Below are 144,179 nucleotides of genomic sequence, written 5' to 3' on the forward strand. Positions count from 1 at the left end.
TGAGTTTCCATCTTCAGGTGATGTGGTGAAGTCGTTAGGTGCTGCTCTATTTAACTCCACCTAGTGCTTTGATCCTGGCCTCCAGTCAATGTTCTAGTATTGGACCTGTTTCCTCCTGGATCGTTCCTGTGGCCTGCTGCTCTGCATAGCTAAGTTCTGCTTTTGCTTTTTGTTTGCTGTTTTTTTCTGTCCAGCTTGCTTATTTGTTTTTTCTTGCTTGCTGGAAGCTCTGGGACGCAGAGGGTGTACCTCCGTGCCGTTAGTTCGGTACGGAGGGTCTTTTTGCCCCCTTTGCGTGGTTGTTTGTAGGGTTTTGTGTTGACCACAAAGTTACCTTTCCTATCCTCGCTCTGTTCAGAAAGTCGGGCCTCACTTTGCTAAATCTATTTCATCTCTGCGTTTGTCTTTTCATCTTAACTCACAGTCATTATATGTGGGGGCTGCCTTTTCCTTTGGGGTATTTCTCTGAGGCAAGGTAGGCTTATTTTCTATCTTCAGGCTAGCTAGTTTCTCAGGCTGTGCCGAGTTGCATAGGGAGCGTTAGGCGCAATCCACGGCTGCCTCTAGTGTGGTTGGAGAGGATTAGGGATTGCGGTCAGCAGAGTTCCCATGTCTCAGAGCTCGTTTTATGTTTTTGGGTTATTGTCAGGTCACTGTATGTGCTCTGACTTCTATGTCCATTGTGGTACTGAATTACCAGATCATAACAGGCATTGTCCGGTATTAGAAGGAACCCAGGGCCAACTGCAACAGCATATGGTCTAACAAGGGGTCTGAGGATCTCATCTCGGTACCTAATGGCAGTCAGGCTACCTCTAGTGCATACCTGGAGGACTGTGCAGCCCTCCAAAGAAATGCCACCCCACACCATTACTGACCCACTGCCAAACCGGTCATGCTGAAGGATGTTGCAGGCAGCAGATCACTCTCCATGGCATCTCCAGACTCTGCCAAATTTTTCACATGTGCTCAGTGTGAAACTGCTTTCATCTGTGAAGAACACAGGGCAACAGGGGTGAATTTGCCAATCCTGGTGTTCTGTGGCAAATGCCAAGTGTCCTGCACGGTGTTGGGCTGTGAGCACAACCCCCATCTGTGGATGTTGGGCACTCAAACCATCCTCATGGAGTCGGTTTCTAACTGTTTGTGCAGACACATGCAAATTTGTGGCCAGCTGGAGATCATTTTGCAGGGCTCTGGCAGTGCTCCTCCTGTTCCTCCTTGCCCAAAAGCTGAGGTAGCGTTCCTGCTATGGGTTGTTTCTCTCCTACGTTCCCCTCCACATCTCCTGGTGCACTGGCCTGTCTCCTGGTAGTGCCTCCAGCCTCTGAACACTACGCTGACAGACACAGCAAACTTCCTTGCCAAAGCTCGCATTGATGTGCCAATCTGGATGAGCTGCACTACCTGAGCAACTTTTGTGGGTTGTAGAGTGCATCTCATGCTACCACGAGTGTGAAAGCACCAACATTCAAAAGTGACCAAAACATCAGCCAGAAAGTATTGGCACTGAGATATGGTCTTTGGTCCCCACCTGCAGAACCACTCCTTTATTGACTGTGTCTTGATAATTGCCAATAATTTCTATCTGTTGTCTATTCCATTTGCACAACAGCATGTGAAATTGATTGTCAAACAGTGTTGCTTCTTAAGCGGACAGTTTGATTTCACAGAAGTTTGATTTCTGGAAATTCACTTGTATATTGGCCACAATGAACAGAAATATAGCCTATCTTTTGTACTAAAGCACCTAATGACCATGTGTATACCTTATTGAGAAAGGAGGTGGGGCCAAATCAAGTGTGACATCACTTATTGTGATTGACAGATCCTGTATTATCAGCTGTGTACAGGGGTATTACTTGTAACTATGATCCTGCCTATGATAATAGGGAGCTGTGCTGAAAACTGTTTCTGAAAGGGCAGAGAAGCCACGTTCACACGTTCAGTATATGGCCAGTATTTTACATAAGTGTTTTTAAGTCAAAATCAGGTGAAGAACAAAGGAAAAGTATAATAGAAACACTTGCATCACTTCTACATTTTTGACTTACTAATGTATTTGTTTTACAAATACTGATATAAAATACTGGCCAATTACTGGACATGTGAACATGACCTAAATGTAAGTCTAAAAAACGCCAATGATCACTGAAAATAGCAAGCTTACTAATTTTTCTTTTAATGAAGTTCTTGATATGAAAAAAAATCTAAACATTTTTTCTTAAAATACATGTAACACCAAAACGTTATTTAAATAATAATTAGTTTTCTGATCAAAGATACCATTTAATAAATTTCATTTCATTCTGCAATTCAATATGCCGTTACCATGAAATTGATCTCATTGTAATATTTTTATTTTTCACAGTTTTATTGAGACTTCATATTAAAGCATTTCATTAAGATTTAAGATTCTTCTTTTTGAAAATTTTACTCACAGTTTTAACTTTTCTAATTTTTTTTAAAATACAGTCAGTAGACACAATAGGGGACTATTACTGTCATGATTCCTCTGCTCAGAGAGTGATTGTTTTGCTGTCCTTTGGAACTGGGTCGTGCTGAGTTTTTGGCATTTTGGTTGACAGCTCAGCTGTCCAATCATGTATATTTGGTGAGCTGAGCTGTTGCTGTTTTGATTGATAGCTCAGCTGTCCAATTTGAGACTGGGAGGTGTGGGACTTTCTCCAGGTGTTATCTGTTCTGGGGATTGCCCAAGCTATTTAACTGAGCTGTTTGTCTCTGATCCCTATCAGACATAGTTTGTACTTCCTGGTGAGTGTTTGCCTGATTCTGTAGTTCTGAATTCTGATCTTCCGCTGCCTGACACTTTACCCATGTTCTGACTATCTCTTTGTCTTATCATTTTGCTTTGATCTGCCATCTCCTGATATTTTTACCTTGGACCGTGATGTGACTTAAGGTACCGTTACACTAAGCGATGCTGCAGCGATATAGACAACGAGCCGATCACTGCAGCGTCGCTGTTTAGGTCGCTAGGAGACGTCAAACACGGCAACAGCAGAACGATGCAGGAGCGATCCAGTGATGTACTTATCATTCTTGCTGGTTGTTAGCTCCATGAAAAAACATTGCAGCTGTTGCTGTTTTGATTGATAGCTCAGCTGCCCAATTTGGGACTGGGAGGTGTGGGACTTTCTCCAGGTGTTATCTGTTCTGGGGATTGCCCAAGCTATTTAACTGAGCTGTTTGTCTCTGATCCCTATCAGACGTAGTTTGTACTTCCTGGTGAGTGTTTGCCTGATTCTGTAGTTCTGAATTCTGATCTTCCGCTGCCTGACACTTTACCCATGTTCTGACTATCTCTTTGTCTTCTCATTTTGCTTTGATCTGCCATCTCCTGATATTTTTACCTTGGACCATGATCTGACTTAAGGTACCATTACACTAAGCGATGCTGCAGTGATATAGACGTACTTATCGTTCTCGCTGGTTGTTAGCTCCATGAAAAAACATTGCAGGTATCGTTGCTTTTGCTGTCAAACATGACGAATCACGTCGACCTGACGACCAAATAAAGTTCCAGACTTCTAGCTACGACCAGCAAAGTCACAGCGGGATCCTGATCGCTGCTGCATGTCAAACACAACGAGATCGCTATTCAGGACGCTGCAACGTCACGGATTGCTGTTGTTCTCATTCTAAAGTTGCTCAGTGTGAAGGTACCTTTACGCCTCTGTCTTTTCCCTTGGTCTTCTATGTGCTCACTCGGTACTAATCCTGGAATATCTGACTTCTCGGCCTCAGAGTTTGTCCCTGAATAGTGACTAGTGTCAAAGTACGTCTGGTCATATATATATATTTTTATTCACCAATGGATCCAGTTTGTGCACCCTGTGAGCAGGTGAAAAATCTGACTCAGATGGTTTAGGATCTGACCAAGGATGACTAGAGACTAGAATCATTACAGTCCCAGCTTCATGTTCACTTTATTACTCTGGGTGCTTCAAAAAGTTCTTTGCTATTGATACTAGTTATGCCTTCTGGATCCACTGACGTGCAGTTGACCCCTGAACCAATTTTAGCACTTCCTGAGAGATTTTCAGGGGAGATTAGTTTCCGGTATTCAGGGATAGAAATGAACGAATACTTCAATGTTCCATTCGGATTGCGATAGCCAAATTTGCAATATTCACCTATTTATTCATCAAATGTTTGCCAAACATAATCAAACACTATTACAGTCAATGAGGGGCAAAAACAAATGCATGCACAACACCTTCAAATGGCCCCAAAAGCTACCAAAACACCAGACTGTGGAGACCTGGATGTCGTAACCAGTGCGTTCCCCCCTCCCATCAATCCCGTAATGAAACACACACAGTCCTAGGTGGGTTGAACAGGTCGGTCACAGTTTATTAATTAAATAATCAGAGAAAGGGCAATTACATATCGTAACGAGCGGCTCGCGCCGAGCTCCTGTCCGTGCTCGACAGGGGAATTGGCCCAACGAGCGGTTACGACCTTTGCCCTCCTCCACTTTTTCCGCTGTGACTTAATAAAGGTTACCAGGGTTAGTTATATCAACATGCATGATAATTTTTTTTTTTTTTTAATTCTTACAACATAATTCACACATTTACATTCTCCTGCGGGTTAGTTTAACCATTAGCCTTTAAAAGGGAGGGTGGGTGGGACAAAAGCTTCCAGGTGTCCTGCGGAGAGTGAAAGAGAAAGTTCCTGGCCGGACACCTGGATTTAACCTCTGTAGGAGTGGCCGTAGGACCCCTCCCCTCTAGTGCCCACTGGCCGGCTGGGGGTCTTCCAATTAGTGCATCACTAAGGGGGAGTGATGCTAGGGGGGAACTGGCACGGACATCCTTTGCATGCAGCTCTCTATAAGTGCTCCCCAGTCAGAGACGCGTACCTTAAACAGTACCGCATCTGCCAGACTGTGGAGACCTGGGTGTCGTAACCAGTGCCTTCCCCCCTCCCATCAATCCCGTAATGAAACACACACAGTCCTAGGTGGGTTGAACAGGTCGGTCACAGTTTATTAATTAAATAATCAGAGAAAGGGCAATTACATATTGTAACAAGCGGCTCGCGCCGAGCTCCTGTCCGTGATCGACAGGGGAATTGGCCCAACGAGCGGTTACGACCTTTGCCCTCCTCCACTTTTTCCGCCACGGAGGATCCCGTGTATTAACTACGCGGGACTCCGACCCCACCCCTCGATGTTAGGGCCTGTTCAACCCCATCCTGTAAACCAGACAGAAAAATATCGAGGCCAATGTCCGTTAGGTGAACTCCGTCCGGTCTTAATTGTGGCGTGTTATCCCCTTGTAGCTGGTGGTGACGGATCACGATACCGCCTCTTCCTCTCACATATTTTCCAATCCGCGCGTTGAATTTCCTTCTTGTCCGCTCTATGGCTTTTTTATCTCTTACTCCTTGCCAAACGGCCCGTGGTGTTATATCTGACCACACCAGTATTATGTTCCTGAATAGACAGTTGAACCTTTCCATATCCGTTGTCACCCATTTGTACAATTCAGCCACCTTTTGTTTGCCCAGGTCATTATCACTCGCGTGTACCACCATTATCACCGGGTGTTCCGCCATCCTTGCTATGCCAACCATCTCTTTGAACACCTGTCTCCACTGGAGGCCTCTGACACCCCTCCAGTTAACTTTTATGCCCGGGAGGTAAAGATTTGTTCCTCCTGGCCGCAGTGTGGCCCTCTTTTCGGCTCAGTAAACGTAGGAATCTCCTACCACCCAAACTTCAACCCCTGTAAGAGACAACACATGTTAATTAAGCAAGTCGGGTCTTATGTATCTGGCGAAGCATGCGGACTTCCAACGACCCATTCTCTGCATCTCGGCCTCTGACACTCCTGCCCTAGCTGCTTCGGTGGCCGCCCCTATGCGAAACGAATGTGTTCCGTACTCCTTTGGATTTGCCCCGGCTTTTTCCAAGTATAGCTTGAACATCGCCTGAAATTGGTACTTGTTCAGAGGGGACCCGTCTGTATGAGTGAAGAAAAATCTACCAGCGTGTCTTATCCCGGCGTATCTTCTAACCATTTTTAGCGGGCAAGCTGGGCCATCTGTGGAGTTAACCAGGACCCATGTGCCCCTACCGGTGGGATCGCATTTGGATTTTCTAACCCTGATGCGCAGGGCGTCGCTGCATATAACTATGTCCTCATTAATTAGGCCTCCTTCCGACGCGATTTTTGACCGCGGTAGCAATTCGCTGATACGCAGTGCTTCAAAAAAGACGGTCGCAAAAGCTGCTGATATGAGGGCCGCCTCATATTGCGATAAACAGACCGACGGGGATATCGCAATCAGGTCCTGCAATAGTCTCAGAGAAATGGGGCGGCGACATTCTTGGCTTGGCTGAAGCCTTTTCCAACCTTTTATGGCTTGTCTTATGCAGAAGGACTTAGTTACGTCTACCCAACCAAATAATTGAAAGAAAAATGCTAGCCCAGATAATTTCCGTTGTGCCGAGGTGCCCGACGCCCCACCTTCCCTCATCCGTAATAGGAAATCGGTTGTCACCGCGCTTCACGCTCGGTCGCATTTATCGACTGGCCTACCCTGAATTAGTGAGCACCACTCCTCCCAAGCCTTACCATACACCTGCCAGGTAGCTGGCGAAACGGAGGCCCGGATTAAGGTCATCAATGATTGGCCACTGTGTCCCACAGGGACTGTGGACACAGAATACCCCGGGGTTGCGCGTTGGGCTGCTGGATTCTGAAAGTCTGCCAATTAGAAAATAACAATGGGTTAATGATATTCTCGTTGACCTCCGCCACCATGGTGGCTCTACACCAAATATTGTTTTCTAGGCATATCAGTGCGAGCCGTCGCAATAGAGCGAGTATGGGCAAGGATGAAGAAGACATGTGATTTAGACTCTTCGCTGTTTTCACATTTTTAGTTTGGAAACGAATGTTCATGTTCCTCAACTGATCGGCCCATATCTCCATCGCTGCTACTACCGCAAACAATTCCCATAGGGCTGGGTCTTGCCCCCACTTTGTTGTCGTCCATTGCTCCGGCCAACCAGATTTGCACCATTGGTTTTTATAGATTGCTGCGAAACCCTCTTTTTTGTTCCACCCTAATGTCAGCCCTAATTCCTTGCTTGTGATCTCTTTAGCCATGACGCACGTGTGACCGTTGTACGATTGTAGGAACGTCTGCCATACCAGCAGATCTGCTTTTAGCGAACCAGTGAGCCTAATTCTATGGCCGGGCTGAGAAGCGCTTTTTGTCGCCAGAGATAGTCTGCGCGAGAATGCTCTGCCGACCGGCATTACACGGCAGGCGAACGTCAGTAGACCCAATACCGCCTGCATTTGCTGTAGGGTTACCTTGTTAACTTCGCGGAAGCCTTTCAACATTTGCAGGGTTTTTTTGTATTTTATCCTCTGGTAAGCGGAACACCATCATGTTGGTATCTATTTCAATGCCCAGAAAGGGCAATACATTACATGGTCCCTCCGTTTTCTCCGGTGACAAGGGCACGCCGAATTTGAGTGAGATAGATTTGAATTTTTCTAGTAGATCGGAGCAGAGTTTAGAATTTCTGGGGCCGACGAACAGGAAATCGTCGAGGTAGTGAATTAGGGATTTACTGCCCGTTTCGTACCAAACTACCCAATCTAGGAAGGTGCTGAATAGCTCGAAGTAGTGACATGAGATGGAACATCCCATCGGGAGGCACATGTCGAAGTAATAGTATTGGTCCACTTTGCAGCCCAGAAGGTGGAAACATTCGGGGTGCACGGGTAGTAAACGGAATGCCGATTCTATGTCGGATTTGGCTAGCAGGGCGCCGGTTCCGGCTGCCCGTACTAATTCTACCGCTTTATCGAACGACGCGTATGAGACGGAAGCTTCTTCTGGGGAAATTGCGTCGTTAACCGAATCGCCCTTTGGGTGAGATAAATGGTGGATTAGGCGGTATTTACCGGATTCCTTTTTTGGTATGATGCCTAATGGAGATATTTTAATGTTTTTGAAGGGGAGCGACTTAAAGGGGCCTGCTACCCTACCCAATTTTACCTCCTTTCCAATTTTTTGTCTAAGAATTTTGGGGAATTCGCGAGCCGATTTTAGGTTATCTGATAGGGTTGGGGTTCTTGTTAGCCTAAAGGGAATAAAGAACCCGTCGGAGAATCCTGCTTGCAGCTGCTGAGCCGCTTCCTTATTGGGGTAGAGCTTTAGCTAGGGGGCCATCGCGGTTACGCTCACTGGGGTTCTGCCTTGTAGGCCCTTTGTATGCCTGACGAGTGCACCTTGAAGCTGGGTGTCCCCCCCCCGCAAGCGGAGCAGTCATGTCTGAATTTGCATAATGTGTGGAAACGGCAGTTTCCCTCGTTATATAGCCAGCAGGCCCCGGGTTTTCGCACGACCACTGAGTTCTGACCTGCGGCTGCGGAATAATTAGTGGTCGTGGCTGAAAAGGGGGGCTGCTTTTGGGACAGCATCAGCCGCAACCAAACGTCTGTCGCTTTCACCCCCCAGCCTAGATCGGGCTGTAGGGCCAGACGCCTGCGGAACTCCTCGTCGTACCGTCGCCAGGCTGAACCGCCATGCGACTTGTATGAACTATATATCATGTCCTGATATATAAACAATTCAGAGCAGCGTTCCGGATGCTTCTGGCCCATAATAAAGCCCAATACTGCGAAGGCCTGGAGCCAATTATTCATGGTTAATCCGATTTTTGATCTCCCCCTATCGAAACCCCTCTCGTTAGCTCTATCAACCGTTTGCTGGTCGGCTGATAACAGCGACCATATATAAATATAATCGTTGCTCCAGATTTCCTGTCTCGTTTCCTGATCTATATGAGCGCCTAGCGGGCTGATCCCGCAGAAGAAGGCGTCTTTGTGTAGATTAGCGGACTGTGGTGTTGAATTGTTCACCACATTTCCCCTTGCATGAGATAATTGTAGGATTATCTCCTTTAACGCTGAAGTTAGCTCCATTTCCTTTACATTAACCCCGTTGCGTAACGTTTCCTCGCTATCCTTGGAACACTCACCGCTGTGTGACTCTGGACGAGTGTACACCGATCCTGGAGGAACCCCCGCAGATTTTGACGGGGTGATGTCGCAGGACGGGGAAACTCTGGCTCCCGCTACAGCGAGGGACTGGCCGCTGTCCTGAGTATCGCGCGTTGGAGCCCGATTACTACCACGTAGTGGCGGATTGATGGCTCTGTCTTCCGCGACTGCGTGGTGGTTGTTGTGCCTGGAAGCCGCTGGGGATTGTTCTCCCCGGCTGAAAGCCCTAGAGGGTGCCCGTGATTTAGAGGACTTGCCACGTGCATGATGACTCCTATCCGGACTTAGCGATACCTTGGACCCCTCGGATGTTGCTGATGACAGCCATCCTGTGGCCCGGGATCTGCGGCGGCTCCTATGGGAGCTGCGTATGCGACGGTGACGGGAGGGGCGTTTAGAGGAGTAGTGGGAACGGCGACGGGAGTTATCGGAGGAAGATTGGGAGGACGTGCGGCGTCTACGCCTTCGTCCGCAGTTATTATGCGGTGTAATGGGGGGGATACTATCAGTAGACAGAGGGGGATAATTGGCCGTAGATGGTCCTGTAGTGCTAATCAGAAGGGGGGCATCAGGAGGTAACCGTATTCCTCCCTATTGCTGGGATTTGACGGAGCGGTGGTTAACGGAAAATTTTTATTAAGATTTTGGGCTGTGGGGGGAGGTGATAATGTATCTGTGCTTGGTGCGTTTACTGAGATGTCGCCGTAATTCCCGCTGTGCGGCTGTTGAGCACCTTGCTCGGTCCCATGGGACCGAACAACGTGCTCTTCAGCTGCCCTGTGACCTCTCCGGCCTGACCCCTGATACCCCCATACAGGCATCAGTGCTGCATCTGCCGGGGGTAAGCTGGAGGTCACGCCAGGAGACAAATCAGTACGCTGATCGGTCGAGTTCGACCGAACAGCGCACTCTGTGGAAAGTGAGGGGTTAAAACCAGCCTCCATATTACCCCTGCGGGCGGCGTATATGTGCCCGCAGGGAAGGCAACCGAGGACTGGCCAGCGCTGTGTTCAGCGCTGATATGCGGTGACCGGAAGTGGCTGGGCGGGGACCGGAAGTGGCTGGGCGGAGCCTCCGAGCGCTCCGAGCGGTGTCCGAGGCCTCTGGAAGACGCCTGCAGCTGCGAGACGGTGAGGCCCTCCCCTCCCCGACCTGGAGCCGCTCCGGGGCGCGGGGTAAGCGGGCGGATCGCCTGCCACCCGGCGCCACCACCGGCCTCTCCGGAGCGGCCGGGGAAGGGGGCGACACCGTCTGCCGCCGGGCGCGGCCGGATATAGCCCCGCAGAACAGGGACGGAGCAGCCGGCGCCGCCCTCCGCTCCCACCGGAGTCCGGACAAGAGCCGGCGAGGAGACGCCGGCCACCCTCCAACGGGTGCGACGCCCGGCTCTACCCCGCCGCCCTCGAGAGGCCCCCAGACCATCTACAGCCGAGGGCCCCGATACCGGCAGCGGCACAGAGAGGGGCCTCTGTCCAACGATCGGGGCCAGGCCAAACGACGGACCACAGGGTGCTGGTGCTCCCGAAGGACGCGGAGGTGAGCTAGGCCCGAGGGGGCCTGAGGGTGGAGGGGTAAGGGAGAACAGACCTAGGTGACACAGGGGAGAAGGTATACTGGGGGACGGACCTAGGGGACCAGGGGGCGAAGGGGTGAGGGTGGACAGACCTAGGGGACCAGAGGGCGACGAGGTAATGGAGGACGGATCTATGGGACCAGGGGACGAAGGGGTGAGGAAAGACAAAGCGGGGTCGGGAGAAGGCCCAGGGAGGTGAGCCCTGACGCCGGTAAGGATGGCCTGAAGCCAGTGCTCACCTCTCTGTTCCGATCCTTTCCGCAGGGCCTCGACCAGGGGGTCCGACATTGCTACGGGGATGCAGGGACAAAAGCTTCCAGGTGTCCTGCCAAGAGTGAAAGAGAAAGTTCCTGGCCGGACACCTGGATTTAACCCCTGTAGGAGTGGCCGTAGGACCCCTCCCCTCTAGTGCCCACTGGCCGGCTGGGGGTCTTCCAATTAGTGCATCACTAAGGGGGGAGTGATGCTAGGGGGGAACTGGCACGGACATCCTTTGCATGCAGCTCTCTATAAGTGCTCCCCAGTCAGAGATGCGTACCTTAAACAGTACCGCGTCTGCCACGAAACTGGCCTCAATTCACTCACAGTGCAAAATGTAGCATGGCATGGCATCAATAAGTCATGCATGGGGTATGGGGGTCAGGGCCAGCATTTACAGCTTTCAATTGAATGTAAAAATAAGGCGCGCTGGGTGACAGATTAGTATAGGCCTGCTGTGCTGGGAGTCCTGATACCACATGCAGCAACTCAACCTGCTTTCATGCTCAGCCACACTCAGGTAGCACAAATATCAGTTTTGTAGAGTACTATTGTCAGAAAAATCTAAAGATAGTAGTAACACGGGTAGTTGGCTTAAAAGAAGTGGAGGCGTGGCTACCTTGGAGGCCTACTGCTACAGGCAACATGCATGAAGGGGACCCAGCCATGAGTCTACACATTTACCAAAATTATTAGCAGACACCACTGAAGTAACATAGTAACATAGTAACATAGTTAGTAAGGCCGAAAAAAGACATTTGTCCATCCAGTTCAGCCTATATTCCATCATAATAAATCCCCAGATCTACGTCCTTCTACAGAACCTAATAATTGTATGATACAATATTGTTCTGCTCCAGGAAGACATCCAGGCCTCTCTTGAACCCCTCGACTGAGTTCGCCATCACCACCTCCTCAGGCAAGCAATTCCAGATTCTCACTGCCCTAACAGTAAAGAATCCTCTTCTATGTTGGTGGAAAAACCATCTATTTCACCAGAGTACAAATAGTATCATGGAAAATGATATCTCTTTCACTACACCCAAGCCAGCAGATGGACACCCAACCAGGAGTGTTCAGATTTCCAAAAATTACTTACAGACACCACCAAAGTGGCATAAATTTCACTAAAGTAGAAATAGTATAATAGGGACTGACAGGTCTTCCACTATGCCCAATGCAGCAGATGGACACAATATCCATGGCCCCATACCAACCTGAGAATACCAGCCTGCAGCTGTCTGCTTTAGCAAGGCTGGTTGTCAAAAATGGGGGAACACCACACTATTTTTTAAAAATTATTTATTTAAATAACTAAGAATCAGCATAGGGACTCCTCTATTCTTGATAACCAGCCTTTCAATGCTGACAGCTGAGAGATCAGCCCACAGCTAACAGTTTTACCTGGCTGGTTATCAAAAATGCAGGGTAATCAACAGCATTTCTGAAATTATTATTTATTTAGAGCTCAGGCACCAACTGATGTATACTCCCATCAGTGGCGTCTGCTCTCGCTATTATTAGTGGCAGCAGGTGTAGGCTGATGGCAGCATAAGCCGATGACAGTGAATGAAGGTAAACTTTTAACTCCGATCATAGCTTGCGGTCTCACTCTGTCATTCCTTCCGAGCTCACACTAAGATCTCATCTAGTTCTTGGTGACAAGATCTCCATCTGCGCATGCACCGCCCCTGGTAGCCATTTTCCCGGAGTCCATCGCATAGGAAACCATGTAAGTATGGGGGCTCTGGGCTTTCACAAAATGTTGGTAGAGCCCCCGCAGCACCGAACACCCGCAGCGGCGCCCACACATCTGAACACCCCCTCATCCCAGCCTGCAGCCTGCAGCAATGCTCCACTCTTGCCTCCTCCAGCAACGACCCTGGGAACCTGCTCCACTGCGACCGGTAAGGTATATCCACATTATGAGACGCCTCCCCGTTTTACCCCCAAATTTTTGGGAAACAAATGCATCTTATAATCTGAAAAATATGATATATAAAGAAAAACCTATTGCACTGTCTTTTTCCTCCTAGTTTTTTTTAATCTCTACTTGTGGCATTAGGCCAGGGTCACGCTTAACATATGAAAAATCGGTCCGAGCCTCCCTGCTGAGAGTCACACAAGTGTTCTCCATATATTCATCTGTGTATAATGCGTTTTCAATCCGATGGTGTGATTTTCTCGCGCCCATGTATCCGTATGACATGCGTATGGCTTTACATTTCTCACTGATTTTCCCCATTGAATTTAATGGCTCAATGGGCTGAAATTAGGAAAATGTGTGCGTATTTGTCGCAAACTACACAGATGGTCGTATGGTGTCCGAGTTTTTCTCGCACCCATAGGCTTGCATTGGTGAGTCTCGGACGATATACGTGTACAAACGCAGCATGCTTCGATTTTACACGCAATTCGAATATGCATGAGAAAAAATACAGTGATGTGAGCTGCCCCATAGATTAACACTGGTCTTAGTGCTATTCAATGTTTTCTCGCATAGCACTCATTCGTATTCTATGGTAGTGTAACCCCGACCTTACTGTGATTAGCAGGCAGCATAGCGTCTTCAGGTTTATTTGAGACCTGTGAAGTCATGCTTGGCACTCTGAAACCCAGACACAGGCAAAGTAGGGAGAGTTGCTTGTGAGAGAAGGACAAAATTATAGCTGCATATTAGATAGGGATTCAATAACATTTAAATTTTTGTGAAAAACAACAACAGTCCTTCTTATGGCTATTTATAATACATATTAATACTGCTGCAGCACTTAGGGGGAGATTATACTAAAGGAGTGGTGTAGGACAAGATAGGCTGAATTGGAAGTCCTTTATGCTGTAGCCTGCACCTGATACCAAAACCTCTTTTCAGGGCTAATAATATTGTTTTTGTTCTTAATGATGCAAATTGTTCTGAGCAGGGAAATATTATACACCATTTTTACTGCTGCAGTTGTGCATCAAAAGCATACAGCCAGACTTGGTTGGATCTCAATAGCATTGGTTCATTGATACTGCAGTCTCATACATCCATCTCAACGGGGCAAATTTGCCTGGCATTGTAATACTACAAACAATTTTGAGCAGTGAAATTTTATATGGCATTTGTAGTTCTATAGTTGTGCCTTACAGCCCCCGAAAAAAAACCTTTGTTAAAAAAAATTGCATTGCTATATTGATACAGCAGTCTTACAGTTGGTACTGAAAGTATTCAAACCCCTTTAAAATTTTCAATCTTTGTTTCATTGCAGCCATTTGGTAAATTCAAAAAAGTTTGTTTTTTTCAAATTAAATCTGCACTCCATCTTGACTGGAAAAAAACAGAAATGTAGAAATCTGTGCAAATTTAATAAAAATGAAATACTGAAATATTACATGGTCATAAGTAGGGTTGAGCGAAACGGATCGGACAAATTCAAAAATCACTGACTTTCAGCAAAGTCGGGTTTCATGAAACCCGAACCCGATCCTAGTGTGGGATCGGCCATGAGGTCAGCGATCTGCGCGCAAAGTCACGATTCGTATGATGCTTTCAGCGCCATTTTTCAGCCAATGAAGAAGGACGCAGAGTGTGGGCATTGTGATGACATAGGTCACGGTCCCCACCATCTTAGAGAAAGGCATGACAGTGATTGGCTTGCTTTCTGCGGCGTCACAGAGGCTATGAAGGGGCGTGCACGCCGGCCGCCATCTTACTTCTGCCGATCTTAGCATAGGGAGAGGTTGCTGCAGCTTCATCAGAAGAAGGGATATAGTTAAGGAAAGAAGATTAACCCCCAAACTGCTTGTGCTGTAGCGATTTCCACTGTCCAACACCACCATTTTTTTGCAGGGACAGTGGAGGCAATGTTTTTGTGCATCAGCTCTGTAGCTTACTAGACTGCCTTATAAGGCTCCCTGATAGCTGCATTGCTGTTTGCATGCTGCTGTGCAAACCAACTGCTTTTTTAAAAGCAAAAATCCTGTTTCTCCTTTCTGCACAGTTCTCTTGTTTATTTGTCCACACTTTTGTGTGCATCAGTCCGTTTTATTGCTGCCATACTTTTCCTGAGATCATTGTAGGGAGATTGAAATTGTACTACAGTCCGTGTATTTTTTCATATATCTTCCAGCCACTTTCTGCCACTTACATTGTGTTGTTTTATACACTGGGCCCAAGTTTTGGTTCAGTCTCCCCCTAAAAAAGTGAGATTCAAATTCTCACAAAATGGATATACTTCAGTCCTGTTAGTTTGTCGCATGTCAGCCATCCACTTTCTGCCATTTAGATTGCGTTGTTATGTACACTGGGCCTGAGTTTTGGTTCAGTCTCCCAAAAAAAAGGGAGATTCAAATTCTCACAAAGTGGATATACTTCAGTCCTGTTAGTTTGTCGTATTTCAGCCAGCCACTTTCTGCCACTTACATTGTTTTGCATTACAGGAGCTCGCTTGCCTGGCTGCTAGTGTGCTATCAGAAAGAGTCTTCAGTGCTGCTGGTTCAATACTGACCGAAAAAAGGACACGTCTGGCTACCCAGAATGTTGATGATCTAACCTTCATTAAAACGAAGCAATCATGGATTTCAAATTATTTTGCCCCACCTTCCCCTGCTGACACGTAGCTTGCCGGAAAAATGTCTTGCTTTTGGCCTCCTCTTACTGACTTCTCCAATTCCTCCATTTGCAGCTGCTGAATGTCCACCATAGGCCATTTTTATACCTCCCTAAATGGGCTGACTCCCCCCACAGGGCCGTGGTCACCACCTGGCGCAAGCACCCGTGCGAGTGCCGTTTGCCTGGACATGGTGGGTGTGCCCACTCTTGGGTGACGGCACTGGAACAGGGTTCCTCATAGTACAATGAAGTGTCTCTGATGGTGGTGGTGCACAACCTACGTCAGACACACCGTCGTAATATGAGGGGCCCTGTGCCACGAAAGAGTGTTCCCTGCCAGCTCGAACAGTGCTCTACCACTTGCAATACTTACCTCTCCCTGCTCCACCACTGTGTAGTCTGTGCTGTTAAATCCTTCAATGGCACTGCCAATACAAATTTGTTGAAATGATAGATGATAGTTAAAATATACAGGGGCCCTGGCCTCCAATTAGACCAGTTAATACTTTGCGCCTACTACCACTGTCTGCTACTCAGCAGAGGAGCCCACCCCTGTACCAAGCTATGCCACCTGTTTAGTCCTTTTACCAATTTTGAACTGCATTTAGCCTACTTTATTATTTGGGCCTACTAACTGTGTCCACCACTCATTACAGTTGTCCTCCACTGAACAAATCAATGCCGCCCGTTTCGTCCTGTTACCAATTTTGAACTGCATTTAGCTTACTTTAGTATTTGGGCCTACTAACTGTGTCTCTCACTCATTACAGTTGTCCTCCACTGAACAAAGCAATGCCGCCCGTTTAGTCCTGTTAACAATTTTGAACTGCATTTAGCCTACTTTAGTATTTGGGCCTACTAACTGTGTCTGCCACTCATTACAGTTGTCTTCCACTGAACAAAGCAATGCCGCCAGTTTAGTTGTTACCAATTTTGAACTGCATTTAGCCTACTTTATTATTTGGGCCCATATCTGTTTCCTCCTCATCCTGCCCATTGCCCAGCCACTGCTATATGAGTCTGCTGATACATTGACCCAGGCAACTACATTCCCCTTGCACTCTACACAGCCAGAATCTGACCCTGCTGAAAGTCAGGTTCCCCTTCCCGCATACTATACCACCTTACACCGGGGCAAAGAGGAAGGTGCAGATGAAATTGCAGGTTCCTTCATCAGGTGGGGGGGGCAAACTCGTTGGCGGCATCACTGGCACAGGGCCCCTCATAGTACGCAAAAGTGTCTCTGCCAGTGGGGGCACCCCCCGCCGTCAAACACACCGCCATACTATGAGGGGCCCTGTGCCAGTGCCAACGAGTGGGCCCCCCTTGCTCTGGATCACAGCACTTGCAAAGTTGAAATACTTACCTCTCCCTGCTCCACTGCCATGACGTATTCCGCGTTTCCTGGGCCCACGAAAATCTTGAGCCAGCCCTACCCCCCCTCAACTTTAGCCAAATGACCCCCAGTTTTCAATGCCTAACTATTATTATAAAGTAAATTAAGATTGACACGCTTAAGTAATAAGAATTGATGTTTTTGGCGTTAAAATGGGCACTGTAGGTGTTTTCCTGCCCTCCACTCACTGACAACTTTGATTCCCCTTTTATATAAACCTATAGAAACACACTGGGTTGTGGGATATAATGAGGTAGAGAAAATACAAAACCTATCAGAATCATAAATATGTCCAAAACTCCACAACCAAGCGGTAGAGGTATCAAAAACAATTTTATTAGAAATGTCAAATACACAGAGCAACAATAAATACACATGGACAAAGAAAAGTGATTGGAAAAAAACGGAAGAACCACACCAGCATAGAAGATGCTAACTAACTGCTGGGGAAAGACACAGAGAATTCAGGCCTCCTGACTACACCAACACACCGGGATATACTCATTAGTGGAAAATATATGAGGAGAGTCACAAATGGGCAAACCTACGTGAAAGAATCATGATACAAAGTAATATATAATATGCCCGTAAAGGTAGCCCATAAGAGTAAGAATAACTCAAAAAGGAGTAAATAACTATATTCCAGCAAGAGATCCCGAGCATAGCGATGTGAAAGTCACCAGCAAGCCCAAGTCCTAGGAAATATATGTGCATGCTGCTAATGATGTTATGGCATTACCTTGAGACATGCTGGATATAAGAACGCCGGCGTGGTGGGAGCAGGAGGGGGCCTTATTATCTTGTTTTATTTTTAATGTTTTTAGATGGTCTTTGCTGTGGTGTTTAATAAACTATTTGGTATTTTTCTATTCCTTGTGGTTGTGCTGGCCTGTTTGTAGTCCAATCTTTTTTTCTTTTCTTTGCCATATACATTATTGGACTAGGCACTGCACCCCTCTCTTTTTATCCAATACAGCTTGAGTGCACCCTTTCTTATATTTTGGACTCCATGACTATGAGAGATAATATTCTCTGGTCTGATGAGACGTAGATAAACCTTTTTGGTGATAATTCTAAGTGGTATGTGTGGAGAAAACCAGGCACTGCTCATCACCTGCCCAATACAATCCCAACAGTGAAACATCGTGGTGGCAGCATCATGTTATGGGGTGTTTTTCAGCTGCAGGGACAGCCATGAATGCGGCCAAGTACAGAGGTATTCTGGATGAAAACCTCTTCCAGAGTGCTATGGACCTCACACTTGGCCAAAGGTTCACCTTCCATCAAGACAATGACCCTAAGCACACAGCTAAAATAACAAAGTGGCTTCAGAACAACTCTGTAACCATTCTTGACTGGCTCAGCTAGAGCCCTGACCTAAACCCAATTGAGCATCTCTGGAGAGACATGAAAATGGCTGTCCATCAATGTTCAGCCTCCAACCTGACGGAACTGGAGAGGATCTGCAAGGAAGATTGGCAGAGGATTCCCCAATCCAAGTGTGAAAAACTTGTTGCATCATTCCCAAGAAGACTCATGGCTGAACTAGCTCAAAAGGGTGCTTCTACTCAATACTGAGCAAAGGGTCTGAATACTTATGACCATGTGATATTTCAGTTTTTCTTTTTTAATAAATTTGCAAAAATTACTACATTTCTGTTTTTTTTTCAGTCAAGATGGGTGCAGAGTGTACATTAATGAGAGGAAAAATTGACTTTTTTGAATTCACCAAATGGCTGGAATGAAACAAAGAGTACTAAATTATAAGGGGTCTAAATACTTTCCATACCCACTGTATACGCCCATCTGAAGCTGGCACATTTTGCTGGCATTTTAATACTGCTATGTTTTTCAATAGTGACATGTTATATGGAATTTAATGTAAAAGAGTTGAGCCTCAAAACACACTCACACAATGTGGTTTCAAATCGCAGTGCTATATCGATACAACTGTCTTATATGTCCATCTGTAGTGGGCAAATTTTGCTGGCATTGCAATACTGTCTGCAATGTTTTCTGAACAGGGATATGTCATACATAATTTAAAATGGGCAAATTGCCTGGTAAGGGATGGGGAAGTGGACGTGATGCTGATGGAGAATGCAGAGCACAACAAACGCACACACATCGTTTTCATCTAACAAACGCACCACTCTTGATGCCAGACCAGTTTAAAAAGGTTGCTGGATGGATAGCAGATAATGCATCCAGTCACTTTGCCAGCACCACCTTGTCTACCACACAGTCCAGTCTCAGTAGTCGTGATTCTGGACCGTATAGTCCTCATACTGATCCTTCTTCCTCCCAGCATACTGGATGCCCAGAGACAAGTGATATCATACTTGGACACTCTGAAGAGCTGTTCATGTTTCCATTTATATATTCTGGCCTTTTGTCTTGCCTGTTCCAACCAGGACATAAGGAGTTCGCATGTAGCGATGCTCAAATAATTGAGCAGCCTATGTCACAAGAAGGCGGCGATGGGAAAATGCAATTACTGTCACCAGATCTGGATGAGGATGAGACACAATTTCCAGCAAGTGGTATTGTTATGCCAGCAAGTCAGGAGGAGGACCAGGGTGCAGAAGTGGAAGACGAAGTGGTGGACGATGGCATCACTGACCAAACCTGAGAAGGTGACTTGCAGAGCGAGGACAGCAGCACACAAATGGAGGGATCTGCAGCACCACAGCAGGCAGGAAGAGGCAGTGGTGTGGACAGAGACATGATGTAGGCAACTGATCCCCAGTGCACCAACACGAGTGAAGTTGCCAAGCTAAGGTTGAGGTGTTCATGAGCATAGTGCTTTTTTATACAGTCCAGTTAACACAAAGAAGGCCATTTGCAACATCTGCCATGCCTGCATCAGCAGGGGCAGCACCACTATTAGCCTGACCACCACCAGTATACTCAAACACATGCAGGCAAAGCACCTGACTACTTGGGCCAAACGCCAGAGCCCAGAAACAGTGTCTGTAGGTGATACCACTGCCTTTTCCCTTGTTCTATGAGCATGCCAATCCCATGTTCATGATGTAGCTGAAGATGCCTCCCACCCTGCACCTGTCGTTGCACACTTGCAACAACCATCAGGAACCATGTCTAGATTATTTTCCCAGCACAGTGTTCAGTTGTCCCTCCTCGAGTCCTTGGAATGCAAGCATAAATACGCTGTTAGGACTGGCGGAGCGCACCAAGACAGATGGTATAGATGCGTTCGCAGTCCGGGGTCCACTGTGCAGGTGAAAACCTGCTGCTAGCAATTTGCAGACTATATGGCGGTACACAAAAGTATACACGCGTGGGTTAAACCTCACCCAGCGTGAAAGAAGCAATCCTGTTAAGTCACAGGACCGCGGTACCGCACCTAAAGCGCGAGCAAGTAGTCAGCGAACTCAACCCCAACTAGGATTGAAGTCCGATTAGACCCTTGCTGGCACAACACCGCAACTGGGTGTGTAAGGAAACTGAATAACAATAATAAGGCACAAGAGTGCATGCAGTGCCGCACTGACGAACGCCACTAACCACCCAGGCTTGGGTAGGGTAAGCACAGAGGAAGTGCACGGCGCCGTACTGGCGGTCACAGCAACTGGACGCTGTAATGTGTGATTCGTGCTGTAGGCTAAGTCGGGCGCTAGATAGCAACCATACACCTTCTGCGAACAGACATTCAATAGGGTAGGGGTATCCAAGGACGACTTGCACTCACAACATACACACATTAGCAATTGTTAGGCAATACTAGTGCATGGCCGTGCGGTCATGCGCAGTTTATATAGTTGCAGCACAGGAAGTGGTCACAGCACTTTTGCCCTTCCAAGACCTGCCAAGAGGACCAATGGAATGTGCTGCAGAGCCTGAGCACATGACCCTCGATCTCCAACGGGAGATCTTACCCTGGGCATGCTCAGTACATGCAGACAAGGACTTAGTCCCAGAGAAGTCCGCTCGCTGCTGACCAGCACTGACTTTAATGGCAGAGACTGGAGAAGCAGCAGTAACTCTCAGAAAAGAGTGAGAATGAGCAAGACGCTGGGACCGACGTCTTTGCTGAGCAGACTCCACTGCGGCTGGACAAGAATGGGAGACCGCAGCGGAGGTGGCTCGAGATTCCCCCTGTACAGAAGCGGGAACTCGACCCCTAACATTACCCCCCCCTCCTAGGGCCCCCCCTCCTTGGGCCTCGCTACGTTCGAAGGCAGCAATGAGCTGTGGAGCCCGAATGTGCTCAGCAGACTCCCAGGATCTATCCTCAGGACTGTAACCCCTCCAGTCCACCAAATAAAATTTTTTGCCACGAACCACCTTGTACCCCAAGATAGCGTTCACCTCGTAATCGTCCGTAGACGAACCCGACATCCCAGTAGATGATTCAGAAAACCGGGACATGTAGACGGGCATAAGGAGGGACACATGAAAGGTGTCGGTGATACCTAGGCGTGGAGGAAGGGCCAGACGGTAAACCACAGGATTAACCTGTTCGAGGACCTTAAAAGGACCTAAGTAGCAAGGTGCAAACTTGGTAGACTCTACTCGCAGCCTGATGTTACGGGCGGAGAGCCACACTAAGTCGCCAGGAGCAAAGGTTGGAGCGGGGCGCCGATGTGCGTCGGCGGAGGACCTCATTCTCTCCTTGGAAGCCTGAATGGCATCCTGAGTGCGATCCCAAATGTCCCGTGCCTCCACAGCCCAATCTGTCACCCTGGAATCGGCGGAAGACACGGGCATGGGCACAGGTACCCGGGGATGCTGACCATAGTTAAGGAGGAATGGAGTCCAGTGGAATCAGCGACAGCATTGTTAAGAGCAAACTCCGCCCATGGTAGCAAAGATGCCCAGTCATCCTGCTTAGCAGAAACAAAATGTCGCAGATATGTGACCAAGGTCTGGTTGGCTCTCTCTACCAACCCATTCGTCTCGGGATGATAAGCCGAAGAGAGATTCAACTCAATACTGAGAAGATGATGAAGCTCTCTCCAGAACCGAGACGCAAACTGGGGACCTCGGTCACTGACAATTTTGTCTGGCATACCGTGAAGACGAAAGATGTGTTTGACAAACAACGCTGCCAAGGCCCATGCAGAAGGTAACCGGGGAAGCGGCACCAAATGCACCATTTTAGAAAAATGGTCGGTGATTACCCAAATAATGGTACAGCCACGAGACTTGGGCAGACCCACAACAAAATCCATCCCGACCATCTCCCAGGGCCTGTCTGCCACCGGCAGAGGGTATAACAAACCAGCTGGCCGTTGTCGGGAAGACTTATTCTTGGCACAAGAGACACATGCCCAAACGTAGTCTCTGACGTCACGAACCATATGTGGCCACCAGTACATTCTCGCCAGTAACTCAGATGTCCTTTTTGCCCCAAAGTGTCCACCCACTCTGGACGAATGAGCCCAAGAGAGAACCTCCGGACGCAAATTGATGGGAACAAAAGTCCTGCCCGGAGGCACAGACTCTAGCGAAACCGGAGCTACAGTTCTCAGACTCTCCGAAGGGACAATGAGCCGAGGCTCGTCCTCCTCCTCCTCAGCTGACACGAAGGAGCGAGAGAGAGCGTCAGCACGAATGTTCTTCTCCCCGGCGAGATAATGTAGGGTAAAGTGGAACCGGGAGAAAAACAAGGACCATCTGGCCTGACGAGAATTCAGCCGCTGGGCTGTTTGTAAATAGACCAAATTCTTGTGATCCGTGAAAACTTGGAATGGGAACCGAGCACCCTCCAAGAGATGTCTCCACTCTGAAAAGGCCAACTTCATTGCCAGCAACTCCCTATCCCCGATGGAGTAATTTCTCTCCGCTGGTGTGAAGGTCTTTGAGAAAAAGAAGCATGGGTGCTTCCGACCCTGAGCATCCTTTTGATAGAGGACTGCTCCTGCACCAACGGATGAGGCATCCACTTCCAAAAGGAATGGCTTACCCACATCAGGACGATGTAAGATGGGAGCGCTAGCAAAATGGGACTTTATAGAAGTGAAGGCCTTGGAGACCTCTTCGGACCACGATTTGGGATTCGCTCCCTTCTTGGTGAGGGATACCAAGGGAGCTACCAAAGTTGAGAAGTGGGGAATGAACTGGCGATAGTAATTTATGAACCCCATAGAGCGCTGCACCGCTTTAAGAGAATGGGGTTCCTACCAGTCCATCACTGCTTGTAGTTTGGCAGGATCCATAGCCAATCCCTGGGCCGAGATGATATAGCCCAGGAAAAGCAAGGACTCCTGCTCAAACACACACTTCTCCAACTTTGCATATAAGGAATTCGCCCGTAAGAGTTCGAAAACTCTGCCAACATCTCTCCGGTGGGAGTCAATATCTGGAGAGAAAATGAGAATATCATCCAGATAGACTACGACCAAGGTAGAAAGCATATCCCGGAAGATATCGTTGACAAAGTCCTGAAAAACAGCTGGGGCATTACAGAGCCCGAAAGGCATCACCAGGTACTCATAGTGCCCATCCCTGGTATTGAAAGCCGTTTTCCACTCGTCCCCCTCACGGATGCGAATCAGATTGTAGGCACCCCGCAGATCTAATTTGGTGAATATTTTAGCTCCCCTTAATCTGTCAAAGAGCTCCGATATCAGGGGCAACGGGTATTTGTTCTTAATAGTGATAGCATTGAGACCCCTATAATCGATGCAAGGACGTAACTCCCCGTTCTTCTTTTGCACGAAGACGAATCCCGCCCCTGCCGGAGACACTGACTTCCTTATAAACCCTCTTGCCAAATTCTCCTGAATGTATTGAGACATAGCCTCCGTCTCCGGGAGAGAGAGGGGATATACCCTTCCCCGAGGAGGTTCGGCTCCAGGCAAGAGGTCGATAGGACAGTCGTAAGGGCGATGGGGCGGTAGAGTCTCAGCAGCCTTTTTAGAGAACATGCCTGCATAACACCAATAATACCTGGGAAGTGATGAAAGATCTGCGGGTACCTCGGTAGTAGAGACCTGTACACACTCACTCACACACCTGCCCAAACAAGACTTACTCCAACCCAATATTCTCCGTGAGGACCACTCAATATGTGGGGAGTGGAAACGGAGCCAGGGTATTCCCAGCAAAATCTCATCCATTCCCTCAGGAAGGACAAGAAGGGAAATAATCTCCTGGTGGGAAGGAGATATGGACAGCGAGAACGGAACTGTCTGGTGAGTGATTTGCAGTGGGAGTGTCGCCCCATTCACAACTCTAACCGTTATTGGTTTGGCGAGCATGACTAGTGGTATAGCATGACGTGTAGCAAAAGCAGAGGACATGAAGTTTCCCTCTGCTCCTGAATCCACACAAAGCTCGACTGTTAGAGTGGAGGAGCCTAACAGGATTGTCCCTTTAAAGGACAGTTTGGAGGAGAATGCTGCTGTGTCTAGTGAACCTTCCCCAATGGTTACTAGACGCGATCGTTTCCCGACCGCCGCAGACATTTATTGGCGTATGTCCATGTTGTTGACAGTTTTTACAAATCACGGGTACTCGAGCGGCTAGAGATTTAGGTCCCGCTCGAGAAACCTCCATGGCCTCATGGGAATCTGACGCCAAGACAGGGGATTCCAGAGGTCTGGTGAAAGTTGGAGCCAGCCGAAACCTCTGCCTACACTGGGTCCGCTCCAACCTCCGCTCGTGAAAACGGAGGTCGATGCGGGTAGACACAGAAATAAGTTCCTCCAGTGTGGCCGGTATCTCCCTAGTGGCCAAGGCGTCCTTCACATGGTCTGCCAGTCCCCTCCAGAACACCGGAATAAGAACTTTGTCTGGCCACTCTAACTCTGAAGCTAGAGTCCGGAACTGGATGGCAAACTGGCTGACCACGGACGTACCCTGCGTAATAGACAACAATTGGAGTGCGGTGTCGTGGGTAACCCGAGGCCCTAAAAAGACCTGCTTCAGAGTGTCCAAGAAGAGAGGAGCACTCTGTACCACACGATCATCTCGCTCCCAGAGTGGCGTTGCCCACTCCAACGCCCTGCCCGACAAGAGAGATAGGATAAATCCCACTCTCGCCCGCTCCGTAGGAAAACGTGACGCCAGGAGCTCAAGATGTATAGAGCACTGGCTCACGAATCCGCGACAATGTTTACTGTCGCCAGCAAACATGTCAGGAAGCGGGAGACGGGATAAAGTCGGAGCAGGGGTGGCAGCGGACAAACTGGCTGCGGCTACACTTGCAGCCTGCACAGCTACAGCAGTGACATCCACAGCTGAGGTTGTACGCTCAAGAGCTGCCAACCTTCCCTCCAGCTGCTGGATGTACCTCTGTAAACGCTGGTCGTCCGCCATTTTACTAGCCAGACCCTGGCGCTAGTATTCTGTTAGGACTGGCGGAACGCACCAAGACAGATGGTATAGATGCGTTCGCAGTCTGTTGTGAATTCTGTGGCAGAGCTCCCTCCTGTGGTCACAAGTGGTACTTCGGCTGGTTCTCTCTGTGAGCTTCCGTTGGTGGAGGAAAGTGGTACTGCGGCTTCTGAGTTTCCTTCCTCAGGTGATGTGGTAAAGTCGTTAGGTGCTGCTCTATTTAACTCCACCTAGTGCTTTGATCCTGGCCTCCAGTCAATGTTCTAGTATTGGACCTGTTTCCTCCTGGATCGTTCCTGTGGCCTGCTGCTCTGCATAGCTAAGTTCCTCTTTGCTATTTTGTTGCTGTTTTTTTCTGTCCAGCTTGTCAATTTGTTTTTTGCTGCTTGCTGGAAGCTCTGGGACACAGAGGGTGTACCTCCGTGCCGTTAGTTCGGTACGGAGGGTCTTTTTGCCCCCTTTGCGTGGTTTTTGTAGGGTTTTGTGTTGACCGCAAAGTTACCTTTCCTATCCTCGCTCTGTTCAGAAAGTTGGGCCTCACTTTGCTAAATCTATTTCATCTCTACATTTGTCTTTTCATCTTAACTCACAGTCATTATATGTGGGGGCTGCCTTTTCCTTTGGGGTATTTCTCTGAGGCAAGGTAGGCTTTTTTTCTATCTTCAGGCTAGCTAGTTTCTCAGGCCGTGCCGAGTTGCATAGGGAGCGTTAGGCGCAATCCACGGCTGCCTTTAGTGTGGTTTGGAGAGGATTAGGGATTGCGGTCAACAGAGTTCCACGTCTCAGAGCTCGTTCTTGTTTTTTGGGTTATTGCCAGGTCACTGTATGTGCGCTGACCTCTATGTTCATTGTGGTACTGAATTACCTTTCATAACAGTACTGGAGGCCAAAAGTACTAATGATTCTCAATAGAGGGAAAAAAGAAGTTCTGAGACCTTTTTTTTTTCTTTGCACTGTGTTTTGCCTTTTTTTTTCCCTAGACATTTGGGTGGTTCAGGACACAGGTGTAGCAATGGACATTAAAGGTCTGTCTTCATGTGTGGATCAGCTCACGGCAAGAGTACAAAGTATTCAAGACTTTGTGGTTCAGAATTCTATGTTAGAACCGAGAATTCCTATTCCTGATTTGTTTTTTGGAGATAGAACTAAATTTCTGAGTTTCAAAAATAATTGTAAACTATTTCTGGCTTTGAAACCTCGCTCCTCTGGTGACCCAGTTCAACAAGTTAGGATCGTTATTTCTTTTTTGCGTGGCGACCCTCAGGACTGGGCATTTTCTCTTGCGTCAGGAGATCCTGCATTAAGTAATATTGATGCATTTTTCCTGGCGCTCGGATTGCTGTACGATGAGCCTAATTCTGTGGATCAGGCAGAGAAGAATTTGCTGGCTCTGTGTCAGGGTCAGGATGAAATAGAGGTATATTGTCAGAAATTTAGAAAGTGGTCCGTACTCACTCAGTGGAATGAAGGTGCGCTCGCAGCTATTTTCAGAAAAGGGTCTCTCTGAAGCCCTTAAGGATGTCATGGTGGGATTTCCTATGCCTGCTGGTCTGAATGAGTCTATGTCTATGGCCATTCAGATCGGTCGACGCTTGCGCGAGCGTAAATCTGTGCACCATTTGGCGGTATTACCTGAGCTTAAACCTGAGCCTATGCAGTGCGATAGGACTCTGACCAGTGTTGAACGGCAAGAACACAGACGTCTGAATGGGCTGTGTTTCTACTGTGGTGATTCCACTCTTGCTATCTCTGATTGTCCTAAGCGCACTAAGCGGTTCCCTAGGTCTGCCACCATTGGTATGGTACAGTCAAAATTTCTTCTGTCTGTTACCTTGATCTGCTCTTTGTCATCGTATTCTGTCATGGCATTTGTGGACTCAGGCGCTGCTCTGAATTTGATGGACTTGGAGTATGCTAGGCGTTGTGGGTTTTTCTTGGAGCCCTTGCAGTGTCCTATTCCATTGAGAGGAATTGATGCTACGCCTTTGGCCAAGAATAAGCCTCAGTACTGGACCCAGCTAACCATGTGCATGGCTCCTGCACATCAGGAGGTTATTCGCTTTCTGGTGTTGCATAATCTGCATGATGTGGTCGTGTTGGGGTTGCCATGGCTACAAGTCCATAATCCAGTTTTAGATTGGAAATCCATGTCTGTGTCCAGCTGGGGTTGTCAGGGGGTACATGGTGATGTCCCATTTCTGACTATTTCGTCATCCACCCCTTCTGAGGTTCCTGAGTTCTTGTCTGATTACCGGGATTTATTTGATGAGCCCAAGTCCGATACCCTACCTCCGCATAGGGATTGTGATTGTGCTATCGATTTGATTCGTGGTAGTAAATTCCCAAAAGGTCGACTGTTTAATTTATCTGTGCCTGAGCACGCCGCTATGCGGAGTTATGTGAAGGAGTCTTTGGAGAAGGGGCATATTCGCCTGTCATCGTTGCCATTAGGAGCAGAGTTCTTTTTTGTAGCCAAGAAGGATGGTTCACTGAGACCTTGTATAGATTATCGCCTTCTAAATAAGATCACGGTTAAATTTCAGTACCCCTTGCCATTGTTATCTGATTTGTTTGCTCGGATTAAGGGGGCTAGTTGGTTCACCAAGATAGATCTTCGTGGTGCGTATAATCTTGTGCATATTAAGCGAGGCGATGAGTGGAAAACTGCATTTAATACGCCCGAGGGCCATTTTGAGTATCTAGTAATGCCATTCGGACTTGCCAATGCTCCATCAGTGTTTCAGTCCTTTATGCATGACATCTTCCGAGAGTACTTGGACAAATTCCTGATTGTGTACTTAGATGACATTTTGATCTTCTCGGATGATTGGGAGTCTCATGTGAAGCAGGTCAGAACGGTGTTTCAGGTCCTGCGTGCTAATTCTTTGTTTGTGAAGGGATCAAAGTGTCTCTTTGGTGTTCAGAAGATTTCATTTTTGGGGTTCATCTTTCCCCCTTCTACTATCGAGATGGATCCTATTAAGGTCCAAGCCATCCATAATTGGACTCAGCCGACATCTCTGAAAAGTCTGCAAAAGTTCCTGGGCTTTGCTAATTTTTATCGTCGCTTCATCTGCAATTTTTCTAGTATTGCTAAACCATTGACCGATTTGACCAAGAAAGGTGCTGATTTGGTCAATTGGTCTTCTGCTGTGGTGGAAGCTTTTCAAGAGTTGAAGCGTCGTTTTTCTTCTGCCCCTGTGTTGTGTCAACCAGATGTTTCGCTTCCGTTCCAGGTCGAGGTTGATGCTTCTGAGATTGGAGCAGGGGCTGTTTTGTCGCAGAGAAGTTCTGATTGCTCGGTGATGAAACCATGCGCCTTCTTTTCCAGGAAGTTTTCACCTGCTGAGCGAAATTATGATGTGGGCAATCGAGAGTTGCTGGCCATGAAGTGGGCATTCGAGGAGTGGCGTCATTGGCTTGAAGGAGCTAAGCATCGCGTGGTGGTCTTGACTGATCATAAGAACTTGACTTATCTCGAGTCCGCCAAGCGGTTGAATCCTAGACAAGCTCGTTGGTCGTTGTTTTTTGCCCGTTTTGACTTTGTGATTTCATACCTTCCGGGCTCTAAAAATGTGAAGGCGGATGCTCTGTCTAGGAGTTTTGTGCCCGACTCTCCGGGTGTATCTGAGCCGGCGGGTATCCTCAAAGAGGGAGTAATTGTGTCTGCCATCTCCCCTGATTTGCGGCGGGTGCTGCAAAAATTTCAGGCTAATAAACCTGATCGTTGCCCAGCGGAGAAACTGTTTGTCCCTGATAGGTGGACGAATAAAGTTATCTCTGACGTTCATTGTTCGGTGTTGGCTGGTCATCCTGGAATCTTTGGTACCAGAGAGTTAGTGGCTAGATCCTTTTGGTGGCCATCTCTGTCGCGGGATGTGTGTACTTTTGTGCAGTCCTGTGGGATTTGTGCTCGGGCTAAGCCCTGCTGTTCTCGTGCCAGTGGGTTGCTTTTGCCCTTGCCGGTCCCGAAGAGGCCTTGGACACATATCTCTATGGATTTTATTTCAGATCTTCCCGTCTCTCAAAAGATGTCAGTCATTTGGGTGGTCTGTGATCGCTTCTCTAAGATGGTCCATTTGGTACCCTTGTCTAAATTGCCTTCCTCCTCTGATTTGGTGCCATTGTTTTTCCAGCATGTGGTTCGTTTACATGGCATTCCAGAGAATATCGTTTCTGACAGAGGTTCCCAGTTTGTTTCGAGGTTTTGGCGAGCCTTTTGTGGTAGGATGGGCATTGACTTGTCTTTTTCCTCGGCTTTCCATCCTCAGACTAATGGCCAGACCGAACGAACCAATCAGACCTTGGAAACATATCTGAGATGCTTTGTTTCTGCTGATCAGGATGACTGGGTGTCCTTTTTGCCTTTGGCTGAGTTCGCCCTTAATAATCGGGCCAGCTCGGCTACCTTGGTTTCACCGTTTTTCTGCAACTCTGGGTTCCATCCTCGTTTCTCTTCAGGGCAGGTTGAGTCTTCGGACTGTCCTGGTGTGGATACTGTGGTGGACAGGTTGCAGCAGATTTGGACTCATGTAGTGGACAATTTGACTTTGTCCCAGGAGAAGGCTCAACGTTTCGCTAATCGCAGACGCTGTGTGGGTCCCCGACTTCGGGTTGGGGACTTGGTTTGGTTATCTTCTCGTCATATTCCTATGAAGGTTTCCTCTCCTAAGTTTAAACCTCGTTTTATTGGTCCGTATAGGATTTCTGAGGTTCTTAATCCTGTGTCTTTTCGTCTGACCCTTCCAGATTCTTTTTCCATACATAACGTATTCCATAGGTCATTGTTGCGGAGATACGTGGCACCTATGGTTCCATCTGTTGATCCTCCTGCCCCGGTTTTGGTGGAGGGGGAGTTGGAGTATATTGTGGAGAAGATTTTGGATTCTCGTGTTTCAAGGCGGAAACTCCAGTATCTGGTTAAGTGGAAGGGTTATGCTCAGGAAGATAATTCCTGGGTCTTTGCCTCTGATGTCCATGCTCCCGATCTTGTTCGTGCCTTTCATATGGCTCATCCTGGTCGTCCTGGGAGCTCTGGTGAGGGTTCGGTGACCCCTCCTCAAGGGGGGGTACTGTTGTGAATTCTGTGGCAGAGCTCCCTCCTGTGGTCACAAGTGGTACTTCGGCTGGTTCTCTCTGTGAGCTTCCGTTGGTGGAGGAAAGTGGTACTGCGGCTTCTGAGTTTCCTTCCTCAGGTGATGTGGTGAAGTCGTTAGGTGCTGCTCTATTTAACTCCACCTAGTGCTTTGATCCTGGCCTCCAGTCAATGTTCTAGTATTGGACCTGTTTCCTCCTGGATCGTTCCTGTGGCCTGCTGCTCTGCATAGCTAAGTTCCTCTTTGCTATTTTGTTGCTGTTTTTTTCTGTCCAGCTTGTCAATTTGTTTTTTCTTGCTTGCTGGAAGCTCTGGGACGCAGAGGGTGTACCTCCGTGCCGTTAGTTCGGTACGGAGGGTCTTTTTGCCCCCTTTGCGTGGTTTTTGTAGGGTTTTGTGTTGACCGCAAAGTTACCTTTCCTATCCTCGCTCTGTTCAGAAAGTTGGGCCTCACTTTGCTAAATCTATTTCATCTCTACGTTTGTCTTTTCATCTTAACTCACAGTCATTATATGTGGGGGCTGCCTTTTCCTTTGGGGTATTTCTCTGAGGCAAGGTAGGCTTTTTTTCTATCTTCAGGCTAGCTAGTTTCTCATGCCATGCCGAGTTGCATAAGGAGCGTTAGGCGCAATCTACGGCTGCCTTTAGTGTGGTTTGGAGAGGATTAGGGATTGCGGTCAACAGAGTTCCACGTCTCAGAGCTCGTTCTTGTTTTTTGGGTTATTGCCAGGTCACTGTATGTGCGCTGACCTCTATGTTCATTGTGGTACTGAATTACCTTTCATAACAGCAGTCCGGGGTCCACCGTGCAGGTGAAAACCTGCTGCTAGCAATTTGCAGACTATATGGCGGTACACAAAAGTATACACGCGTGAGTTAAACCTCACCCAGCGTGAAAGAAGCAATCCTGTTAAGTCACAGGACCGCGGTACCGCACCTAAAGCGCGAGCAAGTAGTCAGCGAACTCAACCCCAACTAGGATTGAAGTCCGATTAGACCCTTGCTGGCACAACACCGCAACTGGGTGTGTAAGGAAACTGAATAACAATATTAAGGCACAAGAGTGCATGCAGTGCCGCACTGACGAATGCCACTAACCACCCAGGCTTGGGTAGGGTAAGCACAGAGGAAGTGCACGGCGCCGTACTGGCGGTCACAGCAACTGGACGCTGTAATGTGTGATTCGTGCTGTAGGCTAAGTCGGGCGCTAGATAGCAACCATACACCTTCCGCGAACAGACATTCAATAGGGTAGGGGTATCCAAGGACGACTTGCACTCACAACATACACACAATAGCAATTGTTAGACAATACTAGCGCATGGCCGTGCGGTCATGCGCAGTTTATATAGTTGCAGCACAGGAAGTGGTTACAGCACTTTTGCCCTTCCAAGACCTGCCAAGAGGACCAATGGAATGTGCTGCAGAGCCTGAGCAAATGACCCTCGATCTCCAACGGGAGATCTTACCCTGGGCATGCTCAGTACATGCAGACAAGGACTTAGTCCCAGAGAAGTCCGCTCGCTGCTGACCAGCACTGACTTTAATGGCAGAGACTGGAGAAGCAGCAGTAACTCTCAGAACAGAGTGAGAATGAGCAAGACGCTGGGACCGACGTGTTTGCTGAGCAGACTCCACTGCGGCTGGACAAGAATGGGAGACCGCAGCGGAGGTGGCTCGAGATTCCCCCTGTGCAGAAGCGGGAACTCGACCCCTAACATACGCAGCCACACATCCACAGGCTACAATGTTATATGGCCACATTTCCAGACTGCTTGCCCCAGAAATGTTGCCTTTTAGGCTTGTGAATACAGAACCTTTATGCAACTTTGGTACTCGGTCCTCAGCTACCACTATTTCTCCCGGTATGCCGTTCCCACCTTACACAAGCACGTGTCCCATTACATCAGCTGTGCACTGACCAACGCTGTGACTGGAAAAGTTAACTTAAAAAGAGAGAAAAGACTGGACTAGAAAGGGCCTGCACAACCGCATAAGAGTAAAAAATCACAAACCTTTATTTTTTTAATGTAACCATGGACACCTGGACAAGTGCTTGCGGCAAGGGATGATACATTTCCCTGATGGGACACTGAGTGAACATTGTGGAAGCCGGGACCAAGTTGTACCTTGGATGGAACACGTGCTACCAACACCAAGAATTGTGGACCCTGCTTCAATCAGGGTTGCCTCCACCTACTACAGCAGTCCCTGCGCCTCCTCATCACCCTCCATTTCACAAATGTCAACATCAACTGCAAACTGGAAGCACTGCAAAACTGCCTTGGCCAAGTGGCAACAAGCTGTGCTGAAGCTAATCTGCTTAGGTGTCAAACTGCACACCTCAGCGAAAGTTTTGAAATGTCTAACAGATTAGACTGATTTGTGGCTGTGGTCTCTGAACCTACAACCATGCATGGTTATGTGTGGCAATGCCGGTAACCTGGTGGCAGATCTGAAACTTGGTAACCTTGCACACGTACCATGCCTGGCCCACGTGGTCAACTTAGTGGTTCATCGGTTTCTCAAAACCTATCCAGATCTGCATGAGTTCCTTGTGAAAATATTTCATATCTGTTAGGTATCAAGTTCCCGCCTCTGCATAGGGGGAATCTCAAACCATCTCCGCTGTGGTCTCCCATTCTTCTCCAACCGCAGTGGAGCCTGCTCAGTGGAGACGTCGGTCCCATCATCTGGCTCAAGCTGATACTGTGCGACTGGTTACTGCTGCCCTTCCAAGCTCTGCCTTTATAGCCAGCACTGATCAGCAGTGAGCAGGTCTTTCAAGTCCTGCTTTTCCCATACTGAGCATGCCCATGGGACAACCTCCCATTGGAGGTCGGGGGTCACATGCTCAGGTCATGTTGCGGCTCCTATTGGACTATCTGGAAGGTCCTGCAGCACTGCTGCTATAAAAGGTTCGTGTGGCCGGTCGGCCATGCGCTAGTGTATACTTGAAAACGTGTGTGTGCAGATGTGTGAAAGTCGCTCAATAATCATCCCCTACCTTGTGTTGATGACTGCTCATGAATGGTGGATGGTTGCTATCTAGCGCCCGACAGTGCAATCTGCGTTAACACACGATACAGCGTCGTTTTGCAGTGACCGCCAGTGCGGCGCAGTGTGCTATTAGAGCGCTTTCCTAACCCAAGTCTGGGTGGTTAGTGGCATCCGCCAGAGCGGCACTGCATGCACTCTTGGGCATTTAATTATTATCTCTGTTACACTCTGACACCCCAGTAGCGGTGTTGAGCACAAGAGGTCTAAAGGAACTCTTTCCCTGTGACTTGGGATAGAGTTCTGTGACTCCTTGCTTGCACTCTTTGTGCGGTACCGTGGCCCTGTGACGCAACAGGGTTCCCTTCCTTCATACCGGATGAAACTAACCCATGTGTGTATCCACATTATACCACCATATAGTCTGTCATTATTCAGCAGCAGGTTCCATCTCTGCACGGTGGACTCCGGGCTGCAAACGCACCTTATACCATTGTCCTAATTATTTGGTGCGTTCCACTAACCCTAACAGTATGTGTACTCATTTCCACAAGTCGACTACAGCTGCCACCATGCTGGCAGTGCTGCAGCAGCGTTTTCAACTTCCAGCTCACTGACTGATATGCAATGTCACTACGTGTTGGAACGCAACCTTACATCTGTTGTAAAGTATTTGTAAGCAGCAGAGTGTAGCAGTTGAATACCAGCTATATTATGTACGTCGGTATTCCGGTCAGCCTCCGCACATAAGAGCTGATGAGTGGGCATGGATGTCTGACATCTGTGTGGTTCTCTAAAACTTTGAGAACTTAGAGGACTCGACCAAGATGGTGAGCGGTTATAACGCCATTGTCAGCTTTACCATCCCTGTTTTTTGTCTACTGAAATGCTCGCTGCGCAAAATTAAAGAGGGGGCTTTGCAGAAAGAGCAAGTTGAGATGGAGAGAGAAACTATACTGGGTGATACTACACAGCCTAGTCTTATATCATCTTCTCAACGCATATTTGGAGATAATGAGGAGGAACAGTAGCTGGTTGCCTGCAATACAGATGATATCACCCACACCACCTTCATACTGTGTGTTCAGTGTGGATGGCCTGAAGATGAGGAGAGGGAGGATGAGAAAGAGGAGGACAACATAGACAGTCGCCCTTTTCATGAGGACAGGGAAGTCTTGGCTGTTGGCACATGGCTGAGTTTATGTTCTGTTGGCTTTCCCATGACCCTCGGGTTGTACGTATTTTGGCCAAGACTAATTACTGGTTGGTCACACTTCCAGACCCACGCTACAAGGATAACTTTCCATCTCTTCTTCCCGTGGTGGAGAGGTTTAATAAAATGTTGAAGTACCAGAAGGCCCTGGTTGAAGAATTATTTAAAAAATTCCCATCTGACAATCCTGGCACCAGAGGTCCCAGTTCTTTGGACAACCAATGAGTGGAGATTAGGGAGACACACACCAAATTCAGCAGAGGCAGAAGAACACTCTCAAAGGTCTGTGATAGTTTTCCCAGATGCTCCTAACATCCATGCCCTGATGTACGGGGTACTCTGAAAGGGATATAAACATTTTTCAAGATGCTGAAGGAGTACCTTGCTGACCATACCAGCATCCTCTGTGCCTAACAACTATTGGGTTTCCAAGCTAGACACGTGGCATGAACTCTCTGTATGTCTTGGAGGTACTGAGGGTCAGAGTGGGTTTTTAGTGCTGCCAGGGCTATTATAACATATAGGCATATCCGCCTGTCAACTGAAGATGCTGGCAGGCTGACTCTTATCAAAATGAGCAATGGCTGGATTGTGCCAGACTTCTGTACACCAACGGATGACAGCAGCGGAACATAAACTCAAATCCAGTGGGGTTTTTTCTGGTCTATTCCCATGCATCCCTTCCCACCCAAACATGGGTATACAGAATTTCATTTTTTTTGTCTCATCATCCTCATCCACTTCTGCCACCATATCAACAGGGTGATCATGCTTACCTCGCTATCAAGTTTTTTAAGGGTGTTTATTATGCATGCATTAACAATTTGTAGAGGCCTACCTTGAACATTTTTTATATATATATATACAGCTCTGGTAAAAATTAAGAGACCACTGCAAAATTTTCAGTTTGTCTGATTTTTGTCTTTGTAGGTATATTTTTGAGTAAAATGTAAATTGTTCTTTTATTCTATAAATGTCTGACAACATGTCTCCGAATTTCCAAGCCATAAATTTTCTATTTTTTTCTGAAAAGGAGAAATGATCAAAATAAAAAAAAACAGGACTTTCAGACCTCAAACAGCGCAAAAAAAAGTTAATCTTTTAGAAACAACAGTACTAATGTTTTAACTCAGGAAGAGTTCAGAAATCAATATTTTGTGGAATTACCATGATTTTTAATCACAGCTTTCATGTGTCTTGGCATGCTTTCCGCTAGTCTTTCACACTGCTTCTGGCGCAAAAATGTAAGCAGTTATTCTTTGTTTGATGGCTTGTGACTATCCATCATCCTCTTGATTACATTCCAGAGGTTTTCAATAGGGTTCAGGTCTGGAGATTTGGCTACCCATGACAGGGTTTTGATTTGGTGGTCTCTTAATTTTTGCCAGAGCTGTACATAAATGTATATTCTCCAGGGATACATTTTTTTTAGCCCATGCACTAAGTGCATGGGCATGACCTGTCTAAGATACCCACTTCTTAATAATGGGAAAAAATGTTTTCTGAGACCCTCCACTATGTTCCTTCAAAGGGATATTAGAGTGCCTACTTCTAATTTTTGTCATCCCTTGTACTTAGTGCATAAACTTTACCAATGTTAGTATATGATCCAGCGCCTTGTTGTGGACTGTCAGGTGGTTGTCACATAGGGAGTTCTCACATTGCATACAAGATTTCACAGTTGGGACAGGAGAGTTTCTACAGTAAGTACAGATGATCCTGGTATCCTCCATATCAGGTTAAGTAGATGGGAAACACTCCACTATATTCCCCAGCACAGTTGATGAAATAACAGTCCTTGATGCTGCTACATTAAGCTAATCATTTTTTTCAAGGCTAATTCAAATAGATTCTATTTTGTCATAATAATACCACTCCTATCTGCAATTCGTTTAGGGTAAGGTGTGCCAGTAGGGATAACGCATGACAGGCATCTAGTCAATGATTATTGCCTTATAAATTGTAAGCCTTGCTGCCATTTTTTGCCATGCAATTATTGATTGATTCATGATTTTATGGTTACCAGCACTCAGAAATTCATCAAAGCTGGCAGTGTAACTTGCGTTGCTCCACAGTTTCTTGCTGCCACCTACAAGGAAAAAAGTTCAAATTCCTTTTATGTTCTACAATATTACTGCTCTTATCTGCAATTTGTCAACGGTGAGATGTGGCAGTAGGAATAGCATTTGACAGGCATCTAGTTAGGGATTATTGCCTATAAACTGCAAGCCTTGCTGCTGTTTTCTTTCCATGCACACATTGACTAATTCATATTTTATACAGCGATATGGACTCAGAAATTCTTCAAGGAAGGCAAAAGTAAATGATTTAATGTGTCAATTCACAGTTTCTCTGTAGCATCTCTGTGTAAGAGGTAGTGGTGGGAAACTTTGTTACTGGAGCTGGAATTACCACTTCTGACTTTCAATTTATTTGATCATGTCTCACACACCACATGTCACGGGTTTACCATGACAGAGAGAAGCCAGAAGCCCGAAGCATCTGATTTCTCATACTCCTGCACTGATTAGAAGCGTTTCACTTTCAAATTAAATATTGTACTTTTCTTTTATCAGTGCAGTGGTTAATCTGCTCAGCTGAGAGCTCCTGGAAGCTTTCCTGCATTAAGGCTCAGCTGTTAACTGTTAGCCTCGGCTAGCACTCATCGTCAGAGAGAGCTTATGCTACATGGCTAGAGGTTGTTGATGGTTGTTATTGGAGAAGGCATTTGGTGAATTTATCTGTGTCTGTTGCTAGGTTTTGAGTGTAAGATAATTCCCCTTTTTCTTCTACTTTGGTTTAACTTCATTCTTCACTCTCTGGTGTTTACCTCTGTTGTTTAGGTGTGTATATGTGTATGATTGGTATTTTTCTTTATCCCTGTTTGCATTACCTTGTTTGTCTGGTTTGTGAATTACATACACTTCTAATACCCTCTTCCCTGGGTGGGGGAAGGATACAGACGAAGGGTAGATTTAGGAGCTAAGGCAAGGTATATGGCGTCACCATGAGAAGTATTCCACGGAACAGGGCAAGCTAGGTCGCCCCTAGTGTTAGGGAAAGCGAAGGAGCCCCTCGCCCTGGAACAATCGACAACAGACACCAGATGGCCATTTTCAGTGCAGTTTTGTATGCTTTATTGTCAGTACGTAAAAGTAATTTTTAGACCCCCTCAGACTTCCAGGAAGGGGGTTGGAAAAATGCTCAACTTTCCCATTGACTTCCATTATACTTGTTACTCGTGTCGAACACCCAAGCATTACGTTTTGCTTTAGTAATGAGTACCCAAGCATTTTACTGCTCACTTATTACTAATAGGGACATGAACAGTTGATAAAAACAATACAATGTTCAACATTTACATGAAGATTGAGGGCCCTACTTGCAAACTTCCAATCTATAAGGAAATAGGTGGACACAATAATTAGAGTGAGTCATCATTATAATAAATAAAGGTTTTCATATTCAGCTGCATGATCCGGTCATCAGCCAGGATATACAGTATCTAAGTGCAGTTATCATGTGCTGTTGGGTGCATGTAGGATGTGGAGACAGATGATTAGGCAGAAGCAAATTATGGTTAACATTTATGAAAGAATAGGGGAGACTTGGGTTAATGAGCTGAGGTGATAGGCTTGTCTAAAAAGATATGTTTCACAAGCATGCTTAAAAATATGGTGGCAAGATTTTAGTCTGATCGTTTGGGGTAGTGTATACCAAAACACTGGTGCAGCACGAGAGAAGTCTTGGAGACGAAGGTGCGAAGTTCATATTATGGAGGATATTAGTCTTAGATCAGTTGGAGAATGGAGTGCACGAGAAGAGTGACAGACAGAAATGAGTAATGAGAAGGGGTCTCATAGAAATACGACCCTGGCTGCTGTATTCAGGACGGTTTGGAGAAGATAGAGTTTGATTAGAGGGAGACCATTCAGAAGAGAGTTGCTTTAGTCCGGATGACAGTGAATAAGTGCCACAGTAAGAGTTTTTGAAGTTTCAAAGGAGAGAAAAGGTTGGATTCTGGAGATGTTTTTAAGGCGCAGGTGACATGAGTGAGTAACTGTTTGGATATTGGGAATGAAGGAAAGTTCTGTGTCAAATATATCCCCAAGACAGCGAGCTTGCTGCTTGAGAGTTATGGTTGCACCACCCAAGTAGTTCTGGTTGTCCAGGAGTAGAGGGTGCCATACAGAAACTTGGGGATGTCTGGAGGGAGGTTCAGAAGAATATTGGGGTGGCTCAGTATCACCAAAAATGGATGGTGGATAGTAAATGTTCAGGCGGCTTCATATTTAACCCCTTAACCCCAGGAGCTTTTTTCGGTTTTGCACTTTCATTTTTTACCCCCCTCCTTCCCAGAGCCATAACTTTGTTGTTTGTCCATCGATATGGCCATGTGAGGGTTTATTTTTTGTGGGACGAATTGTACTTTTGAACGACACCATTGGTTTTACCATGTCATGTACCAGAAATAAGGAAAAAAATTCCAAGTGCAGTGAAATTACAAAAAAAGTGCAATCCCACACTTGTTTTTGTTTGTCTTTTTTGATAGGTTCACTAAATCCTAAAATTGACCTGCCATTATGATTCTTCAGGTCATTACGAGTTCATAGACACTGAACGTGTCTAGGTTATTTTTTATCTAAGTGGTAAAAAAATTCCAAACTTTGCTAAAAAAAAATATTGCACAATTTTCCGATACCCGTAGCGTCTCCATTTTTCGTGATCTCGGGTTGGGTGAGGGCTTATTTTTTGTCTGCCGAGCTGATCTTTTTATTGATACCAGGCTAAAAGCTGGCATAGCCTGATCGGCTCTGCTACATAGGAGCAATGATCAGATCACCCCTATGAAGCTGAATTACAAAATTGCTATGAGCGCCGAACAGAGGGTAGTGCTCACAGCAATCTGGTATCAACAGCTATAGAGGTCTGCAGGAAACCTCTGGTTGTTATGTCGATACACCAATGACCCCCGATCACGTGACGGGGTAAGCTTGCATTTCTGGCTGGATGGCCATAAGTGCTTGTTAAATGCTGCTGTCAGAGTTTGACAGCAGCATTTAACTAGTTAATAGTCGTGTGCGGACCGTGATTCCACCCGCACCTATTGTGGGCAAATGTCAGCTGTTCAAAATAGCTGACATGTCCCTCCTTTGATGCGGGCTCAATGCTGGAGCCCACATCAAAGCAGGGATTCTGCCATCGGACGTACTATTCCATCCAATGACAGAAAGGGATTAAGGTTGGTGATAAGATCTGGGTATCTTCCAAAAATATTAAATTGAAAGTACCATCAACAAGGTTGAATCTAAAATGTATTGGTCCATGTGAGATTTTAGAGTTAGTTAACATGTTAGTTTTCAGAATAAACTCCCTCCATCTTTTTGCATTCCAAATGTATTCCATAAATCACTGATAAGAGTTTGTCCCTTCGGTGTTCTCTCCTTCATCTCCATCTCTGCTGGTTTCTGTCAAGACAGTTTAGAGTGCAAAAGATTGTTTATTCTTAGAAAGTACGTAATTACCTCCAGTACATCATTCCTTGGAGAGATTATGGACCTAAGGAGAGATCCTGGGACCCTGCTTGAGTTGTAAACACTGATTGTCTGTTTAAGGTCTTCTATCGCAGGTTACCTGGGAAACTTGGGGGTCCAATGGCCCCCCTAGAAGATGGGGTACTGTCATGATTCTTCCTCCTACCGAGTGATATTTTTTTTTGCTGTTCTATGGAACCTGGGTCATGCTGAGTTGTCAGTGTTTTGATTGACAGCCCAGCTGTCCAATCTTGCAAGCTACACTAAGCTATATGTGCTTTGATTGACAGCTTGGCTTGTGGGACTTTCTCCAGGTGTTCTCTGTTCTGGACATTGCCCACTCTGTTTAACTGAGCTGTTTGCCTCTAATCCCTGCCAATGTAGTTTGTGATTTATGGTGAGTGCCTTATTCTGTTGTTTTGAGTTCTGATCTTCTGCTGCCTAGCCCTTGGACTCTGTTCTGATGATCCCTTCGTCTTTTTTCTTTTGCTTTGATCTGCTATCTCCTATCTCTGCTATCTGGGTATTTTGACCCAGGATTGTGACCTGACTTATGCCTTTGTTTTTTCCCTTGGTTTTTGTATGTGCTCTCTTGGTACTAACTCAGGAACATCTGACTTCCCTGCCTCACTGTTTATTCGTGAGTAGTGACTAGCATCCCAATTATTTTATATGAAGAGACATTTGCTTCTACACCTTATAATTAGAGATGAAGCAATATATTCGACGTAGATCTAATTTGTGCTGAATAATTTTAAATTCAATGGACTCAGTGATTCACTTTGCAAGATTGGACAAAAATGATTCTTGTTATTTTATACAATGCAGTAGATTGCATCAGTCTGAGAAGGCTCGCATAACATTCAGATGGGCTTCCCCATAATGCCATGTATATATGACATCACATGGTATTCCACAGCCAGCTATTATAACGCGTATAAAAGTTGAACCAATGTATTCAGCAGCAATTTTGTGGTGAATCTGGACTGTGAGAAGATGTCAACAGCTCACAGTTTAGTCATAGATATAGGGTTAGAAAGTCATAAACACTGAATAAACAGCACAACATTGAAGAACAGTTTGCATCTGATTACCTATTGCCATATATATTGAGGCCACTTTGACAATAGCAACGTAGTGTTTCCATTAAAGTGCTAGACAGGGATTGAATATAGTCCTGGGAGACCACATATATACATGTCTTTTTAGGTGCAATTGGAGGCTTTGCAATACACAAAATTTGTGGAAAGTTGATTAGATGCAAATATAAATATGCAAATCAATTTTTTTTTACTAAAATTTCACAAAGATGATAAAGCTGGATTACAGAAGATTCTATCATATATACCTCTAATATTTATTGGGAATTGTGAATTGTGGCAACATTGTTAAAACATTAGGTTTGGCTTTCAAAAAATACCATTTTTATGACTGTTCTTATAGCCACGTTTATATAAAAGAAAGGAAAAATTCTGCACTTCTTCAAAGAAGAGATAAAATTCTCCATATAACCTACACAAGATATATTATTACACCTGCAGCTTGAGATTGATGAATGAACAAAAAAGCAGCTCGTTAAAGTGAAAAAACAGCTCATTAAAGTGATTTAAAATACTATTATTGAAAGTAAATCAAACTTATGTATTAAGGTTGTCTAAAGCTCATCCACATTTGAAATATTCTTGATTGTTTTATCTCAGTGTTCTTGATAGCGATCAGTAAAATTGCAAATTCCTTATGTTGCTAATCTGCAAACATATTTTACTTCTGTAACTGACAATAGTCATAATATTTTGATGATATCTCAACAAATCCGCATTTGCAAAACATAATGGAAGCCCTGATGTCTTCAAATTTTTATGTTTATCTTGTAGCGCAAAATAAGTAATTCAGCATTCCTCAAATCTTTCCCCCTTTTCACATTTCATTTCATCATCCGTTACCCGAGTTTCTTCTCCGTTCCTTCCAGCACTTTTTCTTTCTCTATTCTTCAACTACAATCCCACTTCTTTATTTTCTCGCCAATCCTTCTTGCTTTAGGATATAATAATGTTCTAATTAGAGAGAAACTAATAGTGCTAAATCTCTATTGAAATACAGTATATAAAATAAAAACTTGGTTTTCCTACACCCTACCATCAACACATCAATGTGGTAAGTCCAGTGCCAGACTGGGATAAAAATAAAATCCTGAAAAAAAAAAAGAAAGCTAAGTCTAAGGAGCGCAGAAAGAAGACTCTGACACCAGATGTCCACCTGATGAAGACGGCATTTCCGTTAAAACGCGTTGTGGCTTAACCCTATCCTGGTGTCAGAGTCTTTTTTTTGCGCTCCTTAGACTGAGCTTTCTTTTTTTTTTCTGTGTCTGTATCCTCCATTGGAGGTGTTCGGCTGGAGCTGCGGGGGGACTCTGCACTTTCCCCCTTCCTTTGGGGCTACCTTCTTAGCTCTCCAGAGCAAACCGCCCACTATTGATTTTATAAAAATAAAATCCTGGCATTTGAAAGCAAACATGGCCATGTTACAAACCCTCCTTCTCTAGATGGAGTTTTATTATTATTATTATTATTTTTTTTTATTTTTATATAGCACCATTAATTCCATGGTGCTGTACATGAGAAAGGGGTTACATACAGAGTTATAGATATCGTTTACAGTAAACAAGTTTACAGTGACAGACTGGTACAGAGGGGAGAGGACCCTGTCCTTGCGGACTTACATTCTATGGGATAGTGGGCGAGAGACAGAAGGTAGGGGCGAGGTGGTTCTCTGGCGATGGAGAGGCGGCAGAATGGTTATTGCAGGCTGTAGGCTTTCTTGAAGAGATGAGTTTTCAGGTTCCGTCTGAAGGAGCCGAGGGTGGTGGAAAGTCGGACTTGTTGAGGCATGGAATTCCAGAGGATGGGGGATATTCGGGAGAAATCTTGGAGGCGGTTGTGTGAGGAACGAATAAGTGTGGAGGAGAGTAGTCTTGGGAGGATCGGAGATTACGTGAGGGAAGATAGTGGGAGATTAGTTCAGAGATGTAGGGAGGGGACAGGTTGTGGATGGCTTTGTAGATCAGTGTTAGTAGTTTGAACTGGATTCGTTGGGGAATTGGGAGCCAGTGGAGGGATTTGCAGAGGGGAGAAGCAGGGGAGTAGCGGGGAGAGAGGTGGATTAGCCGGGCAGCAGAGTTGAGGACAGACTGGAGTGGTGCAAGAGAGTTAGCGGGGAGGCCACAGAGGAGGGTGTTGCAGTAGTCGAGGCGGGAGATGATGAGGGCATGCACAAGAGTTTTGGTAGATTGTGGGCTGAGGAAGGAACGGATTCTGGCAATATTTTTGAGTTGGAGGCGACAGGAGGTGGCAAGAGTTTGGACGTGCGGTTTGAAGGACAGGGCAGAGTCGAGAGTTACCCCGAGGCAGCGGATTTCAAGAGCGGGAGAGAGCGTGATGCCGTTTACCATAATAGATAGGTCAGGTAGGGGGGATACGTGAGATGGGGGAAAGATGATGAGTTCGGTTTTGTCTACATTGAGTTTTAGGAAGCGAGAGGTGAAGAAGGAGGATATGGCTGACAGACACTTCGGGATTCTGGACAGCAGAGAGGTGACATCTGGGCCAGAGAGGTAGATCTGAGTGTCGTCCGCATACAGGTGGTACTGGAAGCCGTGGGACTTTATGAGTTGTCCTAGGCCAAGAGTATAGATGGAAAAAAGTAGGGGCCCTAGGACAGAGCCTTGAGGGACTCCAACAGAGAGAGGGCGGGATGAGGAGGTGGTGTGGGAGTGGGAAATGCTAAATGTGCGGTCGGAAAGGTATGAGGCAATCCAGGACAGGGCAAGGTCTTTGATACCAAGGGAAGAAAGAATCTGTAGCAGTAGGCAGTGATCGACTGTGTCGAAAGCAGAGAACAGGTCAAGAAGGAGGAGGATGGAGAACTGTCTGTTAGCTTTGGCTGTGACTAAGTCATAAGTAATTTTTGTCAGGGCAGTTTCGGTGGAGTGGTGGGAGCAGAAGCCAGATTGGAGGTTGTCAAGGAGAGAGTTAGATGAGAGGTGGGAGGAAATTTGAGCATGGACATGCTGCTCAAGGAGTTATGAAGCAAACGGGAGCAGTGATATGGGGCGGTAGCTGGGCATTGCAGTTGGGTCAAGGTTAGTTTTTTTGAGGATGGGTGTGATGGTAGCATGTTTGAAGGCAGAGGGGAAGGTACCAGAAGATAGCGATAGGTTGAAGAGATGGGTTAGGGCTGGAATGAGCATGTTAGTGAGGTTGGGGAGCAGGTGGGAGGGGATGGGGTCAAGTGCACAGGTGGTGAGGTGCGATTTGGAAAAGAGGAGAGTAAGCTCTCCTTCAGTGATGTTGGAGAGGGAGGTTATTACTGAAGGGCAGAGGTCTGGTATATGGAGTGGTTGGGGTCGTGGAACAGTTAAGGTTTGCCTTGTTTGGTCGATCTTGTTTTTGAAGTAGGTGGCAAAGTCATCCGAAGAGATGAAGGGGGTTGGAGGTGGCAGTGGTGGGCGAAGGAGGGAGGTAAATGTGCTGAACAGTTGTTTTGGGTTGTAGAATAGTGAAGATACAAGGTTAGTGAATTCTGTTTTCTATTACAAATATAATAGTACCAAGTGGAAATGAAGATTTTCTACCAGAATAATATTACAGCTTAGTAAGATTAGACAGTACTGCTATGCTATGATCATAAAATACTGCCACATAATGACAGAATAATGCCATCATGCTGATCATGAAATATATTTTACACCGCTGAATACATTTTTGGCAAGTAGTAGTCCAAACTGCCAAATCTTAATAGTGTGTAGTATACACATCGTTAGGATTTTGCTCTGCTTGCCAGTTCCAGCAATTGTCACTTGCATATTTGTGGTTAGATGCTGAGTAGTCTCAGCAACTTTTCTCAATATTCTATTCCAGCTGGCAGGAGACTGAAAGTTTGAATATCACATACTTGTGATCATTTGACAACTATTGGAACAGGCAAGCAAAGCGGAATCGTATATTCAGGGGTGTAAAACCCTTTCAACAAACATGACTGTACCACAACCAATATTAGCATCAATATTGCAATATAGTAGAAAAATAATACCCACAGTCATTAACTATGACCAGCATATTCAGTAATGAGAAAACTACCATATTGATCAGAATTCAAAACTATTAGGAATGATAGTGCTAGCATGCAACAACCATAAAATGTTAACATAAGGTTTATACTAGTGTTCTGCAGACCATATGTCTATATATATACTGTAATGATTCTCATCAGTGACTTTCTTAATGACCATAGTCATTCATTTTCCCTTTTATTTTCCATTCAGGCCTGACCAACATGACCACTTATTTCATCCATAACTCATCCCTGCAAAATGTAACAAGCAGACATGATATCTGGGATGAAGAAATCGGTCTTGTATTTCTTGTGTAATCAGTGTTTAACGTTTTCAGCTAATGAGATAATCATGCTCTGGGATGAGACTGCAAGCAGAAGAAAAGACCTACCCAAAGACCCGCCCAAAGAACAGAAAGTCTGTCTCTCTCTCTGTCTCTATGATGTGGAACATGTGTGTGCTTTGGGGCCTGTGGGCAGGTCTTTTCTTGTTTCTGGCCTAGACAAACAAGCTAAGACCCTGCCTACAGTCCAGCCCAGAGCATGAGCATCTCAATAAATTAAAACTTCTATAATTTTAATTTTTGTAACAATGTCAACATGACAATACATGTAGTTTACTTAGCAAAATCCTTCTAACAGGGTTCAATTTAAATAAGACAAAACTGTACATGTTTGGTAAGTAATCATACTGACATGGAGAATTATAATGCCAGGTCAGTTTTTTACCGTATAGTTAACATGGAGAAAAGAACCTCGCCCCCACCAAAAAAAAGAAAAAAATTGTGAAATTGCACATTTTTTTGCCATTTCTATGAACTTGAAATTTTTCCCTGCTTCTCAGTGCATCAAATGGTAAAATGAATGACATTATTCAAAAGTACAACTTGTCCAGCAAAAACCAAGCCCTCGTATGGCTATGTAGACAAGAAAATAAAGTTATGGCTTTTGGAGCAAAGGGAAGAAAAAATGAAAAAAAACAAAAAAACAATAAAACTGAAAATCGCCCATGGGTGAATGTGTTAACCGTTGTCTAATATCCCAAAAAGACACTATTTTTTCCAAATGTTGCAAAAAATGCATCAAAATAACTGGCATACATAGACTCACTCCAGGAGAGGGGTAATGGAGTAGAGTTGTACAAAATGTTATGACTGTGTAAAAAAAGTCTAATTTCATCAATCTCTCTAAAAACATCTGGAAAGAAACATTGACATAAAGTTAATAAAACTAAACCACAGAAGACAGCTTGAAAAAAAGGTGAAAATATTTTGATGACATTATTGTACTTCAAAAAGTCACTAATTGAGAGATTTTACCACAAAAAAACTGGTAGAAATGCAATGATGAGTTGGGCTCAACATATTTGTCAACCAATTTAGTCTGATTTTTTGTTTTTGTTTGGGAGACGGCTTTCATGCACTCAATTCTGATTTTCCATCAGTCAAGAGAGCCTTCGTTATGGAGTTTCCTTTTCTTTCTATATCCCTAGCACGTTCTGAACTGATGTTGGATAAAAAATTATAGAATCAAACACTAATGAGAATAGTAAGAACTTAAAGTTCTTTAGTACATATTACAATCCTCAATTCAACTACAAAAGAAATCAATAAATATATTCCCATTCTCTATCAGGATGATATTTTAAATAAAATGCTAGATGAAGCCTATAGAGTAGTAGAAAAAAGGACAGTCCTTAGGGAAACTTCCATCACCCACTTATAGTTTCAAAGAAAATTATTCACATAGTTGTCTCTGAAGAAAAGTTTTTTTTTAAAAAAAAAACCGGAAGGAACCAAATGTAATTTCTGTCAATTTGTAACAGCCACTATGCCACAAGGGATTGAACGCCATATTAGTAACTTAAATAAATGGTTAAAGACCTCACGTTATTTGTTGTATACAATGCATTACCTACGATTTGTTATATTTGCTGTAAAGGCAGAAAACTAAAAAAATGTATAGCAGAAAGCATGTACAATATTAAGAAAAAGTAACAACACTTATTCAGGTGTAGCGAAACACTTTTCTGATGGACAATTTTTTTTTTTTTGTCTGACAAAGATGAGAATATTTTTTTATTATGAAAGAGGAGGAAATTGACAGAAAAAAAGAGAAATGTATTGGATCTTAATTCTGGATACAAAACTGTCTTATGAATTTTAGAAATGGCATAATTTATATTTATTAATTTGATATATTTGTAATAGTCTGTAGCATTGCTCACCTCTTTGACCCTATCCCGTCCTTGGTTCATCTCCTGATCTCTTGTCGCTTACTCTGAATTCCTCAGGCTTCTCACACTCAGCTGGTATTTCTGGCATCCTCCAATGTGGTCTACATAATACACTGTATAAGGCGCCATGGGGGGACTTATATTGGGGCAACTAAGCAAAAATTACAAATGAGGAAGAACTTACACAGACATACAGTAAGAAATTAGCTGGGCGCTTGTGGGGAAAAAATTTGTACTAACGTATTACTGTCATGTCATGGGCGGACATACCGCCTGTTCAACCTGTGCCCCCGAAGGGCATACAAAGCAGTGAATATGAATGACAGCCGGCGGCAGTATTACTGCTAACAGGAGAAGCAGGGGGGCCCGCTCTGCTGCACGCATGTGATATGACAGTTAAATGGCCCCCCTCCTCACCTGCTAGCATATATTATGCTGCTGTCCAGCCGGCTGTCACTGTTGTGGTCTGCGGTGAGGTGACGGGTAGCAGACGCTGGACCAGGAAGAGAGGAGTCACTGAAGCTTGCTCAGGACCTGTGATGAGGTCACAGGAGGGGAGGAGTCAGGAGTCACATGATCAGGGGCCTCCATGTATTGCAAGACTCTGCTGTGCTGTCATGGTGCTAGACGGTAAGCTTAAGTGTGAGGTCGGAGTTATATATAGTGTGGATGTAGCAGTGCCGTGTGTGTGTGTACGAGGTGTACGAGGTGTACGGAGCGGAGCCGTGTGTGTGTGTATGAGGTGTATGGAGCGAAGCTGTGTGTGTGTGTATGAGGTGTACGGAGCGGAGCCGTGTGTGTGTATGAGGTGTATGGAGCAGAGCCGTGTGTGTGTATGAGGTGTACGGAGCCATATGTGTGTATGAGGTGTATGGAGCAGAGCCGTGTGTGTGTGTGTGAGGTGTACAGAGCGGAGCCATGTGTGTCTATGAGGTGTACGGAGCTGAGCTGTGTGTGTATGAGGTGTACGGAGCAGAGCTGCGTGTGTGTATGAGGTGTACGGAGCTGAGCCGTGTGTGTATGAGGTGTACGGAGCTGAGCCGTGTGTGTGTATGAGGTGTATGGAGCGGAGCCGTGTGTGTTTGAGGTGTATGGAGCGGAGCCCTGTGTGTATGAGGTGTATGGAGCAGAGCCGTGTGTGTGTATGAGGTGTACGGAGCTGAGCCGTGTGTGTATGAGGTGTACGGAGCGGAGCCATGTGTGTATGAGGTGTATGGAGCAGAGCCGTGTGTGTATGAGGTGTACGGATCGGAGTCCTGTGTGTATAAGGTGTACGGAGCGGAGCCGTGTGTGTGTATGAGGTGTACGGAGCGGAGCCGTGTGTGTGTATGAGGTGTACGGAGCAGAGCAGTGTGTGTGTGTGTATGAGGTGTACGGAGCGGAGCCGCATGTGTAGGAGTAACTATGTGTGGCCATTATACTGTGCACAGTATCATGTGCGGCCATCATACAGTATGTAGCATCATGTGTGGCCATTATAAAGTATGGAGCACTGTGTGGCCATTATACAGACTGGAGCATCGTGTGGCCATTATACAGTATAGAGCACTATGTGGCCATTATACAGTATGGAGCATCATGTGTGGTCTTTATACAGTATGGAGCATCATGTGTGGCCATTATACAGTATGGAGCACTGTGGGCCCATTATACAGTATGGAGCATCATGTGTGGCCATTATACAGTATGGAGCACTGTGGGCCCATTATACAGTATTGAGCATCATGTGTGGCCATTATATAGTATGGAGCATCATGTAGGGCCATTATACTGTATGGAGCATCATGTGGGGCCAATATACAGTATTGAACATCATGTGGAGTCATTATACCGTATGGAGCATCATGTGTGGCCATTATACAGTATGGAGCACTGTGTGACCATATTTTTTGTTCATAATTATTGTTTATGCAATCAGCAATGCTAAATGGCTGTGGTTGGGATGTGGATATGGGAGTGACTAGTTGTGAAATGGGTGTGGTCAGAGGCGTGGCTTAAAATTTGCCGTGGTTCGTGGCACGCGCTGCAAACTTTATCCCTCTTTCCTCTCTTCAAAAGTTGGGAGGTATGGTTTAACTACGCCCCTACTTGTATATGTTTGAGGAGAAGGTGCATGCAAATGGGTGTGGCTTAAAAATGGCTGTGGTTTTCCTACACAAACACAGAACCTGTTGTTAAAAATTTGAATCACACCCCTACCTAAATGCTTACATAACTTTGTTGTGCTATGGAGGGGGGGGGGCGGAAAGATTTCTTGCACAGGGGCCCTCTGCAATCTGTGTCCGCCCCTGTGTCATGTACTACTGTTTTATTGTTGTATATGTACTGTGTGATTATTTTCTTTATTTCATATTCCTGTATTGTACTGCATTGCATTGAACATGATTAGTTCAGGGACTGTAAGGGTTAACAAAAAGGGGCTGGGTTAACTGCCTTGAAGAAGCAGCAATTTCCTGCTTCTGCAGCAGAGCCGGGCCAGGCTTGGCCATGGCAAGATGTGCTCCCCAGCTGGGAGTAGAATACACCCCTGGAGGGGAGAAAGTGCTGCCTAGGACCCCCAGGCAATGTAACGGGCACTAGGATTGTGTGAGTGCCCACCAAGGGACTGTTAGCTCTCTGGAGCCGAATGGGAGCTGCAGCTGCTGCTACTACTGCTGATGTGATAGACTTTGCTAGTGAAAGCACAGGAAGTCATATCTCCTTCATTTCATCTTCAATAAACAAGTTTTTCTACTGTTGGAACCGGAGCATGCTGTGTGATGCATATGGAGAGCGCTGTTCCTGTGTGGAGAGTAACCAAGTGCTGAAGGCAATTTGACTGTGCTACAGGGCTGGGACCTGTCATTTTCATGTGCATGGGGCCAGGGTGCTTCTGGACTGTTGCTTTAAGAGACTCAGTAATGACTACCACCCCATGCCACCTTGTTACATCTACACAGTATGACAGATTTAAAAGTCTTAATAGTGAAAGGTCAATTTAAGTAGGACAGAGTGAGAAAAATCTGGGAATTTAAGCTATTATGGATGTTAAAGTCCACATGTACACACTTCACACCTCCACTAGACTGTTTTCTGTGCTAACCATACTCTCCTTTCTCTCCACTACATATATTCGTCCAAGAGCCTCCCACTAACTCCTGCTACTGTATCTCTTACAGTGGGAACAGGGAAGAGCAGAAGAGAGAACTGTCTGAAACAGCTCTTATATATCTGTACTAGTTTTGCAAAAGAAGTGAGTGAGATAAAAGACTTGCAAATATCTGCAGCAGCAAAATGGTAGACAATTTTTAATCGAGAGTATTTAGAAAGTTACTTAACTGTGCATTTATAAATTAAATAATAATACGTTTTAAACAAATGCATACAATGCCTATAAATTATTTTCACAGTGGAGTTTTCTACATCAATTTGTTTTTGTGCTCAGGTGTTTTTGTGTAAAATGTCTTTTTTTATCATGTTAGATATACTTTTTTTATCTTGGAAAAAGTTATATTCAGTTTTAGAAAAGGGAGACTGATCTGAGTATTTGATAAATGAAGGTCATAATTTTTTGATTGCTATATCAGCTGTCTTGAACATGGTGGTCCATGAGGTACTGAATATCCATATGCACTTTCTTGTGGGTCTAGCAGGCACAGCTTTTGAGATGATGTGCTAATTTCTCAGTGTCAGGTCACAGTCTGTGTAAACTAGAACTTTGCCTCTTATCCTAAGGAGATTGGCATATGGAATTTTGGCATTCATATTAATCAAAGTGTGCATAAGGTGTCTTATAAAAAATGATTTGGCTGTCGAGTATGGAACAGAATATAAGAAGACATACAGAGATAGAAACAAGTTTAAAGGGAACCTGCCACCACCCCCCCACGTGTTTGAACCTAAAAGAGCCACCTTGTGCAGCAGTAATGCTGCATTCTGACAAGGTGGCTCTTTTAGTTATTGGTGCTGTAAATGCAGAAATAATCCGTTTTGTAATTTGCTTGAAATACCTATCTTCAGTCCTGGAGTCAGGTCTTTCCCCCCCTGCTGTAGACGCCTCACAGCCGTCACTCAAACCTTCTTGGCGCCGGGCGCCGCATCCTCAGCGCTGTTTGTTTTGAAATCTCCCGGCGCCTGTGCTCTTTTGTCTTGCCTGGGGCAGGCGCAGTGAGCGCTGCCCGTCTGACCTCATATGCAGTCTCGCTGACTGCGCCTGTGCGGCCGCCCTGCTTGTGAATCCCAGCCCCTCAGTGTCTTATGATTTATTCACACTGCGGGGTTGGGATTCCTGGGCATGCGCACTGCGACCTGGGTGAGTGGCTTAGACATGCAGTGTGCATGCTGAGGAATCCCAGCCCTGCAATATATATATATATATATATATATATATATATATATTACTTGTTTACAACTGTGAAAGGGAGTCAGCTCTTAATAAGAAATGAAATACTCTATTTTCTAGACAACCAAAATTAGGCTGAATTGACAACTGTACTGCTTATTGACTTATGTTTTGTTAAATTGGAAATTGCTTTTACAAAGGTATGCATAATTCTGTATCAGTTTAGTTAGGATACAAGTAAATCCAGTGGACTCTGCTACTAGTGCTTTTGTGCTTTTGTTTTAGATCTCACAATGGTTCCCTGCTTCTCAGCAGTGCTTCATTATCTTCCCCTATGGCCACTATACTCTACTCTTCTTTGCTCCACACCAAGTTTTACAAGTAGCCCAGCATACACCTATATGATTAACTGGATAGACCAATATAAGGCCCACCAAGATATATTTGCCTGTGTCTTGATGCTAAAGCTCTTGGTTCTCTTGGCTTTACTGTGCACCACTACCTTCTCCTGACCTGTCCTTGCTGGCATTGTCTTGGACTTCCCTGTTTCTTGTATGCCTAAGCCTCCAGTGTTTCAAGTCTTCTCTCATTATATGCCTTCCTGGGGCTACATCAACACTCAAGATCTGTGTGCACACCTGGATCTGGGCTTAAGGTACCGTCACACATAGCGACGCTGCAGCGATACCGACAACGATCCGGATCGCTGCAGCGTCGCTGTTTGGTCGCTGGAGAGCTGTCACACAGACCGCTCTCCAGCGACCAACGATCCCGAGGTCCCCGGTAACCAGGGTAAACATCGGGTAACTAAGCGCAGGGCCGCGCTTAGTAACCCGATGTTTACCCTGGTTACCATCCTAAAAAGTAAAAAAACAAACGCTACATACTTACCTACCGCTGTCTGTCCTCGGCGCTGTGCTTCTCTGGTCTGGCTGTGAGCGCCGGGCAGCCAGAAAGCAGAGCGGTGACGTCACCGCTCTGCTTTCCGGCTGACCGACGCTCACAGCCCGAGCAGGAGGAGAGCAGAGCACAGCGCTGGAGGACAGACGGCTGTAGGTAAGTATGTACTGTTTGTTTTTTTACTTTTAGGATGGTAACCAGGGTAAACATCGGGTTACTAAGCGCGGCCCTGCGCTTAGTTACCCGATGTTTACCCTGGTTACCAGCAAAGACATCGCTGAATCGGTGTCACACACGCCGATTCAGCGATGTCTACGGGGAGTCCAGCGACGAAATAAAGTTCTGGACTTTCTTCCCTGACCAGCGATCTCCCAGCAGGGGCCTGATCGCTGCTGCCTGTCACACTGGACGATATCGCTAGCGAGGACGCTGCAACGTCACGGATCGCTAGCGATATCGTCTAGTGTGACAGTACCTTTAGAAGATCCACCTCGCAATGTGAGCCCTTAATAGTCCAATTCACGCATGACTAGAATTCTTTAGAAGATAGAGCTCCGATATTAGCCTGGATTCACACATATCCATTGCTTCAGGCTGAGTATTTTGAGCCTGATACAACTCAACAAACCAAAACTGATGGCAAAATGATGCAAAAATGCTCCACTCCAAAAAGCTCTTTCTAGCACTGTTAGCTGTGATTGACAGATCTCCATCTGTGGAAGAGAACTGTCAATCACAAATTTAAGAGCTGGGAGATGCCAGCCAGGGATGGAACCAGATTAATCTTTTTTTCAGCTGAAGTGAAACCAGACTGGTCTTATAGCTCACTGGATCTTTAAATTATATTTTCTATGAAATGCTGGAGCATTTCTGAGAAGTGTATAACTGGCTGCATTCATGCAGTTTGGCTGAAGTACATGCTAACCACATAAATAAGGTGACAGTTTCCCTTTAAGCAACATGATGGATATTGCACGAGTTTTACATATTTTGTGCAGTAAACAACTAAATCACACACAACAATGTCAGACACGCATGAGAAACATAATGTCATTGCATTTGCAGAGATTTTTTAGCATATGAAATCCTACTCTGCTCAGTTTAAAATATTATTATATTTGAGGCATGAAGTTACACTCAATAAAAGCTATATTTTGACACAATGTGTCACTTTTCAATAAAACAACAACCACCGCTCGGAAAACTGTGTTTATTCTGTTAATAATTTATTAGTATATGTAAGCCATAAGAAGTATATCATTTTTATGTGTCTTCATTATAAATCTGCGGGTACATTAAAACATTTAAATATGATACTGTCACTTTACAAGCCCAATGTTTTCAAAGATGATGTGCAGTTATTTTAACACTAATTCTTTCTTGTTTTTTCTTTATTAACTATCAGGAGTAAATCCTAATATGTATCACAAGTATCTATTCATCAGGTATTAAAAAGTCAATAGGTCAAAATACAGTATAGGGTACGTAATATAAACAGTGACAATGGAACTCTGAATAAAGATAATCTATTTTCAAAATGTTTTGCACATTTTGTAAAATTTTCCACTAATCCCCAGATTACTTATCTAGTACCGCCAATTCTTATGAACCATACCAATGTCCTTTTCGCATCCAAAGAAGAATAAGGAATGAATAAGAAATGATAGTGCAGGCATTTCACAGATTATCATATTGCTGTTACAATAAACTGTGCTGTAAATAAATCCTGTGACTACTTTTATATGTTATTTATAATTATCCACACATTTCCACCTCTAAAAATATTATGGTTTCTAAGAATTTTGTAGCATCTCCTCCATTAAATATAGATCAAATTCTAGCACTTCCAACAAAGTAGACACTCCAGCTCCAGCAAGATGGATAAAAAGTTGCAAATTTTATTAATCCAAAGTGGCAATAAAAGCAGAAAAATTCCTTACAAAAAGTGGACCAGAAAGGTGATTGTAAGAATACGGCTACGCGTTTCGACCTATAGCGGTCTTACTCATGCCCAAGCATGAGTAAGACCGCTATAGGTCGAAACGCGTAGCCGTACTCTTACAATCACCTTAATAATCTCATAAATCCATAAATAGTGCAAGACACACCTCAAATGCTTCATATCAAAACCACCTTTCCATAAAAAAACTTATAGAAAAAAGAGGTTATCACTGATAGTTTAAAAAGTACAATATTTATTGAAAAAAGATAAAAATGACACACAACAGAAAAATTCTATAGCTAAAATACGCTGGGAGCAACATATGGTCGGGACAAAAAAGTCCACATAACCCATACAAATATGGGTAACAATAATGTAAACAATAGTGTAAACAGTATATACGGCGTAGCAAGACAAAAAATCACTAGGCATCAAATGCAGGACATAACTACACAAGGGGGGAGAGATACAGAGTACCAGCTCTAACTGGAGAGAGTACAATACTGTTAAACATATCCCCAAAGAGCACATATATAAATCCCACCACTAACAGACTAAATGCAGGCCAGGTGTATAAACAGATGAATATATCTCAAACATGCCTACTACAAAAGATCTGCCATGCATAATTCCTATAAATGCCTGCCTAAATGTTCCTAACAGGGAATCTATAAGCTGCACGATATAATGGCTAGCAATGCTAATAACAGCGGTGCATGGTAAAAAACTAATCCTACTGCTACAAGGGCAGACGGGCATACACTCCTAATATAAATAATATGTAAACATCCCTATCCTGGGAACTTGATAAAGTGCATGCCACAATGGCCCATAGGCCATAAACACTAAATGTATAGAAGATGAACTTACATGGATTCTAATTGTCCCAACCAAGAGCGTTCCACAGCGACCCCGACAGCGCCGTTTCGCCTGACTGGCTTCCTCAATAAGGGGGCGTAAGTGTCTAACATCCAGCTACCCTGACTATATATAAGCCCAGCACAGCTGACAAGAAGCGTCTCTTAATGAATACCTAACTGCGCATGCGTGAATCAATGCGCGTAACACAAAAAGGCAACCACTGATCCTCCACACAGCTAACAGCAAGCGTCTCCTGATGAATATACCACGGCGCATGCGTCAGTCCAACCGCGTCACACAAGGCGGCGACTTCCGATACACCGCACGTAGAGAGCGAGCGTACAACGCTTCACTCCCCCCCTGGACGGCGTCGGAAGTCACCATGACAACGCCAGACCAGCGCATGCGCACATCATCAACAGAGGCAGAAGCTAAAGTAAACAGACCCCCGGCAAAGAAAGAACGCAAGAGCGCCCATAATGCTGATAGTAACAAAGTCCCCAGGGCAGCGCGATCCTAATCGCACCCATTCCCATCTATAGCAAGTAAGAGATAAACCCACGGCCGTGAAAGAATGCTAGAAGCAGAAGGTAAACCAAAGCATCCCAGGGCAACGCGATCCTCGTGACACCAGTTCTCATTTGCAGACTCATATACCTCCAAGGGAACACAGAGACACCTAAAAATACTCGCCAGATAACATGCTTAAACTAATATGTATATATTAATCAAAAATGGAAGAATAAATAAATAACCTATACCCTATATTAATATTCGCCCTTATATACATAATGGAATACACATACTTATTATATTGAACTACCATAAATAGTCTCTACGCTATCGATGCAATAACACTACCCACCACTATATTTTTTCATATTATACACAATATATATACACAATGTGAAACTATATCTGTATGACAAATATTCCCATAGTAATTATAAACCAAAATATACAAGTACAGAACCGGAAACCTAATGATACATAATACTTATTACAATATTCCATATATAGACAATTAAACATAATTCTATAGCAGTATCTTCCAATGTTCTTTTTTCTTTTTCTTTATTCATCTGTAGATGGAGACCTCCAGAAGGACAACAATCACCAAAACGCTTCAACGCCAGGTAAGTAGCCACCAATGTAAGAAAAGATAACTATCGAAAAATAAAAGAAAATTAATAAAAATGAAAATACAAGACACAAACAAACACAATTAAAACCAAGGATACAGAACTGTGAATAGAGATATGGAAACGAATCAATTGCTCAGATACTGTAAACTACCAACAGGACAGATATAGATATCCCGTAAACACTACAGACAGAAGATTAATGTACTGTAAGAAAAACTATATATATATCTTTTCAGGCCTACAGAAATGATCCAAAACCCTGCGTCTCATTAAGACCATTAGGGGCTAAAGTACCAAGCAAATAGATCCACTTGCTTTCTTTTTGCGCAAGTATTTTCGCCACATTACCACCTCTTCTTCCCAAATGGATTTGATCAATCGCCTGGATTTTAAGCCCTCTAGGGTCAGACTTGTGGCAAAGTTTAAAGTGCCTAGCTAGAGTTTTCAAGGCACTTAGATCGGTTATAGTAACCGATTTTTCAATATCTCTTACGTGTTCTCTTGTTCTAACACGTAATTCACGTGTAGTTAAACCGATATAAACTTTGCCACATAGACACTGAGCATGATAAACAACATTCTTGGATGTACATGTAAGTCTCTTTCTTATTTCAAAGACTCTAGATCCGTCATGATTAACAAATGATTTGCTTTTGAACATATTACTGCATCCCTTACACATATTGCACGGAAAAAAGCCATTCTCACCAAATGTACCTGTTGCAGAACCCGTTGCTGCATAATGGCTGTGTACGAGAAGATCTTTAAGATTCCTTGATCTTCTCGGAACCATCAATGGCCGATCTGGCAAAATTGTTTTCAAAACTGGGTCTGTTTGCAAGATATTCCAATGCTTTCGCATAATCCCACATAGTTCCGGCCATTGCTTGTTGAACCTCATAATAAAACGTACTTCACTTGTTGCCTTTTTAGAAGTCTTTACCTTCTTTCCATTGCCATACAATAATTCATCCCTAGAGACAATAGCGGCTTTTTTGCGGCCTTTTTTGATTTGACGATTACTATATCCTCTATCAGAGAACCTTCTGGCTAGATCAGATGCCTGGTGTTCATAATCATCTACAGTGGTACAGATTCTCTTGATTCTAAGAAATTGCCCAGTTGGAATGCCATTGATTGTAGACCTATGGTGGGCAGAGGAGGCATGCAGCAGTGTGTTGGTTGCTGTGGGTTTCCTTAACACATTGGTAATTATATTACCATCTTCCAATACCCTAATATCCAGATCTAAAAATTCCACTTTCCTGCCAAAATTATAGGTCAACTTGATGTTACATTGATTTTGATTTAATTTATTCATGGCTGCGGGCAATTTATCAATAGAATCTTCCCATATGAATAGGATGTCGTCTATATAACGACTCCACCCTTGTATAGCATGACTGTCCCACTCATCATCCTGGAATATCTGTCGTTCCCAGTACCCCATGAATAGGTTTGCATAAGCCGGGGCACAGGTGGCCCCCATGGCGGTACCTTGTTTCTGTATAAAGACTTCATCTTTAAACAAGAACACATTATGTTCCAATACAAACTTTAAAAGTGCCAGAAGGAGTTCTATCAAAGATGTTTCTAGGTTACTCTCATATAGATAATGGGCCACAGCTTTCAAGCCATCATCATGCTTAATAGACGAATATAGAGCCTCTACATCAGCTGTAACTAAAACAGCTCCTTTCTCCAACTGTAATGTATCCAATCTTTTCAACATCATTGTGGTGTCCTTGATGTAAGAAGGCAAAGAGGACACTAAAGGCTGCAGGTAATAGTCTATAACAGTACATATTATCTCACAGAGACTTCCATTTCCCGCCTCAATTGGCCTACCTGGTGGGTCCAATAAATTCTTATGTAATTTAGGTAAAAGGTAGAATGTGGCCATTCTGGGCTGTAGCTTCAAAACAGTCTCCACCAGTCTTTTAGGGATGATGCCGTCATCAAACGCAGATTCAAGTATAGCCACAAGTTCACCTTGAAATTTAGCAAGAGGATTTGTCATGATTCCAATGGCAGGGAATCACAAAAGGACAAGCACCAACGAGCTCTAGGGTGATGGAACCTGAGCTGACCGCGACCCTAAACCTGAACACACAAATAACAATAGCCGGGGAACGTGCCTACGTTGATCCTAGACGTCTCGCACCAGCCGAAGATCTAACTTCCCCTATTAGAAGAAACACAGACCTCTCTTGCCTCCAGAGAAATACCCCACAGAAATAGCAGCCCCCCACATATAATGACGGTGAAATGAGAGGAAGGCACATACACAGTATGAAAACAGATTCAGCAAAATGAGGCCCGCTAAAACTAGATAGCAGAGGATACAAAAGTAAACTGCGCGGTCAGCAAAAAACCCTTCAAAAAAACCATCCTGCAATTACTTGAACTCATGTTCCAACTCATGGAACATGAGGAGCAATTACAGCCCACTAGAGCAACCAGCAGCAAAGAAACAATTATATGCAAGCTGGACAAGACAAAAATAAAGCAAAACGTGGAACAAGAAAATCAAAAACTTAGCTTGTCCTGAAGATTACTGAAGCCAGAAGCTGAGGTAACAAAACACTCTGATAACCTTGATAGCCGGCGGGGAAATGACAAGAAAGCCCGGTTAAATAGGAAACTCCCAAATCCTAATAAAACAGGTGGACACCAGAGACAGCAGAACACAAATCACCCAGTACCACCAGTAACCACCAGAGGGAGCCCAAAAACAGAACTCACAACAGTACCCCCCCCTTGAGGAGGGGTCACCGAACCCTCACGAGAACCACCAGGGCGACCAGGATGAGCCCTATGAAAAGCGCGGACCAAATCATCAGCATGAACATCAGAGGCAACCACCCAAGAATTATCCTCCTGACCATAACCCTTCCACTTGACCAAATATTGGAGTTTCCGTCTGGAAACACGAGAATCCAAGATCTTCTCTACAACATACTCCAATTCTCCCTCCACCAGCACCGGAGCAGGAGGCTCAAGCGAAGGAACAACAGGTACCTCATACCTCCGCAACAACGACCGATGGAACACATTATGAATAGCAAACGATGCCGGGAGATCCAAACGAAACGACACAGGGTTAAGAATTTCCAAGATCCTATAAGGACCGATGAACCGAGGCTTGAACTTAGGAGAAGAGACCTTCATAGGAACAAAACGAGAAGACAACCACACCAAGTCCCCAACACGAAGTCGAGGACACACGTGGCGACGGCGATTAGCAAACTGCTGAGCCTTCTCCTGGGACAACTTCAAATTGTCCACCACATGACTCCAAATCCGATGCAACCCATCCACCACCATGTCCACTCCAGGACAATCAGAAGGCTCCACCTGACCAGAGGAAAAACGAGGATGAAACCCCGAATTACAAAAGAAAGGAGAAACCAAGGTAGAAGAACTAGCCCAATTATTAAGGGCAAACTCGGCCAGCGGCAAAAAGGTAACCCAGTCATCCTGATCAGCAGAAACAAAACACCTCAAATAAGTTTCCAAGGTCTGATTAGTTCGCTCCGTCTGGCCATTCGTCTGAGGATGGAATGCAGACGAAAAGGACAAATCAATGCCCATCTTAGCACAGAACGTCCGCCAAAATCTAGACACAAACTGGGATCCCCTGTCAGAAACGATGTTCTCCGGAATCCCATGCAAACAAACCACGTTCTAGAAAAACAGAGGGACCAACTCAGAGGAGGAAGGCAACTTAGGCAAGGGTACAAGATGAACCATTTTAGAAAAGCGGTCACACACAACCCAGATGACAGACATTTTTTGAGAGACAGGGAGATCCGAAATAAAGTCCATGGAAATGTGCATCCAAGGCCTCTTCGGGATAGGCAAAGGTGACAACAATCCACTGGCTCGAGAACAGCAAGGCTTAGCCCGAGCACAAACCTCAGAAGACTGCACAAAAGAACGCACATCCCTCGACAAGGAAGGCCACCAAAAAGACCTGGCCACCAAGTCTCTAGTACCAAATATTCCAGGATGACCGCCAACGCAGAAGAATGGACCTCGGAGATGACTCTACTGGTCCAACTATCCGGAACAAACAGTCTCTCAGGCGGACAACGATCAGGTTTACCCGCCTGAAACTCCTGCAAAGCACGTCGCAAGTCTGGGAAGACGGCCGACAAAATCACCCCATCCCTAAGGATACCAGTGGGCTCAGAATTTCCAGGGGAGTCAGGCACAAAACTCCTAGAAAGAGCATCCGCCTTCACATTCTTTGAACCTGGCAGGTATGAAACCACAAAATTGAAACGAGAGAAAAACAGTGACCAACGAGCCTGTCTAGGATTCAGACGCCTGGCAGACTCAAGGTAAATCAGATTTTTGTGATCAGTCATGACCACCACACGATGTCTAGCACCCTCCAGCCAATGACGCCACTCCTCAAATGCCCACTTCATGGCCAAAAGTTCCCGATTACCCACATCATAATTCCGCTCAGCGGGCGAAAATTTTCTAGAAAAGAACGCACATGGCTTCATCACCGAGCAATCGGAGCTTCTCTGTGACAAAACCGCCCCCGCTCCAATCTCGGAAGCATCAACCTCAACTTGGAAAGGAAGCAAAACATCAGGCTGACGCAACACAGGAGCAGAAGAAAACCGGCGTTTAAGTTCCTGAAAGGCCTCCACAGCCGCAGGAGACCAATCAGCAACATCAGCACCCTTCTTAGTCAAATCCGTCAAAGGCTTAACAACACTAGAAAAATTAGTTATAAAACGACGATAGAAATTAGCAAAGCCCAAGAACTTCTGCAGACTCTTAAGAGATGCAGGCTGCGTCCAGTCACAAATAGCCCGAACCTTGACGGGATCCATCTCAATAGTAGAAGGGGAAAAAATATACCCCAAGAAAGAAATCTTCTGGACTCCAAAGAGACACTTTGAGCCCTTTACAAACAAGGAATTAGCCCGCAGGACCTGAAACACCTTCCTGACCTGCTGAACATGAGACTCCCAGTCATCAGAAAAAACCAAAATATCATCCAAATACACAATCATAAATTTATCCAGATATTCACGGAAAATATCGTGCATAAAGGACTGGAAGACTGAAGGAGCATTAGAAAGTCCGAAAGGCATTACCAAATACTCAAAATGGCCCTCAGGCGTATTAAATGCGGTTTTCCACTCATCACCTTGCTTTATTCGTATAAGATTATACGCACCCCGAAGATCAATCTTAGTGAACCATTTAGCCCCCTTAATGCGAGCAAACAAATCAGTCAACAAAGGCAAAGGATACTGATATTTTACGGTAATCTTATTCAAAAGACGATAATCTATACAAGGCCTCAAGGACCCATCTTTTTTGGCCACGAAAAAAAAACCTGCTCCCAAAGGGGACGAAGATGGACGGATATGTCCCTTTTCCAAGGACTCCTTAACATAATCCCGCATAGCAGTATGCTCTGGCACTGACAGATTGAACAAACGACCTTTAGGAAATTTACTACCAGGAATTAAATCTATAGCACAATCGCAATCCCTGTGAGGAGGAAGCGAACTGAGCTTAGGCTCCTCAAAAACATCCCGATAATCAGACAAAAATACAGGAACCTCAGAAGGAGTAGATGAAGCGATAGAAATCGGAGGTGCATCATCATGAACCCCCTGACATCCCCAGCTTAACACAGACATTGTTTTCCAGTCCAGGACTGGGTTATGAGTTTGTAACCATAGCAGACCAAGTACTAGAACATCATGTAAATTATACAGTACCAGGAAGCGAATCACCTCCTGATGAACGGGAGTCATACGCATGGTCACTTGTGTCCTGTCCAGTACTGAGGTTTATTCATAGCTAAAGGTGTAGAGTCAATTCCCTTCAAAGGAATAGGGACTTCCAGAGGCTCAAGACTAACCCCACATCGCTTGGCAAATGACCAATCCATAAGACTCAGGGCAGCGCCTGAATCTACATAGGCATCGACGGAAATGGATGATAATGAGCAAATCAGAGTCACAGACAGAATGAACTTAGACTATAACGTACTAATGGCAACAGACTTATCAACCCTTTTTGTGCGTTTAGAGCATGCTGATATAACATGAGCTGAATCACCACAATAAAAGCACAACCCATTTTTCCGCCTATAGTTTTGCCGTTCACTTTTAGACTGAACTCTATCACATTGCATTGTCTCAAGTGCCTGTTCAGAAGACACCGCCAAATGGTGCACAGGTTTGCGCTCCCGTAAACGCCGATCAATCTGAATAGCCATAGTCATAGACTCATTCAGACCCGTAGGCGCAGGGAACCCCATCATAACATCTTTAATGGCCTCAGAAAGGCCATCTCTAAACTTTGCAGCCAGGGCGCACTCATTCCACTGAGTAAGCACTGACCATTTCCGAAATTTTTGACAATATATTTCTGCTTCATCTTGCCCCTGAGAGAGAGCCAATAAAGCTTTTTCAGCCTGAATCTCCTGGTTAGGTTCCTCATAGAGCAAACCCAATGCCAGAAAAAACGCATCCACATTAAGCAACGCAGGATCCCCTGGTGCCAATGCAAATGCCCAATTTTGAGGGTCACCCCGCAGGAAAGATATAATAATCTTAACCTGCTGAGCAGGGTCTCCAGAAGAGCGAGATTTCAAAGAAAGGAACAGCTTGCAATTGTTCCTAAAATTCAGAAAACTAGATCTATCTCCAGCAAAGAACTCTGGAATAGGAATTCTAGGTTCAGACATAGGAGCATGTACAACAAAATCTTGTATATTTTGAACCTTAGCAGCAAGATTATTCAAGCTGGAAGCTAAACTCTGGACGTCCATGATAAACAGCTAAGGTCAGAGCCATTCAAGGATTAAGAGGAGGAAAAAAAAAAAAATCAGCCAGGCTGCAATTAAGGCTAAGCAGCAACCTCAGAGGAGAAAAAAAAAAAAAACTTCCTCAGACTACTTTTCCTCCTACTTCAGCCCAAACATTTTGGCCGGCTATACTGTCATGATTCCAATGGCAGGGAATCACAAAAGGACAAGCACCAACGAGCTCTAGGGTGATGGAACCTGAGCTGACCGCGACCCTAAGCCTGAACACACAAATAACAATAGCCGGGGAACGTGCCTACGTTGATCCTAGACGTCTCGCACCAGCCGAAGATCTAACTTCCCCTATTAGAAGAAACACAGACCTCTCTTGCCTCCAGAGAAATACCCCACAGAAATAGCAGCCCCCCACATATAATGACGGTGAAATGAGAGGAAGGCACATACACAGTATGAAAACAGATTCAGCAAAATGAGGCCCGCTAAAACTAGATAGCAGAGGATACAAAAGTAACCTGCGCGGTCAGCAAAAAACCCTTCAAAAAAACCATCCTGCAATTACTTGAACTCATGTTCCAACTCATGGAACATGAGGAGCAATTACAGCCCACTAGAGCAACCAGCAGCAAAGAAACAGTTATATGCAAGCTGGACAAGACAAAAATAAAGCAAAACGTGGAACAAGAAAATCAAAAAACTTAGCTTGTCCTGAAGATTACTGAAGCCAGAAGCTGAGGTAACAAAACACTCTGATAACCTTGATAGCCAGCGGGGAAATGACAAGAAAGCCCGGTTAAATAGGAAACTCCCAAATCCTAATAAAACAGGTGGACACCAGAGACAGCAGAACACAAATCACCCAGTACCACCAGTAACCACCAGAGGGAGCCCAAAAACAGAACTCACAACAAGGATTATAACATAATTTTTTGTAGCAATTACTGTCATTTAAGATTTTATAGGCCTGTTTTTCATACATTTTACATGGCCAAATGACAGTATTACCACCTTTATCTGCCTGCTTGATGACGACATCATCCCATGATTGTAACTCCCTCAAAGCCACATTCTCCTTAGCACTAATATTGGACACCCAACCAGGTATCTGAGGCAGACTTTCCACTTCTTTAACTACCATTTTAATGAAAATATCAACGGCCGAACACATATTGAGACTGGGAAATTTGTTTGATTTCCCCAATAGATGTGTGGGAAACTTACCAGGCATTTCCTGATTGTTTTCTTCAATGAGTTCTTCCAAACATCTCAATGCCTCTTTTTCTATATCCGTGGTAATAAAACTATCCAGATCAGATCTATGGTGTATTTTTTGCAAAATGATTTTACGTGCAAACAGATGTAAATCCTTTACCACTTCGAATTTATCTAAATATGAAGAAGGTGAGAATGTTAGGCCCTTTTCAAGCAGTTGTATCTGAGACTCCGTGAGAACATGCTCCGATAGATTAATTACCTTCAATCTATCATTGCCGCGTTTGTTGGTCTTTTTATTATAGAAAATATCAGGATATTTTCTATTGTCTCTATTAGATGCTCTGGTACGTGTAGATACCTCACTGGAACTCTCCGCCTCACTACATGAGGTACTGCTTTCAGCATATGCAGATAGCTCACCTGCTGATCTTACTGTTTTTAGGCCTAATTTAATAGGCTTCTTTTTGGGAAGTTGCCACCTAAATATCTTGTCAGTTTCAAAATCAGTTGTATCTCTAATAAATTTCTTGAGTTTAAGTTCACTGATTTCAGCCTCTTTCTTATCAATTCCCTTCTCAAGTGTCTGAATCAAATTCTCCATCCTATCTGCCGTTAATTGGTTTTTCAAAGTCTTATGTAATTCTTCAATTTCACTGTCCAATATTTCCATACTAGCAATATTTTTTTCAATAATGATTTTCATAAATTCCACTGAGCAGGTAATAGCGGCTTTCTTCCATTTTAGTATCAACTCCGAATCCTCCAGATCAAAAGAAGGGTATACCTGTACACGTAAACCTCTTGGTACAATATTTCTGGTCACATAGTTCTCCAAAGTGGTCTTATGCCACCACGTCTTAGTCTTTTTAAAGATAGCATTCTTATACTGAGCAGAAAGATCTCTATTTTCAATCGTATCCTGTAATCCCGAAGAATTTCCCTGTTTAAACAAATCACACGCTTTGGACCGCCAATTATTTTCCCTGGCTTTCAGGTCCATATTATGGTATTCGGACACTCTGTTAGAAAACAGAAAATACACTACAATAATCTCATAAATCCATAAATAGTGCAAGACACACCTCAAATGCTTCATATCAAAACCACCTTTCCATAAAAAAAACTTATAGAAAAAAGAGGCTATCACTGATAGTTTAAAAAGTACCGTATATACTCGAGTATAAGCCGAGATTTTCAGCCCAAATTTTTGGGCTGAAAGTGCCCCCCTCGGCTTATACTCGAGTCACGGTAGCGGTGGGGTCGGCGGGTGAGGGGGTGAGGGCGCTGAGGTATACTTACCTAGTCCCAGCGATCCTCGCGCTGTCCCTGCCGTCCCACGGGCTTCGGCGCTGCAGTTTCTTCCTCTCTTCAGCGGTCACGTGGGACCGCTCATTACAGAAATGAATAAGCGGCTCCACCTCCCATAGGGGCGGAGCCGCTTATTCATTTCTCTAATCAGCGGTGCCGGTGACCGCTGATAGAGAAAGAAGCTGCGGCACCGAAGACCAGGCAGAGGGACAGCGCGAGGATCGCCAGGACTAGGTAAGTATCGCATATTCACCTGTCCTCGTTCCAGCCGCCGGGCGCCGATCCATCTTCCCGGCCGGCGCCTCCATCTTCCCGGCGTCTCTGCTCTCTGACTGTTCAGGCAGAGGGCGCGATGACGCATACAGTGTGCGCGGCGCCCTCTGCCTGATCAGTCAGAGCAGAGACGCCGGGAAGATGGAGGCGCCGGAACGAGACGCCGGGAGCTGCAATCAAGGGAGGTGAGTATGTGTTTTTTTTTCTTTATTGCGGCAGCGGCGGCACAAATTTATGTGGAACATCTATGGGGCACAGTGAACGGTGCAGAGCACCGTATATGGCACAGCACAGCTATGGGGCACAGTGAACGGTGCAGAGCACCGTATATGGCACAGCACAGCTATGGGGCACAGTGAACGGTGCAGAGCACCGTATATGGCACAGCACAGCTATGGGGCACAGTGAACGGTGCAGAGCACCGTATATGGCACAGCACAGCTATGGGGCACAGTGAACGGTGCAGAGCACCGTATATGGCACAGCACAGCTATGGGGCACAGTGAACGGTGCAGAGCACCGTATATGGCACAGCACAGCTATAGGGCACAGTGAACGGTGCAGAGCACCGTATATGGCACAGCACAGCTATGTATGGGGCACAGTGAACGGTGCAGAGCACCGTATATGGCACAGCACAGCTATGGGGCACAGTGAACGGTGCAGAGCACCGTATATGGCACAGCTATGGGGCACAGTGAACGGTGCAGAGCACCGTATATGGCACAGCACAGCTATGTATGGGGCACAGTGAACGGTGCAGAGCACCGTATATGGCACAGCTATGGGGCACAGTGAACGGTGCAGAGCACCGTATATGGCACAGCACAGCTATGGGGCACAGTGAACGGTGCAGAGCACCGTATATGGCACAGCACAGCTATGGGGCACAGTGAACGGTGCAGAGCACCGTATATGGCACAGCTATGGGGCACAGTGAACGGTGCAGAGCACCGTATATGGCACACCACAGCTATGGGGCACAGTGAACGGTGCAGAGCACCGTATATGGCACAGCTATGGGGCACAGTGAACGGTGCAGAGCACCGTATATGGCACATCTATGGGGCACAATGAACGGTGCAGAGCACCGTATATGGCACAGCTAGGGGGCACAATGAACGGTGCAGAGCACTATATGGTTCACACCTATGGGGAAATATGAACGGTGCAGAGCACTATATGGCACAGCTATGGGGAAATAATGATCTATTTTTATTTTTGAAATTCACCGGTAAATGCTGCATTTCCACCCTAGGCTTATACTCGAGTCAATAAGTTTTCCCAGTTTTTTGTGGCAAAATTAGGGGGGTCGGCTTATACTCGGGTCGGCTTATACTCGAGTATATACGGTACAATATTTATTGAAAAAAGATAAAAATGACACACAACAGAAAAATTCTATAGCTAAAATACGCTGGGAGCAACATATGGTCGGGACAAAAAAGTCCACATAATCCATACAAATATGGGTAACAATAATGTAAACAATAGTGTAAACAGTATATACGGCGTAGCAAGACAAAAAATCACTAGGCATCAAATGCAGGACATAACTACACAAGGGGGGAGAGATACAGAGTACCAGCTCTAACTGGAGAGAGTACAATACTGTTAAACATATCCCCAAAGAGCACATATATAAATCCCACCACTAACAGACTAAATGCAGGCCAGGTGTATAAACAGATGAATATATCTCAAACATGCCTACTACAAAAGATCTGCCATGCATAATTCCTATAAATGCCTGCCTAAATGTTCCTAACAGGGAATCTATAAGCTGCACGATATAATGGCTAGCAATGCTAATAACAGCGGTGCATGGTAAAAAACTAATCCTACTGCTACAAGGGCAGACGGGCATACACTCCTAATATAAATAATATGTAAACATCCCTATCCTGGGAACTTGATAAAGTGCATGCCACAACGGCCCATAGGCCATAAACACTAAATGTATAGAAGATGAACTTACATGGATTCTAATTGTCCCAACCAAGAGCGTTCCACAGCGACCCCGACAGCGCCGTTTCGCCTGACTGGCTTCCTCAATAAGGGGGCGTAAGTGTCTAACATCCAGCTACCCTGACTATATATAAGCCCAGCACAGCTGACAAGAAGCGTCTCTTAATGAATACCTAACTGCGCATGCGTGAATCAATGCGCGTAACACAAAAAGGCAACCACTGATCCTCCACACAGCTAACAGCAAGCGTCTCCTGATGAATATACCACGGCGCATGCGTCAGTCCGATCGCGTCACACAAGGCGGCGACTTCCGATACACCGCACGTAGAGAGCGAGCGTACAACGCTTCACTCCCCCCCTGGACGGCGTTGGAAGTCACCATGACAACGCCAGACCAGCGCATGCGCACATCATCAACAGAGACAGAAGCTAAATTAAACAGACCCCCGGCAAAGAAAGAAAGCAAGAGCGCCCATAATGCTGATAGTAACAAAGTCCCCAGGGCAGCGCGATCCTAATCGCACCCATTCCCATCTATAGCAAGTAAGAGATAAACCCACGGCCGTGAAAGAATGCTAGAAGCAGAAGGTAAACCAAAGCATCCCAGGGCAACGCGATCCTCGTGACACCAGTTCTCATTTGCAGACTCATATACCTCCAAGGGAACACAGAGACACCTAAAAATACTCGCCAGATAACATGCTTAAACTAATATGTATATATTAATCAAAAATGGAAGAATAAATAAATAACCTATACCCTATATTAATATTCGCCCTTATATACATAATGGAATACACATACTTATTATATTGAACTACCAAAAATAGTCTCTACGCTATCGATGCAATAACACTACCCACCACTATATTTTTTCATATTATACACAATATATATACACAATGTGAAACTATATCTGTATGACAAATATTCCCATAGTAATTATAAACCAAAATATACAAGTACAGAACCGGAAAACTAATGATACATAATAATTATTACAATATTCCATATATAGACAATTAAACATAATTCTATAGCAGTATCTTCCAATGTTCTTTTTTCTTTTTCTTTATTCATCTGTAGATGGAGACCTCCAGAAGGACAACAATCACCAAAACGCTTCAACGCCAGGTAAGTAGCCACCAATGTAAGGAAAGATAACTATCGAAAAATAAAAGAAAATTAATAAAAATGAAAATACAAGACACAAACAAACACAATTAAAACCAAGGATACAGGACTGTGAATAGAGATATGGAAACGAATCAATTGCTCAGATACTGTAAACTACCAACAGGACAGATTATTATGAATAGGATGTCGTCTATATAACGACTCAACCTTGTATAGCATGACTGTCCCACTCATCATCCTGGAATATCTGTCGTTCCCAGTACCCCATGAATAGGTTCGCATAAGCCGGGGCACAGGTGGCCCCCATGGCGGTACCTTGTTTCTGTATAAAGACTTCATCTTTAAACAAGAACACATTATGTTCCAATACAAACTTTAAAAGTGCCAGAAGGAGTTCTATCAAAGATGTTTCTAGGTTACTCTCATATAGATAATGGGCCACAGCTTTCAAGCCATCATCATGCTTAATAGACGAATATAGAGCCTCTACATCAGCTGTAACTAAAACAGCTCCTTTCTCCAACTGTAATGTATCCAATCTTTTCAACATCATTGTGGTGTCCTTGATGTAAGAAGGCAAAGAGGACACTAAAGGCTGCAGGTAATAGTCTATAACAGTACATATTATCTCACAGAGACTTCAATTTCCCGCCACAATTGGCCGTGTAGTGTTTACGGGATATCTATATCTGTCCTGTTGGTAGTTTACAGTATCTGAGCAATTGATTCGTTTCCATATCTCTATTCACAGTCCTGTATCCTTGGTTTTAATTGTGTTTGTTTGTGTCTTGTATTTTCATTTTTATTAATTTTCTTTTATTTTTCGATAGTTATCTTTCCTTACATTGGTGGCTACTTACCTGGCGTTGAAGCGTTTTGGTGATTGTTGTCCTTCTGGAGGTCTCCATCTACAGATGAATAAAGAAAAAGAAAAAAGAACATTGGAAGATACTGCTATAGAATTATGTTTAATTGTCTATATATGGAATATTGTAATAAGTATTATGTATCATTAGGTTTCCGGTTCTGTACTTGTATATTTTGGTTTATAATTACTATGGGAATATTTGTCATACAGATATAGTTTTACATTGTGTATATATATTGTGTATAATATGAAAAAATATAGTGGTGGGTAGTGTTATTGCATCGATAGCGTAGAGACTATTTATGGTAATTCAATATAATAAGTATGTGTATTCCATTATATATATATAAGGGCGAATATTAATATAGGGTATAGGTTATTTATTTATTCTTCCATTTTTGATTAATATATACATATTAGTTTAAGCATGTTACCTGGCGAGTATTTTTAGGTGTCTCTGTGTTCCCTTGGAGGTATATGAGTCTGCAAATGAGAAATGGTGTCACGAGAATCGCGTTGCCCTGGGATGCTTTGGTTTACCTTCTGCTTCTAGCATTCTTTCACGGCCGTGGGTTTATCTCTTACTTGCTATAGATGGGAATGGGTGCGATTAGGATCGCGCTGCCCTGGGGACTTTGTTACTATCAGCATTATGGGCGCTCTTGCGTTCTTTCTTTGCCGGGGGTCTGTTTACTTTAGCTTCTGCCTCTGTTGATGATGTGCGCATGCGCTGGTCTGGCTTGTCATGGTGACTTCCGACGTCGTCCAGGGGGGGAGTGAAGCGTTGTACGCTCGCTCTCTACGTGCGGTGTATCGGAAGTCGCCGCCTTGTGTGACGCGATCGGACTGACGCATGCGCCGTGGTATATTCATCAGGAGACGCTTGCTGTTAGCTGTGTGGAGGATCAGTGGTTGCCTTTTTGTGTTACGCGCATTGATTCACACATGCGCAGTTAGGTATTCATTAAGAGACGCTTCTTGTCAGCTGTGCTGGGCTTATATATAGTCAGGGTAGCTGGATGTTAGACACTTACGCCCCCTTATTGAGGAAGCCAGTCAGGCGAAACGGCGCTGTCGGGGTCGCTGTGGAACGCTCTTGGTTGGGACAATTAGAATCCATGTAAGTTCATCTTCTATACATTTAGTGTTTATGGCCTGTGGGCCGTTGTGGCATGCACTTTATCAAGTTCCCAGGATAGGGATGTTTACATATTATTTATATTAGGAGTGTATGCCCGTCTGCCCTTGTAGCAGTAGGATTAGTTTTTTACCATGCACCGCTGTTATTAGCATTGCTAGCCATTATATCGTGCAGCTTATAGATTCCCTGTTAGGAACATTTAGGCAGGCATTTATAGGAATTATGCATGGCAGATCTTTTGTAGTAGGCATGTTTGAGATATATTCATCTGTTTATACACATGGCCTGCATTTAGTCTGTTAGTGGTGGGATTTATATATGTGCTCTTTGGGGATATGTTTAACAGTATTGTACTCTCTCCAGTTAGAGCTGGTACTCTGTATCTCTCCCCCCTTGTGTAGTTATGTCCTGCATTTGATGCCTAGTGATTTTTTGTCTTGCTACGCCGTATATACTGTTTACACTATTGTTTACATTATTGTTACCCATATTTGTATGGGTTATGTGGACTTTTTTGTCCCGACCATATGTTGCTCCCAGCGTATTTTAGCTATAGAATTTTTCTGTTGTGTGTCATTTTTATCTTTTTTCAATAAATATTGTACTTTTTAAACTATCAGTGATAGCCTCTTTTTTCTATAAGTTTTTTTTTATGGAAAGGTGGTTTTGATATCTTACAATCACCTGTCTGGTCTACTTTTTGTAAGGAATTTTTCTGCTTTTATTGCCACTTTGGATTAATAAAATTTGCAACTTTTTATCCATCTTGCTGGAGCTGGAGTGTCTACTTTGTTGGAAGTGCTGCTGCTGGACGTCTTGATCAGGACGGGCTCCCGTGCTCCGCTTTCGATGGTCTGGTTGGTGAGCTGGCTGCGACTTTTGTAGTCGCTTTTTTTTCAGATCAAATTCTACACTGTGTGCCCAATTATTAAGCATGTCAGTATATTGCTTGTGTCACCATTTTTATGCATATTTTCCAACTTCAAGCTGCATAAACTTGAATGCTTATTGGATGAAGCAGATCAGGTGATGTGTATTTGTGTAATGATGGATGGAGAGGCCAAAGGATGCAACAGCCTTCATTAAGGTGTACAGAATTATTAGACAACTTGATTTCCTCACGCAAAATGAGAAAAAAAAAGATTGAACTGTGTTATGAAAGATAATTCAGTACCACAATGGACATAGAGGTCAGCGCACATACAGTGACCTGGCAATAACCCAAAAAACAAGAACGAGCTCTGAGACGTGGGAACTCTGTTGACCGCAATCCCTAATCCTCTCCAACCACACTAAAGGCAGCCGTTGATTGTGCCTAACGCTCCCTATACAACTCGGCACGGCCTGAGAAACTAGCTAGCCTGAAGATAGAAAATAAGCCTACCTTGCCTCAGAGAAATACCCCAAAGGAAAAGGCAGCCCCCACATATAATGACTGTGAGTTAAGATGAAAAGACAAACGTAGAGATGAAATAGATTTAGCAAAGTGAGGCCCAACTTTCTGAACAGAGCGAGGATAGGAAAGGTAACTTTGTGGTCAACACAAAACCCTACAAAAACCACGCAAAGGGGGCAAAAAGACCCTCCGTACCGAACTAACGGCACGGAGGTACACCCTCTGCGTCCCAGAGCTTCCAGCAAGCAGTAAAAAACAAATTGACAAGCTGGACAGAAAAAAAGAGCAAACAAATAGCAAAGAGTAACTTAGCTATGCAGAGCAGCAGGCCACAGGAACGATCCAGGAGGAAACAGGTCCAATACTAGAACATTGACTGGAGGCCAGGATCAAAGCACTAGGTGGAGTTAAATAGAGCAGCACCTAACGACTTCACCACATCACCTGAGGAAGGAAACTCAGAAGCCGCAGTACCACTTTCCTCCACCAACGGAAGCTCACAGAGAGAATCAGCCGAAGTACCACTTGTGACCACAGGAGGGAGCTCTGCCACAGAATTCACAACAGTACCCCCCCTTGAGGAGGGGTCACCGAACCCTCACCAGAGCTCCCAGGACGACCAGGATGAGCCATATGAAAGGCACGAACAAGATCGGGAGCATGGACATCAGAGGCAAAGACCCAGGAAATATCTTCCTGAGCATAACCCTTCCACTTAACCAGATACTGGAGTTTCCGCCTTGAAACACGAGAATCCAAAATCTTCTCCACAATATACTCCAACTCCCCCTCCACCAAAACCGGGGCAGGAGGATCAACAGATGGAACCATAGGTGCCACGTATCTCCGCAACAATGACCTATGGAATACGTTATGTATGGCAAAAGAATCTGGAAGGGTCAGACGAAAAGACACAGGATTAAGAACCTCAGAAATCCTATACGGACCAATAAAACGAGGTTTAAACTTAGGAGAGGAAACCTTCATAGGAATATGATGAGAAGATAACCAAACCAAGTCCCCAACACGACCACATCATGCAGATTATGCAACACCAGAAAGCGAATAACCTCCTGATGTGCAGGAGCCATGCACATGGTCAGCTGGGTCCAGTACTGAGGCTTATTCTTGGCCAAAGGCGTAGCATCAATTCCTCTCAATGGAATAGGACACTGCAAGGGCTCCAAGAAAAACCCACAACGCCTAGCATACTCCAAGTCCATCAAATTCAGAGCAGCGCCTGAGTCCACAAATGCCATGACAGTATATGATGACAAAGAGCAGATCAAGGTAACAGACAGAAGAAATTTTGACTGTACTGTACCAATGGTGGCAGACCTAGCGAACCGCTTAGTGCGCTTAGGACAATCAGAGATAGCATGAGTGGAATCACCACAGTAGAAACACAGCCCATTCAGACGTCTGTGTTCTTGCCTTCAACTCTGGTCAAAGTCCTATCGCACTGCATAGGCTCAGGTTTAAGCTCAGGTAATACCGCCAAATGGTGCACAGATTTACGCTCGCGCAAGCATCGACCGATCTGAATGGCCAAAGACATAGACTCATTCAGACCAGCAGGCATAGGAAATCCCACCATGACATCCTTAAGGGCTTCAGAGAGACCTTTTCTGAAAATAGCTGCGAGCGCACCTTCATTCCACTGAGTGAGTACGGACCACTTTCTAAATTTCTGACAATATACCTCTATTTCATACTGACCCTGACACAGAGCCAGCAAATTCTTCTCTGCCTGATCCACAGAATTAGGCTCATCGTACAGCAATCCGAGCGCCAGGAAAAATGCATCGATATTACTTAATGCAGGATCTCCTGACGCAAGAGAAAATGCCCAGTCCTGAGGGTCGCCACGCAAAAAAGAAATAACGATCCTAACTTGTTGAACTGGGTCACCAGAGGAGCGAGGTTTCAAAGCCAGAAATAGTTTACAATTATTTTTGAAACTAAGAAATTTAGTTCTATCTCCAAAAAACAAATCAGGAATAGGAATTCTCGGTTCTAACATAGAATTCTGAACCACAAAGTCTTGAATACTTTGTACTCTTGCCGTGAGCTGATCCACACATGAAGACAGACCTTTAATGTCCATTGCTACCCCTGTGTCCTGAACCACCCAAATGTCTAGGGGAAAAAAAAGGCAAAACACAGTGCAAAGAAAAAAAAAATGGTCTCAGAACTTCATTTTTCCCTCTATTGAGAATCATTAGTACTTTTGGCCTCCAGTACTGTTATGAAAGGTAATTCAGTACCACAATGGACATAGAGGTCAGCGCACATACAGTGACCTGGCAATAACCCAAAAAACAAGAACGAGCTCTGAGACGTGGGAACTCTGTTGACCGCAATCCCTAATCCTCTCCAACCACACTAAAGGCAGCCGTGGATTGCGCCTAACGCTCCCTATGCAACTCGGCACGGCCTGAGAAACTAGCTAGCCTGAAGATAGAAAATAAGCCTACCTTGCCTCAGAGAAATACCCCAAAGGAAAAGGCAGCCCCCACATATAATGACTGTGAGTTAAGATGAAAAGACAAACGTAGAGATGAAATAGATTTAGCAAAGTGAGGCCCAACTTTCTGAACAGAGCGAGGATAGGAAAGGTAACTTTGTGGTCAACACAAAACCCTACAAAAACCACGCAAAGGGGGCAAAAAGACCCTCCGTACCGAACTAACGGCACGGAGGTACACCCTCTGCGTCCCAGAGCTTCCAGCAAGCAGTAAAAAACAAATTGACAAGCTGGACAGAAAAAAAGAGCAAACAAATAGCAAAGAGTAACTTAGCTATGCAGAGCAGCAGGCCACAGGAACGATCCAGGAGGAAACAGGTCCAATACTAGAACATTGACTGGAGGCCAGGATCAAAGCACTAGGTGGAGTTAAATGGAGCAGCACCTAACGACTTCACCACATCACCTGAGGAAGGAAACTCAGAAGCCGCAGTACCACTTTCCTCCACCAACGGAAGCTCACAGAGAGAACCAGCCGAAGTACCACTTGTGACCACAGGAGGGAGCTCTGCCACAGAATTCACAACAGAACTGACTCTGAAAAGTCAAAAAGTGCTACAAATCTTACATAAGGATGCAGCACTCTTGCAATTGCTAAGATATTGGGGTGTATTCACATTACCAGAGTCACAAAAAACATGCTGAGAAAATAGAAGCACCTAAAGTGCCAAAGATGTGGGAAGAATCAAGTGTGAAGTGACCAAGGACCCTTCATCTTACAGTGCTATCATATTTCAGAACTGCAACCTCCTTGGGGTACCCAGAACTACAAGATGGATGGATTTTTTAAAGGTTTTATAGACTGATGAGATGAGAGTGACTCTTTATGGATCAGATGGCTGGGCCCTTGGCTAGATCAATAATGGGCACAGGCCTCCACTTCGTTTCAGATGGCAGCAAAGGGAAGGTGAGTTACCGCTATAGGCTGGCATTGTTAACTATGAGCTAGCTGAACTTTTTTAGGTTAAAGATGGACTCTAAATCAACTCCCAAACCAACTGCCAGTTTTTAGAGAAAACTTTCTTCAATCAGTGGTACAGGAAAAAGTCTGCGTCCTTCAAGAAAACCATGATTTTTATGCAAGACAATTCTCTATATCATGAATTGAAGTACTACATTGCTTGCCTAGCTAGTGAAGGCTTTAAATATTAGAAAATAATTAGAAAAACAAATGTATCCAGGTGTTAGAATGGCCAGGTCAAAGTCCAGACCTCAATCCAATCGAGAATCTGTGGAAAGAGCTGAAAACTGCTGTTCACAAACGATCTCCATCATGAGCTCGAGCTGTTTGCCGAGGAAGAATGGGCAAGAATTTGAGTCTCCCGATGTACAAAACTTATACATACTCCAAGCGACTTGCAGCTGTAATCGAAGCAAAAGGTGGCGCAACAATGTATTAAGTTAAAGGGGCAGAATAATATTGCACGCCCCACTTTTCAGTTTTTGAATTTCCACAAAAGTTTAAAATAACCAATAAATTTCGTTCAACTTCACAATTGTGTTCCACTTGTTGTTGATGCTTCACCAAAAATTTACATTTGGTATCTTTATGTTTGAAGCATGATATGTGGGAAAATGTTTAATAGTTCCAGGGGGCTGAATACTTTCGCAAGGCACTGTATTTACAGTGAAGGAAAACAGTACACCTCCCTGAACAGTGTCTGGGAGGCTGTGGTTGGTGCTGCCCAAAAAGTTGATCATTAACACATTAAAAATCTGATAGACACTATTTAAGGAAGGTTTACGATTGTTATTGAAATTAAGGGTGACTATATTGGTCAATAATATATATTTTATAAATGTCAGATATGTATTTTTCTAAATTTGGAGTTGTTTAGTTATTATTCTCACTTTAACAGATAAAAAACAAAAAATTGACATGGGATTTCACTTACTTGCATAATAATTTTGCATACTAATAGTTCCCAATAATTATACAAATATACAGGTGCTTCTCACAAAATTAGAATATCATCAAAAAGTAAATTTATTTCAGTTCTTCAATACAAAAAGTGAAACTCGTATATTATATTTAGACATTACAAACAGAGTGATCTATTTGAAGTGTTTATTTCTGTTAATATTGATGATTATGACTTGCAGCCAATGAAAACCCAAAAGTCATTATCTCAGTAAATTAGAATAATTAATAAAAAATACCTGCAAAGGTTTCCTAATTGTTTAAAATGTTTCCTTAGTCTGTTTCAGTAGGCTCCACAATTATGAGGAAGACTGCTGACTTCACAGATGTCCAGTAAGCAGTCATTAACACACTCCACAAAGAAGGGTAAGTCACGAAAGGTCATTGCTAAAGAAGCCCGGCTGTTCACAGAGTACAGTATCCAAGCATATTAATGGAAAATTGAGTGGAAAGAAAAAGCGTGGTAGAGAAAGGTGCACAAGCAACCACTGCCTTGAAAGGATTGTTAAGAAAAGGCCATTAAAATGTTTTGTTTTGTTGCGATGTTTTGCGATGTTTTGTTGCGATTCAAAAGGAGTGGACTACTCCTGGAGTCATTGCTTCAAGATTCACCAGACACAGACATACTTAGGACATGGGCTACAAGTGTCGCATTCATTGTTTCAAACCACTCATGACCAATATACAACACCAGAAGTGTCTTATGTTGTGAATTCTGCTCTTGGGTTCCCTCCAGTGGTTGTAGGTGGGAATGCAGTTGTCTCTGACTCGCAGTCCTGGCCAGGTGTATCGGATGATTACAATTCTGACTGGGATATTTAGGTGTGCAGGATCCTTTAGCCCTTTCCAGTTGTCAATGTTCCTTGTGAAGTGTTGGATCACTTTCTGGCTTCTCCTGCATGCTGCCAAATTCAGCAAAGATAACATAGTAACATAGTAACATAGTTAGTAAGGCCGAAAAAAGACATTTGTCCATCCAGTTCAGCCTATATTCCATCATAATAAATCCCCAGATCTACGTCCTTCTACAGAACCTAATAATTGTATGATACAATATTGTTCTGCTCCAGGAAGACATCCAGGCCTCTCTTGAACCCCTCGACTGAGTTCGCCATCACCACCTCCTCAGGCAAGCAATTCCAGATTCTCACTGCCCTAACAGTAAAGAATCCTCTTCTATGTTGGTGGAAAAACCTTCTCTCCTCCAGACGCAAAGAATGCCCCCTTGTGCCCGTCACCTTCCTTGGTATAAACAGATCCTCAGCGAGATATTTGTATTGTCCCCTTATATACTTATACATGGTTATTAGATCGCCCCTCAGTCGTCTTTTTTCTAGACTAAATAATCCTAATTTCGCTAATCTATCTGGGTATTGTAGTTCTCCCATCCCCTTTATTAATTTTGTTGCCCTCCTTTGTACTCTCTCTAGTTCCATTATATCCTTCCTGAGCACCGGTGCCCAAAACTGGACACAGTACTCCATGTGCGGTCTAACTAGGGATTTGTACAGAGGCAGTATAATGCTCTCATCATGTGTATCCAGACCTCTTTTAATGCACCCCATGATCCTGTTTGCCTTGGCAGCTGCTGCCTGGCACTGGCTGCTCCAGGTAAGTTTATCATTAACTAGGATCCCCAAGTCCTTCTCCCTGTCAGATTTACCCAGTGGCTTCCCGTTCAGTGTGTAATGGTGATATTGATTCCCTCTTCCCATGTGTATAACCTTACATTTATCATTGTTAAACCTCATCTGCCACCTTTCAGCCCAAGTTTCCAACTTATCCAGATCCATCTGTAGCAGAATACTATCTTCTCTTGTATTAACTGCTTTACATAGTTTTGTATCATCTGCAAATATCGATATTTTACTGTGTAAACCTTCTACCAGATCATTAATGAATATGTTGAAGAGAACAGGTCCCAATACTGACCCCTGCGGTACCCCACTGGTCACAGCGACCCAGTTAGAGACTATACCATTTACTATACTATACTATTACTATATACTAATAGTACTAATAGTACTAATATACTAATATATACTAATATACTAATACTAGTATACTATACTAATACTAATATACTATTACTATATACTATACTATATACTTTACTATACTATACTATACCTATACCATAAGTGTTTTGTTTTTGTATCTGTGGCACACTGCTGTGTGCTTGTTTCAGTTTTATTCCTGCTCTGTTTGTAGGATTCACTGGAGTTGCAGATATACGCTCCTACATCTTTAGTTAGATGTAGGAAGTTTTTGTATATTCTGTTGTGGATTTTTTGAAGGGTTTTAATACTGACCGCACAGAACTCTGTCCTATCCTGTCCTATCTAGCTAGTGTGGCCTCCTGTGCTAAATCCTGTTTTTTCTGCCTGTACATGTTTTTTCCTCTCTGACTCACCGCCAATTTTTGTGGGGGGCTGTCTATCCTTTGGGGATTTTCTCTGAGGCAAGATAGTATTCTGATTTCCATCTTTAGGGGTATTTAGTCCTCCGGCTGTGACGAGGTGTCTAGGTGTGTTAGGTACACTCCACGGCTACTTCTAGTTGCGGTGTTAAGTTCAGGGTTTGCAGTCAGTATAGTGGCCACTTTCTCCAGTGAAAGTTCTCATGCAGCTCCAAGGTCACCGGATCATAACAGTCTTATCTGGGCCAAGGAGAAAAAGAACTGGACTGTTGCTCAGTGGTCCAATGTGTTGTTTTCAGATGAAAGTAAATGTTGCACTTCATTTGGGAATCAAGGTCCCAGAGTCTGGAGAAAGAGTGGAGAGGCACACAATCCAAGCTGCTGGAGGTCTAGTGTAAAGTTTCCATCATCAGTGATGGATTGAGAAACCATGTTATCTGCTGGTGTAGGTCCACTGTTTTTTTATCAAGATCAAAGTCACCGCAGCCATCTACCAGGAAATTTTAGGGCACGTCATGCTTCCCTCTGTCGACAAGCTTATTGGAAATGGAAATTTCACTCTCCAGCAGGACTTAAGGTACCGTCACACTAAGCGACGCTGCAGCGATACCGACAACGATCCGGATCGCTGCAGCGTCGCTGTTTGGTCGCTGGAGAGCTGTCACACAGACAGCTGTCCAGCGACCAACGATCCCAAGGTCCCCGGTAACCAGGGTAAACATCGGGTAACTAAGCGCAGGGCCGCGCTTAGTAACCCGATGTTTACCCTGGTTACCATCCTAAAAGTAAAAAAACAAACGCTACATACTTACCTACCGCTGTCTGTGCTCGGCGCTCTGCTTCTCTGCTCTGGCTGTGAGCGCCGGGCAGCCCGAAAGCAGAGCAGTGACGTCACCGCTCTGCTTTCCGGCCGCTGTGCTCACAGCCAGAGCAGAGAAGCTGAGCGCCGAGCACAGACAGCGGTAGGTAAGTATGTAGCGTTTGTTTTTTTACTTTTAGGATGGTAACCAGGGTAAACATCGGGTTACTAAGCGCGGCCCTGCGCTTAGTTACCCGATGTTTACCCTGGTTACCAGTGAAGACATCGCTGAATCGGTGTCACACACGCCGATTCAGCGATGTCTGCGGGGAGTCCAGCGACGAAACAAAGTTCTGGATTTTCTTCCCCGACCAGCGACAGCACAGCAGGGGCCTGATCGCTGCTGCCTGTCACACTGGACGATATCGCTAGCCAGGACGCTGCAACGTCACGGATCGCTAGCGATATCGTCTAGTGTGACGGTACCTTTAGCACATGTTCACGCTGCCAAAAGTACCAATACCTGGTTTAAAAACAACAGCATCACTGTGCCTGATTGGCCAGCAAACTTGCCTGACCTTGGTATTGTCAAGAGGAAGATAAAAGACCCCAGACCCAACAATGCAGATGAGCTGAAGACTGCTATCAAAGCAACCTGGGTTTCCGTAACACCTCGCAGTGCTCCAGGTTGATCGCCTCCATGCCACTCTGCATTGATGCAATAATTGATGCAAAAGGAACCCCGACCAAGTACTGAGTGCATTTACCGAACATACATTTCAGTAGGCCAACATTTCGGATTTTAAAATAATTTTTCAAGCTGGTGTTAGATAGAATTCTAATTTACTGATATAATGACTTTTGGGTTTTCATTGGCTGTAAGCCATAATCATCAACAATAACAGAAATAAACACTTCAAATAGATCACTTTGTTTGTAATGACTCTATAGAATATATGAGTTTCACTTTTTGTACTGAAGAACTGAAATAAGTTAACTTTTTTGATAATACTCTAATTTTGTGAGAAGCACCTGTATATATTCTCCCAAGAAAGACAAAACCTCACTTTACTTTGTTAATTAGTCAGGTTTATTAACCTTTTGGATTGGCCACTGTGGTTGCTCAATAATAACATTAATTATCAAAAATACAAATTGTGAAAAAATTGTACACATGATGTATACACTGCAATAAATAGAAAAAAACAGGAATACATTGACTGAGAAACAAGCAAAGATTAAAGTAATACCATTCTACTTTTTAGTTAGGGAAATTACCATTGTAGAGTCAGAAAAAGAAGAAAAGAAAAGGTCAGTGCTCCAAAAGAAAACAAATGTAATAGTACAGACAATTTTTATTGCGTAAATGGAATTGCAGTACAAGCACAAGTAATAGAAAAAAGTTTCACTCACTTAAAAAAAACTTGGAATGTGTATGTAGAATTCCTTTATCTTTTTAGCACTTTTTTTTCTTAGTTACATAAATTACTATTCAAAACAGTGAGGGATCATTTTTATCATCTCACTCTTAATTTTTTGCCAATCTTGAAAAACACAATGGTGGAAATTAATCAATGTTTTTTTGCCATCAAAAAGTTGCAAATTTTGTTGGAAGTTTTGACGTTTTCCTTTTTTACACCACTCTGATTACCTTTTTACACCACTCTGCCAATAGGAATGATGCTATGGCATTCTAATGCATTTTAATGAGAACCTGTCAGATCTGATAACACTATTAACTTATGGACATGGGCTAATTTGCGGGTTAATAGCACTATGCAGGTGCTGACCACGGTACTGAAAATGCCGCACCATTTCAGTGCAGGGGTATGGTGATCATAGCCGGCACTCTCAAGGATGTGAGTGGTGACTTTAATTGCTCTGCTCATGCCTGCATGGCTGAAAGCCAGCGGCTATCAGAATAAATAAAGTTCATTTTCTCCCAGGTTGTCGTATTTTCAGTACTGCAGATGGGCAGCTTCATAATGCTATTAACCTGCAAATTAACCCTACATTGGCAGGTTAATGGAGTCATCAGACATGATCCAATTTAAATAAGAACTGTTCTAATATGGTAAATGTTATTTTTTTCATATACATGCCCATGCTGGAATATTGTTTGCAGTTTTGAATTGAACAGTCAGTTATGTTTTACATTATGTACTTCTATCATGTTGAGTGTTTTAGGCTTGGTTTGCACCACGATCTTGTCCATACTCAACACTCCGAGGTTCCCTTTGAAGAGGTATTCGATGTGACGTCAGTCTGCCAAGTCCATCACATAACCACATCATAGAATTGTGAACTATGAATCAATGCAGAATGATCTATACAGACTGTACCCTGCCATCTGCCACCATCGCACTCTAATCAAAATGTCCATTTATCTATTCTCCTTACAGGTACGTCACCCAACTTTCCACATTGATTTCTCCCTACTTCTACTCCTTACGTCTAGGGTTGAGCGAAACGGGTCGGCCAGATTCAGAAGTCGCCGACTTTTGGCAAAGTCGGGTTTCATGAAACCCGACCCGACCCCTGTGTGGGGTCGGCCATGAGGTCGGCGATCTTCTGATCTGGAATCGGAATTCCGATACCGAGTTCTGATATGTTTAAGATAACGGGAATCGGTATCGGAATTCATATTTAAGTATAAAATAAAGAATAAAAATAAAAAAATATTGATATACTCACCCTCGGACGCACCCTGGTTCTCACCGGCAGCCTTCCTTCCTAAGAATGAGCGCCTGAAGGGCCTTCGATGACGTCGCGGCTTGTGATTGGTCGCGTGAGCGGTCACATGGGCGTCACGCGACCAATCACAAGCCGCGACATCATCTAAGGTCCATTAAGCGCTAATTCTTAGGAAGGAAGCGTCCGAGGGCGCGTCCGAGGGTGAGTATATTCCTAATAGGTATATACTCACCCTCAGACGTGCCCTGGTTCTAACCCGCAGGCTTCCTTCCTAAGAATCAGCGCCTGAAGGACCTTAGATGACGTCGCAGCTTGTGATTGGTCGCGTGACGCCCATGTGACCGCTCACGCGACCAATCACAAGCCGCGACGTCATCGAAGGTCCTTCAGGCACTCATTCTTAGGAAGTAAGGCTGCCGGTGAGAACCAGGGCATGTCCGAGGGTAAGTATATCAATATTTTTTATTTTGATTCTTTATTTTACACTTAAATATGGATCCCAGGGCCTGAAGGAGAGTTTCCTCTCCTTCAGACCCTGGGAACCATTAGAAACCCAATGCACTGCATTGTGTTTCGTGTTTCGGCCGACCCCGACCCCGACTTTTCTATAGGATCGGACGATTTCACTCGACCCGACTTTTGAAAAAGTCGGGTTTCGTGAAACCCGACCCGATCCTATAAAAAGAAAAGTCGCTCAACCCTACTTACATCCATTCAGTACATCACCCAACATTTCACATTGAATTTTCCCTACTTCTGCTCCTTGCATCAATTTGGTACATCACGCTACTTTCCACATTGCATTTTCTCTACTTATACTCCTTGCATCCAATCTGTTTTTTTTAATTAACCCCTGCTATAAACCAATGCTATTTAGACTGCTACAACTATTTCCTTTATCATCCCAATGTTATTTATGACCTTGTTCACTCTGCCTTGATCATCCTGCATCTGGCTCACTCTTAATTATCTGACCAAGATACAGTCATGGCCAAAAGTATTGACACCACTGCAATTCTGTCAGATAATATTCATTTTCTTCCTGAAAATGATTGCAATCACAAATTCTTTGGTATTATTATCTTCATTTAATTTGTCTTAAATGAAAAAACACAAAAGAGAATGAAGCAAAAAGCAAGACATTGATCATTTCACACAAAACTCCAAAAATGGGCCAGACAAAAGTATTGGCACCCTCAGCCTAATACTTGGTTGCACAACCTTTAGCCAAAATAACTGTGACCAACCGTTTCCGGTAACCATCAATGAGTTTCTTACAATGCTCTGCTGGAATTTTAGACCATTCTTCTTTGGCAAACTGCTCCAGGTCCCTGATATTTGAAGGGTGCCTTCTCCAAACTGCCATTTTTAGATCTCTCCACTGGTGTTCTATGGGATTCAGGTCTGGACTCATTTCTGGCCACCTTAGAAGTCTCCAGTGCTTTCTCTCAAACCATTTTCTAGTGCTTTTTGAAGTGTGTTTTTGGTCATTGTCCTGCTGGAAGGCCCATCACCTCTGAGGGAGACCCAGCTTTTTCACACTGGGCCCTACATTATGCTGCAAAATTTGTTGGTAGTCTTCAGACTTCATAATGCCATGCACACGGTCAAGCAGTCCAGTGCCAGAGGCAGCAAAGCAACCCCAAAACATCAGGGAACCTCCGCCATGTTTGACTGTAGGGACCGTGTTCTTTTCTTTGAATGCCTCTTTTTTTCTCCTGTAAACTCTATGTTGATGCCTTTGCCCAAAAAGCTCTACTTTTGTCTCATCTGACCAGAGAACATTCTTCCAAAATGTTTTAGGCTTTTTCAGGTAAGTTTTGGCAAACTCCAGCCTGGCTTTTTTATGTCTTGGGGTAAGAAGTGGGGTCTTCCTGGGTCTCCTACCATACAGTCCCTTTTCATTCAGATGCCGACGGATAGTGCGGGTTGACACTGTTGTACCCTCGGACTGCAGGGCAGCTTGAACTTGTTTGGATGTTAGTAGAGGTTCTTTATCCAACATCCGCACAATCTTGCGTTGAAATCTCTTGTCAATTTTTCTTTTCCATCCACATCTAGGGAGGTTAGCCACAGTGCCATGGGCTTTAAAATTCTTGATGACACTGCACACGGTAGACACAGGAATATTCAGGTCTTTGGAGATGGACTTGTAGCCTTGAGATTGCTCATGCTTCCTCACAATTTGGTTTCTCAAGTCCTCAGACATTCTCCATGCTCAGTGTGGTACACACAAGGACACAGGACAGAGGTTGAGTCAACTTTAATCCATGTCAACTGGCTGCAAGTGTGATTCAGTTATTGCCAACACCTGTTAGGTGCCACAGATAAGGTGGCTGTTAGTTACACAAATTAGAGAAGCATCACATGATTTTTCGAACAGTGCCAATACTTTTGTCCACCCCTTTTTTTATGTTTGGTGTGGAATTATATCCAATTTGGCTTTAGGACAATTCTTTTTGTGTTTTTTCATTTAAGACAAATTAAATGAAGATAATAATACCAAATAATTTGTGTTTGTAATCATTTTCAGGAAGAAAATGAGTATTATCTGACAGAATTGCAGGGGTGTCAATGCTTTTGGCCATGACTGTAAGTACAGACCACTCCCTTCAACTCCACACCTGAATGCACTTTCTAGCAAATATATTGCAAACTATATTTCTGCAAGACGCCAGTCTGCCCAGTGCATCACATGAGTGCATCATAGAAGTGTGAGATATGACTTAATCCAGAATTGAACCAGAAGGGAACTGAAGGTAACTGGATACATAGTCACTGTAAACAATCTTTCTGATTGTTTTCACTCTCACCCCTATAATCCTTCACTTTCTACCAACCACCACATTCCCTGCACCTAGTAATGAACTGGTCATTAGGGTTGAGCGAAACGGGTCGTTCATTTTCAAAAGTCGCCGACTTTTGGCAAAGTCGGGTTTCATGAAACCCGATCCGACCCCTGTGCGGGGTCGGCCATGTGGTACGCGACTTTCGCGCCAAAGTCGCGTTTCAATGACGCGAAAAGCGCCATTTCTCAGCCAATGAAGGTAAACGCAGAGTGTGGGCAGCGTGATGACATAGGTCCCCACCATCTTAGAGAAGGGCATTGCAATGATTGGCTTGCTGTCTGCGGCGTCACAGGGGCTATAAAGGGGCGTTCCCGCCGACCGCCATGTTACTGCTGCTGATCTGAGCTTAGGGAGAGGTTGCTGCCGCTTCGTCAGAAGCAGGGATAGCGTTAGGCAGGGTCTATTAACCACCAAACCGCTTGTGCTGTAGCGATTTCCACTGCCCAACACCACCTTCGGTGTGCAGGGACAGTGGAAGCTACATTTTTTTTTCCCCTCAGCGCTGTAGCTCATTGGGCTGCCCTAGAAGGCTCCCTGATAGCTGCATTGCTGTGTGTACGCCGCTGTGCAAACCAACTGCTTTTTTCAAAGCACAAATCCTCTTGTTCCTTCCTTTCTGCACAGCTATCTTTTTTGTTTGTCCACACTTTTTATTTAATTTGTGCATCAGTCCACTCCTTATTGCTGCCTGCCATACCTGGCTGAGATTACTGCAGGGAGATAGTAATTGTTGGACACTCCCTGTTTTTTTTTTTTTTTTTTTTTTTTTTGTGGGAGATTAAGATTGACATTTCTGCTAGAGTGCCATCCCTGTGTGTGCCATCTCTCACTCAGTGGGCCATAGAAAGCCTATTTATTTTTTTGCTTGATTTGGGTTATAAAATCTACCTGAAAAAATCACTACATCAATCAGTGGGAGAAAAATATTGGCCTTAGGGCTTGTGTGCCACTCCTGACTCCTGTGTGCATCATCACTCACTCAGTGGGCCATAGAAAGCCCATTTTTTTTTTTTTTGCTTTATTTGGGTTCTAAATTCAACCTGAAAAAATCAATAAATCAATCAGTGGGAGATTAATATTGGCCTTTGGGCTTGTGTGCCAGTCCTAAGCGTGCCATCTCTCTCTCTCAGATAGTGGGCCATAGAAAGCCTATTTATTATTTTTTTTATTGGGTTTATAAATTTTCCCTGGAACAAAAAAAAAAAAGTGGGAGATTAATATTGGCCTCTGGGCTTGTGTGCCAGTCCTGAGCGTGCCATCTCTCTCACAAATAGTGGGCCATAGAAAGCCTATTTATTTTTTTGCTTGATTTGGGTTCTAAAATCTACCTGAAAAAATCACTACATCAATCAGTGGGAGAAAAATATTGGCCTCAGGGCTTGTGTGCCACTCCTGACTCCTGTGTGCATCATCACTCACTCAGTGGGCCATAGAAAGCCCTTTTTTTTTTTTTTTTTGCTTTATTTGGGTTCTAAATTCTACCTAAAATAATCAATAAATTAATCAGTGGGAGATTAATATTGGCCTTTGGGCTTGTGTGCCAGTCCTAAGCGTGCCATCTCTCTCTCTCAGATAGTGGGCCATAGAAAGCCTATTTATTATTTTTTTTATTGGGTTTATAAATTTTCCCTGGAACAAAAAAAAAAAGTGGGAGATTAATATTGGCCTCTGGGCTTGTGTGCCAGTCCTGAGCGTGCCATCTCTCTCACAAATAGTGGGCCATAGAAAGCCTATTTATTTATTTTTTTTTGGTTTTATAAATTCTCCCTGAAAAAAAAAGGGAGATTAATATTCGCCTTTGGGCTTGTGTGCCAGTCCTAAGCGTGCCATCTCTCTCTCTCAGATAGTGGGCCATAGAAAGCCTATTTATTTATTTTTTTATTGGGTTTATAAATTTTCCCTCGAACAAAAAAAAAAAGTGGGAGATTAATATTGGCCTCTGGGCTTGTGTGCCAGTCCTGAGCGTGCCATCTCTCTCACAAATAGTGGGCCATAGAAAGCCTATTTATTTTTTTTTTTTTGGTTTTATAAATTCTCCCTGAAAAAAAAAAGGGAGATTAATATTGGCCTTTGGGCTTGTGTGCCAGTCCTAAGCGTGCCATCTCTCTCTCTCAGATAGTGGGCCATAGAAAGCCTATTTATTTTTTTTTTATTGGGTTTATAAATTTTCCCTGAAAAAAAATGAAAAGTGGGAGATTAATATTGGCCTCTGGGTTTGTGTGCCAGTCCTGAGCATGCCATCTCTCTCACAAATAGTGGGCCATAGAAAGCCTATTTATGTTTTTGGTTGATTTGGGTTCTAAATTCTACCTGAAAAAATCAATAAATCAATCAGTGGGAGATAAATATTGGCCTCTGGGCTTGTGTGCCACTCCTGACTCCTGTGTGCGTCATCTCTCACTCAGTGGGCCATAGAAAGCCTTTTTTTGTTTTATTTGTTTTCTAAATTCTCCCTGAAAAAATCATTTTATTTTATTTGGTTTCTAAATTCTTCCTGAAAAAATCATTTTATTCTATTATTTTTTTTCCCTAAAGTCTCCCTGAAAAAAAACAAAAAAACAAATCAGTGGGAGATTAATATTGCCCTTTCTGCTTGTGTGCCAGTCTTGACTCCTGGGTGTGCCATCTCTCTCTCTCTCCAATTGTGGGCCATAGAAAGCCTATTATTTTTTTAGCTTGATTTGGGTTCCAAAATCTACCTGAAAAAATCACTACATCAATCAGTGGGAGATAAATATTGGCCTCTGGGCTTGTGTGCCACTCCTGACTCCTGTGTGCGTCATCTCTCACTCAGTGGGCCATAGAAAGCCTTTTTATGTTTTATTTGTTTTCTAAATTCTCCCTGAAAAAATCATTTTATTTTATTTGGTTTCTAAATTCTTCCTGAAAAAATCATTTTATTCTATTTTTTTTTTCCTAAAGTCTACCTGAAAAAAAAAAAAAAACAAATCAGTGGGAGATTAATATTGCCCTTTCTGCTTGTGTGCCAGTCTTGACTCCTGGGTGTGCCATCTCTCTCTCTCTCTCTCCAATTGTGGGCCATAGAAAGCCTATTATTTTTTTAGCTTGATTTGGGTTCCAAAATCTACCTGAAAAAATCACTACATCAATCAGTTGGAGATAAATATTGGCCTCTGGGCTTGTGTGCCACTCCTGACTCCTGTGTGCGTCATCTCTCACTCAGTGGGCCATAGAAAGCCTTTTTTTGTTTTATTTGTTTTCTAAATTCTCCCTGAAAAAATAATTTTATTTTATTTGGTTTCTAAATTCTTCCGGAAAAAATCATTTTATTCTATTATTTTTTTTTCCTAAAGTCTCCCTGAAAAAAAAAGAAAAATCAGTGGGAGATTAATATTTACATTTGTGCTTCAGTGACAGTCCTGCGTGTGTGGCATCTCTCTCATTTGTTGCCACCAACAACAGAGTGTCTAACATTGTGCCTGATTTTCGTTGTGGTCTCACTCACCTGTAAAGGGGTAGCTAAATCATACTGAAGTTATAGCTCACCGTGTAAGTTGTGTGACAGCAACAAATACCGTTAGTTTGTTTACGTTTTTAAAACAATGAGGAAGTCTGGTGGAAGAGGTCTTGGCCGGGGGCGTTCATTGTCAGCTGGTAATGAGGGTAGTGGTAGTGGTGGAGCATCAGCTGGTCGTGGGAAAAAAAATATTGCACCTAAGTCTGGAGCTGTGGAGCCAGGTTCGTCGTCTGGCTACACAAGGCCTCGAACGCTCCCTTTTCTGGGAGTAGGAAAATCGCTTTTAAAGCCGGAGCAGCAAGAGCAAGTTTTGGCTTATCTTGCTGACTCAGCCTCTAGCTCTTTTGCCTCCTCTCGTGAAACTGGTAAATGTCAAAGCAGCGCGTCGTTAGTGGATGTTCACGGTCAGGGACAAGTCGCTTCCTTGTCCTCTTCAGCAAAAACAACAACAGAGAAGAATGCAGCAGGCGACACAACGGGTTACTCCATGGAGCTCTTTACACATACCATCCCTGGCTTAGAAAGTGAAGCAGTTAACAGTCCATGCCCATTACAAGTTGAATCTGACATGGAGTGCACTGATGCACAGCCACAGCCAGACTACTATGCTGGTCCTTTGACTCAGACCACAACATTGCCCTCGCGGGGTAATGATCAAGAATCAGACCCTGATGAGACTATGTTGCCCCATCACGAACGCTATACCACCGACCGACACGGTGACACAGACGAAGTTGCACACGAGCTACAAGAAGAGGTAATAGATGACCCAGTTCTTGACCCCGATTGGCAGCCATTGGGGGAACAGGGTGCAGGCGGCAGCAGTTCTGAAGCGGAGGAGGAGGGGCCGCAGCAGGCATCAACATCGCAACAGGTTCCATCTGCCGGGCCCGTATCTTGCCCAAAACGCGTGGCAAAGCCAAAACCTGTTGGATGACAGCGTGGCCATCCGGTTAAAGCTCAGTCTGCAATGCCTGAAAAGGTATCCGATGCTAGAAAGAGTGCAGTCTGGCATTTTTTTAAACAACATCCAATTGATCAGCGCAAAGTCATCTGTCAAAAATGTTCAACTACCTTAAGCAGAGGACAGAATCTGAAAAGTCTCAATACAAGTTGCATGCATAGACATTTAACCACCATGCATTTGCAAGCCTGGACTAACTACCAAACGTCCCTTTAGGTTGTAGCACCCTCGGCCAATGAAGCTAGTCAGCAACGCAACATCCCTTCCGGCAGTGTAGGGCCACCATTTTCCGCACCACCTGCAGTATCTGTGCAGGTTTCTTTGCCAGGCCAAAGCAGTCAGGGTCAGGGAATCACCAGTTTCGTAGTAGGAAACACTGCATCTAGGGCACCGGCGGCAACAATACCATCTCCCACCGTCTCTCAGTCTGCCATGTCCACCGGCACCCCCGCTAGTTCCACGATCTCCAGCTCTCCAGTCCAGCTCACCCTACATGAGACTATGGTTAGAAAAAGGAAGTACTTAGCCTCGCATCCGCATACACAGGGTTTGAACGCCCACATAGCTAGACTAATCTCGTTAGAGATGATGCCCTACCGGTTAGTTGAAAGCGAAGCTTTCAAAGCCCTGATGGACTACGCTGTACCACGCTACGAGCTACCCAGTCGACACTTTTTTTCCAGAAAAGCCATCCCAGCCCTCCACCAGCATGTTAAAGAGCGCATCGTCCATGCACTCAGGCAATCTGTGAGCACAAAGGTGCACCTGACAACAGATGCATGGACCAGTAGGCATGGCCAGGGACGTTACGTGTCCATCACGGCACACTGGGTGAATGTTGTGGATGCAGGGTCCACAGGGGACAGCAAGTTTGGTACAGTTCTGCCTATCCCACGGTCTAGGAAACAGTTGGCTGTAGCCGTTCGCACCCCCTCCTCCTCCTCTTCGTCCTCCTGCAGAAGCGAGAGCTCGTCCACAGACCGCAGTCGCACAACCACTCCATCCACAGCTGCCACTGTTGCACACCAGGTCTCCCATTATGGGGCAGCTACTGGCAAACGTCAGCAGGCTGTATTGGCTATGAAGTGTTTGGGCGACAACAGACACACCGCGGAAGTTCTGTCCGAGTTCTTGCAGAAAGAAACGCAGTCGTGGCTGGGCACTGTAGATCTTGAGGCAGGCAAGGTAGTGAGTGATAACGGAAGGAATTTCATGGCTGCCATCTCCCTTTCCCAACTGAAACACATTCCTTGCCTGGCTCACACCTTAAACCTGGTGGTGCAGTGCTTCCTGAAAAGTTATCCGGGGTTATCCGACCTGCTCCTCAAAGTGCGTGGACTTTGCTCACATATCCGCCGTTCGCCCGTACACTCCAGCCGTATGCAGACCTATCAGCGTTCTTTGAACCTTCCCCAGCATCGCCTAATCATAGACGTTGCAACAAGGTGGAACTCAACACTGCACATGCTTCAGAGACTGTGCGAACAGAGGCGGGCTGTTATGTTTTTGTGAGAGGATACACATACACGGGCAGGCAGTAGGATGGCAGACATGGAGTTGTCAGGTGTGCAGTGGTCGAAGATTCAAGACATGTGTCAAGCCCTTCAGTGTTTTGAGGAATGCACATGGCTGGTTAGTGCAGACAATGCCATAATAAGCATAAGCATCCCCCTAATGCGTCTGCTGATGCAAAGTTTGACGCACATAAAGGATCAGGCGTCTGCAGCTGAGGAAGAGGAAAGCCTTGATGACAGTCAGCCATTGTCTGGCCAGGGCAGTGTACAGGACGAGTTAGCGGGCGAAGAGGAGGAGGAGGACGAGGAGGATGATGGGGATGATTATATTTTTAATGAGGAAGCTTTTCCGGGGCCACTGGAAATTGGTGGCATGGCAAGGCCGGGTTCTGGTTTTTGGAGGGACACAAGTGACGTGGATTTGCCTGAAACTGCCCCTCAACCAAACACAACCGCAGATTTGAGAACTGGAACTTTGGCCCACATGGCGGATTATGCCTTACGTATCCTCAAAAGGGACACACGCATAACTAAAATGATGAACGATGACGATTACTGGTTGGCCTGCCTCCTTGATCCTCGCCATAAAGGCAAATTGCAAAATATAATGCCACATGAGAACTTGGAACTAATATTAGCAACCAAACAATCAACTCTTGTTGACCGTTTGCTTCTGGCATTCCCTGCACACAGCGCCCGTGATCGTTCTCACACGAGCTGCAGGGGCCAGCAGACCAGAGGAGTTAGAGGGGCAGAAATCAGAAGTGGCGTTGGCCAGAGGGGTTTTCTGACCAGGTTGTGGAGTGATTTTGCTATGACCGCAGACAGGACAGGTACTGCAGCATCAATTCAAAGTGACAGGAGACAACATTTGTCCAGTATGGTTACAAACTATTTTTCATCCCTTATCGATGTTCTCCCTCAACCGTCATTCCCATTTGATTACTGGGCATCAAAATTAGACACCTGGCCAGAATTGGCAGAATATGCATTGCAGGAGCTTGCTTGCCCGGCAGCTAGTGTCCTATCAGAAAGAGTATTCAGTGCTGCAGGTTCAATACTAACAGAAAAAAGGACTCGTCTGGCTACCCAAAATGTAGATGATCTAACCTTCATTAAAATGAACCACAACTGGATTTCGAAATCTTTTGCCCCACCTTGCCCGGCTGACACCTAGCTTTCCTATGAAAAGGTCTTGCCTGTGGACTATTCTGAATGCCTTTTCCAATCTCGTAATTTTCTGCACCTGATTGTCCAGCATACGACATGTTTACACCTCACTAAATGGCCAAACTCCCCACACGGGGCCGTGGTATCGACACTTGGCGACAGCACCCGTGAGAGTGCTGTTTGTCTGAAGAGGTGGGTGTGCCCGCTTTTGGTCGACGGCACTGCCACTGGGTCCCTCCTAGTACAATAAAGTGTCTCTGGCGGTGGTGGTGCGCACCCAACGTCAGACACACCGTTGTAATATGAGGGGCCCTGGGCCTGTACCGCCGGCCACAAGACAGTTCCCCCCCCAGCTCAAACAGTGCTCTACCACTTGCAAAATTATCTCACAGCTCCACCAATGTTTAGTCTATGCCTGCCACTGACAATACCATTGTATTGACATTTTTGTTATGTTAGGCCTTCGAAGCCTGTCTGCGGTCACTCCTTCCACTATGCCTCCACTGACCACACCACTGCTGCCCGTGTACCCCTGGAACCAATTTAAAATTGCCTACAGCCATGTGTTATTATTTTAGGTCTTCGATGCCTGTCTGCGGTCACTCCTTCCACTAGGCCTCCACTGACCACACCACTGCTGCCCGTGTACCCCTGGAACCAATGTAAAATTGCCTACAGCCATGTGTTATTATTTTAGGCCTTCGATGCCTGTCTGCGGTCACTCCTTCCACTAGGCCTCCACTGACCACACCACTGCTTCCCGTGTACCCCTGGAACCAATTTAAAATTGCCTACAGCCATGTGTTATTATTTTAGGCCTTCGATGCCTGTCTGCGGTCACTCCTTCCACTAGGCCTCCACTGACCACACCACTGCTGCCCGTGTACCCCTGGAACCAATTTAAAATTGCCTACAGCCATGTGTTATTATTTTAGGCCTTCGATGCCTGTCTGCGGTCACTCCTTACAATATGCCTCCACTGACCACACCACTGCTGCCCGTGTACCCCTGGAACCAATTTAAAATTGCCTACAGCCAGCCCAATTTATTTATTTTAGGCCTTCGATGCCTGTCTGCGGTCACTCCTTCCACTAGGCCTCCACTGACCACACCACTGCTGCCCGTGTACCCCTGGAACCAATTTAAAATTGCCTACAGCCATGTGTTATTATTTTAGGCCTTCGATGCCTGTCTGCGGTCACTCCTTCCACTAGGCTTCCACTGACCACACCACTGCTGCCCGTGTACCCCTGGAACCAATTTAAAATTGCCTACAGCCATGTGTTATTATTTTAGGCCTTCGATGCCTGTCTGCGGTCACTCCTTCCACTAGGCCTCCACTGACCACACCACTGCTGCCCGTGTACCCCTAGAACCAATTTAAAAATGCCTACAGCCGTGTGTTATTATTTTAGGCCTTCGATGCCTGTCTGCGGTCACTCCTTCCACTAGGCCTCCACTGACCACACCACTGCTGCCCGTGTACCCCTGGAACCAATTTAAAATTGCCTACAGCCATGTGTTATTATTTTAGGCCTTCAATGCCTGTCTGCGGTCACTCCTTCCACTAGGCCTCCACTGACCACACCACTGCTGCCCGTGTACCCCTGGAACCAATTTAAAATTGCCTACAGCCATGTGTTATTATTTTAGGCCTTCGATGCCTGTCTGCGGTCACTCCTTCCACTACGCCTCCACTGACCACACCACTGCTGCCCGTGTACCCCTGGAACCAATTTAAAATTGCCTACAGCCATGTGTTATTATTTTAGGCCTTCGATGCCTGTCTGTGGTCACTCCTTCCACTAGGCCTCCACTGACCACACCACTGCTGCCCATGTACCCCTGGAACCAATTTAAAATTGCCTACAGCCATGTGTTATTATTTTAGGCCTTCGATGCCTGTCTGCGGTCACTCCTTCCACTAGGCCTCCACTGACCACACCACTGCTGCCCGTGTTCCCCTGGAACCAATTTAAAATTGCCAACAGCAATGTGTTATTATGTTAGGGCTTCGATGCCTGTTTGCGGTCACTCCTTCCAATAGTTCTCCACTGACCAGACCAATGCTGGCCGTGTACCCCTGGAACCCAGCTGAAAGTGCATGTAGCCTCCTTTTTTTCTTTGTTTTATATTTAGAAAGCCCAGATGAACTACGCTGTGCAACGGTTCAAGCTACCCAGTCCACATTTCTTTTGCGAGAAAAGCCATCCCAGCCCTCCACCGGCATGAAAAAGTCTGCATTGTCATAGCACTCAGGCAATCAAACAGTAGAAAGGTGCACCTGACAAGAGACGCATGGACCAGTAGGCATGTCCACAAAAAGTTACGTGTCCATTACGGCGCACTGGGTTAATGTGTTGGATGCATGGTCCACAGGGGACAGCCTACAAAGTCTGTCTGCAGTCCCTAATTCCAATTTTCCTCCGCTGACCACACCACTGCTGCCCGTGTACCCCTGGAACCAATTTTACAGTGTCTACAGCCTAATTTTGTTATGTTAGGCCTACTACGCCTGTCTGCGGTCCCTCCTTCCAATACTCGTCCACTGACCACACCACTGCTGCCCGTGGACCCCTGGAACCTATTTTTAATTGCATAGAGCATCCTTTTTTTAATAGTAGGCGTACAAAGTCTGTCTGCGGTCCACTATTGAAATTGTCCTCCACTGCCCAGAGCACTGCTGCTTGTGTACCCCTGTAACTTTTTTAAGCTGCAGTGAGCCACATTTTTGGGTTAAGTTCTACTACCTGTGTCTGTCTGCGCCACTCAATTCAGCTGTGTTCCTTTGAAAAAAGCTGAGCGTCAATAGTCTTGTTTTTAGCCTCTAGGAATTTTAAAACTGCATTGGGGGTACAACTTTGGTAGGGCATACTAACGGTGTCTGCCTCCCCAAGGTGTGCCCCAGGTTTCCTCGCCATTGCTTCGATCTTAATGCTCTCGTTTAGTAGTTGTTGGAAACTACACTGCATTAGGCCTACAAATTGGGTATGGGGTGTAGAGAGATGGTGTGTTCCACTCCAAGGTGTTCTCCAGGTTGCCTTTCCTGAGCTTCGATCTTCCGGCTCTCGTTTAGTAGTTGTTGGAAAGTACACTGCATTAGGCCTACAAATTGGGTATGGGGTGTAGAGAGATGGTGTGTTCCACTCCAAGGTGTTCCCCAGGTTTCCTCGCCATTGCTTCGATCTTAATGCTCTCGTTTAGTAGTTGTTGGAAACTACACTGCATTAGGCCTACAAATTGGGTATGGGGTGTAGAGAGATGGTGTGTTCCACTCCAAGGTGTTCTCCAGGTTGCCTTTCCTGAGCTTCGATCTTCCGGCTCTCGTTTAGTAGTTGTTGGAAACTACACTGCATTAGGCCTACAAATTGGGTATGGGGTGTAGAGAGATGGTGTGTTCCACTCCAAGGTGTTCCCCAGGTTTCCTCGCCATTGCTTCGATCTTAATGCTCTCGTTTAGTAGTTGTTGGAAACTACACTGCATTAGGCCTACAAATTGGGTATGGGGTGTAGAGAGATGGTGTGTTCCACTCCAAGGTGTTCTCCAGGTTGCCTTTCCTGAGCTTCGATCTTCCGGCTCTCGTTTAGTAGTTGTTGGAAACTACACTGCATTAGGCCTACAAATTGGGTATGGGGTGTAGAGAGATGGTGTGTTCCACTCCAAGGTGTTCTCCAGGTTGCCTTTCCTGAGCTTCGATCTTCCGGCTCTCGTTTAGTAGTTGTTGGAAACTACACTGCATTAGGCCTACAAATTGGGTATGGGGTGTAGAGAGATGGTGTGTTCCACTCCAAGGTGTTCCCCAGGTTTCCTCGCCATTGCTTCGATCTTAATGCTCTCGTTTAGTAGTTGTTGGAAACTACACTGCATTAGGCCTACAAATTGGGTATGGGGTGTGGAGAGATGGTGTGTTCCACTCCAAGGTGTTCTCCAGGTTGCCTTTCCTGAGCTTCGATCTTCCGGCTCTTGTTTAGTAGTTGTTGGAAACTACACTGCATTAGGCCTACAAATTGGGTATGGGGTGTAGAGAGATGGTGTGTTCCACTCCAAGGTGTTCTCCAGGTTGCCTTTCCTGAGCTTCGATCTTCCGGCTCTCATTTAGTAGTTCTTGGAAACTACACTGCATTAGGCCTACACATTTGGTATGGGGTGTAGAGACGGTGTGTTCCACTCCAAGGTGTTCTCCAGGTTGCCTTTCCTGAGCTTCGATCTTCCGGCTCTCGTTTAGTAGTTCTTGGAAACTACACTGCATTAGGCCTACAAATTGGGTATGGGTTGTAGAGAGATGGTGTGTTCCACTCCAAGGTGTTCTCCAGGTTGCCTTTCCTGAGCTTCGATCTTCCGGCTCTCGTTTAGTAGTTGTTGGAAACTACACTGCATTAGGCCTACAAATTGGGTATGGGGTGTAGAGAGATGGTGTGTTCCACTCCAAGGTGTTCTCCAGGTTGCCTTTCCTGAGCTTCGATCTTCCAGCTCTCATTTAGTAGTTGTTGGAAACTACACTGCATTAGGCCTACAAATTGGGTATGGGGTGTAGAGAGATGGTGTGTTCCACTCCAAGGTGTTCCCCAGGTTTCCTCGCCATTGCTTAGATCTTAATGCTCTCGTTTAGTAGTTGTTGGAAACTACACTGCATTAGGCCTACAAATTGGGTATGGGGTGTAGAGAGATGGTGTGTTCCACTCCAAGGTGTTCTCCAGGTTGCCTTTCCTGAGCTTCGATCTTCCGGCTCTCGTTTAGTAGTTGTTGGAAACTACACTGCATTAGGCCTACAAGTTGGGTATGGGGTGTAGAGAGATGGTGTGTTCCACTCCAAGGTGTTCTCCAGGTTGCCTTTCCTGAGCTTCGATCTTCCGGCTCTCATTTAGTAGTTCTTGGAAACTACACTGCATTAGGCCTACACATTTGGTATGGGGTGTAGAGACGGTGTGTTCCACTCCAAGGTGTTCTCCAGGTTGCCTTTCCTGAGCTTCGATCTTCCGGCTCTCGTTTAGTAGTTCTTGGAAACTACACTGCATTAGGCCTACAAATTGGGTATGGGGTGTAGAGAGATGGTGTGTTCCACTCCAAGGTGTTCTCCAGGTTGCCTTTCCTGAGCTTCGATCTTCCGGCTCTCGTTTAGTAGTTGTTGGAAACTACACTGCATTAGGCCTACAAGTTGGGTATGGGGTGTAGAGAGATGGTGTGTTCCACTCCAAGGTGTTCTCCAGGTTGCCTTTCCTGAGCTTCGATCTTCCGGCTCTCATTTAGTAGTTCTTGGAAACTACACTGCATTAGGCCTACACATTTGGTATGGGGTGTAGAGACGGTGTGTTCCACTCCAAGGTGTTCTCCAGGTTGCCTTTCCTGAGCTTCGATCTTCCGGCTCTCGTTTAGTAGTTCTTGGAAACTACACTGCATTAGGCCTACAAATTGGGTATGGGGTGTAGAGAGATGGTGTGTTCCACTCCAAGGTGTTCTCCAGGTTGCCTTTCCTGAGCTTCGATCTTCCGGCTCTCGTTTAGTAGTTGTTGGAAACTACACTGCATTAGGCCTACAAATTGGGTATGGGGTGTAGAGAGATGGTGTGTTCCACTCCAAGGTGTTCTCCAGGTTGCCTTTCCTGAGCTTCGATCTTCCGGCTCTCGTTTAGTAGTTCTTGGAAACTACACTGCATTAGGCCTACAAATTGGGTATGGGGTGTAGAGAGATGGTGTGTTCCACTCCAAGGTGTTCTCCAGGTTGCCTTTCCTGAGCTTCGATCTTCCGGCTCTCATTTAGTAGTTCTTGGAAACTACACTGCATTAGGCCTACACATTTGGTATGGGGTGTAGAGACGGTGTGTTCCACTCCAAGGTGTTCTCTAGGTTGCCTTTCCTGAGCTTCGATCTTCCGGCTCTCGTTTAGTAGTTGTTGGAAACTACACTGCATTAGGCCTACAAATTGGGTATGGGGTGTAGAGAGATGGTGTGTTCCACTCCAAGGTTTTCTCCAGGTTGCCTTTCCTGAGCTTCGATCTTCCGGCTCTCATTTAGTAGTTCTTGGAAACTACACTGCATTAGGCCTACAAATTGGGTATGGGGTGTAGAGAGATGGTGTGTTCCACTCCAAGGTGTTCTCCAGGTTGCCTTTCCTGAGCTTCGATCTTCCGGCTCTCGTTTAGTAGTTCTTGGAAACTACACTGCATTAGGCCTACAAATTGGGTATGGGGTGTAGAGAGACGGTGTGTTCCACTCCAAGGTGTTCCCCAGGTTTCCTCTCCATTGCTTCAATCTTAATGCTCTCGTTTAGTAGTTGTTGGAAACTACACTGCATTAGGCCTACAAATTGGGTATGGGGTGTGGAGACGGTGTCTTCCACTCCAAGGTGTTCTCCAGGTTGCCTTTCCTGAGCTTCTATCTTCAGGCTCTTGTTAAATAGTGGTTAAATGGAACAACTGCATTTGGCGTACTAGTTGGTTTGGGGCCTACTAACAGTGTCTGCCGCTCCTTGCTGTTCTCCTGGTTTCCTGTCCTGAAATTCCATTTTCAGGCTCTCGTTAAGTAGTTGTTAATGTTAGACTGCATTTGGCCTACTAGTTGGGTTGGGGCCTACTATCGGTGTCTGCCACTCCTTGCTGTTCTCCTCCACTGAACAAAGCAGTGCCGCCTGTTTACTACGGTTGCCAATTTTGAATTGCATTTCGACTACTTACTGATTTGGGCCTACTCTCTGTGTCAGCCTCTCATTCCAGTTGTCCTCCACTGCAATGCCCCCTGGTTAGTCCTGTGTTACCAATTTTGAACTGCATTTAGCCAACTTTATTCTTTGGGCCTATATCTGTGTTTCCTCCTCATCCTGCCCATTGCCCAGCCAGTGATAGATGAGTCTGCTGGTACATTGACCCATAACGCAACATTCCCCGTGCACGCTACACAACAAGATTGTGACCCTGCTGAAAGTCAGGTTCCTCTTCCCGCATACCATACCACCTTACACGGGGACAAAGAGGAAGGTGCAGATGAAAGTGCAGGTTCCTTCATCAGGTGAGGGGAGGAATACTAATTGGCGACGTCACTGGCACAGGGCCTCTCATAGTACGCAAAAGTGTTGCTGCCGGTGGGAGGCGCCCCCGCCGTGCAAACACACCGCTGTACTTTGAGGGGCCCTGTGCCAGTGCCAATGCCAACGAGTGGGCCCCCCCTGCTTGCTCAGGATCACAGCACTTGCAAAGTTGAAATACTTACCTCTCCCTGCTCCACTGCCGTGACGTGGTCCAGATTTACTGGGCCCACTAATTACTTGAACCAGCCCTACCCCCCACAACTTTAGCCAAATGACCCCCAATTTCAAATGCCTTCCAATTATTATAAGGTAAATTACGATTGACAAGCTTCTTTAACAAGAATGGATGTTTTTGCCATTAAAATGGGCTGTGTAGGTGTTTCCCTGGCCTCCACTCACTGCCGACTATGCTTCCCCATTGACTTGCATTGGGTTTCGTGTTTCGGGCGATACCCAACTTTTCGCGATAATCGGCCGATTCCACTCGACTCGACTTCTAAGATAGTCGGGTTTCGCGAAACACGGCTCGACTCTAAAAAGGTCAAGGTCGCTCAACCCTACTGGTCATCTTTCCCTCCATTTTGCCCATCACTTTCTCTGCTCTGTCTTACTGCCGGTGATATCTCTCCTCACCACATCCCCACTGTTATTTCTACCTCCCATCCAAGATCTATCACAAATTTCCGTAAACTCTCTAGCCTTATACCCATTCACCCAGCCCCCGCTTCCCAGTCCCACGAACAGGAGCTCTATGGAACTCTCGCCCTCTCTGCATCAAACTTTCCTACATCCACGATTTTTTTATTACTAACAAACTTTCCTTCCTCGCTATCACCGAAACCTGGCTCACCCCCTCCGACACAGCCTCTCCAGCTGCACTTTCGTATGGTGGATTCCACATTTCCCACAATCCCCCCACCCCAGCAGCAAGAATGGTGGAGGAGTTGCTTTTCTTCTGTAAGATAGCTGCTCCTTCACCCAAATCCCATTGCCACCCTCTGTTACCCTCCCTTCCTTTTAGGTGCACTCTGTACGCATCTACTCAGCCTCCAAACTCCAATTTGCTGTCATTTACTGCCCCCCAGGGCCAGCCACAACCTTCCTCAACCACTTCATTACCTAGCTACTTCATTTTCTCTCTGCTGACATCCCACTATCATCATGGGTGACTTCAACATCACCTTAGACACTTCCCTCTCAGCTGCCACTAAACTTCTATCTCTCACTTCCTCCTTTGGCCTTGCTCAATGGTCTTCTGCAGCCACTCACAGAGATGGCCACACATTGGACCTCATCTTCACCCGCCTCTGCTCCCTATCTAACCTCTCTAAGTTGCACCTCCCTTTTTCTGACCACAACCTACTTACATTTTCTTCCCTCTCTTCTCCTTGTCCACAATCCCCACTTCACAAACTTGCACACTCTTGCAGAAATCACAAACACCTCAGTCCACACTCACTCTCTGAATCCATTTTCTTTCTTACAGACATAAGTGTTAGTAGTCGAGTTCCCGCCGCTGCACAGGGGGAATCTCGAGCCGTGTCTTCTGCGGTCTCTTTCTGCATTGACAGCAGTGGAGCCTGCTCAGCGGAGACGCCGGTCCCAGCATCTCATTGGATCTGATACTGTGCAAATGGTTACTGCTGCCTCTTCAGACTCTGCACTGGTCTGCGGCGAGCAGGCTTTTCGGGGACTAAGTCCTGCTTTGCACACAATGAGTATGCCCAGGGTAAGATCTCTCAGTGGAGGTCTTTGTCACATGCTCAGGTACTGCAGCGACTCCCATTGGTCCTCCAGGAAGACCCTGTACCTGATCAAGTTCTGTGGCAGCCTTCCATTGGTCCTTCTTGGAAGGCCCTGTACATGCTGCAGCTATAAAAGGTTTGCATGACCACACGGCCATGCGCTAGTGTCAATTTATGTATGAGCTCAGCGCCAGTTTGGTCGTGTTTGTCAGTCAGAGACCCGGCTGAAATAAGCCCCTAGAATGCTGGCACCTCCGGCGAGGAGTTTCGTGTGTGTGTATTCAGGGACCCAGCTGAAATAAGCCCCTAGAATGCTGGCACCTCCGGCGAGGAGTTTCATGTGAGTGGATTCAAGGCTGTCGTATAGCCATTAGAATTCCGGCTCCACCGGAGAGGAGCTGCGTGTTTACATTTGACTGCATGACCACTAACTGCTCTACTAAGTAGCTGTGTTCCTCTGTGAGCTAAACAGGGCACAGCGTTCTAATTGCTAACAGACTCTGTGAAGTAACAGAGTTTGTTTATAGTACTATATTGTACCACCGTACTTAGCAGCAGGGGTTGTGATCGCACCTACTGCAACTAATAAATATATATATTCTGTGCGTTCCGCCAACCCTAACAATAAGTTCCTTACAAAATGTGGACACTGCTGCCGCTTTATATAACACCACAATAGCTGCAGCTCTTGAATCGGTTGCCCCTCCCACACATACCAAAGCTCGCAAAATTAACAGACAACCCTGGCACACCAGCCTGACCAAAGAACTGAGGCAGGCTTCTATGGTTGCTGGGCTGAGATGGAAAAGATCCCACTCCAACAAGCACTTCATTGTATTCAAACAGTCCCTCGCTACTTTTAAGTTAACACTTGTTGCAGTAAGACAAACCTACTTTTCATCTCTCATATCGTCCCAGTCTCTCAACCCTAAACAGCTATTCAACACTTTCAATTTTCTCCTCCATCTCCAGCTCCTCCTCCCTCTCCACTCATCTCAACTGAAGACTTTGCTTAATTGTTCAAGCAGAAGCTTGATAACATCAGAGAAAGTTTTGGTCTACCACTCTCAGAGCACCTCCTCTAATTGCTCAGCCCTCCTCCTACAAAAGCAACTACTCCACCATTACAGAAAATCGACTCTCTACTCTACTCCCAAGATCACCTCTCACCACCTGTGCACTTGACCGAATTCCATCCCACTTCATCTGAAACCTCACCACAATATTCATAACAACCCTAACCCATCTCTTCAACCTATCACTAATAACTGGTGATTTCCCATCGTGCTTCAAACATGCCTCATTCACACTCATCCTCAAAATGTCGTCTCTTGACCCATCCTCTGTATATAGCTATCACCCCATATGACTTCTCCCCTATTTTACAAAACTACTGGAACCACATTTCCATCTTGAATTGTCCTCCCACCTCTCTTCCTGCTCTCTCTTCGACCGCTTACAATCCAGCTTCTGACCACATCACTCCACTGAAACTGCTCAAACTAAAGTCACCAATGACCTATTAATCACCAAAGCCAAGCGACACATCTCTGTCCTCCTCCTCCTGGACCTGTCCTATGCCTTTGACACAGTGGACCATTTCCTATTACTACAGACCCTTTCATCTTTTGGCATCACAGACTTGGCCCTATCTTGGATCTTATCATGCCGAAAAGACCGGACATTCAGCATCTCCCACTCACACACCACCTCCTCACCACACCTCCTGTCTGTCAGAATCATGCAAGGTTCAGTCCTAATCTCCTGCTCTTCTCCATTTACATCTTCAGCCTGGGACAGCTCTTAGAATCTCCTTGCAGTATCACCTCTATGCTGATGACACACAGATCTACATCTCTGGACCAGGTATCAAATCTCTACTAACTAGAATCCCACAATATCTGTCTGCTATTTCATCATTCTTCTCTGCTAGTGTGACGCTAGTCACTTCTCACGGTCAAGCCATGAGTCAGAGTTGTCAAGGAGTCAAAGTTCAGAAGCAAGGAGGGTACGTCATAAGCAGAAAAAAGGGAAAAAGCATAGTCCGGTAACATTCCGAGGTCAGAGTACCGGGAGGATAATGGATTGGAGCAGAAGGGGTTAAACAGTCGGATGGTCATAACGAAGTACAAGGTCAAGCAACAGATCAAGAATGCAGAACTCAAGGCACAGGGCGCACAAACCTCACTTGTTGAATAAACGTCTGGCAGTGGTCTGGGAGAAGCTGCTCAGTTAAGTAGGCATGGCAGTGACCCAGGATAGTGAACACTTGGAGACAGCCGACGCCTCCCAGTCATAGAGGAGCTCAACAGGCTAGTTGAGCTGTCAATCAAAGCTCAGCATGCCCCTGAACCAGATTGGATAGCCATACTGTCAATCAAAGTACTGGCAGCTTCAGCACACCCTGTACTGGATTGGACCTCCAAGATGTCAGTAACTGCATCCCAGACACCCTGAGGGGTGGAACTGTGACAGCTAGCTTTCTAAAAGTTAATATGGACAAAACAGAATTCATCATCTTTCCCCCATCTCACTCAACCCCCCCCCCCCAATGGACCTATCCATTAAAGCTAATGGCTGCTCACACTCCCCAGTCCCACAAGCTCGCTGCCTCAGGGTAATCCTTGACATTGATCTCTCCTTCAAACCACATATCCAAGCCCTTTCCACTTCCTGCTGACTTCAGCTTAAAAATGTTTCCCGGATCCATACATTCTAGTCATTATCTGCCACCTTGACTACTGCAACCTCCTGCTCTGTGGTCTCTATTCTAAGCTCTGCTGCCCAACTAATCCACTTATCCCCTTGTTATTCCCCAGCTTCTCCCCTCTGTCAATCCCTGCACTGGCTCCACATTGCCTAAAGACTCCAGTTCAGAACCCTAACCATGGCATACTAAGCCATCCACAACCTGTGTCCTCGAAACATCTGTTACCTAGTCTCCCGGTACTTACCTGCACGCAACCTCCAATCCTCATAAGATCTCCTTCTTGACTCCCCTCTTATCAACTCTTCCACAATCTCATACAAGATTTCTCCTGTGCATCCCCACTACTCTGAAACTCTCTACCACAACATATCAGACTCTCGCCTACCATGGAAACCTTCAAAAATAACCTGAAGACCTACATCTTCCGACAAGCCTACAACATGCAGTAACCATCGATTCACCAAACCACTGCACGATCAGATCTACACTCACCTACTGTATCCTCACCCATCCCTTGTAGATTGTGAGCCTTCGGGGGCAAGGTCCTCTCCTGAATCTCGGCTTCAGGAAAATGGCCACCGCGATGTCCATCTGCGCACGCGCGGCATCCTGCGGCCATTTTCCTGAAGCCCCGGGAAGCAGGAGACTCCATCTGCGCACGCGCGGCCTCAGGAAGATGGCCGAGCCCACCGAGAAACCGCTGAATAGCAGCGAGCGCGCTCTTTTTCTACAGCTGCGCAGTGCATTCGGCACTTGCGCATGCGAGAAGCACTACGCCACCAACGGGAACATAAGCAAGATGTGGGGGAGAAACAGCGCTGTGACCACACCCATCTGACCTGACCAGCCTGATTGACAGGCGAAAAAGGACACTTTTGTAAGGTATTTCGGCAGCATAGGTAGGGAATCAGGGGACAAAAAATACCCTATTGTAAAGCACAGCTCAGGCCCTATTTAACGGTATTTTTATCTCCTACTGAAAAAACGGGATGACAGGTTCCCTTTAACTTGTGCTGATGCAATTCCTTCTGGTTCATTCCTCCTTAAGTGGGCCCTCTATGTCCCCTGGGTTAAGTTCCATACTGTTTAGGTTGCCTCTCTGGCCTGGGTTCCAATGTCTAAAATGTCTCCATCAAATTTCTCTGCCAGATATCACTTCACATTTCCTTGGTATTTAAAGGGACACTGTCACCTGGATTTGGAGGGAACAATCTTCAGCCATGGAGGCGGGGTTTTTGTGTTTTTGATTCACCCTTTCCTTACCCGCTGGCTGCATGCTGGCTGCAATATTGGATTGAAGTTCATTCTCTGGCCTCTGTAGTACATGCCTGCACAAGGCAATCTTGCCTTGCGCAGGCGTGTACTATGGAGGACAGAGAATGAACTTCAATCCAATATTGCAGCCAGCATGCAGCCAGCGTGTAAGGAAAGGGTGAATCAAACACCCAAAAACCCCGCCTCCATGGCTGAAGATTGTTCCCTCCAAATCCAGGTGACAGTGTCCCTTTAAGATGTATTTCCATATTTTTGGGATTATAAGACTCACATTTTACCTCCCCAAACTTGGAGGAAGATTGTGGTGGGTTTTTTAATCAAAATTATAGCTGCAGTGGAGCTTACCGGCTGCAGTGGGTCAAAGGTTCACTGCTTCCATAAACTTCTGGCAACAGCAGAGACAGGAGTTGGGCGATGGCTGGAGAACCCAGGCTGGTACGACAAGGTGTTTGGTGGTGCGGGGGCTACACCAACATTTTGTGAAAGCCCAGAGCCCCACACTTTCCATACTCTATGCGGTGGACCCTGCGAAAATGGCAGGTGGAGGTGGTGCATGTGCAAAATGAGATCTTGGCACTGAGATCTTATCTCCTTAGATATCAACTGCGCATGCGCTGCCTCTGGTGGCTATTATCTTGGAGTCCACGGAATTAAAAAGTGTGGAAAATGCGGGGCTCTGGGCTTTCATAAAATATCAGTGGAACCCCCACACCACTGAACACCTCATTTTGCCAGACTGGGGCCTGCAGTCATGGGCCAAATTCTGCTGCCACTGAAAACCCGTTCTGAAGACTGCAGCAGCTCCTGCCTCTGCCAGCAGCGACCCTGCAACCTGGTACCCCACTCTACAACCACTGCTCCCCAGGGAAGCTATCGCAAAAGCAGATTATAACATGCACCATTTTGTTAAAAAAAGCAAATGTTTTCCTATTTTTCACCCCAAAATGTGGGGTGCGTCTTATAAACCAGTGCAACTTATAATCTGCAAAATACGGTATTTGATGGCCTGTGGTCTTCTTTCTTCACACACAAAACACTGTAACATGTCAGTCTGCCAAACTGTCAGACCTAATGTCTGTCTCTACTGAACACTAGGGTCAGTCTCTCACTATCTTTCACTATCAGGAAGTCATCTTCTGTCTTCCCACATAGCCCCACCCTTTCTGGGCTAGTCCCAACTGTTAATTCCATCTGTTTACCAACTAAGTGCATGCAAATTACTAAGCACACAAAATTCTATTTAAAACAGTGCAATGAATTAAATCACAACACATATCTTCAAGAAGGGCTATGAGCAGCACATCCACATTCATATATATATATATATATATATATTATATATATATATATATAGTATGTGCTGTAGCAATGCTACTCATTTGGGAGAGATCTGAGGTATCACAGCAAACATTTCTATCTAAAGTCCGGCTGGTATATATCACAGCAACCATTTCTATCTAAAGTCCGGCTGGTATGTTTCAGTCTTCATAAACCACATCACAGGAAATTTAAATACAGCCCTAGTTCGGCACCAAGTGAAATATAAAATAAGGAGTCTAATCAATATTGCTGGTTAGTCCGCCTGTTTTAGAGTCCAGCTTCTTAGTTCTTTAGCAAAGGCACTCAATCCAAGAGATCTGCACACCTCCATACACACAGACATGTGTGAGAAAAAAGGTCTAATTTTACCAAAGGAGCCACACCCAGGGGTCGAGATATGATGAGCAACTGATCAACTGCTCATAATCAGCCTGTCATGGCCGATTAGCTGCTTTTAGTTCTATATGTACTGGAGCATTACTCCAGGTTTTTCTTCCATTCACTATGTGTCTAACAGTCACCTTACAGGGAGTATATACTGTGTGTGTATATATATATTAGTCCAAAAAAGGAAGCAGCACATCACTGTCTGTAAATATGGAGCTATTTTATTTAGCCTATGATGGCGACAAGGCTCATTACAGAGTCGATATTGACTTTTAGGGCTGCCACTTCCAATAGGTGGCACTAGAGTTCTAGTTCTCTTCCTCTCTGAAAATATGCATATTTAATCCTCTTGCATATTTATTTTCCCAGAGGAGTATTGAAAGGCTTAAAAGTCTCCTCACTTTGGCATGTCACTCTCCCCAAAGGAGAAATGTTACCCCTTGGATTGCTGAGATAACACAAGGACTGAATCATTATTATCAATTTTTTTAACAGTTGGCCTTGAAAGGCTCCGTTAATCAGGTCATCATAATTTTAGCACATTCTTTGACCTGATCATAGGATTCTCAGTCTGTTGAATAGTCAGTTATATCCTGGATTAGAATTCTGTCCCAACTTGTCTGGTGCACTTATAACTCTGTTGGTGTCATTAGAAACCGACTGAATGGAATATCACTCAGTAAGTGTGAGATTTGAGTTGCATTTGATGGATTTGTCCAACTCCAGCATGACAAGGCTGGAGAAGGTTTAATCTGCTAAACCTTTGTTATGCAAGGGAAAGAATTTGGAATTGGGTCTTACTTTTACTAGGATATGTCTGACATCATTAGAGAATAACTGATATTTGGTGGCTGCGGTAGCATTTTGGAAGTGATAGCAAAATTGCGAGCATGCTTAACTTTTCAAATGAAGGAGTTCAAATCTAAATAAAACTAAAAAGTGCTGGGTGCAGCCACAGCCATGGGGCAGAAGAGAAGGCATTTGGATAATAATGAGACTTCATTTTCAGTTTCTTGGTGATGTGTGAACATATTCCTACAGACTTGTTCACTGTGCAAGTAGCCCATGTGTTTCTGTTTCCATAATTGTTCTCTTGTGTCTACAAGAGTGGGGAATTATCCATCACTCCTTGTGGGCTATCTGCACAAAAGCTATTCCATTCAGCGTGTCCACATGGACATTTCCTCTCTGAACCCTGCTTATACAGGTAATACACAGATGATCAGGTTTTTAAATACATCAGATAGGGATTGCATACATCAGTTAGGACTGCTCTATGTGGGTATACCTTCACGTTTGGTGGAGCGGCTCAGTATACATTTTTTGCAAAAATCTATCAACCAAATAGCCTGTTTTTTCCATCTTTTTACTAGCACTTGCTTATTACTGTGATTTTTTTTTTCAACAGAGTGTTTTTGGTCTTACTGTGCTATTTGGTTTCTTCAAGGCTGGAGAAGGTTTAATCTGCTAAACCTTTGTTATGTAAGGGAAAGAAATTGGAATTGGGTCTTACTTTTACTAGGATATGTCTGACATCATTAGAGAATAACTGATAAGTAAGTGGTGGCTGCGGTAGCATTTTGGAAGTGATAGCCAAATTGCGAGCATGCTTAACTTTTCAAATGAAGGAGTTCAAATCTAAATAAAACTAAAAAGTGCTGGGAGCAGCCACAGCCATGGGGCAGAAGGGAAGACATTTGGATAATAATGAGACTTCATTTTCCTGCAGTATGTAGTTAAAGATGCTAAATAATTGTACCTTATTACTCCTATATTAGATCATATTACCTTATTACTCCTTATTATTCTCTTTTGCCAGAGTGAGGAAGAAGCTACTGGGTTTCTTTATTGTCCTTCCTCCTAAACCCACAACATCTCTTTTTCTTTTGTGGAAAGTCTTTGTGATGTTTGGAATAAATGAACAGTTGTCTGATATTTGCCACTGTTATTCAGGAATTAGGGCTGTGGTTGAGTTTTTCAACTGGGTATACTGAATCAGATTTGGGCATCAGAATTTTTGAGCGCATGACCTTTAACCTTGTGATGTTATCATTAATCTCATTCCCTCCTTTTTGTCTATGCTACAGTGCTAACCACTGAGCCACCATGCACCATGATTATACTGCCTTTTGTGCATTTTTATTTAGTGTTTATATTTCTTCCTACTGCGATTATGGTGGTCCATCCAACCTACTGTATTCAGCTGGGAACAGCTGACCACATGTATATAAGCCCTGCAATAGAATTGTGCCTGTAATTTGCACACCTAGCCAAGGTGAACTAATAACCTAGCACTTTTGTCTCTTGTATGAGATATCTCCCGTATCAGAGAGGTCACGAACCGCTTATGTCGGCACTTGTGAGGCTTCATTTGACTTTACTTTGACAGAGCAGCTCTTCATTTCCCTGTTTGCTCTGTGACAGGCCACTGGAAAGCAACTGTCAATCAACACATCAGCAGTGATGCAGACCATAGAGCGAAGTGGAAGAGAAGAAGCTGTTCCTTCTACATATTACCGAAGATGCAGAATCGCCAGCAGGTCTGCTCTGAGATGGCAGACATCAGCACTGGGCAGAACAGGCTGATAATTAGAAATTACCTGCTTGTACATTATTAGCCTCATTGTGAGAAATAAGCAAAATCCCGCATAACCCTGTTAAAAGACCTTAGATACTAATCCTAGCGAGCATTTCTGGGAAGAAGTAGAATAGGCTGTTCAAAGTATGACAGTAGCTCCATGCTGCATTTTGTGGCAACTGCAAGAAGCAGTCTGGTCCACATGGGCCATTATTCCTCTAGAGTTATTTCAACATGGAATGTATGCCACATTGAATTGCTGTGGTTCTTACAACAAAGGTACAATTTACTCCTAGGTTGGTGTTTCCAATGAAGTGGCCATTGAGTATATATACTTTGATATATCAATGCCTACGTTTTTTTTCTTACCGGTCAGCAATTTATCAATATGAAGAAAGAACGGTTTGCTATACTGCACTGTTGCACTACAGAATCTGATATTTGTGTATATTGATTGTAACCTTTAAATAGAATACTGTTATGTATTATATCTTACAAACTGCCTATGTGCTTTAGCACAGTATCTATATGACTGATCATTAATTAGATTTTGATTGGGACTTAATTATGAGTGAAACAGAGCATTTTTGACATTAGGTGACATATTCTTAGTTTTGAGTTATGTGCAGCTCAAAATCTATGAGTGTTGGAAGCTATTTAAGCACTGCAAACCTTCCCTTCGCAGCATTCTTTCAAATGTTAAGCTGGACAGAATGATGTACTGCTAGCAAACATATTGATCTAATTAATCTAATTAGATTACAGCAGAATACATTGTGAAATATGTCATTTGTCAGAATCAAGTTTATGTAAACCTGTTTTTCCAGAGCTTGCATTTTCTGTTTTCTCATTGATGTATCCAATTTCCGTTCATAAGTGATGCTCTAGTGATTACTCAAGACTTAGTAAGATTGGTGGATAAAAATATTTCTCAATTTAGACGAGAAGGAAAAAAAAAGACGGAATAAAGCAGTTCTTGAACAATATGTTTGGAAATATGCTGATCAACTTTTCACAAAGGAGAAAAAAAATCTCCTATTGCACAATTTTACATAATTTCATGTAAATGATTTGTTTTGATTTTGGAGGTCTCTTTTAAAGATCTCTCTCTATCTTTACCTTTTTATCTTTCTTTATCTATGGGAAACATCCTGATTACCACACCCCGTACCGCGCTAAACAATCTTTTTAAGTGGGGGTCATCTTCATCAGCATTCTGGAAACCATATAATTGCTGAAACTTCCTTTCTCTAACTGCCCATCAAGTATTGCTTCTGCCATTGTGCAATGACTTGCCTGCGCTAATCTAAAAGCCTGCCTCTCCTTCATGCATCATGCAGTTTTTCTACTAGAGCAAGAGCAGAGACACATAGACCCACCCACACCTAGTGATCAGCACTCTGGGGTGACTTCTTTGGGCATAAAATAACTTAATTTTCTTAGACGTAAGGGAGATACCTAGTGACCGGCACTTTGGAATGTCATTTCTAAATCATTTTTATATACAGGGATCTGCAGATTGTCTATTTATCACACCTCTATGAAAGAAGATCAAGTTATCTAAAGTTTTTACTTAAAGGGAAGCTGTTAGCAAGTTTTTACTATGTAATCTGCAGGCAGTATGATATAGCGACTGAGAGTATGATTGCACCAATTTGTCACTTATTGAGCAATGTGTTGCTCTTTCAATAAAATCAGTATTTTATCAGCAAGAGATGCCACCTGCTTCCTAATCAACTGCTTTGCTTAACCCCTTAGTCACAGAGCCAATTTGCAGCTTAATGACCAAGCCAATTTTTACAATTCTGACCACTGTCATTTTATGAGGTTATAACTCTGGAACAGATCAATGGATCCCACTGATTCTGAGAATGTTTTTTCGTGACATATTGCACTTCATGTTAGTGGTAAAATTTCTTCGATATAACTTGAATTTATTTATGAAAAAATGGAAATATGGCGAAAATGTAGAAAGTTTTGCTATTTCTAAACTTTGAATTTTTATGTGGTGTCACACAAAATGCTCAATAAATAACATTTCCCACATGTCTACTTTACATCAGCACAAATTTGGAAATATAACTTTTTTTGTTAGGAAGTTATAAGCGTTAAAAGTTGACCAGCGATTTCTCAATTTTCCAACAAAATTTACAAAACCATTTTTTTAGGAACCACTTCACATTTGAAGTTACTTGGGGAGGGGGTCAATATAACAGAAAATACTCAAAAGTGACACCATTCTAAAAACTGCACCCCTCAAGTTGCGCAAAACCATATTCAAGAAGTTTATTAACCCGTCAGGTGCTTCACGAGAACTAAAGCAATGTGGAAGGAAAAAATGAACATTTTACTTTTTTTCACAAAAAATTTACTTTGGAAACAATTTTTTTTTCACAAGTGTGTCAGGAGAAAATGGACCACAAAATTTGTTGTGTAATTTCTAAAGAGTATGCCGATACCTCTTATGTGGAGGAAAGCCACTTTTTGGGTGCATGGCAGGGCTCAGAAGGGAGGGAGCGCCATTTGAATTTTTGAACGCAAAATTGGCTGGAATTAATTATGGTGCCATGTCGCATTTGGAGACCCCCTGATGTACCTAAACAGTGGAAACCCCCCAATTCTATCTCCAACCCTAACCCCAACACACCCCTAACCCTAATTCCAACCCTAACGACAACCCTAACCAAAGCACACTCCTAACCCTAATCCCAACCCTAACCACAAACCTAACCACAACATACCCCTAACCCTAATACCAACCATAACCACAACCCTAACCACAACACAGCCCTAACCCTAATCCCAAACCTAACCATAACCATAACCACAAACCTAACCCTAACACACCCCTAACCCTAATCCCAATCCTAACCCTAACCTTAACCCTAGCCCTAACCCTAGCCCTAATCCTAACCATAACTTTGGCCCAACTCACTTTAGCCCAACTCTAACCCTAACGGAAAAATGGAATTCAATTTATTTTTTTATTTCATTATTTTTCCCTATCTAAGAGGGTGATAAAAGGGGGTTTATTTACTATTATTTTTTTTATCACCAAGATAGTGTCTAACACAGTGATTAAAATGAACCAATAGGAAAAGGTTCCTATTGTTGGCGGGTGCCGGCCCGCAGATCCCAATGTGCGCACTGCGCATGCACCCGCCATTTTCTCCCAGAAGAAGATGCCGAGGGACAGCGCAAGGGATTCCTGGACTCCAGAGGTACACGGGGGGTGATCGTGGGACCAGGGGACCCTATTTCTCTCTCCTCTGATGTACGATATCATCAGCGGAGAGAGAAATTAAAATGGAAAATCTTTGTTTTGGTGGTTGCCGTTATACGGTATATAACGGAAATGTTAATGCTGGGGTTGGTAAAAACTGACCCGAATCATGTTCTCTGGGGTCTCAGCTACCCCCAGTAGCAGAGACCCTGGATAAATTCTGACTCTGGTGGGCGCTATACACTTTTTCCACAGCGCCATTAATTAATGGTGCTGTGGTTTAAGCACCCTTATTTGCCACTGTGAAAAGGCATACCGGCGGTCATTAACCCCTTTACCCCCAAGGGTGGTTTGCACGTTAATGACCGGGCCAATTTTTACAATTCTGACCACTGTCCCTTTATGAGGCTATAACTCTGGAACGCTTCAATGGATCCCAGTGAATCTGACATTGTTTTCTCGTGACATATTGTACTTCATGACAATGGTAAAAATTCTTTGATAGTACCTGCGATTATTTGTGAAAAAAACGGAAATTTGGCGAAAATTATGAAAGTTTCGCAATTTTCCAACTTTGAATTTTTATGCAATTAAATCACAGAGATATGTCATAGAAAATCCTTAATAAGTAACATTTCCCACATGTCTACTTTACATGAGCACAATTTTGGAACCAAAATTTTTTTTTGTTAGGGAGTTATAAGGGTGATAAGTTGACCAGCAATTTCTCATTTCTCCAACACCATTTTTTTTTAGGGACCACATCTCATTTGAAGTCATTTTGAGGGGTCTATATGATAGAAAATACCCAAGTGTGACACCATTCTAAAAACTACACCCCTCAAGGTGCTCAAAACCACATTCAAGAAGTTTATTAACCCTTCTGGTGCTTCACAGGAATTTTTTGAATATTTAAATAAAAATGAACATTTAACTTTTTTTCACAAAAAATTTAATTCAGCTCCAATTTGTTTTATTTTACCAAGGGTAACAGGAGAAAATGGACCCCAAACATTGTTGTACAATTTGTCCTGAGTACGCCAATACCCCACATGTGGGGGTAAACCACTGTTTGGGCGCATGGCACAGCTCGGAAGCGAAGGAGCTCCATTTGATTTTTCAATGCAAAATTGACTGGAATTGAGATGGGACGCCATGTTTCGTTTGGAGAGCCCCAAATGTGCCTAAACATTGAAACCCCCACAAGTGACACCATTTTGGAAAGTAGACCCCCCTAAGGAACTTATCTAGAGGTGTGGTGAGCACTTTGACCCACCAAGTGCTTCACAGAAGTTTATAATGTAGAACCGTAAAAATAAAATATCATATTTTTTCACAAAAATTATCTTATTGCCCCCAATTTTTTATTTTTCCAAGGGTAAGAGAAGAAATTGGACCTCAAAAGTTGTTGTACAATTTGTCCTGAGTACGCTGATACCCCATATGTGGGGGTAAACCACTGTTTGGGCAGATGGGAGAGCTCGGAAAGGAAGGTGCGCCGTTTGACTTTTCAATGCAAAATTGACAGGAATTGAGATGAGACGCCATGTTGCGTTTGCAGAGCCCCTAATGTACCTAAATAGTAGAAACCCCTCACAAGTGACACCATTTTGGAAAGTAGACCCCCTAAGGAACTTATCTAGATGTGTGGTGAGCGCTTTGACCCACCAAGGGTGTTAGGGCTAGCGGAACGCACCGAGTAAATAGAGATGTTTATTGATATTGGTGCGTTCGCAGCCCGGGGTCCACCGTGCAGGAGTACCTGCTGCTAGCAAACGGCGGAGCTATATGGCGGTATAGACTAACTCAGTTAATTCACTGAGTAGCCGTGAAAGGAAAGCACTGTGCCCTGTTAGACTCCACAGAGGCACAGGCTAACTGCCCAAACAGAGAGCAGTCAGTGGTCACACAAACACACAAAACTCCTCGCCGGAGGAGCCAGCATTCTAGGGGCTTATTTCAGCCGGGTCCCTGAATATACTCAGACTCAATCTCCTCGCCGGAGGAGCCAGCATTCTAGGGGCTTATTTCAGCCGGGTCCCTGAACACACATACATGTGACCACACTGGCGCAAAGCACATAACATAAGACAATACTAGCGCATGGCCGTGCGGTCATGCGCAGTTTATATAGTTGCAGCACAGGAAGCTGCTACTGAAGTTTTTGCCCTTTCAGGACCTTCCAGAAGGACCAATGGAAAGTGCTGCAGTACCTGAGCATGTTTTGCCCTTTCAGGACCTTCCAGAAGGACCAATGGAATGTACTGCAGCACCTGAGCATGTGACCGAACATGTGGCCCTCGACCTCCAATGGGAGACCCTGCCCTGGGCATGCTCAGTGTGAGTAAACAAGGACTTAGTCCCAGAGAGGCTCGCTCGCTGCAGATCAGTGCAGGGTACCATAGGAAAGCCAGAAAAGGCAGTAGTGACCCTATGCACCGTATCAGCCTCAGCGTGACGCTGGGAGTGACGTATCCGCTGAGCAGAGCCCACTGCGGCTGATACCAAATGGGAGACCGCAGCAGACACGGATCGAGATTCCCCATGTGCAGCAGAGGAAACTCGACTCCTAACATTACCCCCCCTCCTATGGCCCCCCTCCTTGAGCCTCACTACGCTCAAAAGCTGCGATAAGCAGCGGAGCCCGAATGTGCTCCACAGGCTCCCAGGTTCTATCCTCTGGGCCGTGACCCTTCCAGTCCACCAGATAAAATTTCTTGCCACGTACCACCTTGCACCCCACAATAGCATTCACCTCAAACTCATCCGTGGATGAACCCGATGTCCCAGCAGATGACTCGGAAAACCGGGACAAATGAACGGGCTTTAAGAGGGAAACGTGGAAAGTATCGGTGATACCAAGGCGTGGAGGAATAGCCAAACGGTAGACCACAGGGTTGACATGTTCCAGAACCTTAAACAGGCCAATGTAGCGAGGAGCAAACTTAGTGGACTCAACTCGCAGCCTAATGTTACGGGCGGAGAGCCACACTAAGTCACCAGGAGCAAAGACTGGAGTGGGGCGCCGGTGTGTATCAGCCGAAACTCTCATTCTCTCCTTGGAGGCCCGGATGGCATCCTGTGTGCGGTCCCAGATGTCACGTGCCTCCACCGCCCAGTCTGCCACCCTAGAATCGGTGGATGACACGGGCATGGGCACAGGGACACGCGGATGCTGGCCGTAATTAAGGAGAAAAGGAGTTTGACCAGTGGAATCGGCTACGGCGTTGTTCAGGGCAAATTCCGCCCAAGGTAGCAAAGATGCCCAGTCATCCTGCCTAGCAGAGACGAAATGTCGCAAATATGTCACCAGAGTCTGGTTGGTTCTCTCCACCAACCCATTCGTCTCGGGATGGTATGCAGAGGAGAGGTTTAACTCTATGCTGAGTAAACGGCAGAGCTCTCTCCAAAACCGAGATGCGAACTGGGGACCCCGATCGCTGACAATCTTATCAGGCATACCATGCAAACGGAAAACGTGTTTAATGAACAACACCGCCAAGGCCCGTGCTGAGGGTAACCGAGGAAGCGGCACCAAATGCACCATCTTGGAGAAATGGTCGGTGACAACCCAAATAATGGAGCAGCCACGCGACTTGGGTAGACCCACCACAAAGTCCATCCCGACCATCTCCCAGGGCCTGTCTGCCACCGGTAGAGGGTAAAGCAACCCAGCAGGCCGTTGCCGAGGAGACCGATTCTGGGCGCAAGAAACGCACGCCTGAATATAGTCCTTGACATCTCGGGCCATATGCGGCCACCAGTATGTTCTCGCCAGAAGCTCAGATGTCCTCTTGGTCCCAAAATGCCCACCCACTTTGGAGGAGTGAGCCCAAGAGAGAACCTCCGGTCGCAAGTTAGCTGGTACGAAAGTCTTGCCCGGGGGCACAGACTCTAGCGAAACCGGAGCTACAGTTCTCAGGCTCTCAGAAGGGACAATAAGCCGAGGCTCCTCCTTCTCCTCCTCCGATGACACCACGGAGCGGGAGAGAGCGTCAGCACAAACGTTCTTCTCCCCGGAGAGGAAATGGAGAGTAAAATGGAACCGGGAGAAGAACAGGGACCACCTAGCCTGGCGAGAATTCAGCCGCTGGGCCGTTTGCAGATACACCAAGTTCTTGTGGTCAGTGAAGACTTGGAAGGGAAAGCGAGCTCCCTCCAAGAGATGTCTCCACTCCGAAGAAGCCAACTTCATGGCCAGCAACTCCCTGTCCCCGATGGAATAATTCCTCTCCGCTGGTGTGAAGGTCTTGGAGAAGAAGAAGCAAGGATGCTTCCGACCTTGAGCATCCTTTTGGAAAAGGACTGCTCCAGCACCAACGGATGAGGCATCCACCTCCAAGATAAATGGCTTATCAACATCGGGGCGATGTAGGATGGGAGCGCTAGCGAAGTGTGACTTGATCGAGAGAAAGGCTTTGGAGACCTCCTCTGACCACAACTTGGGATTTGCTCCCTTCTTGGTGAGGGCAACCAAGGGAGCTACCAAAGTTGAGAAGTGTGGAATGAACTGGCGATAGTAATTAATGAACCCCATAAAGCGCTGCACCACTTTAAGAGAATGGGGTTCCTGCCAGTCCATTACAGCCTGTAGCTTGGCAGGATCCATAGCCAAACCCTGGGCAGAGATGATATAACCAAGGAAAGGCAAGGACTCCTGCTCAAACACACACTTCTCCAACTTGGCATAGAGGGAGTTTGCCCGTAAGAGGTCGAAGACTTTGCGAACATCTCTCCGATGGGAGTCAATATCTGGAGAGAAGATGAGAATATCATCCAGATAGACTACGACCGAGGTGGTGAGCATATCCCGGAAGATGTCGTTCACAAAGTCTTGGAAAACGGCTGGGGCATTACAGAGCCCGAAGGGCATCACCAGATATTCATAGTGCCCATCCCTGGTGTTAAAAGCCGTCTTCCATTCATCCCCCTCACAGATGCGAATCAGGTTGTATGCACCCCGCAGATCTAACTTTGTAAATACCCTCGCTCCACGTAGCCTATCAAACAGCTCAGATATCAGGGGTAGTGGGTACTTGTTCTTAACGGTGATGGCGTTAAGACCCCTGTAGTCTATGCATGGACGTAAGTCTCCAGTCTTCTTCTGTACGAAGAAGAACCCTGCCCCTGCCGGTGACACTGACTTCCTAATGAATCCTCTTGCCAGATTCTCCTGGATGTACTGGGACATTGCCTCCGTCTCCGGGAGAGATAACGGATAGACTCGACCCCGGGGAGGCTCAGCACCAGGCAAGAGGTCAATAGGACAGTCATAGGGGCGGTGAGGCGGAAGGGTCTCCGCAGCTCTTTTGGAGAACACGTCTGCATAGGGCCAATAGTGCTTGGGGAGAGAGGAAAGATCTGCGGGTACCTGTGTAGTAGCAACCTGAACGCACTCCCTGAGACATCTACTCTCGCAAGATTTACTCCATCCCAAAATTCTCCCAGAGTACCACTCAATATAAGGAGAATAGTAGCGAAGCCATGGTATCCCCAACAGGACCTCATCAATTCCCTCAGGAATGACTAATAGGGAGATTATCTCCTGATGTGATGGAGACACAGATCGCGTGAAAGGAATGGTTTGGTGGGTAATCTGTGAAGGTATTGTTGACCCATTTACCACTCGAACAGTTACCGGCTTGGCGAGCATCACCAAGGGTATTGCGTGACGCTGGGCAAAAGCGGAAGACATAAAGTTACCCTCTGCCCCAGAATCCACGCATAGCTCGACCATAAGAGTGGATGGGCCTATGGTAATTGTCCCCTTGAAGGACAACTTTGAGGCAAACGTCGCTGTGTCTAGTGTACCTCCTCCAACTGCCACTAGACGCTGACGTTTCCCCGACCGCTGAGGACCCTTGGAGGCAAGGTGTCCTGACTGCTGGCAAACATGACGGACCTTATGTGCACGGGCAGACTGAGACTTGGATCCCGCTCGTGTCACCTCTAAGGCCTCATGTGACTCGGATGCCTGGACTGGAGATTCCAAAGGTTTGGCGAAGGTGGGAGCCAGCCGAAACCTCTGCCTACACTGGGCTCGCTCCAACCTCCGCTCGTTAAAACGGAGGTCAATACGAGTAGAGACAGTTATTAACTCCTCCAGTGTGGCAGGAATCTCCCTAGTGGCCAGAGCGTCCTTAATGTGGTCAGCCAGGCCCCTCCAAAATATGGGGATAAGGGCTTTATCCGACCACTCCAGCTCGGAAGCTAAAGTACGGAAGCGGATGGAAAAATGGCTGACCAAGGACTCACCCTGAGTTAATGCCAGTAGTTGGAGCGCTGTGTCATGGGTGACTTGAGGTCCTAAAAAGACCTTTTTCAGAGTGCTCAGGAACAACGGAGCACTCTGCACCACATGATCACCACGCTCCCACAGCGGCGTAGCCCACTCCAACACCCTGTCCGACAAAAGAGACACAATAAATCCCACCTTAGCCCGCTCTGTAGGAAAACGTGCAGCCAGGAGCTCGAGGTGAATAGAGCACTGACTCACGAATCCCCTACAAGTTTTGCTATTTCCAGAAAATTTTTCTGGCAGTGGGAGGCGAGATAACGTCGGAACAGGGGTGGCAGTGGACAAGGTTGCTGCAGCCACGCTAGCAGCCTGTACAGCAACTGCGGTAACATCCACAGCTGAAGTTGAGCTCTCGAGAGCCGCCAACCTACCCTCCAGCTGCTGGAAATACCGCAAAGATTGCTGAATGTCCGCCATTTACTAGCCAGACCCTGGCGCTAGTATTCTGTTAGGGCTAGCGGAACGCACCGAGTAAATAGAGATGTTTATTGATATTGGTGCGTTCGCAGCCCGGGGTCCACCGTGCAGGAGTACCTGCTGCTAGCAAACGGCGGAGCTTTATGGCGGTATAGACTAACTCAGTTAATTCACTGAGTAGCCGTGAAAGGAAAGCACTGTGCCCTGTTAGAGTCCACAGAGGCACAGGCTAACTGCCCAAACAGAGAGCAGTCAGTGGTCACACAAACACACAAAACTCCTAGCCGGAGGAGCCAGCATTCTAGGGGCTTATTTCAGCCGGGTCCCTGAATATACTCAGACTCAATCTCCTTGCCGGAGGAGCCAGCATTCTAGGGGCTTATTTCAGCCGGGTCCCTGAACACACATACATGTGACCACACTGGCGCAAAGCACATAACATAAGATAATACTAGCGCATGGCCGTGCGGTCATGCGCAGTTTATATAGTTGCAGCACAGGAAGCTGCTACTGAAGTTTTTGCCCTTTCAGGACCTTCCAGAAGGACCAATGGAAAGTGCTGCAGTACCTGAGCATGTTTTGCCCTTTCAGGACCTTCCAGAAGGACCAATGGAATGTACTGCAGAACCTGAGCATGTGACCGAACATGTGGCCCTCGACCTCCAATGGGAGACCCTGCCCTGGGCATGCTCAGTGTGAGTAAACAAGGACTTAGTCCCAGAGAGGCTCGCTCGCTGCAGATCAGTGCAGGGTACCATAGGAAAGCCAGAAAAGGCAGTACTGACCCGAATCAGCCCCAGCGAGACGCTGGGAGCGACGTCTCCGCTGAGCAGAGCCCACTGCGGCCGATACCGAATGGGAGACCACAGCAGACACGGATCGAGATTCCCCCTGTGCAGCAGAGGAAACTCGACTCCTAACAAAGGGCTTCACAGAAGTTTATAATGGAGAGCCGTAAAAATAAAACAAAAATTTTTTCCCACAAAAATTATGTTTTAGCCCCCAGTTTTGTATTTTCCCGAGGGTAACAGGAGAAATTGGACACCAAAATTTGTTGTCCAATTTGTCCTGAGTGCGCTGATACCCCATATGTGGGGGGAAACCACTGTTTGGGCGCATGGGAGGGCTCGGAAGGGAAGGAGTGCCATTTGAGTGCAGACTTAGATGGAATGGTCTGCAGGTGTCACATTGCGTTTGCAGAGCCCCTAATGTACCTAAACAGTAGAAACCCCCCACAAGTGACACCATTTTGGAAAGTAGACCCCCTAAGGAACTTATCTAGATGTGTGGTGAGCGCTTTAACCCACCAAGGGCTTCATAGAAGTTTATAATGGAGAGCCGCAAAAATAAAACAAAAATTTTTTCCCACAAAAATTATTTTTTAGCCCCCAGTTTTGTATTTTCCCGAGGGTAACAGGAGAAATTGGACCCCAAAATTTGTTGTCCAATTTGTCCTGAGTGCGCTGATACCCCATATGTGGGGGGGAACCACTGTTTGGGCGCATGGGAGGGCTCGGAAGGGAAGGAGCTCCATTTGGAATGCAGACTTAGATGGAATTGTCTGCAGGTGTCACATTGCATTTGCAGAGCCCCTAATGTACCTAAACAGTAGAAACCCCCCACAAGTGACACCTGTTATGATTAGGCAATTCAGTACCACAGTGAACATAGAGGTCAGAGCACACACAGTGATCTGACAATAATCCAAAAACATAGAACAAGCTCTGAGACGTGGGAACTCTGTTGACCGCAATCCCTGATCCTGTCCAACAACACTAGAGGCAGCCGTGGATTGCGCCTAACGCTACCTATGCAACTCGGCACAGCCTGAGAAACTAGCTAGCCTGAAGATAGAAAATAAGCCTACCTTGCCTCAGAGAAATACCCCAAAGGAAAAGGCAGCCCCCCACATATAATGACTGTGAGTCAAGATGAAAAGACAAACGTAGAGATGAAATAGATTTAGCAAAATGAGACCCGACTTTCTGAACAGAGCGAGGATAGGAATGGTAACTTTGCGGTCAACACAAAACCCTAAAAACCACGCAAAGGGGGCAAAAAGACCCTCCGTACCGAACTAACGGCACGGAGGTACACCCTCTGCGTCCCAGAGCTTCCAGCAAACAAATAGATAAGCTGGACAGAAGAAAAGCAAACAAAATAGCAAAGGACAACTTAGCTATGCAGAGCAGCAGGCCACAGGAACGATCCAGGAGGAAAACAAGTCCAATACTGGAACATTGACAGGAAGCCAGGATCAAAGCACTAGGTGGAGTTAAGTAGAGCAGCACCTAACGACCTCACCACATCACCTGAGGGAGGAAACTCAGACGCCGCAGTACCACTTCCCTCCACCAACGGAAGCTCACAGAGAGAATCAGCCGAAGTACCACTTGTGACCACAGGAGGGAGCTCTGCCACAGAATTCACAACAGTACCCCCCCTTGAGGAGGGGTCACCAAACCCTCACCAGAGCCCCCAGGCCGACCAGGATGAGCCACATGAAAGGCACGAACAAGATCGGGAGCATGGACATCAGAGGCAAAGACCCAGGAATTATCTTCCTGAGCATAACCCTTCCACTTAACCAGATACTGGAGTTTCCGTCTTGAAACACGAGAATCCAAAATCTTCTCCACAATATACTCCAACTCCCCTTCCACCAAAACCGGGGCAGGAGGGTCAACAGATGGAACCATAGGTGCCACGTATCTCCGCAACAATGACCTATGGAATACGTTATGTATGGAAAAAGAATCTGGAAGGGTCAGACGAAAAGACACAGGATTAAGAACCTCAGAAATCATATACGGACCAATGAAACGAGGTTTAAACTTAGGAGAGGAAACCTTCATAGGAATATGACGAGAAGATAACCAAACCAGATCCCCAACACGAAGTCGGGGACCCACACAGCGTCTGCGATTAGCAAAACGTTGAGCCTTCTCCTGAGACAAGGTCAAATTGTCCACTACCTGAGTCCAAATCTGCTGCAACCTGTCCACCACAGTATCCACACCAGGACAATCTGAAGACTCAACCTGTCCTGACGAGAAATGAGGATGGAACCCAGAGTTGCAGAAAAATGGCAAAACCAAGGTAGCCGAGCTGGCCCGATTATTAAGGGCGAACTCAGCCAAAGGCAAAAAGGACACACAGTCATCCTGATCAGCAGAAACAAAACATCTCAGATATGTTTCCAAGGTCTGATTGGTTTGTTCCGTCTGGCCATTAGTCTGAGGATGGAAAGCTGAGGAAAAAGACAAGTCAATTCCCATCCTACCACAAAAAGCCCGCCAAAACCTCGAAACAAACTGGGAACCTGTGTCAGAAACGATATTCTCAGGAATGCCATGTAAACGAACCACATGCTGGAAGAACAATGGCACCAAATCAGAGGAGGAAGGCAATTTAGACAAGGGTACCAAATGGACCATCTTAGAAAAGCGATCACAGACCACCCAAATGACTGACATCTTTTGAGAAACGGGAAGATCTGAAATAAAATCCATAGAGATATGTGTCCAAGGCCTCTTCGGGACTGGCAAGGGCAAAAGCAACCCACTGGCACGAGAACAGCAGGGCTTAGCCCGAGCACAAATCCCACAGGACTGCACAAAAGTACGCACATCCCGCGACAGAGATGGCCACCAAAAGGATCTAGCCACTAACTCTCTGGTACCAAAGATTCCAGGATGACCAGCCAAGACCGAACAATGAACCTCAGAGATAACTTTATTCGTCCACCTATCAGGGACAAACAGTTTCTCCGCTGGACAACGATCAGGTTTATTAGCCTGAAATTTTTGCAGCACTCGCCGCAAATCAGGGGAGATGGCAGACACAATTACTCCTTCCTTGAGGATACCCGCCGGCTCAGACAAACCCGGAGAGTCGGGCACAAAACTCCTAGACAGAGCATCCGCCTTCATATTTTTAGAGCCCGGAAGGTACTAAATCACAAAGTCAAAACGGGCAAAAAACAGCGACCAATGAGCCTGTCTAGGATTCAACCGCTTGGCAGACTCGAGATAAGTCAAGTTCTTATGATCAGTCAATACCACCACACGATGCTTAGCTCCTTCAAGCCAATGACGCCACTCCTCGAATGCCCACTTCATGGCCAGCAACTCTCGGTTGCCCACATCATAATTTCGTTCAGCAGGCGAAAACTTCCTGGAAAAGAAGGTGCATGGTTTCATCACTGAGCAATCAGAACCTCTCTGCGACAAAACAGCCCCTGCTCCAATCTCAGAAGCATCAACCTCGACCTGGAACGGAAGCGAAACATATGGTTGACACAACACAGGGGCAGAAGAAAAACGATGCTTTAACTCTTGAAAAGCTTCCACAGCAGCAGAAGACCAATTGACCACATCAGCACCCTTCTTGGTCAAATCGGTCAATGGTTTAGCAATACTAGAAAAATTGCAGATGAAGCGACGATAAAAATTAGCAAAGCCCAGGAACTTTTGCAGACTTTTCAGAGATGTCGGCTGAGTCCCATCATGGATGGCTTGGACCTTAACAGGATCCATCTCGATAGTAGAAGGGGAAAAGATGAACCCCAAAAATGAAACCTTCTGCACACCAAAGAGACACTTTGATCCCTTCACAAACAAAGAATTAGCACGCAGGACTTGAAAAACCGTTCTGACCTGCTTCACATGAGACTCCCAATCATCCGAGAAGATCAAAATGTCATCCAAGTACACAATCAGGAATTTATCCAGGTACTCTCGGAAGATGTCATGCATAAAGGACTGAAACACTGATGGAGCATTGGCAAGTCCGAATGGCATTACTAGATACTCAAAATGACCCTCGGGCGTATTAAATGCAGTTTTCCATTCATCGCCTCGCTTAATTCGCACAAGATTATACGCACCACGAAGATCTATCTTGGTGAACCAACTAGCCCCCTTAATCCGAGCAAACAAATCAGATAACAATGGCAAGGGGTACTGAAATTTAACCGTTATCTTATTTAGAAGGCGGTAATCTATAAAAGGTCTCAGCGAACCATCCTTCTTGGCTACAAAAAAGAACCCTGCTCCTAATGGCGACGATGACGGGCGAATATGCCCCTTCTCCAGGGACTCCTTCACATAACTGCGCATAGCGGCGTGCTCAGGCACAGATAAATTAAACAATCGGCCCTTTGGGAACTTACTACCAGGAATCAAATTGATAGCACAATCACAATCCCTATGCGGAGGTAGGGCATCGGACTTGGGCTCATTAAATACATCCCGGTAATCAGACAAGAACTCTGGAACCTCAGAAGGGGTGGATGACGAAATTGACAGAAATGGAACATCACCATGTACCCCCTGACAACCCCAGCTGGACACCGACATGGATTTCCAATCTAATACTGGATTATGGACTTGTAGCCATGGCAACCCCAACACGACCACATCATGCAGATTATGCAACACCAGAAAGCGAATAACCTCCTGATGTGCAGGAGCCATGCACATGGTCAGCTGGGTCCAGTACTGAGGCTTTTTCTTGGCCAAAGGCGTAGCATCAATTCCTCTCAATGGAATAGGACACTGCAAGGGCTCCAAGAAAAACCCACAACGCTTAGCATACTCCAAGTCCATCAAATTCAGGGCAGCGCCTGAATCCACAAATGCCATGACAGAATATGATGACAAAGAGCAGATCAAGGTAACGGACAGAAGAAATTTTGACTGTACTGTACCAATGGTGGCAAACCTAGCGAACCGCTTAGTGCGCTTAGGACAATCAGAGATAGCATGAGTGGAATCACCACAGTAGAAACACAGCCCATTCAGACGTCTGTGTTCTTGCCGTTCAACTCTGGTCAAAGTCCTATCGCACTGCATAGGCTCAGGTTTAAGCTCAGGTAATACCGCCAAATGGTGCACAGATTTACGCTCACGCAAGCGTCGACCAATCTGAATGGCCAAATACATAGACTCATTCAAACCAGCAGGCATAGGAAATCCCACCATGACATCCTTAAGGGCTTCAGAGAGACCCTTTCTGAACAAATCTGCCAGCGCAGATTCATTCCATAGAGTGAGCACGGACCACTTTCTAAATTTCTGACAATATAACTCTATCTCATCCTGACCCTGACAAAGAGACAGCAAATTTTTTTCTGCCTGATCCACTGAATTAGGTTCATCGTACAGCAATCCGAGCGCCAGGAAAAACGCATCGATATTACTTAATGCAGGATCTCCTGGCGCAAGAGAAAATGCCCAGTCCTGAGGGTCGCCACGCAAAAAAGAAATAATGATCAAAACCTGTTAAACTGGATCACCAGAGGAGCGAGGTTTCAAGGCCCGAAATAGTTTACAATTATTTTTGAAACTCAGAAACTTAGTTCTATCACCAATTTACAAATCAGGAATAGGAATTCTTGGTTCTAACATAGATTTCTGATCAATAGTGTCTTGAATCTTTTGTACTCTTGCCGAGAGCTGATCCACACATGAAGACAGACTTCTAATGTCCATTGCTACACCTGTGTCCTGAACCACCCAAATGTCTAGGGGAAAAAAAAAGGCAAAACACAGTGCAGAGAAAAAAAAATGGTCTCAGAACTTCTTTTTTCCCTCTATTGAGAATCATTAGTACTTTTGGCTTCCTGTACTGTTATGATTAGGCAATTCAGTACCACAGTGAACATCGAGGTCAGAGCACACACAGTGATCTTACAATAATCCAAAAACATAGAACGAGCTCTGAGACGTGGGAACTCTGTTGACCGCAATCCCTGATCCTGTCCAACAACACTAGAGGCAGCCGTGGATTGCGCCTAACGCTACCTATGCAACTCGGCATAGCCTGAGAAACTAGCTAGCCTGAAGATAGAAAATAAGCCTACCTTGCCTCAGAGAAATACACCAAAGAAAAAGGCAGCCCCCCACATATAATGACTGTGAGTCAAGATGAAAAGACAAACGTAGAGATGAAATAGATTTAGCAAAGTGAGGCCCGACTTTCTGAACAGAGCGAGGATAGGAAAGGTAACTTTGCGGTCAACACAAAACCCTAAAAACCACGCAAAGGGGGCAAAAAGACCCTCCGTACCGAACTAACGGCATGGAGGTACACCCTCTGCATCCCAGAGCTTCCAGCAAACAAATAGATAAGCTGGACAGAAGAAAAGCAAACAAAATAGCAAAGGACAACTTAGCTATGCAGAGCAGCAGGCCACAGGAACGATCCAGGAGGAAAACAAGTCCAATACTGGAACATTGACAGGAAGCCAGGATCAAAGCACTAGGTGGAGTTAAGTAGAGCAGCACCTAACGACCTCACCACATCACCTGAGGGAGGAAACTCAGAAGCCGCAGTACCACTTCCCTCCACCAACGGAAGCTCACAGAGAGAATCAGCCGAAGTACCACTTGTGACCACAGGAGGGAGCTCTGCCACAGAATTCACAACAGACACCATTTTGGAAACTAGACCCCCTAAGGAACTCATCTAGATGTGTTGTGAGAGCTTTGAACCCCCAAGTGTTTCACTACAGTTTGTAACGCAGAGCCGTGAAAATTAAAAAAAAAATCTTTCCCCCCAAAATTATTTTTTAGCCCCCAGTTTTGTATTTTCCCGAGGGTAAGAGGAGAAATTCGACCCCAAAAGTTGTCGTCCAATTTGTCCTGAGTACGCTGATACCCCATATGTTGGGGGGAACCACCGTTTGGGTGCATTGGAGGGCTCGGAAGGCAAGGAGTGCCATTTGGAATGCAGACTTAGATGGAATGGTCTGCAGGCGTCACATTGCATTTGCAGAACCCCTAATGTACCTAAACAGTAGAAACCCCCCACAAGTGACCCCATATTGGAAACTAGACCCCCCAGGGAACTTATCTAGATGTGTTGTGAGAACTTTGAACCCACAAGTGTTTCACTACAGTTTATAACGCAGAGCCGTAAAAATAAAAAATCTTTTTTTTTCCCACAAAAATTATTTTTAGCCCCAAGTTTTGTATTTTCCCAAGGGTAACAGGAGAAATTGGACCCCAACAGTTGTTGTCCTATTTGTCCTGAGTACGCTGATACCCCATATGTTGGGGTAAACCCCTGTTTGGGCACACGGGAGAGCTCGGAAGGGAAGAAGCACTGTTTTACTTTTTCAACGCAGAATTGGCTGGAATTGAGATCGGACGCCATGTCGCTTTTGGAGAGCCCCTGATGTGCCTAAACAGTGGAAACCCCCCAATTGTAACTGAAACCCTAATCCAAACACTCCCCTAACCCTAATTCCAACGGTAACCCTAACCACACCTCTAACCCTGACACACCCCTAACCCTAATCCCAACCCTATTCCCAACTGTAAATGTAATCTAAACCCTAACTGTAACTTTAGCCCCAACCCAAACTGTAGCCCTAGCCCTAACCCCAGCCCTAACCCTAGCCCTAACCCTAACCCTCACCCTAGCCCTAACCCTAGCCCTAACCCTAGCCCTAACCCTAACCCTAACCCTAGCCCTAACCCTAACCCTAGCCCTAACCCTAGCCCTAACCCTAGCCTTAACCCTAGCCCTAACCCTAGCCCTAACCCTAGCCCTAACCCTAGTCCTAACCCTAACCCTAGCCCTAACCCTAACCCTATCCCTAACCCTAGTCCTAACCCTAGCCCTAATGGGAAAATGGAAATAAATACATTTTTTAAATTTTTCCCTAACTAAGGGGGTGATGAAGGGGGGTTTGATTTACTTTTATAGTGGGTTTTTTAGCGGATTTTTATGATTGGCAGCCGTCACACACTGAAAGACGCTTTTTATTGCAAAAAATATTTTTTGCGTTACCACATTTTGAGAGCTATAATTTTTCTATATTTTGGTCCACAGAGTCAATTGAGGTCTTGTTTTTTGCGGGACGAGTTGATGTTTTTATTGGTTTCATTTTCGGGCACGTGACATTTTTTGATCGCTTTTTATTCCGATTTTTGTGAGGCAGAATGACCAAAAACCAGCTATTCATGAATTTCTTTTGGGGGAGGCGTTTATACCGTTCCGCGTTTGGTAAAATTGATAAAGCAGTTTTATTCTTCGGGTCAGTACAATTACAGCGACACCTCATTTATATCATTTTTTTATGTTTTGGTGCTTTTATACGATAAAAACCATTTTATAGAAAAAATAATTATTTTGGCATCGCTTTATTCTCAGGACTATAAGTTTTTTATTTTTTTGCTGATGATGCTGTATGGCAGCTCGTTTTTTGCGGGACAAGATGACGCTTTCAGCGGTACCATGGTTATTTATATCTGTCCTTTTGATCGTGTGTTATTCCACTTTTTGTTCGGCGGCATGATAATAAAGCGTTGTTTTTTGCCTCGTTTTTTTTTTTTTTCTTACGGTGTTTACTGAAGGAGTTAACTAGTGGGCCAGTTTTATAGGTCGGGCCGTTACAGACACGGCGATACTAAATATATGTACTTTTATTGTTTTTATTTATTTATTTAGATAAAGAAACGTATTTATGGGAATAATATTTTTTTTTTCATTATTTAGGAATATTTTTTTTTATTTTTTTTTACACATTTGGAAAAATTTTTTTTTACTTTTTTACTTTGTCCCAGGGGGGGGGACATCACAGATCGATGATCTGACAGTTTGCACAGCACTCTGTCAGATCACCGATCTGATAGCAGTGCAGGCTGCTTCACAGTGCCTGCTCTGAGCAGGCTCTGTGAAGCCACCTCCCTCCATCTTGGATCCGGGTCTGGAGCAGGCAGGGAGGGAGGTAAGACCCTCGCAGCAACGCGATCACATCGCGTTGCTGGGGGGGGCTCAGGGAAGCCCGCAGGGAGCCCCCTCCCTGCGCGATGCTTCCCTGCACCGCCGGCATATCGCGATCATCTTTGATCGCGGTGTGCCAGGAGTTAATGTGCTGGGGGCGGTCCGTGACCACTCCTGGCACATAGTGCCGGATGTCAGCTGAGATAGGCAGCTGACACCCGGTCGCGATCGGCCGCGCTCCCCCCGTGGGTTAACCATGCCTCAAGCATATGACTTTCTGTCAATGTCAAGTGTACTCAGAAATCTGCCAAACAGGGGCATAGGTGGGATTGTATAGGGCTAAGCATTCAACATAGATGCTTCTACATCTGCAGCAGAGAAAACAGTGATTTTACTAAAATGGTAGTATGCAGCCCAGGCTCTCAACCCCTACATCATGCTACTTTCAGAACACATAGCTAAAACCTGGTTCCACATTCCCTTTAAGGAATAAGGTCCCCTTGCACTGTACAATTAGCAGATATAGAAATCTACAGGATTTACAGTGGGTAAAATACGTATTGAACATGTCACCAATATTCTAAGCAAATACAATTCTCTCCAGATGTTGGTAAACAACCAATCCAATCCACACAGGCAAATAAATCAAACCATAGATGTCCATAAATTAGGTTATGTGCAATAATGAGAAATGACATAGAGAAAAAGAATGAACACGCTTACTGAAATGTATTTAATATTTTGAACAAAAGCCTTTGTTGGTAATGACTGCTTATAGACACCTCCTGTATGGAGAAACTAGTCACACACATTTCTCTGGTGTTATTTAGGCCCATTCTTACACAAACACTCTTCAAATTCTGCAGTTTCCGTGGGCTCCTTCTATGAGCACTAAGCTTTTGTTCCTTCCATAAATTTTCTATTGGATTAAGGTCAGGTGATTGGCTGGTCCATTCTCACAGCTTTATATTCTTTCTCTGAAACCAAGTGAGAGTTTCCTTGGCTGTGTATATGGGATTATTGTCTTGCTGAAATGTCCACTCTCCTTTCCTCTATGGCATCCTGATAAATGGCAGCAGATTTTTATTAAAAATGTCTCTGTATATTTGTCCATTCATCCTTCTTTCAACCATATGAAGTTTTGCTAGGGCCTTATGCTGAAAAACAAACCCTCACCATGATGTTCGCATCTTTAACTTCCCGGTTGATAAGGTGTTCTTGGGGTGATAGGCAGTGCCTTTTCGTTGCCAAACATGGTGTTTATTTTAGCATCCAAAGAGATAATTTTTGGCTTTATATGACCGGATAATATTCTCCCAGGATTTCACAGAATTGTCTAAATGTTGTTGAGCAAACTCTAAACATGCTAGAACATGCTTTTTGTTCAGCAATGGAGTCTTGCTGTGGTGAGCATGCATACAGGCCATGAAGGATGAGTTAATTACTTATAGTTTTCTTTGGAAAATTGTACATGCTGATTCCAGGTCTTTCAATAGCTCTCCACAGGTCGTCCTTGGCTCTTGGACAATTCTTTTGATAATCCTTTTCACTCCTCTGTCTTAAATCTTGCAGGAAGCAGCTAGTCGTGGCTGGTTTATGGTGAAATTATGTTCTTTCCACTTCCGGATTATGGCCCAAAAAGCGCTCCCTGAAATCAGTAGTTTAAAAATTCATATGTAACCAATGACATCAGTGCGTTTTGCAGCAACAAGGTTGCTTAGGTATTGAGACAGCTCACTGGTTTTACCCATCATAAAATGTTTCTTGTACGGCACCTTGGTAATGAGACATCTTTTTATAGGCCATCAGATGAACCAGCAGATATTGTTTTTCATTATTTGGCAGGATTTACTTCTAATTACTGATACATTTCAGCCGATGCAATGACTTTCCCTGGCTTTTTGCACCTCTCTTTATTCATGTGTCAATATTTTTTCCTAATGTCATTTTTCATTATTACACATACACTCATGGTCAAAAGTATTGACACCCCTGCAATTCTGTCAGATAATACTCATTTTCTTCCTGAAAATGATTGCAAACACAAATTATTTGGTATTATTATCTTCATTTAATTTGTCTTAAATGAAAAACACAAAAGAGAATGGAGCAGAAAGCAAAACATTGATCATTTCACACAAAACTCCAAAAATGGGCCAGACAAAAGTATTGGCACCCTCAGCCTAATGCTTGGTTGCACAACCTTTAGCCAAAATAACTGCGACCAACCGATTCCTGTAACCATCAATGAGTTTCTTACAATGCTCTGCTAGAATTTTAGACCATTCTTCTTTGGTAAACTGCTCCAGGTCCCTGATATTTGAAGGGTGCCTTCTCCAAACTGCCATTTTTAGATTTCTCCACTGGTGTTCTATGAGATTCAGGTCTGGACTCATTGCTGGCCACCTTAGAAGTCTCCAGTGCTTTCTCGCAAACCATTTTCTAGTGCTTTTTGAAGTGTGTTTTGGGTCATTGTCCTGCTGGAAGACCCATGACCTCTGAGGGAGACCCAGCTTTCTCACGCTGGGCCCTACATTATGCTGCAAAATTTGTTGGTAGTCTTCAGACTTCATAATGCCATGCCCACGGTCAAGCAGTCCAGTGCCAGAGGCCGCAAAGCAACCCCAAAACATCAGGGAACCTCCACCATGTTTGACTGTAGGGACTGTGTTACTTTCTTTGAATGCCTCTTTTTTCTCCTGTAAACTCTATGTTGATGCCTTTGCCCAAAAAGCTCTACTTTTGTCTCATCTGACCAGAGAACATTCTTCCAAAACGTTTTAGGTTTTTCTAGGTAAGTTTTGGCAAACTTCAGCCAGGCTTTTTTATGTCTCGGGGTAAGATGTGGGGTCTTCCTGGGTCTCCTACCATACAGTCCCTTTTCATTCAGACACCGACGGATAGTACAGGTTGACACTGTTGTACCCTCGGACTGCAGGGCAGCTTGAACTTGTTTGGATGTTAGTCGAGGTTCTTTATCCAACATCCACACAATCTTGTGTTGAAAACTCTTGTCAATTTTTCTTTTCCGTCCACATCTAGGGAGGTTAGCCACAGTTTCATGGGCTTTAAACTTCTTGATGACACAGTGCACGGTAGACACAGGAACATTCAGGTCTTTGGAGATGGACTTGTAGCCTTGAGATTGCTCATGCTTCCTCACAATTTGGTTTCTCAAGTCCTCCGACAGTTCTTTGGTCTTCTTTCTTTTCTCCATGCTCAATGTGGTACAAACAAGGACACAGGACAGAGGTTGAGTCAACTTTAATCCATGTCAACTGGCTGCAAGTGTGATTTACTTATTGCCAACACCTGGTGCCACAGGTAAGTTACAGGTGCTGTTAATTACACAAATTAGAGAAGCATCACATGATTTTTCGAACAGTGCCAATACTTTTGTCCAACCTCTTTTTTATGTTTGGTGTGGAATTATATCCAATTTGGCTTTAGGACACTTCTTTTTGTGTTTTTTAATTTTAGACAAATTAAATGAAGATAATAATACCAAATACCGTATATACTCGAGTATAAGCCGACCCGAGTATAAGCCGACCCCCCTAATTTTGCCACAAAAAACTGGGAAAACTTATTGACTCGAGTATAAGCCTAGGGTGGAAATGCAGCATTTACCGGTGAATTTCAAAAATAAAAATAGATCATTATTTCCCCATAGCTGTGCCATATAGTGCTCTGCACCGTTCATATTTCCCCATAGGTGTGAACCATATAGTGCTCTGCACCGTTCATTATGCCCCCTAGCTGTGCCATATACGGTGCTCTGCACCGTTCATTGTGCCCCATAGATGTGCCATATACGGTGTTCTGCACCGTTCACTGTGCCCCATAGCTGTGCTGTGCCATATACGGTGCTCTGCACCGTTCACTGTGCCCCATACATAGCTGTGCTGTGCCATATACGGTGCTCTGCACCGTTCACTGTGCCCCATACATAGCTGTGCTGTGCCATATACGGTGCTCTGCACCGTTCACTGTGCCCTATAGCTGTGCTGTGCCATATACGGTGCTCTGCACCGTTCACTGTGCCCTTTCACTGTGCCCTATAGCTGTGCTGTGCCATATACGGTGCTCTGCACCGTTCACTGTGCCCCATAGCTGTGCTGTGCCATATACGGTGCTCTGCACCGTTCATTGTGCCCCATAGCTGTGCTGTGCCATATACGGTGCTCTGCACCGTTCACTGTGCCCCATAGCTGTGCTGTGCCATATACGGTGCTCTGCACCGTTCATTGTGCCCCATAGCTGTGCTGTGCCATATACGGTGCTCTGCACCGTTCACTGTGCCCCATAGCTGTGCTGTGCCATATACGGTGCTCTGCACCGTTCACTGTGCCCCATAGCTGTGCTGTGCCATATACGGTGCTCTGCACCGTTCACTGTGCCCCATAGCTGTGCTGTGCCATATACGGTGCTCTGCACCGTTCACTGTGCCCCATAGCTGTGCCATATACGGTGCTCTGCACCGTTCACTGTGCCCCATAGCTGTGCTGTGCCATATACGGTGCTCTGCACCGTTCACTGTGCCCCATAGCTGTGCCATATACGGTGCTCTGCACCGTTCACTGTGCCCCATAGCTGTGCTGTGCCATATACGGTGCTCTGCACCGTTCACTGTGCCCCATAGCTGTGCTGTGCCATATACGGTGCTCTGCACCGTTCACTGTGCCCCATAGATGTTCCACATAAATTTGTGCCGCCGCTGCCGCAATAAAGAAAAAAAAACACATACTCACCTCCCTTGATTGCAGCTCCCGGCGTCTCGTTCCGGCGCCTCCATCTTCCCGGCGTCTCTGCTCTGACTGATCAGGCAGAGGGCGCCGCGCACACTGTATGCGTCATCGCGCCCTCTGCCTGAACAGTCAGAGAGCAGAGACGCCGGGAAGATGGAGGCGCCGGCCGGGAAGATGGATCGGCGCCCGGCGGCTGGAACGAGGACAGGTGAATATAACATACTCACCTAGTCCTGGCGATCCTCGCGCTGTCCCCTCCTGTCTTCGGTGCCGCAGCTTCTTTCTCTATCAGCGGTCACCGGCACCGCTGATTAGAGAAATGAATAGGCGGCTCCGCCCCTATGGGAGGTGGAGCCGCTTATTCATTTCTGTAATGAGCGGTCCCACGTGACCGCTGAAGAGAGGAAGAAGCTGCAGCGCCGAAGCCCGTGGGACGGCAGGGACAGCGCGAGGATCGCTGGGACTAGGTAAGTATGCCTCAGCGCCCTCACCCCCTCACCCGCCGACCCCACCGCTACCGTGACTCGAGTATAAGCCGAGGGGGGCACTTTCAGCCCAAAAATTTGGGCTGAAAATCTCGGCTTATACTCGAGTATATACGGTAATTTGTGTTTGCAATCAATTTCAGGAAGAAAATGAGTATTATCTGACAGAATTGTAGGGGTGTCAATACTTTTGGCCATTACTGTAACTTAATTTATGAATATCTATGGTTTGATTTTTTTGCCTATTTGGATTGGATGGGTTGTTACTGACATCTGGTGAGCAATTCATGTCAAAAGAACTTTTAGAAATATATTTACTTAGAAAATTGTTGACATATTTAATACTTATTTCACCCTCTGTATATTTTCCTTTAATTTTAACGCTTTATATGGCTACACTTGTCCTTCTCCAATTAGTTTTCTGATATTTTACGGTAGAAATATTACAATAGTGTCATATTTCTTGATAAACACTAAATTATATTTTAATGCATTGATCTAGAAATGTCATAAATTGAAGGGGTTATCTGGCCTTAGGATACCAGTCTGCAGTCAGTTTATGTGACTGTAGACTTGTGAATCCTCACATCGCTCACAAAGAGCAGTGTGTGTGTCACTTCAAGTATGTGATTTGTATAAACCAAAAAAAAGAGAAAATGCCAGAAAAGGAAAAAGGAAATAGCTAATCCTAAATTAAACAATTATTGACACTCTAATGGCAAAATTAATAAAATGGGGAGTACACTGCTGGTTAAGGGGCATTATGTTAGAAATGCCATAAAACATCTAAAGTCTGTTCCTTGCTCCATTTTCCAAGTCGGTTTCTAAGTGAAAATTAGGACTTTAATTTCTTCCTTACAAGGGAAAGCACACACTGGTTAATATGGATGACAGAAGGCTACACTAACCATTCAGTGCTTTTCTTTTTGCTAGGAAGGTTATGTGTTCACTACAGTCCTACAGAACAGAATCTGCCAATGTAATCATCTGTGCGGGACAGGAACATGTTATGATCAGGTGATCTTGGAGCAGCATGAAAACTTTCACTGGAGTAGGTGGTAACTATACTGACCGCAAACCCTGATCTTATCACCGCAACTAGAAGTAGCCGTGGGGTGTGCCTAACAAAACCTAGACACCTCAACACAGCCCGAGGACTAAATACCCCTATAGATGGAAATAGGAATTTCTACCTTGCCTCAGAGCAGAACCCCAAAGGATAGGCAGCCCCCCACAAATATTGACTGTGAGTAGTAGAGGAAAAGACACACGTAGGCAGAAAACAGGACTTAGCAAATGAGGCACACACTAGCTAAATAGGAAAGGATAGGACAGGATACTAAGTGGTCAGTATTAAAAATCCTTCCAAAAATATCCACAGCAGAAAATACAAAAACTCCACCATCTAACTAAAGATGTGGAGCGTATATCTGCAACTCCAGAGAATCCAACAAGACTGAGAAAACACTGACACAGTCTAAGCTGGACAAGAGAAAACAAATGAACAGCACAGAACATAAGCACACTGCATGTGTGCCACAGAAACAAAAAACAGACACTTATCTTTGCTGAATTGACAGCTGAGCAGGAGAAGCCAGAAAGTGATCCAACACTTCAGAAGAAACATTGACAACTGGCAAGGACTAATGAATCCTGCACACCTAAATATCCCAGTCAGAACTGCAATAAGCAGATACACCTGGCCAGAACTGTGACTCAGAGACAACTGCATTCCCACCTACAACCACTGGAGGGAACCCAAGAGCAGAATTCACAACAGGAACAGCAGCTAAAGGCAATATGAGCTGGGGGTTGTCCACCACTTCCTTTGAGCTTATTGAGGGTCAACAATAGTTTATACTTATGGTGGAGGGAACACTGATGATTCTTCTGGTCAAAGAATATATACAAACATTAAGATAACATAATGATAATTACTGATGAGCGAATATATTCGGCACTATTTGTTACCTGCACGAATAGTACAGTATTCGGGCTATTCATTACTCGGCGAGTAATTGGGTATTCGGCTCTTTGTATTCGAGTGACCCGTCCAGCATGTTTGGAGCTTTTTTTTTTGCAGCCAATGAACATGTTCAGCTGGCTTGCCAATCACAGTAATGTCGGCACCATCTTTGCCTTCCAGCACCATAGGGACTATTTAAAGTCTGCCAGCACCATCTGGCGCACATTGCAGCCAGAAACAGCGTCGTGATAGCATAGTGTGAGCATAGGGAGAGTGAAAGAAGCTTAGGGACAGTGATAGAAAGTTATAGTGGGCATTATTTATTCCACAAAACTCTTTTAAGAGCTGAAAACTGTCATAATTACGGTACTTTTTTTGTTTGTTAGGTGAGGATTTAATAGTGAGAGATTTAATAGAAGGAAGGGAGGGAGGGTCGGTACATGAAAGGCAGGCACTTGGGTATTCTGATCATTGAAAGTACATGTTGCAGCTCTCTGCTATTTTCCACTTAAAATAGCTAATATTTGTATAGCAGTTGTGAAACTGGTGCAATCTGAGTAGATATAATCGTACGTGACAATTTATCACAGGCAATAATCTTCATTACTCCGCATTTGCAGTGTGTCAGCAAGCAAATTAAAAAAAAATTCTTAATTTTCTTTTTTTTTCGAAAAAACAGTGCATCTTTATCTTGCGATTGTGTGACTGGTGCAGTCCGGGTACAGATATTCTTAAGTGACAATTAAGCATTACTCCACATTTGCAGCGTGTCAGCAAGCCAATTTAAAAGAAATCATCATTTTCTATCGTTCTAAAAAATAGTGTATCTTTATTTAGCCGTTGTGCTACTGGCGTGATCCATGTACAGATAAGTGTACGTGACAATTTAGCAGGGGTAATAATCTTCATTACTCCAAATTTGGAGTGTGTCAGCAAGCCGATTTAAAAAAAAAATCATAATTTTGTATTGTTTTAAAAAATGTTGTATCTTTATCTAGCAGTTGTGCGACTGGCGCAATCCATGTACAGATAATTTTACGTGAGTTTAGCAGGGGCAATAATCTTCATAACTAAGCATTTGGAGTGTGTTAGCAAGGCGATCTCCAAAATAATAGCCACACATTGCTAGATACAGACTATTGCACATAAGACCTTTGTAAGGCCGGTTTTACATTTGTGGTTGTGTCCGCTGCATTCCTTCCGCAAATATCTGCATGTGTTGTGTATTCCTATATTTAACATTAGGGACGCATGCATCTGTGATCGGTTGCTTTTGGCCGCGTTTGACGACGCATGCATCGTTTCGTCGTCTGCGGGTTGGCGCGGTAAACGCTACATGTAGTAATTTTAGAGGCGTCAATTTGCTGCCTAGAAATGTATGCGGTCGATTGCGTAAGGAATGCACCAAAAAAACGCATTGCTGTCTATGTGAACACATGCGTTCACAAGCACATGCGCTTGCATGCGTTGCACCAGAGAAATACATGTCTAGACACTGATAAGCCACCCCCCACATACAAGGTGATAAGGGGAGGGAGTGCAGGTCACTACGCAGCAGACAGAGAAGCTTTCCAAACGCAGCAGACCAGTCACAGGAAGGAATCTACACTCAGAACAATGTGAGTATATCCTAGCCAATGCCTTTATTTTATATTTTCTGTCTCTACATGTCCTAATTTCTTCCATTTCTTTCTTTCTGCATGCATCAGAATGTCTTCTTCTTCTGATGAGGAGCAATGTCCTGGGCCTTCGGAAGCTGAACATGTCAGTGAAGCGACTACTCCCCTCCTCAGATTGGTAAGTATTCACTGTCACATCTACACATATGACAATTTATTTTTCATTTTTTTAGAGCACTTCTTCTACTGCGGCAGAGGCTGGGCAGGAGCAGCAGAGTCACAGTCGGGTGGCAAGGTGGCAGCGTGTACGTATACAAGGCTGACTCTTTACTGTATCCTCACTTTAGTATTCTTTAATCTTCCTTTCTTTACCTTCCTCTTTCTTTGCAATTTTCTTCTGGACTCCTTTTGTATCTTGACTTTCCTTATTCATGCCATTTCTCAGCCTCTGTTTTCTTTCTTTTCCTTATGTTAATGTATCCAACATTAATGTCTGTATTTAATTTTTAGGTTTCAGAACAGGATGAAGACCACATAGAAAATGACCTCCTCATCTCCCTGCTCCAGGAGCGAGTCCTGTTGTGGGACACCCGGGTTCCACAGCACTCAGACAGCGTAACGATCCGGCGCCTATGGAATGAGGTGGCCAAAGCGATGTGGGATGGCTGGGACAATGCCCCTACTCGGGCCCGAACTGCATTTTGTAAGTATTAGAATGCAGTGTGAAGCAGCAGAGATCTTGGCCATGCTCACACAACTGTGTGTGATGAGAGAAACTCTCAGGAGTTTCTCTCATCACACACAGTTGTGTGAGCACGGCCAAAAGTACATTGTCTAACCATAATTTTTTGTTTTTTCAACAGTGCTCAAAGTCAAAACATGTTGGCGTTCGATGAAGGACCGCTTCAACAAGGACCTGCGTCAAGAGAGCCGTGTTCCCAGTGGTTCAGGAGCAAGGATCCGAAAGTACAAATACCATCGCGTTCTGGCATTTTTAAGACCAGTCCTTGCCCAGAGAATGTAAGTATTTCTCCCGTGCATTAGGTTGTGTTGTATTGTCATAATCTGTATGTTTCTATTCCACAGGAGTTGGCATCTGGTTAATTTTTGTTATTATTTTTTTTCCTTTTTTCACAGCACATGGAGCAGTACTGTTGGCTCAGGTTCTGGAGCGGTCCTTCATCAGACAGCCACGGACCAGTCCCAGCCATCCAGCAGCGCTGCAGCAAGTGGGCCTGCCACACAAACTGGAGACCAGGAAGCTGGTCCATCAGGTCTTCCCCTTTCCCTGTCCCCTGCCCCTTTTTTGGGGGGCTCCTCCTGGCAGCAGCAGAGGGCATCGGACAGGTCCCTCATGCCCGAGTTTTTGCACTTGAGCTTGTTTTTTCACGAAGAACTCAAGGCTTTGGGTGACCGAATGGATATTTCCCTTAGCCACATGAATACACATATCCAGGAGGTCACCAAAAGCCTTGACCAAGTAAAAGCTGACCTCCAGAGGCCAGCATATAATTATTTTAACCAAATTGAGCAGGACATGTTGGAACACCTTACTCTTGATCTCCAGCTTAGTGTCATGCAGGCCTGCAATGCTGCTTACGTGCAGGCTATGCAACAGAGTCGGTATTTTCAGCAGACAGTGGTGGCATATCCACCTGTGCCTTCACTGTCACGATTAACATCAATGCCGACCTCTGCTGCATGCCACTGCACGGCCACTCTGTTCCTAGCACTGCTGGACACCAGTACAGCACCACCACCATGCCGAGTGCTGTTGGACAGCTCACCGCCACCACCATGGCAACCGCTGCTCCTGCTTGGACCTCCTCCACTGACACTATGATGCAGCAGGACCCTGGCATGGCCTTCCGTACCGCCACCACCATGATGCAGTAGGACCCAGTCATGGCCTTCTGCTCTACAAGCGCTATGGACTCTGGCATGGCCTTCCGCTCTACAAGCTCTATGGACTCTGGCATGGCCTTCCGCTCTACGAGCACTATGGACTCTGGCATGGCTGCACGCTCTATGAGCACTATGGACTCTGGCACAGTGCAGCCGGACCCTGATAGGTCATCAACCACGACCATGCCATGACATATGAGCCCACTGAGGCTTACCAGAACCCGGCAATCCCAGAAAGGGAAAAAAAATATAAAGCAGCATACTCTTAGTATTCCTACCCCCTCACCTCCCAGTGTATTTGTAATGTCAGGTTGTCTCACCCTTCCAGTGCGTCTCAGGCCTCTCATGTGTCAAGCCCTATCCCCAAACTACCAGACCCCACAAGTTTCATTGCCCCTTCTCCTGCCACCCCTGCGTTGTCCACTGTTAGCCAGGCCTCACAGCTTCACACCCCCCATTTCCATCACTCTACCCCAAGCAGGTGCAGTTAAATAAATATATTTGTTGTTCTAAAATAAATACAAGTTTTTTGCCCCCAATTATGTTTGGTTTATTGTGTCTTTCGCCACCGGCAACACACACCGTGCGCCAAATAAAACACTGCGCCGCACACTTTATTTTTTGGCCACATCATAGCTCCAATAGTTAGCAAGTACAAAACTTTGTGTTGTGAATTCATCTTTTGGGCTCCCTCCAGTGGTTGTAGAGGGTAATGCAGTTGTGCCTGGACTGGAGGATTGGACAGGTGTATCTACTAATTGCAAAACTGACTGGGGTATATAGCTTTGCAGGACTCTTTAGTCCCTGCCAGTTGTCCATTGTTTTTGGAGGATTCACTTCCCTGCTGGTTTCTCCAGTTTGCTGTGCTTTTCTACAAAGAAAAGGCTTTGTTTTTGCTGTCCACCTGCTGTGGACCTTATAGTTCTGTGCATATTCATGTTTTTGTCTTGTCCAGCTTTGTCTGTGAAGGATTTTTTGCAGCCAAGCTGTGTCTCTGGAGATGCAGATATACCCTACATGTCTTTAGTCAGATGTGGCGATCTGTATTTTCTGTGGTGGATATTTTCTAGTGTTTTAGTACTGACCGCATAGTACTCTGTTCTATTCTTTCTTTTTAGCTAGTATGGCCTCCTATGCTAAAATCTGATTTCATATCTGCGTATGCTATTTCCCTCTCCTCTCACCATCAATATTTGTGGGGGGCTATCTATTCTTTGGGGATTTTCTCTGAGGCAAGATAGGTTTCCTGTTTCTGTCTTTAGGGGAAGTTAGTTCTCAGGCTGTGCCGAGGGGTCTAGGAAGTGTTAGGTACCCCCCACGGCTACTTCTAGTTGCGCTGCTAGGTTCAGGGTTTGCGGTCAGTACAGGGACCACCTTCTCCAGAGTCCGTCTCATACTGCTCCTAGGCCACCAGATCATAACAACTTTGTATGTCTTTTGTATAGGGCTATGAGGTGGACCAAAAAATTTATACTTGTATTTTCTCCATAATCTCTTCATTCTGCTTAGTCTGTGACTAGTGTTGCAGGCTGAAGAGAAAATGGTGGAAATACAATGCAAAACTATGCTCACCAGGTCAGGTGTCCAAAAACTCATTAGTTGGGACGCCTGATCTGGTGAGTGGAGAAGTGCATTGTATAACCTCCTTTTTATCTTCTGTGTACGTAATCTATTTCACACAAACTGAAGGGACGATGGCGGTCATATATGGCATATCTATGCTCACCTGGACATGTGTCAGAAATAGTGAATTCATGAGGCTGTTATATGTGCATCATTAATTCATTATTTCTGACACCTGACTTGATGAGTATAGATCTGTTTTGTATGACAGCCATGGTCTCTTCGGTATGTGTCCAATGGATACTGCATAGCAGATCAGAATCAGGACACAATGACGTCAACAACTTTACCACTAAAACAACATGGCTGTCGTCACACTAGTAGTATGTGATCAGTATTTTATATCAGTATTTGTAAGACAAAACAAGGAGTGGAACAATTAGAGGAAAATTATAATATTAAAATATCTAGCACCTCAGCCTTTATCACCCACTCCTGGTTTTGGATTACAAATACTGATAATAAATACAGACCAAATACTGCTAGTGTGAGGACAACCTCGGTTTGTAGAGGAAATACATATGAGACACGGTCAAGACACCAAAAAATAAAGTTTATTAACGAGAAACATTAGTAACATGTAAGAAAATAGCTGGTACAGATAAAATAACAACAGGACATTTACACAACATTGTCGTGCCACGACACACGTCCAATATCCGAATCAAAAAAGGCAGCAAATTGGTCCCGCATGTGGCCAACTTCAGCTGTTGACCGCAGTGGGTGATGCTGGTAATCGGGCAGTGGGTGTGCAACTGGTTCATCCAGTTCAATGTTAGGCCGCACTTTAGCCATTATGTAATTGTACAGAACCACACAGGCTTTGACCACCTCGTCGACTGTCTCCATTTTTAGATTAATGGCTGATGCAAGAATGCGCCATTTTGATACTAGAATCCCAAAGGTACAGTCTACTGTTCTTCGGGCCCTGGTCAGTCTGTAGTTAAAAATCCTTTTAGTGTTGTTCAAGTCCCGACTGGTCTATGGCTTCAGTAGGTTTTCACACATCTGAAAGGCCTCATCACCAACATAACAAATGGCATTGGTGGACCTTGAGTGTTGGGGAGCGGTCGTGGCTGTGGGAAATTAAAATTTTTGCCATACACACGGCAGACCATATCAGAGTTCTTAAAAGTCTGGAAATCGTTGCCACGACCAAAAGCTCCAATGTCCACAGCGACAGTCCGCATCGGCTATTGCCATGAGCACAACATAAAAATATTTTTTATAATTGAAGTACTCCAATCCTGTTCTGGCTGGTTTGATAATGCAGATGTACTTTCCATCAACCGCTCCCAAACAGTTGGGAAAATCACACACACTCCAGAATTTTTCCGCAATTCCAATCCTCATGTCTGCTGTGGGTTGGGGTATAAACTCATCCCCGAGTATATTCCACAAAGCCCAGCAGGTGTCCGCAACTATTCCGGACAGAGTGGATATTCCAATCCGGTATTGGAAGTAGAGGGATGATAAACTCTCTCCAATTGCCAGAAATCTGGAAGAAAAAAAAAAAAAAAGAAATTACAATCAATTCTATTTATGGTGTTGTTATGCTAAAGACATAAAGGAAAATACCAAAATAATACATGTCAGAACACCCAAAATTTGCAGTGTCATTGGTTTAGATTTGTTACATACCTTAATGTAACCAGCAGATGTTCCTCTGGAGGAATCACTCTACGGAGCTGGGTGTCCTGTCTCAATATGGTTCCTTGGACACGAGCAAGCAAATCCCGGAATGAGTCTTGCGACATCCTTGTATATTCTGGGAATTTGTCCGGTTGGCATTAAGCTCACCATACAGCGTGTGATATGCTTCATGGCTCTCACGTAGTTCAATAATGGGGTGTCTCCAAAAACGCCTACGAGGTCTCCTTCTCCGTCTTTCTCAATTTCTGTCATGCTCCCAAGCAAACGCACAGGCAAGAAACAGCTTGATGCTTAAATCCAGGTTGAAATAAAAGCTTTCCATGCGACGATCCATTATGACACAGGATACAGGAGCAAAATCTGAAGATTTCAGCTTTTCAAGGGTCTATATAAAGATATCCCATAATACACGCCCTCAGTAGTCACATTGGCGGTGTCGGGTTATCTAGATTTTTCTCCTGTAAAATTTGTCACCATGCGCACCA

The sequence above is a fragment of the Ranitomeya imitator genome, chromosome 6 (genome assembly GCF_032444005.1).
Source record: "Ranitomeya imitator isolate aRanImi1 chromosome 6, aRanImi1.pri, whole genome shotgun sequence".
In the NCBI taxonomy this organism is placed as follows: Eukaryota; Metazoa; Chordata; class Amphibia; order Anura; family Dendrobatidae; genus Ranitomeya; species Ranitomeya imitator.